Source organism: Rhamphochromis sp. 'chilingali' (assembly GCF_963969265.1).
Source record: "Rhamphochromis sp. 'chilingali' genome assembly, chromosome: 9".
Classification (NCBI taxonomy): domain Eukaryota; kingdom Metazoa; phylum Chordata; class Actinopteri; order Cichliformes; family Cichlidae; genus Rhamphochromis; species Rhamphochromis sp. 'chilingali'.
Window position 1 is genome coordinate 13419005 of NC_137936.1, and position 112698 is coordinate 13531702.

Below are 112698 nucleotides of genomic sequence, written 5' to 3' on the forward strand. Positions count from 1 at the left end.
ATGTACTGCATGAAGTCCTGCCCTATTTTATGTAACTTTTGGTAAAATAGTGGTAGGAAGTTAACATGACGTAATCAGTTTCATGTCTCGTGTATAAATCAGTCATGCATGAATATAAGGAGTTCAGATCATGGCCTCATTTGAAGCCCTAACCAAACACAAGAAATGAATGCAAACTTGTCCCATCACAATGATTTTTTAAAAAAAAACAACAACAATAAGAAACAAAAACAAACTTAAAGCATAAAACAACTAAACTGGCACCGGTGGCACTAAATGTATTATGGTACAACTCCTCCTAGTGGCCATGTTTGGGATATTCTCATTTCAAACTTAACTTTTCCCATTCTGACAAATGAAACAAGCTTCACACATTTTCTACCTGAAAATGTACATTTATTTAATCATTTCACTTTTTACAAATTATGTATATTTATATATATGTATATACTTTACAAACACCACCTTAAACCCCGAACACCAAAGTTTACAAATTACCATGAGATAGTATGCTGTCCAGTTAGGATAAAGACAAACTCAAATATCAGATATAATCAAGCTTTTAAGACGTTTGTGATAAGGAATTGGAAGTACAGATAATCAAATCTAAATGTTCAAAAAGAAATCTTCATTTTTATTGACTGCTGTCACCAAGAAAAAGGGACGTAATTTGCTCATTTCCAGATTAAGAGTAGTGCTGTGTGATTCACATTTTCTAATAATCCACAATTACCTTACAGTGGGACGTCCTCTATCTAAAAAAAGCCATTTTAAGCTCCCTACCCCTGTTAAAACAATCTACATTTGATTGTTGTCTCTTGCAAAGACAAGGTTTGAATAGCAGGTGGGTGCTGCCGGTGTGCTCACAGTGAGAGATGACCATCTTAAGGATATCACAGCTCTGTGGCATCATACAGAGCCAAGAGCTTGTGGTGATAACTTGTACATATGCTGACCTTGTTATCTGAGACCTTGTTATAAATCAGCATCTGTTAGCGTAACGGTAAATGACAGAAAATAAGGACAAACATAACAGCTCCACTTTGAAATAAGGAAACCAGAACATATTTGGGACACTTCTGCTGCTCTTTGACGATACCAGGGGGAAATTTCTACTTGACATGTCCTTTCTTAACGAGCCGTCACAGAACTGTAAAATAAAAAATAAATAAATAAATAAAAAACAGTGATAATGTCAGAAACCTTTGGTTGAATTCAGAGTCTTATACAGTACTACTATTGACGTGTCAGTTTGTGTGGGCGGAGAGGGAGATAGGGAGGGGGCTGCAGGAGTGACCATGTGCGTTTGACAGGAGTGTTTTTGTGGATGGCTCCTCTGTTTCTCCCCCGACATTGTCTGGAGTGGATTGTGGAGGCGGTAGCTCTGAGAACAGCTGCTTCTGACAAACCCTGTGTAAACACTATGTGTGTCACTCGGGGATTGAGTGTGCATGCGTGTGTATGCAAATGTGTGTGTGTGTGTGTTCACTCAATGGCTGTTAGGATACTTCTAAAACTGTAAAGAGAAGACTAATGTCCATCTGATCAATCTGAGCCACGTGTTATACACGGCTGCAAATTGCAAACTCTCTCGGATTTTAAAGATTTCTCTATTTTCAAAAGCCTATAAATGTAACCTCTGTCTCACACTAATGCAAAACACCTCCTGAAAGTGATTGCAACGAATGGTAATTCATCTTTACAAACACTGGAGGCAACTGAACCGTGTCTGCAGCAGCTCTCGGGCCAGGTATGAGCCGTATGTATGTTCAGCAACATGCACGTGTGCCTATGTATATATCAATAAAAGTGAGCAGATGGACGTGTATGAGCATGTTCGTGTGTTTGTGTGTGTGGTTACACGCAAGCAGGCAGACATCACTGTCCTCCGTTGTAAGCATAATCTGCCTTGTTGTGCATGACCAGTCTGTTCTCGACAAAGTAGAAGCTGTCTGACCGAGTCTCATAAGGACACTCCACCATCTGATGGACTGCAAAACAGATGATAAATGCATGTCAGTGAAAACGTTTTAAATATCCATGTAAGTAAAACTTAAAAATAAAAACAAAACAAAAAAAAACCTTCAGTAACTATTGCTCCTTGAGAAAAGACTCAGCAACATCACAAGGTATAGTGTATGCATACAGATACCCAAGTAAATATAACTGTTTATTAAAACAGTAATGCTGTGTGTATTATACACTGTCATGTATGCTAACGTACTGGAAAAGCAATAAAAATTACATCTTTCAAAGTTTTTTTTTTGCTTTTTTTTTTAAGTTCTTTGTGTTTTGCTTCATCTGATCCCTCTGTGATAGTCGAGTGTAGATTACCAGACAAAACTTTGGCAAGAAACCGACACAGACTGTCTGGATTTCGACTATGTTTAGCTAGCTCGTTACTGAAGCTTCATATTAGCTTTGGCTAAAGTTTGTTTTGTGTGTTGTTGCTTCAAGAAGGATTTCTTCCTGGCCAGAGTGAAGAGTAGCAACTATCACAGCAGCCAAAAACAGTTTCAAAGTACATATGGCATTTATGGTTAGTATTATAGTATTAAGGCAGGATTAAAAACCTAAACCATGGCCAAGTGTTGAAGAAAATGGCATAATGTCTCATACAGAGAATTTGTGTGATGTTCTGGATACAATTAGAGCCGCATTTCCAAAAACACAACACTCTGTAAAATTTATTTAAGAGTCTATCTAAAAAACATGCTGGGATGGGGGCAAACAAAAGCCTGGGAAAGGAAGTGGTACTAAAAAAAAATTTTTCTAACTGACCTGCTAAAGTGGCAGCAGGTCAGCAACAAGACTAGGCATAAAAAGAGAGGCAGAGGTTGGAAAGAAAAGCATCTGGACTTGTTTAACTTCCCTGAAGACCTTACACCTCTCATCCGAAAAGCTTCTTCAGTTCTAAGACCAAATGGTGGAGAGTCCCAGGTATTTAAGCCCTAATGGGAGCTGTCTTCAAGAAACCTAAAGACGTCCGGTCGCTTTTCCTTCCGAGCTCCTTAGATTACCATGGCCTGCATGACTACATGAGTGTCTCAAAAGTAAAGATTGTCAATTGTTCACCAATCTACAGAAAAACAGTGAACAATTGAACACTGAACAGTTTCAGAATAATTTTGCTCAATGTAAAGATGTGAAGACTTTAAATATATCATCATCTACAGTAGGTAATATCATCAAGATTCAGAGAATCTGGAGAAATCTCTGTGCGCAGTGGACAATGGCCTTCAAGCCTTCAGGCAGCACTGCATTAAAAACAGGCATGATTCTATCCTGGAAATCATGGACTCAGGAATACTTCTAGAAATCACTGTCTGTGAACACAGTTCACTGTGCTATCCACAAATTCAGGTTAAAGTGCTATCAAGTGAAGAAAAAGCTATAATGTGCACATGATTGAGAAATGCTGAAGAGGGAACATCTGAATTGTTATCAGTTCCAAACCCTGCATCTCTGACGGGATGGGGGTGCATTAATGCCTACTGAATTAGCAGCTTGCACATTTGGAAAAAGACACCTTCAAAGCTAAAAGGTATATACAGGTTTTAGTGCAACGTATCCCCCCGTCCAGACGACGTCTTTTTCAGTGAAACCCTTGGATATCTCAGCAAGACAATGCTAAACTGTGTACTGTGTCTATTACAACAGCATGGCTTCATTGTCGAAGACTTCTCACCAACTGAAATTTTTAATTCATCATAAAATTAAAATCACAAAACGTTTCTAATTATAATTTAGTTATTTGGTACTGCTCAATAACTATATTCTTATATTAGATACGAATAGGATAACATTTAGGTCCAGCAGCTGGTTCCCAGAGATCATTTATGGACTGTTGTTAAAACCAGCAGTCCATAAATGATCGTGTAACACATTTTAGAGATGTGCTGCTGCCATTAAATTTAAAAGGATCTCATTTTTTTTCTTAAAATTATATTTTTTTGATTGTAAATATTTGATATGCTTTCTATGTTCTCCTGTGAATAAAATATTGGTATAGGAGATTTGCAAATCATTCAAGCATTCTGTTTTTATTTACATTTGACAGTGTGACAACTCTTTTGGAATTGGGGTTGTACCTATGTAAGAGCAGAAATAGGTCAGGCTTAATAAAACTGCAAAAACCTTTTGGCTAGCTGCTGATATGTGTATCAGTGATGACGTCGCCAGCAAAAGTCCTGCTAAAATGTAACCAAATGTTTACTGTTGTGCTCAGATGCATGACAAATAGGGATTTAAAAATCCATTGAAGCAAATGTCAAGAATAGGAAATGCTGATGTATTCCTTTGGTATGTGCATGGTACAAAATACCAAAAGTTAGTCTTCTTCTAGACAATCAACATTTGATAAAACGCTATCACTTTTCCACAGTTTGCTGTTAAAATCTCCACGTGGGAAGGTTTCGGCATTTGTATGCTCTTGTTATGGTTATAAGTTTTAAAAAGGTGACTCACCCAGGCTCTCAGACAGCTGAGGGAACTCATAGATATGCTCACAGGTATTACGGCTGTTCGGGATGCAGAAGCCAAAGTCAAAATCAAAGCTCTTCAGCAGGTGATCACGGAAGTAGTGCCTTTCGATCATGCGAAAGTTGCTTAGAGGCCGGTTCCCAACCGTGAATTCCACCCTGAGTGAATGAAGTAAGAAAGAAAGAGGGAAGAAAGGAGATCAGGGTGTTAACAACTGCAGGTTTTGCGTTCTTATATAATTCGAAAATTAGAAGCTTATTACAGTCACATGGATAGTAGGCATGGGCGTGTAGCTGATAGAAGATAATGCTGTAATTGTTTTCACTGTTTGCGTACGGAGCAGGTGAGGTGTGCGTAGATTATGCGTGAGTCACTCACGTGGCTCCCACGGTCCGCAGCTGCAGGAATGCTGGGGTGAACTGGTAGCGTACAAACCGGCCTGTGCTAGCGTCTGACTCTCTGTTCTCCTCATCATCATCTGATACCAACAAGATTAGGCAGAGACGTTTTCTATGATCCATACTGAAGACTATTTTTAATCAAAATAACAGGTGACAGATGTTTCCAAACCCAGCTTATTTAAAACCATTTAGGAACCCTTGTCAGGAGGGTCAAGCCCTTTGGAGGCAGCTACTTATGACTGTCATCTGCACCTGCATTACAGAAGCTACTTTTGATTGCTTCCTTATTCACAAGGGGTGACCTCCACAGAACCTTTCCTGATTTGTGTTTCCCCTCAGTTCCAGGTGTCTCTTCCTGGGCTTGAACCAGGGATTTCCCTCTTTTTTTCTTTTTTTTTTTGTTGCTTCTTAGGCAAATAAACAATAACAGCAACAGTAACAAAAACACTACTATGGAGCTAATCTGCATCTACATTACCACATAAATAAAACACAAGCAGTGAGCTAATACACACTACCTGTATGTGGGGGTTTGGCAATCTCAAACAGGACCGTGTCTGTCTCCAGGTCTCTGATCTTGAAGCGGACAAATTCGATGTTGTAAATATTGTCCTCGGGTTTACAGAGGTACCCTGTAAATAATGAGAGAGACCAAAGGAGTTATTCCCCCCGGAATCATTCCCGAGCTATCGCTCTTAAAATATAAAAGCAGGCTGCTTTTGTATTTTTGCAAAATGTGTTACAGACAATGCTCAGACTCTGATTACACAGCTTTGCGTCCACATTTGCACATGCAACTTTGAATATATACACATACACTGTTTATTTTATGGCATACAACCATAAAATGAGTCGAACTGTGGAGCTTTTGCCTCAGTGCAGGTCTATCAGGGATCAAAATGCACAGCCACACTCTGTGTTCTTATATTAAAGGGTAGATCAATATAAGCATTGATCGTGCTTTTACAATTTAGTTGTCATAAACAAAGACATTATCACACAAAGCTTGTTATTTGGCTTCCACGATTTTAATTCTCTTTCTTAGATCATGTGCTCTCGACAGCTATACATGTAGGCCATAGCACATATCATAATCTACTCAGCTGTATTTTTTTAATTTAACGAAGACCTTACCTAAGACCACCCAGATCAGCCCCACTGTGTACACAGCAGTGCTTTGTTTTGTTTGTCGGACATTTGTTAGGAGTTTAAAGTCCTAATATGATCTTTGGCACTAGCCAACTGTGACAATAGAAAACGTCTGCTATTTATTACAATTCAAGTGCCCATTAAGATGCTTAAAAATAGAAAGACTGGCTACTGCCGTGACAGTTGTTTGTGTTGTCAGGTATGTATTTCTCCTCTCCATCTCGAACAGCATGTTATTAGGGTATCGCTTGCTCTAGATTTATGTCAAAATTTAATCTGCTGTTTCAAAGACAGAGGCTCAAACCTCGAGTAGCTACTCGCAGTCCCAGCACGTCCTCCGGGGTCATGTGTCCAGTCCGTGCCCGGAGGTCTTCCTCCGTGACGGCCCTGCCGTCCACCTGCTGGCTCCTTCGGGACTTGAGCCTCTTCAGAACTCCTCCGCCTGGCTTGCGGTCCCGCGGAGGAGCCGCAGTGCCGTGCCCGCCGCTGGTGACATTTTCAGCAACAGGCAGGTCGCCGCGGGATTTGGCTCCGCTCATCCTCCCCCTACTCCTCAGCTTCCCTCCTATTTAAACGAGTGCTTATCTAAAGGCTTGAAAAAGAAGAAGAAGATGGCGCCGGGGATGTCGAATGTCGAAAGAGCTGTGGGTGAACGGTCAAGCGCTTGTTTTTGTAAGCGCATGCTGTACAGTTGCCATGACAACCTGCTTGGCGAGCCTAGAGCCCGGTGAACTGTGGAACTTCCCCGAGACTTCCACAAGGGGGGGGTGGATGATGCATTAGCTCTTAAAATAAAATAAAATAAAATAAAATAAAATAAAATAGATAATAATTTCCATCATGTAGAATGAATTCTTTGCTTATCAGTACTCTTAAACTGCAGCTTTGTATTAAAAACTGTTATAACATTGAAACGCTGTACGTATCTGTAATGTAAAAATCTGTAAAGTATCACCTATAGACTCACCTATAGTTGGATAAAAGCAGCTGAGTATGAGTATAAACTAACACAGGCTAAAATAAAAAAAAAAAATCCTACTTTGAGATCTTTACACCACTGCTGATTAATAAGGAAGTACCTTTTATTGGTTGTGATTGGTTCTGTGATGATGAAATGTATTTTTACCGTTCTGTATTGATATGTTCCCGCATCCGAAAACGTCACTAACACACACATAAACACATCTAGCACTGAAATAATTATTAAAAAGCCTTCTTAGTTTTCAAAGAAGTCACTCTTCTCAGATTTGCACAAAGTTCACTTGTGAGTTGTTTCTTGTTCTCGGCGCATGCAACGCAAATTAATGTCGTAAAGACTCAGGTGTTATGCAAATTCAGGTTTACTGTGTGAGTGCTGATGCCTGCTGTTAAAAAACCCAAGGTACCCTCGCTGCCATGAAGCAGTATGAGCTGGACGGATCTTATTCCTTTTCTCTCTGGGCAAAGTGGCTTTTCATCTCAGTTAGAACCTGTTAATCCAGTCCACTGAAAAGGAAACTACCGTCAAGTTAGATAAACTCACAGAGAACCTCCGGACTAAATTTTCAAAACAACAAGGAGTTGGAAGGGGTTTTGCTGTCGTTCAATTAATGGTAAGTGAGTTAAGTCATTTATTTATTTATTAAATTTTTCCAGGTATGTTCAAGCACTAGATACTGGTCCACCTTTTCAAACTGAGAATTTACCTTGCGCTAATGCAATAAACTAGCTGTTTTATTCCCGTTCCTTAAATCTCAGAGTCCTAAAACTTATCTTACCTGTTACAATTCTTAAGCCACACAGGAAGCTAACACTAGGTCAGAGTATTAAAAGGAAAAAATAGAGTACGAAAAATTATTCCACAGAAGCTTTAAGCAAAGAAATTTCCCATTTAGCTCACGAGACGCTCCTTTTACAGGCTAGTAAAATGTCGCCTATTTAATTTAATACTAATACTAATTTAATTTAATTTAATTTAATAAGCTATTAGGCTGCAAAGCAGTGAAATATAAAATGATGTTAGCATATTATGTCACATAAAGATTTTTGTGGTTTTAATAATTTCAAAACTCGATAATATTTTTTCTTTGTGGATCCAAATGTGAAAGACTTTAACCAGCACTTCTTACTGTCAGCTCTGCTTTCATACTCAAACAAAAACATATATTTCAGCCAAACAACCTCTCCGGGCCCGACTCCTGTTAATGCACTTTTATTTTGAAGTGCACACACGCTTCTTCCGGTCTCCTGGTGTTTTCGCTGGAGGCAGCGTGGCTCGGACTGTGAGGCGGGTGGAGGGAGTGTCTGCTGGGTGTATGAGTTGGCTGACGTCTTGTTGGTGTGAATGAGCTGAAAACACACACACGTACACACACACACACACACACACACTTGGTCTGACAACAGCTCGGCAGGCGAGACGATCACGGGAAACGGAGGAACAGTTTTCTTTTATATCTTCTTCCCGCTTCCTTCCCCCCTTCCATCTTTATGACTTCGTGAAGACGAAAGGTAAACACACACTTGCACGCAAAAAGATTGAAAGAAAACTTTATAAAAAGCTAAGTGCTTATGTTGTTATCTTAATAATGGGAAGGGGTAAGTTTAGGGACAGGTGCACAACCTTTGTGACAGTGTAATGGGTGTTTTCCAAGCTTTGTGAAATAATTTGGCTGACCTACATCCTCATTATCAGTCCTCGCATCCTTACTTAAGAGCTGTGTCCAGAACACACAAGCTCGGATCACTCTTTCATTTCGCTTATATCGCCTTTCTTTGTCCACTTTGAGAGGACCCAGAGCCGGTGTTGTGCCAAAAAGTGATTGTCTGCCAAAAACTGATTTTTGGCAGACAATCACTTTTTGGCACAACACCGGACACCGGCTCGGAGTTCACTATTGACGCGTCTACTAGTAACTTATTAACAACTCGAAATGAAACACAGGGATATAACGCTGGTTTAGCTGGTGAAGTCGTTTCGATTGGCTCTTTGAGACCAAACTGACGTCGAAGTAAGCGCGCTCTCACAGCATCACTGGGGAGAATAAATTGACCTAAACATAAAAACTAAAGGCAGCCAGTGTGGCCTTGACACGACAACGGGGGCACTAAAGGCAAACAGAGATAAAGAAAGTTAAAAGCCTGCAAGCAAAGTGCTACAGGAGACCGAGCTCTGCAGAAACCATCGAAAATAACTGACAAAAGCAAGGGCTGAAAGCCTTCTCTCCTCCAGAGTGTTTGTTTCTTAGGAATTTAGCTGCTGGGAAAATAGAGGAGGGGTAGAAACAAACTAGACACTTAAAAACAAAATTAAAAAAAATCATTGGGTGGTGCACACAGCTGTAGTCCAACCTGATTTCATTACACAATATCTTGCACACCTAGAGGTGTTGTGTTTAAGAAGTATAGCAAAGAAGAAAAAAAGTAAATTGCATATCCCATGTAAAAATACCTAAGTGCACACATACTGAAAACTGCTGTTTGGAATCTAAACAGTTTATGCAAACCAGCTGCAGATTGATAACAATGCTCTATGAGCATTTTCTATTCTTTCTCAAGCTGTACTAGTTAGTGTTGAGAGTGTTAAAACTGCAGGGTGTGGAGTTACCGGTTTTAGTCTTACAGGACAAACCAGATGACATGCTGCACACAATGCCTGTGGTATTTAGTGTAGCAGATTTGGTCACATATTGTATTACTGTTATCTTTTTCACACGGTGTGTAAATTTGGCCCTTTTTTTGTGAGTGGGGAGGGAGGGAGGCCATGTCTGTTGGTCAAAGTGCTCATGTGACAGGTTGCTCAGGACAGTTGCAGTTTGTTTATCTTTTAGTGGTTTCAGATCAATGCCAGCTCCGGGTTTTGACTGTGCCAGAGTTGTAGATTGTATTATAGATGTATGGTACGGTTCACCAGGCCTGTTCCCTGCTTGCCTGTTTTGATCTTGATTACTTTTCCTTTCAGGTGTTCCCTCAATGCTTGGCACTTTCATCGTTGTGTAATACTTAACATTTGTAAATGTTATCACTTGGACCTGTTCAGAGCAGTTTATCTTGCTCATTCTCAATCAGTTAATTTTAGTTTCCCATTTTACGTATCACTAAACATCCTCAGTCAAGATGAGTCATCACACGCTGTCAGAGCTTCACTGTGTGTGAGAGTCTTACCATTTAACTATTTTAATTTTAGCTGGAGAAAAAGAGAAACAATCAAGGAAAGGTTCAGTGCATTTTATGTTATCAAAAGACCAAATCAAAGACTGAAACCTGAGGGAAAAAATATTAAAGCGAGTGGCAGGAAGACTTTTTTTTAAATAGTGGCTGATGTTTGTTCAGAATGATTGATTAGTTTCTCTTTGCTTCTGTAGTAGAGTAATGCACTTTAAAAAATCTAGACAAACCAGACCATTCCCGTCTTCTTTGTGACAACATAACCGACTGGCTTTTTCTGTTCTAAGTATGAAATGGGTTTTCATTAATGGAAATTTGGAGTTTGCTGTGGATAAACATGTTCTGTTCTTCACTCGTCCTGTTTCAGCAACTCGGCCATGGAGAGCTCCGTCGAGGCTTCCAAGACTAGGGTCATGTCGAAACCCAAGCCACCGCTGGCCCCCAAACCTGGCCTCGCTCCCAAGCCCTTCTCTTTGCAGAAGAATACCACCATCCGCTCCATTCATGCCCCAAAGACGCTCCCCGCTACGTCGAAAATTCAAAACTCAGAGCCTTTGACCCCTCGTGCTCAAAAAACATCTCAGCCGGCTGTCACCTCAAATGCCAAACCAGGCTCTCAAAATGAGCTTCCCAAAAGTGACCCAACAACAACCAAAGCTAGTGAAGCAGGTAAAGAGGAAACTCGTGACTCTAGTGTAGGAAAAACAGCCTCACAAACCAGTCGGCCCGAAGAGACAAAGAAAACTGAGCTCGTCCAGAAAGACATCATCCAAACAAACGACAAAGCTTCTGGAGATGTTGCAACTAATTCAGAGCAGAACAACGGAAAAGCGAAGGAAGATGAAGCTCGAGCTTCTGTTGTCAAAATGCGGAATCACTCAGGTAGCGATGGAGCCTCTTCAACCGATGAAACATTTAGTTGGGGTGGTGCTAGGAAGCGTCTGTCCATGGAGCTCACCTCGAAGTTTGAGTCAGGCGGTCTTTCTCTGCCCCCCCAGCCTACCATAGCTATCTCCACACACAACACCAAACGTGATTCAAATAAGCCAGCATCTCCTGCTCCAGAGCAGAAGCAGGCATCTCCAGAGCCGAAGCAGGCATCTCCGGAGCCGAAGCAGGCATCGCCAGAGCAGAAGCAGGCATCTCTGGAGCCGAAGCAGGCATCTCCGGAGCCGAAGCAGGCATCGCCGGAGCAGAAGCAGGCATCTCCGGAGCCGAAGCAGGCATCTCCGGAGCCGAAGCAGGCATCTCCGGAGCAGAAGCAGGCATCTCCGGAGCAGAAGCAGGCATCGCCGGAGCAGAAACAGGCATCTCCGGAGCCGAAGCAGGCATCGCCGGAGCAGAAACAGGCATCTCCGGAGCCGAAGCAGGCATCGGCGGAGCCGAAGCAGGCATCGGCGGAGCAGAAACAGGCATCTCCGGAGCCGAAGCAGGCATCGCCGGAGCAGAAACAGGCATCTCCGGAGCCGAAGCAGGCATCGCCGGAGCAGAAACAGGCATCTCCGGAGCCGAAGCAGGCATCGGCGGAGCCGAAGCAGGCATCGGCGGAGCAGAAGCAGGCATCTCCGGAGCCGAAGCAGGCATCGCCGGAGCCGAAGCAGGCATCTCCGGAGCAGAAGCAGGCATCGCCGGAGCAGAAACAGGCATCTCCGGAGCCGAAGCAGGCATCGCCGGAGCAGAAACAGGCATCTCCGGAGCAGAAGCAGGCATCGCCGGAGCCGAAGCAGGCATCGGCGGAGCAGAAGCAGGCATCTCCGGAGCCGAAGCAGGCATCTCCGGAGCCGAAGCAGGCATCTCCGGAGCCGAAGCAGGCATCGCCGGAGCAGAAACAGGCATCGCCGGAGCCGAAGCAGGCATCGCCGGAGCCGAAGCAGGCATCTCCAGAGCCTTCAAACAGAGAGAGCGATGACGGTGGAGTGAAAGAGGACTACACCGGGGGAAACAGCATTAAAAACAGAATCAGTCAACTGTTTGACTCTGCGTCGAGGCCGGAGGCCATGCCGAAGAGGGATGAACCGGAAATCTTAACCGGTATAGGAGGGGTGAAGGAGCGCATCAAAAATTGGGCTGCAGAAACAACTTCTGAGGGTCCAAAGATGGAGAAGAAGCCTCCGGCTACATCCCGAGCACGCTCCAGAAGGTGAGTAAGGCTCTGCAGTTTGTGTGCAGTGACAAGATTAGACACAAAGAAAAGGAAGTGAGCATTCATTTGCAAGCACAGGTTCAAATCCCAAAGCCTATCTTCGTTGGTCAGATGTAGATGATTTATGACTTTGTGTCTAGGAAGCCTTAACCTTAAATGTGATTCATTTGTTGATTTGGGTGAGCAAATGTTGGATAAAAAACTTTTTATGTGGGTGTGTGATTGTATGTGGTTTCTCTTGATTTAGATTTTCTTTATGTTAGTGGTTTGGATTTACGAGGACATACAGGCATTTCTTATTTAGACAGAAAGCACGGCCCCAGTTTCTGGTTTCTGTGAGCAGCTGTAGCAAGAGTGCAAGTCTAGAACTGTTGAGGAAGGAAAGTTTGAGTGTTGCTCTCTTGATGCTCCTCCGTGTTCAGTGTGTTTGGAAAGTAATCCGGGCGTGGTAAATGAAAAATGCTGCTGCAGTATCGATGTTGCAGCCAGATTTATGTCCTTAAATAACCAAGGTTAGATAAGAAAGCAAACTAAGCTACCGAAGTGTGTGAGGTTTGAGATTAGACATCCAGCTGTCTGCACATAGCTTCAGGTATTTAGCCATTCCCTATAGTGGATGTTAATGGGATTTTAGTTGTGTTTGCTTACAGTTTCCTAAATAACATTTAGGGAAATGAATCTTTCAGAAAATCTGCATCTTGACTATATTTTTGAGAGTTTTCACTGTCAGAAGTTTTCAGTGGAACTACTACTCCATGTACTGAATACGCATTATTATCTCTGAAGCACTGCTGACTGTGTGGAAATGCCATCAAGACTATTTAAGTGACCAGTCACTGAGTGGATAAGTAAAAACCTTGTTTTTTTACTCATGTTGAAATCAGACCTTTTAAGTAAATGCTCACAATTTCCAGGTAATTTATGCTCTCACTGACAGCTGGATTAGATATATACCTCTCTTTGCCCTTATGCTGGGTGTCATAAATATGTCACATGCTTCCTGGATTCCTATGAGGCTGCCAGCAAACCAATGAAGACTCGTGGAAGTCACTGGTCTGAATAAGCATTAGATCCACTGCTCTCTGTAAAACTTTGTTAACATTAAAGTTGACTTTTTGTGTTGGTTAAAAGCGACGCGCAAGGTGTTATTTCGCGAACTTCCAGGGTGCAAATAGGCCGTTTCCCCCAGCGCTACACTAAGCTAAACATTTGCTTTGTATTTAATGTACAGACAGACGTACACACAGGGTGGTGTCAATCTTCTGTTGTAGGTCTAGGTCTAGTTGTTGTCTGTTACTTTCATGTTAATCTCTAGAAACAACCTACCAGAAGTTTTCTTGTTTGTGTTTGTAGTCATGTGGTATAGACCAATCACATTAGAGCAGGGTTTGCTGTTTTTTATCTGCCTACAAAATGACTGCTATATGTAACAGGACACCTAGCTATCAGCTCAGTGACTCTTGAATGTTGAGAACAAAAAGCCCCCAAAACAAAACAAGAACAAAACGTCATTAAAACTCTGTTGTTCACAATGAAAAGCTATGATTGCTCTCTCCTCCACAGCTTTGAGCCCGCAACTTCTCCAACAGAAGTGAAAACACCAAAAACTTCAAATCTCAGACTTTCTGCCGAAGAAATGCCGCAGAGTCCGACTGTGGACCCCCCGTCAAAGGTCTCTCCTGTTGAACAACCAACAAAGTCCCCAACAGAAATGCTAAAAGGTGTTCGAACTGAAAAGAAATCATCGGAAAGTGCTGCAGAGAGCCCACAAGAGGCGAACAAATCAACAGAGGTTGACGTCCAGTTGCGCACCCCTAACTTGAGTGAAGATGTACCAAAGAGGGACAATGTCAAACGTCGCTCTGTTCGCTTTGGCACCGTGCAGAGTGATGATGGTGGGCCTCCACTGATCCTAGGCTCGGATTCTGATTCTGACACTGAAGACGAAGAAGAAGGAGAAGAAGAAGAAGGAGGAGAAGAAGAAGAAGAAGAAGAAGAGGAGGAGGAGGAGAGTCCTGGAGTTACAGCTGAAAAGAAAGTCCCTGATTTAGTGCCTGTCTATAAAAGAGTAGGAATTTTTCAGAAAAAACATGATGAGAGTCAACAGCAAGAAGAAGAAAGACTGAAACATCTGAAATTTGAAGAACAGCGGCGAGCAGAGGAGACGGAACAAGCAAGGCTTCAGCTAGAACAGGAGCAGAAAAGAGTGGAAGAAGAGAAGGAAAAAGAAAGGGAAAGACAGAGGGAAGAGCTCAGGCTTAAGGAAGAGGAGAGGGCAAGGCAGAAAGAGGAGCAAATTAAACAAGAGATGGAGGAGAAGGAAAGGGAGAGGCTAAAGGAAGAGGAGAGACTGAGGAAGGAAAGAGAAAGACAGAGACTAAAAGAAGCGCAAGAGAGAGATAAAGAGCTAAAGCTGAAACAGGAGGAGGATGAAGAGAGAAAAAGAAGGGAACAGGAGAGGAAAATCCAGCAGGAGAAAGAGGCAGAGATGGAGAGGAAGAGGCTGTTAGAAAAACAGAAAGAAGAGGAGAGAAAGGAAGAGGAAAGAAAGATGAAGATTGAGAAAGAAAAAATGGAGCTGGAAATGAAAATCCAGCAGGAGAAAGAGGCAGAGATGGAGAGGAAGAGGCTGTTAGAAAAACAGAAAGAAGAGGAGAGAAGGGAAGAGGAAAGAAAGAGGAAGATTGAGAAAGAAAAAAAACTGGAGCTGGAAATGAAAATCCAGCAGGAGAAAGAGGCAGAGATGGAGAGGAAGAGGCTGTTAGAAAAACAGAAAGAAGAGGAGAGAAAGGAAGAGGAAAGGAGGCAGATTGAGAAAGAAAAACTGGAGTTGGAGATGAAAATCCAGCAGGAAAAAGAGGCAGAGATGGAGAGGAAGAGGCTCATAGAAAAACAGAAAGAAGAGGAGAGAAGGGAAGAGGAAAGAAAGAGGAAGATTGAGAAAGAAAGACTAGAGAAGCAGGAGCAGGAGAGAAAAATGCAAGAGGAACTGGAAAGAAGGCAGGCAGACCAACTCAAAGAAAAGCAAAGACTAGAGGACGAGAGAGAAACAAAGCAATCTGGGTTGAACAACATGCAAGAGGAGAGTTTGGTGCGCAGATCAAAGCCTCATCTAAACTATTTTGAATCTGAAGATTGGCCTCAGGAGTCAAAATCACCACATTCCCCCTCACCAAACACCTCTGGGCCCACAGAGAATCTGATGGATGTGGTTTATGATGACTTCTCGGTCAAACAGAATCCGATCAACATAGAATTTGATGATTTTTCAGTCAAACCGATAAAAGTGATCTCACGGCGTAAAACAGAAAGCAGTCCAGTTTTCCGTAGTTGGGATGACTTTCTGGATATAGAGGAAGTGAAGGGACTGGTGCCTGTGGACGTCAAAACTGAGAGAGCCAAGGAAGACAAAATGGAAAAACCAGAGCAGTGTCCGAATACACCTCCTTTGCAGGAGAGAGAATGGGTGGAGGAGATAAAAGATGAGCCAGAAGAGGAGCAGCTCATCTCTCTAGACGTGAAGAAAGAGGAGCAGCTCATCTCTGTAGATGTAAAGAAAGAGGAGCAGCTCATCTCTCTAGACATGAAGAAAGAGGAGAAGCTCATCTCTGTAGATGTAAAGAAAGAGGAGCAGCTCATCTCTCTAGATGTGGAGGAGGAGGAAGAGGAGAAGGAGACAGAAACCGAGGATGAGGACGAGATGGAAGAAGACAACCAAGAGGTGAGCCCTATTTGGTTAGGTTCTAGCTATATTTGTATTTCTGTCACGCTTGATTAGATTTTTGTTTTGTGGACATCACTATGGTTATATGAAAGCTCCAACTGTTCACTTATGCAGAAAGGGTGAGGTTAGGAACAGAAGCAGGGGTGTGCACCACTAGTAAATGTGGTTATTTTGTCAATGAATCACATCAGCCAGGCAGCCATACACACCTCACCTGCACCAGCATTTTGCCATTCCTGTAAGACAAGGAGAGAAATATCTTGTCGTACTTGCTTCAGTGTGGTTAAGTCACAGCTTAAGAACTCATGACTGTGTTAGTGTGTGTGCGTGTACTTGTATTACTCATGTTAACACAGCTGGGGAGACTCCTTCATTTTAACTATCCTTATATAACTGCCTTATAAAGTAAGGCTGGGTCCAGGAAATGATACTGTTAATTCTCAGGGAAATTACTGTACTGTTTTCTGAAGGCAACATAAACATAAACATATCTCAATAGTACCCCCCCCCCCCCCCCCCCCGAAGTGATTACTTGTTTTATTACAGCGAGAAACATCAAAGAAGGCTAGGGCGAGGTAAACTGCTAATGTGCACGTTTCAATGTTTCTGCTCTTAAAATTACTGCCATTCATTGTGGTAAGCGCGAGATCAGAATAGAAGTGCGATGACAGTGCGAAGTTTTGACGGCAGAAAGATGGGTTACACTTCCTGTGTGTGTTTCCAGAAGCTGTCTATCTTCTGTGTCTTCTGCTTTCAGTTTGCAAGAAACATTTTTAAGTAGAAGCATCGCAAACATTTTAAAGACGCATGTTACGAGGAAGAAGGTTTGGTATGAATGTGTGGAGAGTGTAAGGCAGGTGTGTGTTACTTAAGAGTGTGCTGTGTGATGATGTGGGCCATAGGGCTATAACCCGTCAGATAATGGGTCATGTGTTTCTATTTCACACGTCTTGTCATATTACCACATTGCAAGCAAATTCGGTTGGTAGTGAAGATGTTAGTTTACACGATTATGTAATATGAAGTGCTGCCTAAAGGTGTAGTTCAGCGTTTTGCAAACAAAAGCATTTATATTCTCTTTTACTGAGAATTTTGTGAGGCAATTAACATTGAAGTTGTGTATGTAGCAAAAATAATGGCATCAGTTGCATAGTTTAACACAAAAGCTGGAAAGAAAGTTTTGTTTCTGCCTCCACTTTCCTGTCCACTCTGCACTACTGTGCTATCCATTAAAGAGAAGAGGCAAAGAAATGACAGTCATATCTTCTTCAGTCATAATGCTGAGTCATTATCAATAGATTTGGTATTGCACTTATCTAACCCTCAGTGTAAAAGTGATTAAAAGTGATTGAGTATTGAGTTGACATTCAGAGACAATGAACAGCTGCAGTGCAAGACTGACGTCTGCAAATAAACATGATCACTTTACAGTTTGCAGTTTGAAGTTTTAGTTCGCCAAGTTTAGTTGTTCCAAAAATGCTTCGATGTGTTTGATTTCACATGTCTATGTGTCCTGTTTCACAACACGTGTGAGTTTGTCTTGCTGAAATAAGGTATATGATGCACTAATGCGTCACAGGTGCACAGACTGTCTCCTGATAAAATATCACATTTCGATTGGTCAGACCACAAACTGTTCCACTGCTCGTTAGTTCATAATAAGCGAGCTTGTGAACGCAGCTGCAATCTATGTTCACTGACTGTTGGGTCATTCCATCTCAAATTTGCTCAGTCATCTCTGATTTACATAAAAGATTTATTGTCCAAAGTTTGAACATGTGTAATGAGTGCTGTGAAAGTTTAGTTTCATATATCAACTACTTTTCAGGATATATCTTTTGGAAAAAAAGGTTAGTCGACCCACTTTCAGGCACGTTTTTTGAAATCTGAGGCAGTGTTTGAACATGAATATTTGAAAAACTATTAAAGATGAAAGATTTTCTCAGTATCAAAATGAATCAGGATCTGTAATTTGGAATGGATACATTTGAAAAAAAGATAATTGGGTACTTAAAATATAAAGAGGCAATCTGTATGCTAACTGTGTGAATGAAGGCCGCAAGAATTGTAACTAATATGTATGAATATGCTACATTGTTGCGTTTTAATACCTGGAATAACCTGAATGATTAGCCTGCTTCAGAGCAGCAGGTCTTGAAATGGGTAGAGAAGGTCTCAGAGGTGAAAAATATGCACATATACCGGTACATTAAAATCATTTTTTTTGTATAATTTTGTTTTTGTTGTACAAATTATAATATTTGCTCAAGTCAGGATGAAAGTTGAGTGAAAGTAGCACTTTCTTTGTTTTTTTTCATGTTAAAAAGAGTTTTATATGTTTTATTTTACAGTATTATGATAAGTAACTATAAACCATTCAGACATTAGGACTACTTGTCTTTTGCAATGTGAGCTTTATTAGTGTGTGTGCTCAAATATAGGGCTTTACATATTTTCCATATTTTAACTACCTAATACTCACATTTTTGATGTATCTGGCCCAAATTACACATTGTAATTCATTTTCATGGTAAGATACATTTTCAGGCTTTTATCTTTTTAGATATTAGAATTTAAACATTGCTGCAAATTTCACTGGGCAAAAAAAATACATATTGAAAATATATTTCAATACGTATTTATAGCAATTATTACATATTCAAACGTTGTACCATGAAATTTTTATGCAAATCGGAGACTTTGGTTTGACATTGTTGTTTTCAGAGCTGCTCCTGAATCCATGTTGTGTTTTTCTCTAATGACTCATGAGAGAAACTTATTGTTATGCAATTTTATATTGTGAAATATTATTCTCACATAGCTGAACTGTTGCCTTAATAGTAGTGAACGGCTGCTATTCTTTGCACCTCACAGTTTTGTCTTAGATGGTCTTTTTTTAATCATTTATATTATTGCATACATTTTACCTGCATCAACCTTTTATGTTTTGTCTTTGTGTTGCTTTTTGTTTGAATCTAAGTTTTTCTTTTCCTACTAACTTCTTAGACAGTGTCCAAACTTCTTCTTTTATAATTGAGATTGGAGGTGACAGGTCAAGTAGATAGCAAAGTGAACAGATGTTCAATTTTGACACAGCATTTAAAAAAAATAAAGGCAGCAAACCCAACAAATTCCAGGTGAACAGAGCAGAGCTGCACTTAATGAGAGCAGGGCTGCCAGAGATATGACATTTAAGACAGATGGGCTCACCGCCTGTTTGAACATGCAACATTTTTGCAGACTTAATGAAAACAGTGAACCAACCCTGGACTGTGAGTGTGTGTTTGCTCTGTCAGTGCTGTAGCAAGCAAACCTTACCATACATAACCTATGACATACAGGGCAATGTATGCAACCACTTGAGTGCTGTAAAGGGGCTTTGCTTGTCTGTCTGTGTGAGTACATTCTTATTTGCACCACTGAGTGGCGCTGCTGCTCTTTGACTTTGCACTTCCTCACTGTGTGCTGCAGAAATGGTGAACTTTATCTCATATAAGGCACCTGAAAATCAGCTAAAAGTAAACGACTTCTGTAACACTAAACTATATGTTTTCATAAGTGTAATCGTTTGTTTTCTTCTTTTCTTTCCCTTTTGATGCAATAATGCCAACCTGAAAACTGACAAAAAGCTTTTCATTTTTAGACAAAGCATACTGGAGAAAATGTTTACTAGGCAAACACAAGGTGTGCAGCTGATCGTGCACCCTCAGTCAGGCTTCTGATTGAAAGAAAGATGAGCAGATGATGGCAGGATGTGATGGTAAGAAGAGCCTAGGTGCTGTGTGGTCAGCATGCCCTCTTTTGGGTCTCTCCAGCAGAGCAGGATGTGAGAATGACCATACATGGTGCCCCATGTCTGCTCTCATTTTCTGTCTCTGTCTCTCAATCTCTCCACCCTGTTTTGAGAGAGAGCCTGTCATCCCCCCTCCCTCACACACAAACACACTCTCTGGCACACAAAGAGGACGGTCTAATCCAGAGACAAGAAAGTTCACGTCTACTGTCTGTGTGTTTTCTGCTGCTTCATTTGCCTTTTCCTCTCACAAAAACCTGGCTCATTCATTGCCTGCATTTACCTACGGATGAGACCGGCAGAGGGAGGTACAGAAAGCACCTTGGCCCAGCCAGGCCGCACCTTTCCTACTTCCCTCGGGATTTTCCACATCCGAGCACAGACCTCCGCTTTGTGTTGACGTTCTGTGAAATCACTCAGGTCTGACGGTGATAAAGGGGTGATCTGTCTCTCTGTACTTGCCTTTGGATGTTTGGAGTGTCAGATGCTTCCCATGTGATTTTTTTTTTCTTCCTGTTTTTGTGAACTCGGAAGTACGTGGGTAGGTTTAGTCAAAGAGGTTTTAGTCAAAGAGATAAAAGGATGTAAATTGCCAACTTTAGACTGAAACCTTCGAAGCTCTTTTTGCTTCCCAAGTGACGACAGAGAGGAGTTTTTGAAGCAGGCTTCAGTCGATTTGTCTTTTAAATCGATGCTTAATCAATGATGGGAAGCTCTTTCTTTAGGATGCCGCTGTCTCACATCAATCATAGTTAATGTGACAGTGGAATAGTGTCGTCACACTGCAAACACATGGCTGGCTGGACTATTTACTTCTTCACTGACGGCAAATTGTAGACTATTCCAGGAAGTTCGGGTAAGCTGAGTCGTAAAAATATGCAGAGAGAGGAAGCATCCATTTCAAATGACAGATGGACTACGTTTTGTCTTCTGTGATGTCAGAAAAGTTCTTTCTACAAAATATAACTTTTCCTGTGCATACCTTCTGAAATATCAACAGACAGCTGGATCGCAGAGCCAGCTTTCTGACTCACCCGCAAAATCCTTTCATCTCTAATAAAGTTGAACCTCAGTTTCTCTGTTGAACCGGTTCCCATGGTGACCCTGCTGTCAGTGCAGCCAGCTGTGTGAGCTTTTCAAGCATGCAGTACTTTGAAGGAAAACTGTCGGCCGCCCAGCTGCAGGTGGCGGGCTGGGTGGGCAGCCTACGTCGGTCCTTGCAAGGGGCTCTGGAGCTCGTGTGGGGCCAGGAGAAGCAGGAGGAGGAAGAGGATGATAAAGAAGATGAAGAAGAGGAAAGTGGAGATGAAGGAGGAAGGTTTCAGAGGGCCATGTCACCGCTCCGTAGCTTTGCCAGTCGCAGCAGGAGATCCCTGCATCGCTTCTCCATCAGAAGTCGCAAGACTTTGCAGAGGAAAGCCACTAAAACCTGTTCTGTAAGAGCTGACATACACAAAGCAGTAAAAATATACAGTTACAGTAACTATATTTAAAGGCTTTGCTGTCTAATTTCCATTATCATTGTGTGCAATGATCAAAGCCGAAGCTTTTAGGGCGAGTTTTGTTAGAAAATGCTTCAAAACTCCCTGTAACTTATTAGCCTGTTCAAAATTTCCATGGACATGGGTTAAAAGATAACCATGCAAATGTAAATAGGGAGTGCAGCACACAGTGGCAGTGTGTTTCAGGAAGGACAGAGATATCTGATGAAGTTTCCTGCTTGTATTTTCTTTTTTTTATCAGTGCGCAGTCACGGCCTTTCCCTCTCTGTCTGTGGTGTATGTGGGAGATAACGCGCCGGACAATAACAAAGTGTGACACACTTAGACAAGGTTTATCTAACTGTTGTTATTTATGGGTGTCAGCTCCATATCTGCATCTGCCTTTTGTTTGAGCTGGCCGCCTTTGGCTCACAGCCTAACCGTTCTTAGTTAATGCCTTTTTTTCTTCCTATTTCTATCATTGTATGTCATTACATCTCATTACATTATATTATAATAGATTATATTTGATTTTGCAAGCGATCCTTGCACATTTTTTGGAACCAAAAAACATTTTGTTTACACTATATTTAAGTATATAACATGTACATTTGTCTGTAACTTTATCATACATGTGGGTGCACAGGAGAAACAAAGATTATCTCTCCGGCTTAATTCCCTTAATCTGGTGATCTGTCGTTTTGATTCTTGTGGTGACACTCCTTCACAGTCGTTGTGAATCAGATTGTTCCTCATTAAGTTGTACTTTTATTCTCTCCACTTAGCTGCAAACAAGGTTCCTTATACATTCCAGTGACCATGACAAAAATGTTATGCAGGTAAACTATAATCAAGCAGACTCTGTCCTAACTTGTGCAGCACATCCTGCGCCCTCAGCAGCACATTTTATACTGGCAAACACAGAGGTAGTGCTTTTATCCTTTATAGTAGGTGTGCGTGCTACTTAGAAGTTCTTGTCCTAAATCTTCAAATGTTGCTAGATGAATTAAGCTGCACCCTCATGTTTTTAATATATTAGCAGTGGATCCAGTGAAAGATTTAGCTCATAAAAAAAATCCTCTTAATGTTAGGAAAGGGAGGATCGATGTCACTGCATCGCTTTTGCATCTAACAATGCAAATTTATGTTAGGCCGGATATTTATTGTAGAAACACACCTTTACAAAGTTAGTAAATGCTGAGAAAAACACTAGCTTGCCTGACCAATCAACAACAGGACTTGGTGGAAATTAAATTTCATCCCTGGTTCTTACAGTGCAAAAGTGCCCTTGTGCCCTAGATTCTACAGGCCCAGGGTTCCTTATTCACCAGATTTCTATAGCATATAACAAGAATCCGAAAAATGAATTCTGGATTTATTTAACCCTCAGAGATGTAAATCACTATAAGTGCTAAATCTTAATCTAACCCTGCGTTTTGTAGAAGGATAAAAGAGATTTCTTGGGTTTAAAAAAAAAAAAAAAAGAATATTCCTTTAATTGATGATTGTCTAAGTTAGACTTAAGGTTAGGGTTGGAGTGATTGCTGTTGATAAAGTGCACCTCAGAGGGTTGATATGACATAGGTAAGGAATAAGACTGACCCAAGCATACCCAAGTTAAGTTACAGTGCCATGAAAAAATTTGCGACTTTTCTGACTCCTTCATTTTTTACACATTTGTGTAAAATGCTTAATTGTTTCATATTATCAAACAAATTAATTATTGGACAAAGATGAACTGAGTAAATGCAAAAGACCGTTTCCCAGGGGTGGGCAGCTTACCAAAATCACTCCAACACGCATCCAGGAGGTCACAAAAAAACCCCAGAACAACATCTACTTCACTTGCTGTAAATGATGGAGTCATGAACTCTGCTGTCTACCAGAAAATCCCAGAGGAGAATGTTCGGGTGTTAGTTTGTACCCTGGAGCTTAAACCGAGTTGAGTTATACACCAGGACGATGATCCGAATCACACCAGCACTTCTGAATGGCTTAAAAAACAAAAACAGAGTGAAGTATTTGGAGTTATGTAGTCAAAATTCAGACTTAAATGCGATTGAGATGCTTTGGCCTTAAAAACAACCTCAAAGAGGCTGTTCAAGCTTGAAAACCCTCCCTTGTGGCTGAATTAAAATAATTCTGCAGAGAAGAGTGGGGTAAAATTCCTCCACAGTGATGTGAAAGATTTATTGCCACTTATTATAAATGCTTGATTGCAGTTCTTTCTGCCAAGGGTGGCACAATCTGTTATTATGTTTGAGGGGAATGACTTTCTCATTGCACGGTATACAGAATATTGAACTGGGGAGCATAAAACAAAGAACAAAGAACCCTGAACGTAGGACATGGCAAATACTGGACTATAAATTTATGGCGTGGGGAACATCCCAGAAATTTCCCTTGGGAGTTGGTGGAGACCAAAGCAGAGATAAAAGGAGAGTACGGGAGTACTGGATACTTTTCCAGTTCACAAACGTATCTCTCATTTCTCTGCAATAGTTGCAATATCTTTGCTCAACTTCTAAACATGTTTCTAATATCTAATTTATTGAGCACTCCTTTAGCTATGGCCAAAGTAGGAAGACGAGGCCGTTCGTTTTGAATTTTTAAAACGGAGGAAACTGGCTCCATAGTGTGGCGGTTTACGCATTTGGTTGACAAGCTAAATTTTGCTGGTTCCGTTCCAGACAGAGATAAGAATCCCCTTTGGGGTTGCGGTCAAATCAAATGTGCAGAGCTACCCGCTGTGGTGCCCACTTGTGACGAGGGGTCATCCTAAAGTAACTTTTCTTTTTTGTCTCCAAATCACACGATACAATGCCTCACTGTTTCTTTTATCTCTTGCACAAATGTTTTTCTAACCTTTGCATACTTAAGATTCACCCAAACAGGAATAACTGCATATTTGAAAAATTCTTTTGTTTTCTTATTGAACTCAGCTGGGAAGCATTAGTCAACATTAGAACTTTGTGAGTGACAGCTGCAGCTCCGTGATAAAGGTGGCACAGACACGGGATAAATCGCATCGCAGAGGAAAGGCTTGTGTAAAAAAGCACTTTGTTTTTTCTCTGTATCTGAACATGGAGTGTAGTTATAGGAAAATCACTAGAAGCCTATTCATTTGTGCTGTGATGCTGCCAGATAACAGGCATTGTGCAAATGAAGCTGCCCTGAGCGTCCTGAGTAATAAATGGCCTCACAAAAGAGATGAGATGTTTACTCAACTGTTGTGTTGTATCCAGGTGACAGTGTCTGGCCATTCAGCACTGGGATGCGCCCCTCAACAAAATATGAAGCGAGCATACAGGAATGTTTTACGAGGAAGTGGTTGCTTTTGTTTGGAACATGTTTGCGTGCGTCCGTGTATGCTTGTGTGTGCGTGTGTAGTATAGCATGTGGGCGTGACATCATGAGTGTGCTTAGTTTGTCTCTGTTGAGGCATAAAGGTGTGTACGCCAGTGCGTGTGTGTCTGTGTGCGCATGTTCATGCCCCCGGTGTTCATTGAGGACAGCCCAGCCTCTGTGACCGGCTCATTAAAAGACGCATGCTTGGCTGGTCCTTTCTCTCTGTGTAGCTGGTGAGTTTTGGCTCAGCACACAGTTTAGTTTCTCCTTGTTTTAACTCTACAATTTAAAGTTCTTGTTCATAAATTTATATGACGTAGAGGATCATTTGGGTCGTTGAAAAAAAGGATTTTCAATCCATGAACAGAGCAATAGCTTAGAATTTAAGTTAAGGTATTCAGCCAAATATGTCATTTAGCAGGGAAGCATGATGGTGATCTGCCAGTTAGTACTGTTGACTCATAGAAGAAGGTCCTGGGTTCGAATCCACCATCTGGCCTTTCTGTGTGGAAGCTGCATGCGTTTCCCGTGTTTGTGCGGGTTTACTCCTTCCACAGTCCAAAGACATGCAGTTGGTGGGGTTAGGTTAATTGGTGATTCTAAATTACCCATGTTTCTCTGTCTTACTATAGGTTCTTTACTTTATATACTTGTTGTTTTGATTTTGGGTTATATGAATAAAATAGAATTGACGATTTCTCTGGTTTCTGCATGTGTTTTCCTTTTGAATTTGCCTGAAATTTTCTGTCCATCTCGCAGGATCAGACCAACAGTTTCTCCACAAAAAATGAAGACAAGGACACCGATGCTTTGATAGACTTTGGCCTTATTCATGACCAGCAGGATCCAGTCTGGGAACAAACACCTGAAAGAAACAGGTAGGAAATCATTTGCATTATTTAAAAAAATAAGTAGTTTGAGTTTTCGTTGTACTTGTATGACAGTGTTAATCCTCAAGCCTTTAAAACGTTTCTATTTTTTTATTTGTTTGGCCAAATGTCATAATTTAGACTTTGGGAAAGTGTTTAGGAACAGAAATCTTGTGACAGCTTAACCGAATGCAGATGCACATTAAAATGTGCTGTCAGGCATTTGAAAGTTGAGCTCCCTGTGCCCCCTTGTGGTCAACAAAGTTAGGCACATATGCTTAATGGAGTGGTGAAATTAAAAACAAAAAAACAAATTGAAATGAGCCAAAAGCATTTTGGCAATGCCCTATGAACATTCTTCTTCAGCGTTGTTTACACTTTTGTTCTCTTCAGTCCACAGCCAGTCCCTGACGAAGTACCTGAAGTCTCATCTGAAGACACCGCCGATGATCTGAAAGAGCCAGAGTTTGCCCCTTTTCCCGAGGTTAGTGAGTTTTTAAATCTTCCCCTGTGCCATCAACCAAAAAAGGTGACATGGAATTCAGTTGTTACTTTTCAAACTTACTTTAGAAAATATCTGTTTGTGCTTGTGCCTTTCTGTAGTGTGAAGCATGGATAGATGGCAAGATAGATAGAAGCACAAAACAAAGATATCAATGACGTTTGTAACAGATAAACACTAACTCGTCATTGTGGAAATAATTTTATCAACTCCTGAAGAGAGTTATCAAGACAAAAACAAAACCAACTAAACTTTATACACGCTGCCTACATTCACATAGTTATAGATATGTACACGTAACATTGATAATGGAAAACAGTGGCATCCAGAAGACAAGAGTCAGAACTCAGCAAAACAGAAAACTTATTTACGGAGCCAATTCATCCTCATATTCACGTGATTTTTTCAATACAGTTGTGTGAACTTGTGCAGTGAGTCATTGGCTCTGTGCAGTCTTCCCACAGTGTTTTCTCTTCTCTCTCTCTTCTCCCAGCTTATTAAACATATAATTTTCTCTCTGTGCGTGACGTTTTTGTCTGGCTTGAAACAAATTCTGGGCGAAACTCCTGTCGTCTTGCTTTGTACACAATTTCGACTCAACCAGGTCACTAAATTGTTTTTTTTGTTTTTTTTGAGTGACGAAGAGTGACAGCTGATTGAAGCCAGTGTTATTAATTATTCTTATTGCTCTTTTATGTAATATTTATATTGGCTGTATATTTCTTTTGGATGTGTTTCCCCATACTTCTACACATTATGTCATAAAGGGAAGTTTGCAAGCACAGAGTGTGGTTTATGAAATCTTTGACTTTATACAGTGTCATAACTGATTTAAAATCTTTTTTTCTAATGTGTTCAATATGTGACTTCCAGAATATTATATAATTTATTATTTATTGTTACCTTAAGGAATTTAATTTCAGTTACTTTTTATATTTCTAATTATTTTCTAGTAATAAATAATGCACACTTGTGGCCAGTGCGTTTGCTTTTTATTGTTAGATTTTGTATATGTGTCTCTGTACAGAGCTCCACTCCTCTCCTTGACACCAGTGCACAAAGATCCAAGGCGGATCTGGGAAAGAGGCGTATTCGAACACGTCCATCACGCAGGCTGACCGCAGGGTTAGCTCAGACGGAAACACAGGATTGGGGGACCCAGGACTCCACAGGTTATTAGAGTATCTGTAATGTTCTATGTGAAAGCGTCAGTGGTATAAAGACAGGTGACGATATCGAATTGTTTTGACTCGTGTCTGTGTTTTTCAGTTGAAAAAGAGACCGTTGCAAAAGAAAGGGAGTCAGATTCTGAGGAAGAACAGCCTAAACCCAAGGTAGTCTGTTCCCCGTCCCAGCGAGTGCCAGTGTTTCCTGGTATGAGTCCTGCAGGCTTGCTTGTAAGTTCTCAAAGCATTCAAGAACAACTTCAATTTATTTTAAATGTGTTTTTTTTATTAATAATATATGTAATATGATGCAAATGGGTCTTTCTTTTATTAAATTAAGTACTTATTTGTATTTATTTGCTTTTTTTAAGGCTCAACTTAAAAGGAAAACAGGTGGTGGAGGAACTGCAGTGAAAGAGGAAACCGTAGAAAGCAAAGCTAGCGAAGAGAAGGAACATCAAGATGAAGAAGTGGCACCATCTTCCGTGGAGCTCTCACATTCTCCTCGCACGCCTGCCCATCTGGCTGGAGCTACACGGGTGCTGCCACTCATAGGCAACAAAGAAGAAGGGTAAGCAGAAAGAAGCGCTGCTCACCAAAACAAATATATATGTTGTGTAAATGATCCAGATATCTTTGGGGAAGATGACTGAAATATCGAAATATCGTCTGTGACATTCAGTGGTGCCTCCTCGCCTGCTTGGCTGAAAGAGCTGAAATCTAAGAAGCGTATGAGTCAGCACGGCAGTGACGCTTAGCCAGACTGAGGTGAGTGATTTAATATAATTAAAAAAGCTTGCCATGATTTTTGTATTTTACTTATATGCTAAAATATGATTCTGAGTATTATTTAAAAATGTAAAAACGTATTACTGTAGCTTAGGTTACAGTACAGAAGTTCCTACATTGCTGTATGACTGTGGGGGAAATAATTATTTGATCACATGCAGAATTTGTAAGTTTGATCACTTGCAAAGACAAACACTTTTATGTTGGTTTAATTTTAGTGGAGAGAGACAGAGTATTAACCAATCAACCAATAATACAGAAAAAAAACCCTGCATTGCATAATAGTAACATGAAATGCTGAAATTTGGTAAAAGTAGTTGATCCCCCAAGCAAAACATGACTGAAGCCATTGCTAGCAAGCACACTGGTTAGATGTGTCTTGTAGTTGGTCACCAGGTTTGCACACATCTGAGGAGGGATTTCGGCCTACTCCCCTTTACAGAAACTTTAAAGAAAGACATGGCAAAGACATGCTCAGTTGGCTGTCTAGGCTGTTGCTTGGCAACTGGAAGCTTCAGCTTCCTCCACAGATTTACTGTCGCACTGGCGTCTGGAGATTGGCTAAACCACAAAATGACCTTAATGTGCTTCTTTTTTAGTCACTCCTTTGTTGCCTCGGCGGTATGTTTTGGGTCATTGTCATGCTTAAAGACCCATCCAAAACTCATCTTCAGTTTTCTGGCTGAAGAAAGGAAGTTTTCATCCAAGATTTTTCAGTACATGGCCCCGTCCATTGGGCCTTCAGTGCAGTGAAATTGTCCTGTACTCTTAGCAGAAAAACAACCCCAAAGCATAATGTTTCCATCTCCATGCTTGACTGTGGGGATGGTGTTCTTTGGGTCAGTATTTCTCATGACAGGTTGGCGCCAAATGGCTCAATTTTAATTTCACATGACCACAGCACTTTCTCCCAAGCCTCTCTGAATCATTTAGATGTTCACTGGCAAAGATTTAAGATGGCGGCGCGCACAGACGCAGCGGCCCGGAGCTCCTACACTTTTGCACCGGAACACACGCCTCAGCTGCACACATTACTGAAGCACTTGGAACACAGGAACACCTATGCACGGCTCCTCTTTGTAGACTACAGCTCGGCTTTTAATACCATCCGGCCATACAAACTCCGTCCCAAACTCCACCAACTGGGACTTAACTCCTCTCTGTGCAACTGGATTGTGGACTTCCTCACTAACCGTAGACAGAGTGTCAGAGTGGGTAAGAACACCTCTTCCACCCTTGTGGTCAACACCGGTGCCCCTCAGGGGTGTGTTCTGAGCCCTCTGCTATACACTCTCTTCACCCATGACTGTATTTCCTCCTGCGCGTCCAATCTCATTGTTAAGTTTGCAGATGACACTACAGTGCTTGGACTTATATCCAACAATGATGAGACAAACTATAGGACAGAGGTGCAACAACTAGAGTCATGGTGCCACGACAATAACTTGGTCTTAAACACCAAAAAGACCAAGGAGATCATTGTAGATTTCCGGAAGAGGGGCCATAACAACCATCTGCCTCTCTTCATTGGCAGTGAGGCGGTGGAGAGGGTGAGCAGTTTTAAATTCTTGGGGGTAACTGTGACCGAGGACCTGTCCTGGGGCAACCATATCACCTCAGTTGTACGGAAGGCCCAACAGCGCCTCTACTACCTGAGGAGACTGCGGAGCGCACACATTCCCAGATCTCTGATGTTGAACTTCTACAACTGTGCCATCAGCAGCGTTCTGACGTATGGATTTCTAGTGTGGTTCCCCAGCTGCACCAAGGCCGATCAGCAAGCACTCCAGCAGGTGGTGAAAGAAGCTGGCAGAATTATTGGAACAAGTCTGCCAGAGATCAGTAATATCTTCCCCACTCGCTGTCTGAGGAGGGTGCACAGTATCCTGCGGGACCAACATCACCCTGCGCGCCACCTTTTCCATCTGCTGCCCTCAGGGAGAAGGTACGGGTCTATACAGGCCAGAACATCCAGACTGGCCAACAGCCTGTATCCACAGGCTGTGAGGCTCCTGAACTCTCTGCCCCCCTCTCACGGACAATAACCATATCCAACTTCTTAATAGCAATGAACTGGTCTGCATTGGTGCATCATATCTTTATTCTCTTCCCCCTCCTGCCCCCCCCCCCCCCCCTTTCTTAAATAGATAACTATCATATCTGATATCATATCTCACAGTACAATAATATTGAATGGGTTGCATTGTTGTATTTTGTCATGTTTCTCAGGTCTTTGTCTGAATTTCTACGAACATTATTGCTAAGGATTGTCTTATTGCATTGGAGTCACACTGGGTTAAATATGTACACTTGGGTTTTAAGGGGTATTTATTATTTTCTTCTTTTTTTTGGGTTGTATGGAAGCCCCAAACGCAATTTCATTGTTCTTGACAATGACAATAAATAAATAAATACTAAATACTAAACCTACGACAGGCCTGAACATGTGCCTTCTTGACCAGGTGGACCCCCACAGCCGCTACAGGATTGCAGTCCATTACGAGTATCTTACCACTGTGCTTGCTAAAGGGTTTCTCTACTAAGTAGAAGGACTAAGTCCTGTTTTTCTTGGTGATCAAATACTTATTTCATTCAGTGACATACATATGGGACTGCATGTTTGCGTGGGTTCTCTCCGGTTACTCCATCTTCCTCCCGCAGCCCTAAGACATGCAGTTAGTGAAGTTAGGTCTTTTTCTGTGTTATCCCTGTGTCAGATTAGCAAACTGTCCATTGTGTACCTTGTCTCCTGCACTATTGTAGTTGGGGATCCAACTACACCCCTCCCGGTCCTTATAAGGATAAGCAGAAGAGAATGGATGGACAGACACAAAGAAGTGTATAACTTTTATGTAATATGCGTTTTTCTAGATTTTTGGTTGATATTCTGTCTCTCTCCATTAAAATGAAACTATCACAAAAAGTAGAGACTGTTGATTTCTTTGTGAGTAAAGTTAGTAATTAAGCAGGGGCTCAAATAATTATTTCCTTCAGTGTAGTTGTCAGTAGGGGGTAAAAGGGTTTTTTAATTACTTTTTCTTATCCAAAAAGTGATCTAATAGTCTTTTGTGCAAAAGGTTTCTTTGAATGACTTGTAGATTCATCAGCTGTTTTTCTGCTACTTCTAACCCTTTTATGACTGGTGCATTGCGTATAATTATAGGGCTTAACAGGATTGGCTGTAGATAAGCATGAACATTTTGACCTTTTTAACATTTGGCTTACTTTGCATTTTTTTCTAAGGCAGGCTATGACAAAACCGACAGCGAAGACAAAAAAAAACCCCAACAGGAAACAGGCCATTATCTTTGCTTTTTTTTTTTTTCTTCTATCACAATGAGAACCAGACACTGGGGGAAAACATTTTGTACCTAAATGTACTTTATTCTGCTTGATGTGCTTTTAACCTGCCTGTAAAATTAACCCTAACTCTCACAGGTTTTGACTAGCTTAGGGAGAATTATGGAAGTATAAAGGGCTTATGAACACACCAAACACACATTGTGTTACTGATGTTACCACATTATGAGTTTTATATATTCAATGCTTCCATTTGACCTTACTGCATCTTGTCCACCCTTTAGGAAACACCGTGCCATTGCCATTGAGCTCAGCTGCTGCTGCCGGCAGACATGACCGCTCCATCGTGTGCCCAGAGTGCCTTATTTTGTACCTTCACTGGGATGTTCACTTTTGCTGAACGCGCCTTTGAAATTGAATATAATGCCAAGTCTACGTGCCTGTGATGTTTTAATGCCAAGTACATGTTATATGAAATGTTGTTTAAGAAGCTCAGTGGAGAGCAAATACCCCAGTGTCATTTGGAGCAAAGTCATGGACTGTCTGCCTGGATTGTGTAAATTTGTAAGACTGTCATGTACTGACAGGGACTGATGACACTAGGCCTTTAGCAGGATATCTACATTCACACACACGCAGGCCTTTTTATAGTTGTGAGGACACTCGTTGATCACATTGCCTACCCGCTCTCCCAACCCAACTCTTGTCATGTTCTAAATCCAATTTTAACCGCATCATTATCATCAAGTGTGAACCCTCGAAGAGACCTTTGAGGCTCTGGATCCTCACAATGCAGAAGTTCCCTCACTGTGATTTAGAATTTTTTTTTTTTTATCCTCATAAACACAGAAATACACGGATGAGGAAACACATGTGTACAGAATTACGAAATATAAATAATGCACCTTGTGTGTATTTAGTTTTAATTGTACAAAAATGCCTTTTATATTGTTTAACCGATCACAAAGCATCTCAAGTAAGGCTTGAAGCACTTTAAGAAAAGTTCTAGCAAATTACCGTCCAAACAGCAGTAGAGTAAAAACTGTAGTGACAGAATCCCGGGATTTTTTTGTGCCTTCTTCATTTTGTTACATCATTAGTGTCTATCTACTTTTTAAAACAAGATCTCACAAGGCTTAATTAAGTACTGCCTGATTTGTTTAACCCACCCACTAGCTGGTTAGAGCGTCAACAGTGGGCTGAGAGGATATTTCTGGGGTGCAATAACAGAGTCAGAAAAAAAATGTTTAAAGGAGAAAAATGCAATAATGTGCTGGAGGTTTTATGTGCCTTTTTAATGTTTAAGAATGAATGTCATCAAAATGGAATTCATTATTGATCAACTTACTGTATGTTAGTGGGAAATTGGGGGAATTTTATTAAAATGTTTTCTATGAAATGAAGTTGAGTGTATTATTTATTTGTTGGTTGATTGATTTATTTTGGACATTGAACTTCCTATTGCATGTATTCAGTGGCAGTAAAGCATAGATACATTAACTGGGCAATATATTAGGTACACCTTACTCATACTGGGTTGGACACCCTTTCCACCTTCAGAGCTACCTTAATCCTTTGTGGCATAGATTCAACCCAGGAGCTGGAAACATTCCTCAGAGATTTTGTCCATATTGTCATGATGGCATCAAACAGTTGCTAGATATTCAGCTGCTGCGCATCCATGATGTGAATCTCCCTTTCCACCACATCCCAAAGGAGCTCTATTGGAATGAGATGTGGTGATTGTGGAGGCCATTTGAGCACAATGAAATCACTGTCAGGTTCAAGAAATCACTTTGAGATAATCTGAGCTTTCTGTCACCTGTGTTATCCTGCTGGAAGCAGCCATCAGAAGATGGGTGTACTGTGATCATTAAGGGATAGACAGGGTCAACAACAATACTCAGGTGGACTGCGGTGTTTAAATAATTCTCTGTTGGTAGCAAAGGGTGCAGGAAAATATCCCTCCACATCATCACACCAGCAGCAGCCCAAACTATTGATATAAGCCCGGATGGATTCATGGTCTTATTTTGTTTATGCCAAATTCTCACTCTATGCTCTGAATGTTACTGCAGAAATCAAGACTGGGAAATGTTTTTCCAATTTTCCATTGTGCAATTCCAGTGAGCTTGTTTGAACTGTAGCCCCAGTTTCTTGTTCTTCGGTGATAGGAGTGGCACCCAGTGTGGTCCCGTCTGCTTCAAGGTTCAATGTGTCATTTGTTCAGAGATGGTCTTTTGTATACCTTGGTTGTAAAAAAATGGCTATTTAAGTTACTTTTTTCATCCTATCAGCTCAAAGCAGTTTGGTCATTGTCCTCTAACTTTTGGCATCAACCAGGAATTTTCACCCAGAGAACTGCAGCTCACTGGATATTTTCTTTTTTTTTTTTAAACCATTCTCTGTAAACTCTAGAGATGGTTGTGTGTTAAATCCCAGTAGATCAGCACTTTCTGACATATTCAGACCAGCCCATCTGGTATTATGCCAGATTCAAAGTCAATTAAGTCATCCTTTATGCTCCATTCTGATTCTCAATTTGAACTTCAGGAGGCCGTCTTGACCACATGCCTAAATGCACTTTTTAATGCAGTTTCAGTGTCAATGTGATTGATTGCTTAGATAACAAGCAGTTGAATAGGTGTGCCTAAAAAGTGTTGAGTGACTTCTTCGATTGTGTTTTACAAATCCTTTTGCTCTTGTCGTTTTTTTGGAGTTATTCATAAAAATGTGCCTATTCTTTTGAAATTGCACATAAAGGGAAAATTTGGATGCAATTTCTGTTGGGAACTGGATGAAGAGAAAGGTAAAGAAAGGGGTAGAAGAGTGGAGAGTGGAGAGCAAGATAGCTGGGTGGGGCCAATAGTGCTGAGTGAGACTGATCTCTGTTCATTCTCTTGGCTGGCAGTCAGAACTTGTACCCACTATAGGATCATGGTCAGGATGGCAGCACAGGCAGAGAGCTGGGCAGCGCTTGCCAGTGTGCCAGGGACAGAGGGCAATCCTATTGAGAAGCAGTGTGATGGACACAATGGGTGCGACAGACTTGCTGCATCAACAGGCTTTTTGCTGCTGTGGCTAGAAATAAACCATAAATACCCCCACTGGCATCCACCAACCGCTCACCAGGCCTCCACACAGATCCTCACTCAGTCACAGACAGAAAGGGCAAAGAAAAGAAAGAGGGAAGACGGAAAACGTGGCTTGTACGGGGTGCATTGAAGCACAAGCCATCAAGGTAAAGAAAAAAAAAGAAAAAGGGAAAAAGAACCAAGATAATTATTTTCCCTTTTTTTTGTTTTCTTTCAAGAACTTCTTCTGTGTGGATCCAGAGGGACTATTAGTGTGCTATTCTAACAGATACAAGTAAGATTTGTGTAAGCTAAACAAAAGTTTGCAGGTTACTTCCTGATTGATTTCTGAACAACAAGATTATGCTAATCTAAACTGTATTATGCAATCCAATCTTGCAGGAAAACCTTTTTCAAGTGCATAAAGTCAATAGCTCATATCTCATCATTTTTATTTGAATGTTTATTTTGTATATCAGGTGTATGTATTTAATCTGACACTAAGCAATGTGATTGTTGTGCTTTGTAGACTAAAAATGACAGACCAGCAGGGAACCCCAGACCAGCTGCCTGCAGAAAAGGGCCAAGGAGGGGCTGGAGCAACATATAAGGTACCAGATTTAACAAGAGGGACTTTTCTGTTAAACAAGCTCAAAAAGACCACGGGCTTATGGACTGCATCATTCAACTGCTCCACCTGTCCCTGTTTTGCAGCTGGTGGTTTTTGAGTATGAGAACTTTCGTGGAAAAAAGGTGGAGCTGTCTGGTGAATGTAAAGATGTGCTGGAGAAGACACAAAGGGTTGGTTCAGTCATTGTGGAGTCGGGACCGTGAGTGACTCAGTTACCCTTCCTTCATTTTCACTGCATGTAGATCCTATTTTGTAGCTGTTACCTTTGCTTTCAACAAATGTGTGCATTTATATGTCTTGCTTATTTTCCATGTTGTCAGATGGGTAGGGTTTGAGCGTCCAAGTTTTGCTGGAGAGCTGTTTGTGCTGGAGAAAGGAGAGTATCCTCGTTGGAGCACCTGGACCAACTGCCAGAGTAGCTACAGCCTGAGCTCCTTTAGGCCTCTGAAAGTGGTATGTACTTGAAATGAAATGAACCTCAGACATTTTGTGATTTTGCAAGGGTTGATGTTAAACATGTGGAAATATACTGTTTTCTGCAGGACAGTGCAGATCACAAGTTACATCTGTTTGAGAATGCTGGCTTTGAAGGCAGAAAAATGGAGATTGTTGATGATGATGTCCCCAGTCTGTGGGCTCATGGTTTCCAAGACCGTGTGGCCAGTGCTAAGGCTGTCAATGGAACGTAAGTTTCACCATTCTCAGTCTCTCACTACAATGATTTCCACTTATCAGAACTGAAGCCATGAAATGTAAGATAGAAGTGCATTTGTGCAAAATGATACTAAATTTGTGTAAAAATCACTGTCCCAGAAATGTGATACTGTTTCTCTTTCTCGTGAAGGTGGGTAGGATACATGTATCCAGGTTACAGAGGGCGCCAGTATGTGTTTGAGCAAGGAGACTTCAAGCACTGGAATGATTGGGGAGCCACTGCACCTCAGATCCAGTCCGTCCGACGTGTGCGGGACATGCAGTGGCATAAGAGAGGGTGCTATATTGCCCCTGCCCCCGCCCCTGCCCCAGCTCCTGGTCCAGCCCCAGCTCCAGCCCCTGGCCCTACACCACCCAATCCTAACCCTATTCCCAACCCCAAATCCCAAACTCAGCCCGAAGCTTAAACTCCCACCTCTGACACCTTCCACAGAAACTGGTGAATGCTGAAGGCAGCTGGCCAGTCCTTAGTCTCTCATTATTAAAGCTCTTTATTGGTTTAGGCTTTTGGAAAACTGGAACTGAAAAAATTAACCATGCATCTCTGTTGGAAATAAAAGTTTTGGCCCTGATTCTGGTTATTTGTAAATTATTCCATGCCATTTATTTTGCATAAATTAATACATGGGATTGGAGTGAGAGTGTTAAAACGATCTGTGCATTAGACAAACAACTTATAAGTATATTAAAATTAAGTAAACAATAATTCAGACCAGAAAGAAATAATTATCAACTATTAGTAATTGGCATTAGAAGGGTGCGTGATGTGAAAAAAAAAAACTTTGTTTTTTTTGTGACACTAGAAATCCTTGCTACACTACCACTGATAACCTGATATTCTTTTTCAATTATTTAGTCACTGTCGACCTGATGTTTGGTTCTTCTGAGTCTTTGAATCTAGTCAGGCCCCGTTTCTTTTTAACTCTGGGGCATTGTAATTAATGCTCATAAAATTTTTGCTATTTTTATACATTTTTTTTTTTACTATTAGGCACTTGTTAGATTGTAAACTAACTGTGATATTCAGCCACTGTTTTGTTGATAAAAACACGATCAGCCCCCTCTTCAGAACCTTTCCCAGCGTTCCTTGGTGTGCTCAACTCTCATTGGTTAACAACTGCATTTATGCCCGCCCACATAAAATGGAACATCCAATCAGAACCAAGATTCATTCAGCAGGCTCGTGAGCTGGGCGGGCAACGCGCAAAATTTGAAAGTTGACCGGAAACAGGGTGGCTGTGTAGAAAATAGTGTGCTCTTAAGCACATAAATATGCCTATATAACTTAGAAAGAGTATAATAGCTACCTAAACGACTAGCTGGTGAGTAATTTCCTAACAGACCGCTTTAATTTTATTCATATGTCAAGAGTGTTTCGTCTTTAATGTTGTTTTATAAGCTAAGTTAGAAAGCGAACGTTACCCACCGTTAGCTTAGCGCGCTAAAGGGGGGCATGTTGTTGACACCAAGTGACAGCTTTTCCTTGGTCTGTAGGTATCAATATTTCGTTAATGCCCTGGATTTAAATCTCGACTTGCTACCTGCTTTTATGCTGTGAAGAGACCATGCTGAAGTTTAAATACGTGAGTCAGGGAAACCTGAAAACACCGTCTTCCTCTGCTGACCCTATCACTAGCCGCAGCTCACGACTCAACCAGCTGTTTCAGGTAAAGTAATGGATCAGTTTAGGTGTAGTTTCGATCTCTTAAAATTCAGTTTAAATACATCCCGAATAGCAGACTCCTGTGAATTCCACTTTTCTTGTTTGTGTATTGTTTTCAGGGACGACTGAGTCTGTGTGGGGAGCAGGGAGGATGCACTTTAGGTCGGGAAGAGTTTCTGGAGGCTTTGCTGCTTCTCTACCAAGAGTGCACTTCCCCAGAACTTATGAAAATACATCATGTGGCAAACTTCGTCAATAAATGTAAGCATACATTTTAAATATGAGCAAGATTTGTTTGTTTTATTTATCAGTCATATCCGTTTTAACAAAACCTGATTATATCAACTGATGAAATTGATTAAGAGCAGTTATATTTGTGATGCACAGTTTTAAAATGCTCTTAAGCATACTACAAGGCTTATGCCTTTTTTGTAATATCTGTAAGGTGGACTTTGATAATTGTACTAAGAGTATGTTGCTGTTGGTCTAGTTAGAATAAGGTGTTTAGCTCATAGTTCGCATTCATAAGAATGTCTTAAAGGTTTTACTTCAAATTTTGAAGCCATAAAGGGTGAAAAAGTTGTTTGTGCTGTGCTGAGCTGTTCGTGCTTTTTGAAACAGTTTCTGAAGTTGTCTCGGAGCTGCGGGCCCTACAGCCCAGGCTTCAAGACTTTGACCTGCATGCAGTGGTGGGTCGGGGTCGTTTTGCTGAAGTCCGAGTTGTCCGGGAGAAGGCTACTGGAGGTGTTTGTGCACTTAAAGTCATGAAGAAGACAGTTTTACGCACTCAAGAAAATGTAAGTTTCGTCCTCTAAGAACTACATCGTACCAGAGAGTTTTGATATCCATGTCTGGGACACAAAAAGGAAATTTTGGTAGTTTGCTATTTATTTGTTAATAGTTTTTTTTCCAGAAGGAAAACCAGAGGTGGGAGTAATAAAATAAATGTATGCTGGTTCCATTTAAAGTTGTGTGAAAAAGAAAGTTTTAAGGATTCCACTGTAGCAGTCTTGTGCACTTAACAGTTTTGTAGCTTTACAACGTTGCTTCTGTTTGCAGAGGTTTGTGAAAATTTGTTTATGCACAGCAAATAAATGTCTGGGTTCCTCTAGACACTTCAGTCTAGTTGAGGACTGGACCATTGCAACACCTTGATTCTTTTCTTTTTTAGTCATTCGGTTGTAGATTTGTTGCTTTGCTTGGTGTCATTGTTACGTTACATGACCTAGTTTGGGTGTAGCTTTAGCTTTTGGACAGATGTCCTTACTCTCAATCGTCAATACTTTGGCATACAGAGGAGTTCATAGCTACTTCCCACTGCACGCACCCCAGGTACTGTGGGTGAAATAAAAGCCCAAATCATCAGCCTCTAGAACTCCATTTGAGGCATTTTTGTTGATATGCTGTCTTTGATGTTCACCAGTTGTGGTGCTGTGCATTATAGCCAAGCATGTCCACTTTCGTCTTGTCTGTCTGAAGGATATTGCTCTTGAAATCTTGTGGTTTGTTCAGATTCAACTTTGCAAACCTAAACTGAGCTACCATCTTCTTTTTAGATGGGCATTTTCAAATAAGACATACTTCTTCACTCTTTTTTTTTTTTAGTTGTGTTGTTACAAACTTTAACATGTTAACTCGAGCCTGAGATGTAGCCCTTTTGTTTTGTTTTTTGAAATTTCTTTGAATATTGGGCCATCTGACCTTTGGATTACTTTGTTGAACTTGTTTTTGCAGAGGTGGTCACATTTGCTGGTGATCAGCAGCATCTGCCTGCTACTTACCCTCTTAATTCCTACACAGTAAGGGTGTACTTCACTGAAAAAAACGTTCTTTTTCTCAAGACTGTAGCTTTTGTTTCAGGATTTCTTTGAATACACTGTCATAGATTAGTGGAACAAATGCCCATTATTAATGTTTAATTAATGTTTATAATACCACTTGTGGTTTGCTCACTACCACAAGTGGAAACCCTATAAAACGGGTAGATTTAGAGTCCGTCTAATGGGAGTGGAAAGGTTCATATACTTGAGATGGATTTCTGTCAGAATGAAATTCACTGAGAACAATCATGTAATAATAGCATTTATTGAAAAGTATTTATTTAATTATTTTAACACAGAGACAACTATTCACTCTCATATTCAGACCGATGAGCAATTTAGAAACACCAGTTAACCTGGATGCATGGGATAATTATTTTATCTTTTTTTTTTTTGTTATAATAGTCCTCTAATAAAATGATTTCCTCAGGAGTATTGAAGTGTATAAAGAATAAGGGGCTTGAATTTTTCACTTTCACATTTACTACACAAGTACTGTTAACTGTGTCTCAGCTACTTGGTGTTTCAAATTTGTACTCCTAAAAAAGTCCACTGGAGAGTGCTGTAGGGCTAAGCACAACAAATGTCACTTGGATCCAATATTTCACAGCTGTGCTCTCTGGCATATGACTAATCGGACAGATCTCCGTCAGAATAGTACATGAGCTGTGACACAAAGGGAGCTGAAGAATGAACAGTTTTAATGAACAAGAAATGTCTTCTTCGTGCCACCTGTGACAGTTTAGTGTAATTTAGTCTCATCTGTCGCTTATAAAAAGAGGGAACAAGAACTGAAGCTAGACGAGAAAGGCAAGAATTCTAATCACCAGAAAAAGTAGATTTTTTTCACAGTTTTATCTGAAATAAAATGCAATTACATTTAACCCACATTCAGTTTCTTAATATGGAAGTTTCTGTGTTTCAGGCACATCTGTTTATATGGCCATTATACTAATCACAGTGTATATTTGTATTGCTTACATTTCAAACAGTATAACTGCTCATTGCTCACCTTCTAACTCTTCAAAGGTGATTTTTCATGAAGAGGAGCGGAGGATCTTGGCTCTGAACAGTAGTCCCTGGATCCCACAGCTGCTGTATGCCTTCCAGGATAAAGATGATGTTTACCTGGTGAGACTGCGGCACATGTTTCTTTTTTTTCTTTTTTATCTTAATGATGAATTGAAATGACTAGTTTGCTAATTTTTTCTGAATCAAAAGAATATTTTAAGGATCTTTTGTAACACACAGAGAAAATGGCACACACACAACATACTGTACTTACTAATACAATATTTGTGCTATATTTGATGTATAAAGCAAAGGCCTTGTATTTTGTAGTGTAGGCCTCGATGTAGTGTTAGTCCCAGTGTTACAAAATAGTACTGACCGTATAGTGACTGGTCATAGTAGATAGCTGCCCTTCCCTAAGCCTGGTTCTGCCTGAGGTGTCTTCCTGTTAAAAGTGAGTTTTTCCTTCCTACTGTTCCATAGTGTTTGCTCAGAGGGGGTTGTTTGACTGTTGGGGGGTTTCTGTATATATATAGTAGGGTCTTTACCTTGCAATATAAAGGCCCTTGAGGCAACTCCTGTTGTGATTTGGTGCTATGAAACAAAAAATTGAGTTGGTATGACATATTAGCTTTCACTCAAAGTATCATAAGCACACTGTGTATTCCCCCAAACTCTAAAATTATACTGTGGGGAAAATGGCTAGACTCAGAAGTAAAACAAACACCCACACTATACATGAACCCTAGAAATACAATCATCAAAATTTGCCTATTGTTACCTGCTTTCTATCTTTGATTTTCAAAATTTGACCAACAAAACTGGCAGTCACTCAAAGTGGCATGTGAAGGAGGAATTATAAAATGACCAATCTGTTTGTACAAGAAAAATATTTTGTAGCAGGGGAAAAAAGGTTTCATCCTTAAGTCGTTATTTTTGCCATCAGTACGTTCCACAGTGACCAGGATTTTTTCATGATAAATCACATCATTCATTACTGACTCCTCCTGTGGCTTTTTAGATGCTGTGCTTGGTTTTAGTTTTTCTTGAAATTAAAAGCTTACTGCAACTAACAAAACAGTATCACATTTTTTTAAGCTATCACTGTGAAAAATAAGGAGGGAAATCAGAAACTAAACTTACTGTTTACCATTTAAAACACTCAGTGAATGTATACTCTTTATGCTGCATTATTGTATGAGTAACTAATTAAAGGGGGAAACGTATCCCTTTTAATAATGCAATCTTAGCACTTTGTCAGTTACAGTTAGCTGTTAAACTTACAATGAATCTGTATTTTTCCTTATGATCAAGGCTGTCTTAGGTAGTAGGAAAGAGTGCAGTCAGTTTCTTGTGCAGCTGGGCCTTATATTTTATCCTGCCCTTTTTGTTTTCTTTCTCTCACCATCTATATATGTTCCTTTATGTCCCCTGCATATCTGTTTCAATTCTTCCTCTTTTTTTCTCTCCCCCTCTGTCTCTCTGCTCCTTAACTGAGCATGGAGGAAAATACAAAGCATCCATCTTTATCCGTGTGTCAGAGAGGCACCCAGTCTCCCTGTTGCTAGGTAACACTGGAGAATGCTCCTGTTCATTGAGACTCGCTGACCATTCATGTGCATGGGCTTTGCCTGTTTATGGCTGTATGGCTTTAAACATATAGCTCAAATCAACTTGGCACAGCACCTTTTATTTCAGTGTGCAGACAGCAGGAAAAAAAAAAAGAATTTTAGGCAACGTTAACCAAGGCTGATTTATTTTTCCAAACTTTCAAAACTACATGTCTTCAAATGGGCTATGTTATGGTTGCAGTATGTTGCTTTGAGTTAAATGTGTCTTCTTTCATCCTATGATCATTCATTCTAGGCTACACTGGGATTATGCATTTATTCTTGACATATTTTTAGCAATTGAACAGGAATACTTTGACTGCAGTATCATAGATAAATCAGCAATAGTACCCAGTGTTATATAACTGAATCTATAATGAGGAGAACCACCCTATAAGCTTATGCGGAGCAGAGCTTTGATGTAAGCTCAGACACATGGCCCTACACTTGTTGCTTTGTTTTTCCTTCTAAATATAGACACATTTAGAGGCGTTCTTAAAGCTTTTACAGCCTTCAACAACAACACACAATCCTTCAAATGCTATGTACTGGTTATAGTCTTATCCTGCCAGTTCCTCACTTTAAACACATATGCTTTCAGGCGATGGAGTACTTGCCAGGCGGTGACCTGATGTCTCTCCTAAACCGATATGAGGATCAGTTTGATGAGTCCATGGCTCGATTTTATTTGGCTGAGCTGGTAGAGGCCATTCATGCTGTCCACCAGTTGGGCTACGTCCACAGGTAAAATACCCGCTATGAAATCCAACCTGTTATTGATAGAGGATTAGCCAAGTAAGACTTAACAGTAAAACATGATCAATGAAGGAGTGGCAGTGTTCCCGTAGAATGGGTTTCTCGACTTCCAGGTCTATATTAAAAATGTTTTTCTTTCGTTTTCATTGAAAAGGCCACAATAACCGGATCCTGTACATGAGAATTGTTATCGCTTTAACTAATTTAATATACAGTGTGATGGCAAATGTTATAAAAATGCTGTGGAGTTTGCAAATGTCTCTGTTATGCTTGGAGCAGTAGAGCATTTTACAGTACTCAGACAACAAACAGCTCTGTAAAAGCCGTATCAAATTTCTACTAAACTATCCACTTACAGAGATGTCAAACCAGAGAATATTCTCATTGATCGGACTGGTCATATTAAGCTGGCTGACTTTGGATCAGCTGCCAGGCTGACTGCTAACAAAACGGTAAGTCGAATATAGGCTTTGCTATATGTATTAACTTCACTGGTCTTCACAATGACATTACAGAGTTTCTGTTATGTTTTCCCAGGTGGCCACTTCCACAGTGCCTGTCGGAACCCAGGACTTTCTTTCCCCTGAAGTCCTGACAGCCATGAATGGGGGTTCTAACAGCACCTATGGAGTTGAGTGTGATTGGTGGTCGCTTGGGGTCATTGCCTATGAGATGATTTATGCCCGGTCACCTTTTTCTGAAGCCACTTCGACCAAGACTATCTACAACATCCTTAACTTCCAGGTGCTGACATTGTCATTGTTTATGTATTCAATATCTATAACAGATCAGACACAAACGGTGTAATCAGTATTCCTGTTACGGTCAGTAATATATGCAGTCTAATTTAGGCAATATTTAATCAGTCTATGAAATATTTATTCAATTCTTGTTCAATTTATTTATTTTTGCCTACAGCGTTGCTTAAAGTTTCCAGAGGAGCCACGTACCAGTAAGCAGTTTGTAGACTTGGTACAGAGCTTACTTTGTGGTGCAAAGGAGCGACTGGGTTTCCAGGGACTCCACTGTCACTCTTTCTTCTCCAGCGTTGACTGGAACAACTTGCGACAAGGTGAGGAGATTCCTCTCCCTTGAGACTCCTCTGCAATCTTTTTAGTGGACGTGCTCAATTTCACTTGAAATGACATATTCTTGTTGTAATTGTGTTACAACACAGTTGATATATTACTAGTTGTCAAATTCTAATGCTTGGGTTTTTATTCTTTTATTTTTTTATATATATATATATATATATATATATATATATATATATATATATATATATATATATATATATATATATATATATATATATATATATATATATATATATATATATATATATATATATATATATATATATATATATATATATATATATATATATGTGTGTGTGTATATATGTATGTGTGTATATATATATATGTATGTATATATATATATATGTGTGTGTGTGTGTATATATGTATGTGTGTATATATATAAACAAAACCCCACCCAACAGCATCTAGTCTACGTCTGTGTGTGTTCAGGGGGTGAGCTCATAGACAACAATAGTGTTGGTGTTGTCTATAGTAAAATAATGAGATTCTGTGCGCTGTTGGCAGTAAGCCATGGTTTTTTTTTTTTTTTGGTTTTTTTTTCCTGAGGAAGGGAAGGCAGACCGTTAAGATCTGCGACTCATCTGTTTCTCAACAGATGCAGCACGCATCGTTTACACAGGCAACACCAGACATGCTCTTTGTAGCGTTTGTTAAATGTTATTGTTGCCAGTGAGTTTCACAGTTTCCCCTGACTGGCCATTGGAAAACACACCCATAACACTCAAATTAATAGATAATTTCAGTGAAGCATGGTCACATTGAAGAGGCACATGCCTACAGTGCTACTGTAATTCACAAGTGTATCTGCAGGGGTGATTGGTGTTTGTTTTGGCTCTACCAAATAGGTATTTTCTGCAGATGACACCCCCCCATTATAAAGTAATTATATAACATTACTATGCCCATGGTTTCCTCTTAGCACTGATTTGTCTATGATAAAGTGTTTAGATTGATAGTTTTTCTTTATTTATTTTTCTCTTTGTTAATTGATTTTGTTTGAGTAGTAGCAAAAAAACCCCTCAAAATACATATTTGTACAAATGTCTGCATTAAAAATATCATCCTTGTTTATTCACAACTGAGCACGGATAGAGCTTTATGCATCAGCTTTGGGTCCAGCTGATTAGCTTGCTCTGCTGCAGTGAGAGAGTGAGTGAGCATGTGTGTATGAGAGAGCGCGAAAGAGAGGAGGGAGGGACAGAGGCAGCATGTGCATCAACGCGCGACTTACTGCTCTCTAGGCTCCCACCGCTCTCCGCTCTCTATTCCTCCTCCCTTCCTTTCTCTCCCCTTTCTCCTTGTGTTTTTTTTTTTTTTTTTATTTTAATTTTATTTTTTTTTACATTTTTTGTTTTTAAGTACCTTGTTCATAGCGGCTTCCTTTTTCCCTTGCCCTTTCTCTTATTCCCACCTCTCATGCTCTTCCCCTGCAGTTCTCCCGCCTTTCGTTCCTGCGTTGCATGCTGAAGATGACACCTCTAATTTTGAGGAACCGGAGCAGGCAGCCCCCTGGCCAGCCTCAGCAGCCCAGCAAGGAGCTCTGCCGGCGGGCTTCCAGGGCCAGGATCTGCCTTTTCTAGGCTGGTTCTTCAGCAGAGCGTTGATACTGTTGGCCAAAACTGAGTAAGTGGTACCTGTTTACTAGTCATTGTTGGGATCATTCAAAGTAGACTAAAGCCTGTTTTTCCTTTAGATGATGCAGAGACCTTTTGCATGCACCTTTCTAATACCTTTTGTTGGTAAAGACCCCATGCTAGTATTGAATGCTGTTCTGCCATTAGTCTCCTCATTACCACGGCAACAATTTCCAGGTAGCCTTGTTTCAGGTGACCTAGCATGGTGCCCAGGGCAGTTGGTATTGTCCCTGTCATTAGTGTTGTGCCTGTTGGGGCCAAAAAGGGTTTGGCTATATGCTGTGTCAGACAAGGAATGAGAAAAGGGAGGGATCCTCCTGTTCTGTGGTGCTCTCTCCTACTGACTTCTTGTTTTTGTACCTTCAGATCACACGTAAGTGATCCAGTGCGCAGATAGATCAAATGAATGGCTCAGAGGATGTTAGCTGGTGTTATCTTGCCATCGACTGATTGGTATGCGACTGAGTGTGCCGATGAGGTTTGCTGAGAAGTGGAACCCCACACATAGACACACTCCCACCCTCACTGCTGTTATTGTGCCTTCTCTGTTACTGTGAAGCGTAATAGGCTCCTGACTTTTACGGCATGGGTTTTGGGACTGTAATTATACCTAATTGTGTTTGGCTTCTTAACCCCTGATAATAAAGCAAGAGGATGGGTTTTTGTTCTTGCAGCCCCATGCTAGTGCTCTCGCAGGTTAATGGTGCTGGAGACTGCAGATCATGACAGCAGCGGCAACAGAAATGGAGAAAAAGCATTAGCAGATTAGACTGGGAAAAAGGATGAGAGCTCAGATTGGGGGAGAGAATTATTTCTATGGTTACAACCGTGATGCTTTTTTTTGGGGGGGGTTTTGTGTGTGTGTGTGTGTGTGTGTGTGTGGGGGGGGGTTTTTGTTGTTTTTTTTCCCCCCTGTCCCCACCCCCCATCTTTACCCGTCTCATCTCCTCCTGTTATTTCTCCCTCTTCTAATGTCTAAGTCGCCTTGCTGTTACACCATCAGTCATCTGTTCAAGGTTTTTAACAGAAGCCAGTCATTTTCTATGCTGCATTTGATTAAGAGGAGCTCAGTGTTCATAAAATGTGTCAGAATTGTGTTGCGTGTGTGGGAGCATGCATATCCGTGTACACATTATTCATTACAATGCCAAATAGGAAAGAGAAATGAACCTAGAGCCAGGCATAATGAAATGCTAATCATCTGTTTTGGGGGTTCCTGCTATTGTTTGTTTTTTCTTCTCCTTTTTGAACTTGTCTGTCTCACTCCTCATTAGTAAAAACTTAACAGCAAAATCCTCTTAAAAATTTGCCTCAAATTTATAAGAAGCTGTCTGTGGTATAGTGTCGGAAAATCATACTAAACACCCATAAAAAATGACATTGTTAGGATTTTTGGCTGGATTAAGGAAATTCTGAGATGGTTAATACAACATGCGCAGTATTTACAGTTTATAAATATCTGTTTTTGCCTGTTTGGAGCTGGACATAAAACGGTGTTATTAGGTCAGTCTGTCTGGTCAGGCATCCAACGTCGTGCCAAATATCTACCGATACTGGGTAAAGGTATATGGGTGCCCATTGTTCCTTCGTTGGCGTCAAATGTAATCCTGTAATATAGGCTATGATTTTTGTCTTACAAGGTACCTTGGCAACACACACACACACACACACACACACACACACACACACACACACACACACACAGTATGTAGGAAATCCATTGAGGACATTCATGGGCTTTTGGAAAAGAAATTTGTGTTTGTACTGAATTCCCGCCATTTACAGTGGTGCCATCAGGGTCAAAGCTTTTCATGGGGGCCCCCTTTTTTTCTTTTTTTTTTTTGAACAAACTGCCCCAGGACATGTACCACATGAATGACCAAAAGAATGTTGGCAATGGTAGGAGAAGAAGAGTCTTCTAGCACTTATATTAAAAACAGAGAAAAAAATTATGTGTGTGTGTGTATATATATATACACACACACACACACACACACACACACACACACACACACACACACACACACACACACACACACACACACACACTAGTGTGTGTGTGTTATTTTATTTTAAGCACAAATTGAAAAAATAAATTGTTATTGGGAATTTTGCATGTCCTACAAAAGATTTCCCCAGAGGTTGCCTTGTTTTCATCACACTGCTTGTTAGTATTACGTGTGTTTGTTTCTTCCTTCAGTGTACATGACTGTTATCCATCCTTTTGCGTACCTGATGAGTGCTGCTAAGCCTTTTAACTTTCTTTGTGTCATTGTCTTTCTGAGTCTCTTCAATAATGCAGTTTGCACTGGTTACTCATTTCTTTTTCCTCCACAGTTCAAAAACATGACAGCTCTCCCATTCCTCAGTGGAAAGAGTGGTCTAACATTTTCTCTCTTTTAAATACTTAAATTCTTCATGGCCACATTATGTTTAGCGTTATTAAAGTATTACCTATGCTTCCTGAAACTCAAGCAAAAATCTCCAGCTAATTTCTTAAATGGCCACATTATCTGTACAAAAACCCACCCACCCCCCATCTCCCACTTGAATTTTGATGTCTAACATCAATTTTTAATTGGCATCTGGCTGAAATGCTTCTGTTTAATCTAGAGGCCTGTGAAAAAGAACTGCCTAGGGTGTTGCTGTTTTTGTTTCAGCAGTACAAGCCGTGTGTGTGTGTGTGTGTGTGTGTGTGTGTGTGTGTGTGTGTGTGTGTGTGTGTGTGTGTGTGTGTGTGTGTGTGTGTGTGTGTGTGTGTGTGTGTGTGTGTGTGTGTGTGTGTGTGTGTGTGTTTCAGGGGGATGCTTCTCGGTGCAGAGAGGCAAAGGGAGCAGTGCTTGCTTTTCTGATTATTTTTAACACTGTGACTCAGTCTGAGTCAACTTTATTAAAGATCCTTCTGCAGTGTTTGTGAACTCATTCATACAGATTCATTCATTTATTTAGAGGACCTCTATTCATAGTTGCCTTGTCTCTGGTCAGCAAAATGGGAAAAATTCACTTAGTGCTCTCGATTGCTGCAGAGAATGGAAACAAAATGGAACATTACCTTATACAAATAACAACAAAAAAAGAGTGTATTGTACTCACACTGAGTCTTCTGGAGACCAGCCCCACGCAACAGCATATCCCAAATTCTCCTGTCAAATTATTTTGTCAGGCTAACGGCAAACATTCCCGGGTCTGCAGGTCCATTTTGTTCATGCCGTCTGTTTTGTCCTAATCATACTGCAGCAGAAAGAAGAAGAGAAAAAAAAAAATATATATACACACACACACACACACACACACACACACACACACACACACACACACACACACACACACACACACACACACACACACACACACACAGTGGGGCAAAAAAGTATTTAGTCAGCCACCGATTGTGCAAGTTCCCCCACTTAAAATGATGACAGAGGTCAGTAATTTGCACCAGAGGTACACTCCAACTGTGAGAGACAGAATGTGAAAAAAAAATCCATGAATTCACATGGTAGGATTTGTAAAGAATTTATTCGTAAATCAGGGTGGAAAATAAGTATTTGGTCACCTCAAACAAGGAAAATCTCTGGCTCTCACAGACCTGTAACGTCTTCTGTAAGAAGCTTTTCTGTCCCCCACTCGTTACCTGTATGAATGGCACCTGTTTGAACTCATCATCTGTATAAAAGACAGCTGTCCACAGCCTCAAACAGTCAGACTCCAAACTCCGCCATGGCCAAGACCAAAGAGCTTTCGAAGGACACCAGGAAAAGTATTGTAGACCTGCACCAGACTGGGAAGAGTGAATCTACAATAGGCAAGCAGCTTGGTGTGAAAAAATCAACTGTGGGAGCAATCATCAGAAAATGGAAGACGTACAAGACCACTGATAATCTCCCTCGATCTGGGGCTCCACGCAAGATCTCATCCCGTGGGGTCAAAATGATCATGAGAACGGTGAGCAAAGATCCCAGAACCACACGGGGGGACCTGGTGAATGACCTGCAGAGAGCTGGGACCAAAGTAACAAAGGTCACCATCAGTAACACACTACAACGGCAGGGAATCAAATCCCGCAGTGCCAGACGTGTTCCGCTGCTGAAGCCAGTGCATGTCCAGGCCCGTCTGAAGTTTGCCAGAGAGCACATGGATGATACAGCAGAGGATTGGGAGAATGTCATGTGGTCAGATGAAACCAAAGTAGAACTTTTTGGTATAAACTCAACTCGTCGTGTTTGGAGGAAGAAGAATACTGAGTTGCATCCCAAGAACACCATACCTACTGTGAAGCATGGGGGTGGAAACATCATGCTATGGGGCTGTTTTTCTGCCAAGGGGACAGGACGACTGATCCGTGTTAAGGACAGAATGAATGGGGCCATGTATCGTGAGATTTTGAGCCAAAACCTCCTTCCATCAGTGAGAACTTTGAAGATGAAACGAGGCTGGGTCTTCCAACATGACAATGATCCAAAACACACCGCCCGGGCAACAAAGGAGTGGCTCCGTAAGAAGCATTTGAAAGTCCTGGAGTGGCCTAGCCAGTCTCCAGACCTCAACCCCATAGAAAATCTGTGGCGGGAGTTGAAAGTCCGTGTTGCTCGGCGACAGCCCCAAAACATCACTGCTCTCGAGAAGATCTGCATGGAGGAATGGGCCAAAATACCAGCTACTGTGTGTGCAAACCTGGTAAAGACCTATAGTAAACGTTTGACCTCTGTTATTGCCAACAAAGGTTATGTTACAAAGTATTGAGTTGTATTTTTTTTATTGACCAAATACTTATTTTCCACCCTGATTTACGAATAAATTCTTTACAAATCCTACCATGTGGATTCATGGATTTTTTTTTTTTTTTTCACATTCTGTCTCTCACAGTTGAAGTGTACCTCTGGTGCAAATTACTGACCTCTGTCATCATTTTAGGTGGGGGAACTTGCACAATCGGTGGCTGACTAAATACTTTTTTGCCCCACTGTATATGTATGTATATTATATATATATATATTATATATTATATATTGCTCTGCATAAAAATTGCTCAGCTGTTCTGTTGTCAAAAGAATAATTGTCATTACTAGATATTCTTCATTCGCCAACTCCAAAGGGCAGGTTGAGTCAGCTTTTATGCTCCTGGTTTCTGTTACTCGTTTATGAAGTGTGGGTGTTGTGTCTGCGTTTTGACCGACTTCATTACAGATACAATGACTGTAGGCCTTGCTGTTATGTGTTGTGTCCTTATGTGGCAATATAAGACTGCCAGCCGAGTCCCATTCTTGTTCATTAGTCTGACTGATTATTCGAATCATTGGTTGCATTTTTAATTAATTTTTTTTTTTTTTTTTTTTTTTTTGTCATAGTTTGTTGCACAAAAGGAAGATTTTCGAAGCATTTTGTGCTCTCTGGTCTGTTGATTATAAAGAGGTTGACAGGAACTCGCTCGCCAGAGAGAAAACATTGCCCCTAGTTAGAGTGGATATGTCTCTGTGTTTAAATAAAAATTATTGCAATGCACATTTCAAATTATGTGCGCCAGTTTGATTGTTGAAATATTAATGTTTCAAGAATTTCTGTAAATGTTGTTGCCCCAGGTCAGTGTCTGCAGGCCTCAACTCTCCTGCTAAGACCAACTCAATGGAAAAGAAACTGCACCTTAAAAGCAAAGAATTACAAGAAACTCAAGACAAATGTCACAAGGTGAGCATTTACAGCCTGTTTTGGCTCTCATTCTTTGTTTTGTTTTTTTACAAACCTTTGTTAACAAAGCTTTCAGCTTTAATGTAATTTAGTAAATCCACAGTATATTTTGTCTTCTGTCTCTGTTATTTTGGCAAACTCAAAATGCTCCTTTGATAAGCAAATAAATAACATTAACATATTCTGGAAAGAAGGCTTTTTATTTTTAGACAAACTGTGAAATTGGACTTCCATAGTTTGAAACTTTGTTTTGAGCAACATCACTTCATTATTCTGGATTTTATTAGCAGATTTCTTGTGTTTATTCTGGCTGACTGGCCTAACACAGATCAAGGAAGCGTCTGTTGGTGCTGTTATGAGCCAAGTTCATTTTGTAGTGTGAAAAACATAGCAGCTTACTCGTTTTAAAGCATTCTTGGTTGGCCATTTGTTAGAAAAATAATTTACAGCTAATGGACCCCTTATTTATAGTGAAGTAAATAGCCACTTTAAGTACCTTATACTTCTGACGCAGGCAGAAGACAGCTGGGACACAAACCAGCAATGTTAATCAACCTTCAGGTGAAGATTTTAAATAAGTGATGTTTTCACTGCTGTGTTCAGATGGAGCAGGAAATCTCCAGGTTCCAGCGTAAGATGACTGACCTGGAGTCAGTGCTCCACCAGAAGGATGTGGAGCTGAAGGCCTCTGAGACTCAGCGGAGTATCCTGGAGCAAGACCTTGCCACCTACATTACTGAGTGCAGCGTGAGTCATACTGTACTACCAGCATGTCCATTTGTGTTTTATTGAATTAACCTCTTCTACCCTGGAGGCTTTCCATCTGTTATAAAAATGCATCTACCATTTCATGAAGACTGCAAGTGTAGTACAATCACTGAGGCATACAATAATGACTTAAGCATGACAATGCTATATGGGTTTAAGTTCTGTTGTACTAAGTATGGTAGAGTTGCAGTTGGCAACTTTTAGAACAGGTTAAACAAACAAAGTGTTTCCTTTCAAACTTGGGTTTTGATTTAGCAGAAATGTTGATGGCACTATTGGCCATAGTTTTTTTTTTTTGAAACTCCCTCTAGCCTTGTAATAAAAAAAACTCTGTAAAAATTCCTGTTTAAGTGTCTGTTATACAACTTGAAGTTTTGCAGCTTTTACTGATGAAATTGTGGGTTGTTTTTTCAATTGGAAATGTCAGACAGTAGCCTAGAGCTTAAGTAGTTGAAAAAAAAAGAAGGGTAGAATACTGTAAACTAACTTATTTTATTTTATTTTCTAAATCTTAGTGCACTTTGTGTTAGTCTGAAACACGTATTTGTTTGCAGAGCCTAAAGCGAAGCTTGGAGGAGGCACGAGTGGAAGTCTCTAGAGAGGATGACAAGGCCATGCAGCTGCTGCACGACATACGCGAACAGAGCAACAAGCTGCAAGAAATTAAGGAGCAAGTATGTAAATTTTCTCATTTAAATGATTCTGAATCCTCCTCCTCATCATGATAATGATGTGGGGCAGATGAAGAATTATTTCATGGACACTTCATGGTATTTATAATAAAACAGTCTAGTGAAATGGGGAAAAATGCCTTTAAACTGCATATGCATACTGTTTTTTGTTTTTTGGGGAAATTATTTGACACGGTGTTGTTTGTACCGTTGTAACTGATAGTGCAGTCCTTGAAAAAGGGATGAGATTACTTTTCCTCTCAGTGTGTCCCTGTCACACAGGGAGGGCTTTCCCTCTAAGGACTCCCTTGTCCTTAGCGCTCAAAGGTCATTCCTGCAGATGGCATAACTGCAAGGTACAAAAGTGGCGACTTGATCATTAATCTACAGATTCATCGACCCTTTAATTAGGGAGATGATACACAGTGTTTACACTTTTTAATATAAATTCATGATTTTAATTGAAAATTATAAATTGAACTGAGGTGAAAATTAAATCTGTACAAAAGAATTTTCGTTCTACCCAACTGAGGAGCTGGATCTGGTCATTATTTAGCTTGCATAACATGTGGTTGCTTTTACAGTAAATTTTATGTTTAATTTAATTAATTGTGTTAACCACTCTGTGCTTATTAACGTCAGGAGTACCATGCCCAGCTGGAGGAGATGCAGGTGACCATCAGGCAGCTGGAGGAGGATCTCTCCGCTGCCCGACGTCGCAGCGACCTCTATGAAGCTGAACTTAGAGACTCGAGACAAACAAGTGAGGAGCTCAAAAGAAAAGCTGTGGAATACCAACAAAGGATCCAGAAGGTATGTAAATGTGTATATGTTTTCACCATATATGTTTATAGTTCATGTCATGTCTAAATCTAAATTGAACCAAATAACAGGAACACTTTGTGCTTTGTATTTTTGATCTGCTCTAAAAAGCAAAGCACAAACCTGTTAAGAGGGATTGGAATGAAACTACAAGTTGCACAACTCATGAATTATGAACATGACTGTGTCACTTTACAGAGAAGATGATTTCTGTTTTGGCTTTTGATCATAAAATACAGTTGGATTCAAGTGAACTGCATTTCCTAGTTTGGGGGCATTTTACTTGGATATCAAGAGTTTAATATTTGACAGTTTTGTTGATGATAAAAACTATTAGTCTCATTTGAATCGGTACAGTCGTGTGGTTTGGAAGGGCCCAGAATGCCTCCCTTTGGAAGTGATCTGGGCATGGCAGACTGTGAGGAGATCCCAGAGCAGACCCAGGGTGCACTGCTGTAGTGATTACATCTCCCTGCTGACCTAAAAACAGGGGAGGGATCCTTCAGAAGAAAAAATGTGTGAAAAGTGCTTTCTTTGCTGCTGTCCTTACCCTCTTGCAGAATAAATGAATGATAATATGCATACTATAAATCAGAGAAAGGGCCTCATACACTTTATTGTAGGATATTGCAGTAAATATCAAATAGGTTTTTATTCATTCTCTTTCCATCATTAGTAATTTCTGGATCCAAGCTGTTTTTACTCATGTGAATCAAATATTTCAGGATGAATTTATGCTCAATTCTTATCATATTGTTAATGTTTTTAGGCAAAAGAGCAGGGAAAAGCTGAAGTGGAGGAGCTTCTCTCCAAACTTGAAAAGGTTTTCTTCCTTTTTCAAAAATGTGTACAGAGCTTACAGAACTGTATTTACCCCAAAGTTTGATTTTTTTTTTTCACTTTCTAAATTGTTTTTTATTCCCTTAAGACAAACTCTGAGCAGCAGGTGAAGATTCAGGAGCTCCAAGACAAACTGTCCAAGGTAGGTTTTTTCACAACTGTCTTTCATTGTGTTTTGTGTTGCTTGTTTTTTTACCTACATTTAAATTACTAAAGACTTTGGATTTTGTAATCTTTCCTATTTATCTGAAAAAGGAAAAAACAACAACAAAAAAGACCACTATTATATGTGTATGTATCCAGGATGAAGCTGTGCAGCCATTTCTGCTGTTGTTCCTTATTTATTCAGCAGAATTGCTTTTGTTTTTTGTCTTTTTTTTGGTTTATGTTTTCTCTTTGTCCTAGTGGGCAGAAATTGCACAAGCATATCAATATGTTTGTCTGGGGATCTACTAACAACCTTTGACCTCCTGATTTTTCCCCAGGCAGTGAAAGCGAGCACAGAAGCCACAGAGCTGCTGCAGAATGTTCGGCAGGCCAAAGAGCGGCTGGAACGAGATCTGGAGCGCCTGAAAGGCAAAACCGACTCTAGTGACACTTTAAAACGTCGTCTTAGGGAGACGGAGGTACCAGACTGACCTGCTAATGCTAATGCTTTCTAGTCCTATGTTAAATAACCTTTTTGACAGTTGGACTACCCTACAATTTTCTGTGTAATTAGCCTTGCTACGTTTTTGTTGTGTAAGCAGGAGGGCAGGAAGACACTTGAGAATCAGGTAAAAAGGCTGGAGATGGTTGAGCGTCGGGAAAATAAGCTGAAGGATGACATTCAGACCAAATCCCAACAGATTCAGCAGATGGCTGAAAAGATCCTGGTGAGAGCTACAGATAAGACTTGCTAATACTCTCCATCACTCCACCCCTAACTTCACCCCACTGCCTACTCAACCAGCCCTCTGTCCATTTATCCTCAACAGATATCGGAGAACATACATGTACACACTACATACTCTTCACTTAGATAGCTGAGCCATCACAAATGGCTACTAGTCATCCAGTATTGGTACATAAATAGGCTTTAACATATTCATGATTTTACCAGTGTCAGCATGAGCAGGCATCACTGCAGTCGACTTGTGGATTTCCAGCTTTTCCATGCAAGTTTCTTTTGTAATGTTTTTGGTGCAGTAGAGCATTTTGCCTAGTTTTTAATTCATCTGCTTCATCTGTGTTTTAGCATTTTTTTTTCTTTGTATGTAATACAGAATTTGTGTGTATATGCCTATAAATTATTATTTTTGTTAAAATGTAGTTGTTTTTTTTTATCTGTGGCCATCATGTTAGATTTATCCATTTACAACTGTAATTTGTCCAGGAACTGGAGGAAAACTTGAGGGATGCCCAGTCAACTGCCCAGAGGATGGAAACGCAACTGGTTCAAAAGGAAAGGCTTTATGAAGACAAGATCAAAGTGAGTCAGCTTAATGTTTCTCAGACTGTTGTAGATATTTTAAAGAAATATTAGCATATATGTTTGCTCCAGTCAGTTTTAGTCAGTCCTGACATTTCAAATAAGTGTAGCTTTGGATTAAATCAGAGCTGTCACATGTCTTACGGTGAGATGTGACACCACACTAATTAATATTTCCACGTCAGGTTATAAATTTACAACCATATCATTGAATGACTGCTTCACATGGGAGGCTGGAATCTAAATAGCAATGTGTCAAATTAAAACGGGATTTATTCACTGGTTCTCGCTCATCAAGGTTCTTGAGGCCCAGATGAAAGCAGACCTGGCTGACAAGGAGAGCCTTGAGGCCAGAAGGGCGCAGCAGGAGGAGGAGTCAAGGGAGAACTGTAAACTCATCAGTGAACAGAAAGCAGTAAGGCAACAAAACCTCATATCATCTCAGGCATTTGCTGTAAATTTTATACTCAGGTTGACACAAAGCCATATTTAAAACGAGTAAAGGTAACTTTAACTTTTGTGATATTAAAAGAAAAACAATATATGCAATTTATCGGCTGCTTAAAGTATTTTATTCCCTTTTACATATACTAAGCATTCCCAATCTAATCTCATTGGGTATAGGCTGTCTCTTATGCATTTATTTTAAGGATTAGACAAATATAATTTTTTGTTTTACACCATAATTTGTTATAGTACTATAGTAGTGATTTTTTTGTTTTGTTTTGAAATGTACAGGTTAAAAAGACAGATTAAATTAGAGTATCCTTCATGTTGCACTATAAAGGCTGGGCTCAAGTTCTAATCTGGTTAATATGGTAGACTTGAGGCAGTTAAGAAGCTTTTAGAGGTAGTCATCTGACATTGACAGTAGACGACTCAGGCAACACCTTAATAGTCTCTAATAGGATTTTTCTGAAGTAAAAGGTTTTTCTACCTTTAAAAAAAATGTGAATGTCCCATATTCTAGCCCGAATCTGGTTATCAGTCAGTGGAGAATATATCCTTGTGTTGGGATGTGATCTACAGCATGTTTTTGCACTTTCTTCTTTCCCAAAGACCATTAATGCTATGGATTCAAAGATGAAGAACCTGGAGCAGCGCATCGCCGAGTTGTCAGAGGCTAACAAGCTGGCTGCTAACAGCAGCATCTACACCCAGAAGAATATGTGAGTTAACTAGACCTTCTGCCCACACTGTGCTTTGATGAGTGTGTCCACACACATTGACTGCACTTACATCTTTGTGCAACATGGCTGATCTGTCCCCGCTGTGTGTATACAGTGTCATCTTTAAGATTAAGTACAGGAAATGCATTTTTCATGTAGTCTTAATAGAATATACAAACCTATTACCAAAGAAGTTAGTCTGCTCTACAAAAACAGAATTCAACAGCTTACTAACCATTTGAATGCTATTTAATTCAAAATGGTACAAAGATGACTTTAAACGCTAAAATATTTTCTTAGTTTCAATTATATACCAGTTACATATTTCAAATAACATACTGATATTAAGTAGCAGTAGGTAATAACTAAGTACAATACAAGCAATGCCAGAGTCTTTAGAAGGTAAAAAGTGAACAGAAAGAGCAAATTAATCAGCAATTCTCAATATAATGTCATCTACAATACATAATATTTTTAGATAATCCTGAGGAATTTCTCTATGCAGGCATCAACACTGAAATAAACATTATAGTTGTGAAACTAAGCTAAGGAGGACTTCAAATAAGCTTTTTAATCCATGAATGCACATTACAACTTTACCATTTGTTTGGAAAAGTAAATGCATATAAACAAGAAGCACTGCTTTTGGGTGTAAAATGGCAAGAATAATAACCATGCACGCTTTATTCTACTTAAGAGGAAAGATAAAGTTTTGGAGCAACATACAATGCCAGATTACATCTTTTTAAGGGAAGGCCTTGCTAACTTCAGCAAGAACATGGCAAACTACATTTTGTGTGCATTACTGCAGCATAGCTCTGCCATAAAATTATAAAACTCTGGCCTGCCTGCGCTTTTGCCTGTAGCGCAAATGGAATATTTTCCTGCACTGTGTTGTTGCAGCACGGGGGGAAAATATGCTTATTATATTATTAAATATGCTTCTCAGGTTCAACATTTGATAACTCGGCTTTGTAGTGTTTTCAAGGAAATATCAGGTTTACATTATTCACATTAATTTCAAATTTGAAAAAAAAATGCAATTAATGTAAATAATGTGAAATTAATTTGCACATTTAATAGAATGAAAATGATTGCATTGTGCTTTTCTTTATATTTTACATCGTATCACGCTTGTTTAATACAATTAGAGATGCACAGACTCTAAATTTCTGTCTAATATTGATTTTTAAGATAATAATTAGTCTAATGGCAGGTACCGATGTTTTAAATTGCTGCACTGTTCATTTTGTATTAGTGCAATTAAATTGTTTACACATTAAGCTCCAACTTTTGTTTTACGAATATAAATTCAAAACAGGAGATATAATTGGCATTTGTTTGTATTTTTGTCAGGAAAGCCCAGGAAGAAATGATCTCAGAGCTTCGACAGCAAAAGTTTTATTTGGAGTCTCAGGCAGGCAAGCTTGAGGCCCAAAATGCCAAACTAGAGGAACATCTGGAGAAGATGAGTCAACAGGAGCAAACCAAGAGAACCCGGCTGCTGGAGCTGGAGAGCAGGCTGCGGGAGGTGAGGCAACAGGAGGCCGAGAGACAGTACAAAATCTGTTCAAGCTCAAGATTAACTAATTCACTTTAGCCGACACACAGTGTAGCCTTACTATCCACAAAAGGGATTAGGGCAGCTGATCAGCAAGCGAGCTCAGATGCTTTTCAGATAAACGGCTAATTAAAAACAGATCTGTAATGGCACTCTTTACAAAATTGCAGTTCTCTTCCTGTATTATCTCTGGAGCAGTGCTGTTTAAGATAAGATAAGATAAGATAACCTTTATTAGTCCCACACGTGGGAAATTTGTTTTGTCACAGCAGGAAGTGGACAGTGCAAAAGTTATGACGCAAAAATTAGAATACAATAAGAATAAATACAGTACACAGCTGTACAGAATAGAATAAAATAATATACTATATACAGTAGAATAAAATAGAATAAAAATATACAATAAGATAAAAATAGAATACGAATGCTATATACAACTGAGTAAAAATACAACGATGCCAGAAAAGATTATTGCACTTAGTGTTATTGCACATGTGTGGATGTGTGTGTTTGTTCAGTTAAAGTCATTTATTAGCTAACAACTGATAAAATCCTAAACCATAAGAAAATGTAGCAGGACCAGAAGTTCTGGCATGGACAGTCAACATTTTACCCTCAAACTGGATGACTGATAATTGCTTGCAAGCATTAAACTCAAGTTATACTCGTATGTATGTAATGTTTTCAGTCACTGAGAAGCGCACCCCTCAATTTCATGATGTCTTTATGAACCCATTGCAAATCTGCTCAATAAAAAGAAGTCCCGGCTTAATTTTGAGGAACACAATGCCCCCTTTCTTCTGAACGCTCTCACCCCCCAGTGTGCTTGTCTGTCGACGCTCCTGGTCGACAGCCTGCTGACTGGATGTCATATTCTACCTCCACACGGTCTTCGCTACTGAGACATGATACACAGATTGGCACTAATTGCTGGCCTCTCTGCACCCTCGCTTAAACACATACACACTGTCCTCACACACACAAATATGTACTTCAGTTGTGATCGGCCGTTCCATCTGTCAAACACTTATGAAACAGCTAAATGAACCCTTGTGTATTTTTCAGCAGACTGAATTTCTGTATTTGCCAGTAAGAAGTGCAGAACCTGAGATTAACTAAAAGTGCATATTCATTCCAGCAGTCTTTCATTAGTAGCACTCTGCTTTCCTAACAATGTGATTAAGGTTAAAGTTATGCTGAAAATGATATTCAAATACAAAGTGTTAAAGGTTCGATTTGTTCAATATCAACGCAGTATTCACACTAACCCTCTCTGTGTTGTAGATGGGCCTAGAACATGAAGAGGAGAAACTGGAGATTAAGAGGCAGGTGTCAGAGTTGACCCTGTCCCTCCAGGAGCGTGAGTCCCAAATCAGCAGCCTACAGGCTGCACGTCTTGCATTAGAGAGTCAGCTGCAGCAAGCTAAGACTGAGCTGGAAGAGACAACTGCTGAGGCTGAGGAGGAGATCACGGCCCTCAGGGTAAGACGAGCAAGAGGAAGCACACATGTATGCAATCACAGTCACCCAAAGTAATGGTGGTATTCACCATTTCCTATATATGGATATAAGCCTGTATTATTAATACAATAATAACTTTTTTTATAGTGCTGTTAGTATGAATGGCATTCTTTACGATTACACATTATGCATACTCAGATTTGCTTGTATTTTTTCTTTTCATTTGCTCTTCTTCCAGAACCACAGAGACGATATTCAGCGGAAGTTTGATGCCTTAAGAGACAGTTGTTCAGTAAGTGATTCCACAGCCTTTTGTCTGTGCTTTCAGCAGCAGGAGATAAAATTCTTCAAAGGTTTCACAAGACCCTTGAATATATAGTGATTCATGTGTAGCTGCAAAAGATTGTTCTAATGTAACAATGTAGTCTACTGAATCAATCTTTGGCAGCAAAATGCAGCTTGCTGTGCAGAGCACTCTGTTAGCATTTTACTGGTGAATTGTTTTTGTTTTATTTTTTATAAAAGGTGCCATTACAGTTGTCACAAAGACAAAAATCTTTTTGATGCGCAGCTAACACATTACTTCAGTTACCTCTGAGTAGTGCTGAGACCACTTTAATTCAACTGTTAGGTAGCTTCCAATTTGTGCAGTTCTTTTTAAAAATGTACTGTAAATGTAAGATGAACATGTCCATCTATCGTCTTCAACAAATTATCTTATTTGTCATTAGTGGTGCAACGGATCATGGTTGATCCGTAATCCGAACCGATCCCTATCCACAGAAGAAAAGAGAGAAAAAAAAAAAAAAAAAAGTATGTGTATGGTGCGCGTGGTGGGTCTGACAAGCATAGTTATGGCCAGCGCTAGTGGTCCAAGTGGAGGAGCAGAGGAGTTTGCGGTATTTAAGCAGCCCTTTGCTGCCCAATCCGACCGGGCTAAAGCTATTACAAAAGCTATTGGGGTGTTTAACTGCAGACGGGAGGCCGTATTCCGTTGTGCAAAACAAGGGGTTTAAACTGATAAACGTGCTTGAGCCATGCTATGATATCCCGTTGCGCGTCCACTTTAGTGGCAAGATCGTTCCAAGCATGTATGAGCAGCAAAAGTTTAAAGTTATGGCTGAACTGTCCCAGGCACCTTCTGTTGCCCTAACTACTACAAATGGGTGGACCTCCAGGGCAACGGAAAGCTACGTGACCGTGACAGCTCATTATATCACAGTGGAGTGCGATAAGTAAATGTGTTACTTATTAGGCATCACATGTTAAATTTTTGTCTTTTTTCTTTTTTGCTGATCCGAAAATTGATCCGATCCGTGACTTAAAATCTCCTAACCGTGAGATTTTTGATCCGTTGCACCACTATTTGTCATGGAGTTAAAATAGAAACAAATTCTTATTATGTTACATTTAAAGTGAAACAACAGTTTTGTGGTTCATATGTGCCAAAAACATGTTTCCTATTTCTCTGACTGGAAATGACTTGCTGTCACTGTACTCATTACACCTGTAAATTATACTCACTACAGCTGTGCTATTACAATCCCACTTCCAAAGAAGTTGTGATGATATAAATTAAAAACAGAATGCAAAGATCTGGAAATCTCATAAATTTTCTATTTTATTCCTAACAGAATATAGAAAACTTTAAATCTTTAAACTGTAACATTTTACTCTGTCATGAAATATTTGAGGGATGTTTTGAAACTAAATCAGTTAATTAAGTGGCAGCAGATTGGGTAGCAAGAGAAGCAGAGTTTTTCAGAAGATGGACAGAGATTCACCAATTTGCCAAAACTCGCACCTACAAATAATATAATATAAGAATCTTTAATTAGTATTGAACTATGAATATCTTGTCATCTATGGTGCATAATATCATCAAAATGTTCTGAGAATCTGGAGAAATTTCTGTGTGCAAGAGACAAGACTGAAGATAAAAATTCGATGCCTGTAATCTTTGTGCCATGAGGTAGCACTGCATTAGCAACAGATACAATTCCCTCCCAGAAATCTCTTCATGGACTCGGGAACATTTCTATAAATCACTGTCTATGATCACAGTTCACCGTGCCATCCACAAATGCAGGTTAAAGCTCTGTAACGCAAAGACGTCATATATGCACATGATCCAGAAACGCTGACGTCTTCTCTGGGCCAAAGTTCTTTTAAAATGCACTGAGGTTAAGTGGAAAGCTGTTCTGTGGTCAGATAAATCAAAATGTAAAATTCTTTTTGGGAAACATGGACTTCATGTCCTTTTGACTAAAGAGGAGAGGAACCATCTGGGTTGTTACCAGCGCTCAGTTCAAAAGGCTGCAGCTCTAATGGAATGAGAGTGCATCAGTGCTTGTAGAATTGGCACCATGCACATCTAGAAAGACACCTTCAGTACTGACAGGTGTATACAGGTTTTAGAAAATATATATGCTCCTATCCAGTCAATATCTTTTCCAGGGAAGGGCTTGCATATTTCAGCAAGACGATGCTAAACTGCATACTGCACATATTACAGAGTTGAGTTCTAAACTTCACCAATTGAAAACATTTTGAACATCATGAAATGAAAAAAATTGGAGTTAGAATTATTACAACACAGCCAGTTTTGTGCATAAAGCCTTAAAATGTGTTCTTGTTTGCACGTGTAAACCTTTACCTGTTTGTGCCTCCTCAGGTGATCACTGACCTAGAGGAACAGCTGACACAGCTTAGTCAGGAGAACGCCGAGTTGAATCGCCAGAACTTCTACCTGTCCAAACAGCTTGATGAGGCATCAGATGAGAGAGAGGATCGGCTGCAGCTCAGCCAGGAAGTGGACCGCCTGAGGAGGGAGGTGGCTGACCGTGAGATGCACCTCAACAACCAGAAACAGGTAACAAAAACCGTTTCCAGACAAATTGCTGGCTTCTCAGTGTGTTGAGTGTCATTCAGATGTAAATCATTTTCATGGTAATGTGCCTTGCTTCAGTGAGACATTGCCACAACACTTATTGAATGAGCCTGTTTTATGAACTTACAGGTGAGATTTGACAGTGACACATACCAAGTAACACTTAATATATTAGATCAGAGTTTTCTGCACAAGGCAATTCTATTTTTCTACTTGTTTTAATAACTAGAGGGGTTATATACTAGTATTTATGGGAACACCTCCATAAACATTACAACGCAGCACTGGTAAACAGATCAGACAATATTAAACTAGCTTATAAACTGTGCCTCTGTGTGGCTCAGCTGTTTGAACCGGTGCACACAGTGTAATTTGCTGTTCAATCTCGTCACCAGGTTTTATTAGAAGTAATTAATGAAGTTAGCACTTTTGCTACATGTCATGGATGGTTTTTGCTGCTGTCTAGTGCTGTATGGGGTGTTTAAGCTAAATGTCCTTCTGATAACTAAATGCATGCAGTCAGTGTCTTCTGTCAGCTTCGTGCCATTCACTTACGGTGCTGAGACCATCTCATACCAGCAGCTGAATAGGAAGGAGTGTATCTCTGAAACAGTCTAAACCTAAATTAAAAGATTAGATGCTTACCACAGGTTAGTAGATGGAGTAGAAAGATTCATTATTAATTGCTCAAATATTGCCAGCAGATTAAAAAAGCAACAATTTATAATCCTTTTTGAATTTAATTTACTTTTTTTAAAACACAATTTATTTGTATTTTTTGTCTGAAATATTCAAGGCCAGAGAACCTATTATGATGCATCAGAGATCATTGAATAGAGACAACAATCACGTGGTATTGCCAAACGCTGAGAAAGATGTTCTCTTCAGTCTGTTATTTCATTTATGCTCTCAGAACATTGAGACACTGAAGACCACATGCAGCATGTTGGAGGAGCAGGTGGTGGAGCTGGAGTCCCTAAACGATGAGTTGCTGGAGAAGGAGAGGCAGTGGGAGGCTTGGAGAGCAGCTCTGGAAGATGAAAAAAGCCAAGCTGAGAGACGCTCCAGGGACATGCAAAGACTGCTGGACAATGAGAAGCAGAATAGGTGACATTCTTAAATTTATACTTGCGCTTATTACATAGAAAGTGGTCATTGTATGTCATTTCTATTTATAAATTAGTTTATTACAGTCATAACACTTTATTGTTGTGTTCAAAGGCTGCGTGCAGACCAGCGCAGCACTGAGTCTCGCCAGGCAGTAGAGCTGGCAGTCAAAGAGCATAAGGCTGAGATCTTGGCCTTACAACAGGCTTTGAAGGAGCAAAGACTAAAGGCTGAAAGTCTGTCTGATACTGTGAGTCTGTTATCCATGAACTAACTTTAACCCCAGCTTCAATCTTTCAAAAATATGGTTTGACTTGTAGCTGGGATGAATTAGAGGTTAACAGGCACTCACATGTTCTCACAGCTCAATGATCTGGAGAAGAAACATGCCATGCTGGAGATGAATGCCCGTAGCTTACAGCAGAAGCTGGAGACTGAGAGAGAACTGAAACAAAGGCTGATGGAAGAGGTAGGAAGTGAAAGTCAATTAACCTGCATGATATTTCTACACATATATTTAAGAAACTTGGGTTTCTTGTTGTTACTTATTGTAACTATTGCTCTATTGCTGCTGTTAGCAAACTGTACCAAAAAGATTTGTGTGCTGGTGTTCATGCAGCAAGCAAAACTGCAGCAGCAGATGGACCTCCAGAAGAGCCACATTTTCCGTTTGACCCAGGGCCTGCAGGATGCTCTGGACCAAACCGACATGCTCAAGACAGAGAGGACCGATCTGGAGTACCAGCTGGAGAATATACAGGTGCTCAGTGCAAACCTCTGCAGTAAGATAAAATACTGTGGTCTCTGGGGAGGAGTCCCAGCTGGATATTAAAATAGTGCCACTGATACCGGTGCATAAGAAGGATAAAGTAATCTTAAGTCATGCAATCCCAGTGGAAATTCTTCTCATAGCTGTCTTCAGAAGTATTTCCTTCTCTGAGCTTTTGTTTTCCTGCCTACAGGCGGTATATTCCCATGAGAAGGTGAAGATGGAGGGGACAATCTCCCAGCAGACTAAACTCATTGACTTCCTCCAGGCCAAAATGGACCAACCCACTAAAAAAAAGAAGGTGTGGGAAAATATTTACAAAATCTATGTACAAACCATGTTACATTAATAATCAGCTTCAAGGTAAAGCCAACTGAGTACTGTTTCCTCTCTGAGCAGGGTATATTTGGGCGGCGGCGGGAAGATGTAGGCACCACAACTAATGGGGCATTAGCTCCACAGGCCCAGCCAGCAGTTCCATTGCAGTACAGTGACATGAAACTAGCTTTGGAGAAGGAGCGCTCAAGGTGTGCAGAGCTGGAGGAGGCTCTGCAGAAGATGAGGATAGAGCTGCGGTCCCTCAGAGAAGAGGGTAAGGACGGAAATCTTGAGTGTTTTTAGTCTTTATAGTTTTTGTTTGTGTGGTGATTACTGAAGTGCCATGTAGCAAGACTAAAAATCTGTCAGAATATTTTATGTAGACAACACTGGATTGTGATCATCCCAGAAAAGGACAAAAGTTCAAATAAATACATCTACCCTCTAGTAAGCCCTTCAGTCTTTGCAAACAGTGTTCTTATAATTCCTTTTCCTCCCAAACTCCCAAAGCGGCTCATTTCAAGGACCATGTAGCCCCTTCCACACCAGCCCAGGCTCGACATCAAATCCTCATGTCAGCCATTGTCAAATCCCCAGAACATCAGCCCAACCCCAGCAGCCTGCTTAACCCCTCCACCCGCTGCAAGGAGACATCTACACCTGAAGGTTAGTCATTCACACACAGACCATAAACAAATATACAGCTCATCTAAATGCAGCCAAATTTGAACCTCAGATTCCCAAATTGAGGCTGTACAGTTTTCTTACAGGAGCATTCCACCTTATGCTAATAAATGGACTCCCCAATCACTTGTCTTGTTTACGTTGTGTTTTGTTTTGTTTTTTAAATGTGTGACCAGTTTCACAAAGCAGGATTATGAAGTGAAATAAAGTTGGATAACTGTTCTCAGAACATGTTAAGACTAGAACTCGCTCCAAACAGGAACATGGGCTGACACAAAGCAACAAAAATCATTGTTTTAGGTTTCATTCACGACATTTATCCAGCTGACTTTGTAATCCTGCTCGTGTCTGTCTCACAAAGCAAAGCAACAGTGGATTGGGCAGGTATCATTGGTTTTAGTCCAGGGTTTCCACCATCACAAAGCAAAATTATATCTTTTTATGCTGTTGATCACCATGGAAACTGAACATTTGCTGAATACTCTGTCATAGCTGTGTAGCTTGCTCAATAGATCACATCCAAAGGTATAAAGAAACAGTCTCCTAATAAACTTCTTTAGGAAAAACCTGAAATAACTATATTTGTATTTTCCAAATTATTGATGAGTCCATTAATACAGTGATTTTTATGATACAGAAGGTGCTTAGGGAGTACTTAGGGAATGTTGCTATACCCTATTTTAGTCTGTATTTACAGACTGGCCTAAAACAATGATTTGCCCAAATCCATAAGAGTGGTTAAGTTGGACTTGCTTTGTGTTTCAAGCTCCTTACTGTCCATGTTCTTTTGGTTTCACTTAGCTATTGTTAGATTCCTCTCCTTTCTTTCTTTTTCCTGTTGCTCCTCACAGAAAAGAGGAGGGTCACGTTTGAAAGTAAGTTAGCAGCCACTACAGTGTCTCTTCACACATGTGCTCATCTGCTGCTCGTGGTAAATTGTGCACCCACATGCTCATTGCTGTATTATACATCTGTCTTCTTGTCCACTGGCTAACTGTAGCTTGACCAAAGGCTTTTTTAGGAGTCAAGTCCCCCCCCCCCCCCTCATTTCTGGAGTCATGATTTAGATAGCATATGGTAGGATAGGTACCTTTTCACCTGGAAACATTTTAATACATCCCATGCACACTGGCATGCACAATCTGATTCCAGTCAACTACTTTGGTACTTGAGCTTTCATTTATATGCAATATCTGCATTGAAAAAAATCATTATTTGGATTGCCTCATACTGCTTTAAAGAGCTGGATCTCATTTAACTGTTGCTGACTCTTAAGTAATTAAGACTGTAAGTGACTATGCCTATTTTCACTAACTCCTTACACTGCCTACCTGTACTGCTTTATAGAGTTTGGTCATCGTGTGAAAGAAAGAATGCATCACAACATCCCTCATCGTTTCACCGTGGGCCTCAACATGAGGGCTGCCAAGTGTGCCGTCTGCCTGGACACTGTGCATTTTGGACGGCAAGCTGCCACTTGTCTAGGTCTGTATCCTGTGCTGTAGCTGGGCAGACTGAATGTGAAAATATTTCAGAAGATACATTACTGGCCAGCTTTAACAAAAATACTGGAAATAGTTATTATAGCATCGCCATCACATGGTGGAATCAGTCTTGCCTTCCAAGTGTTGTGAGTCTTAGAAAATAAGTTGGATGTGTTCCCAAATCAGCATTTTAGAACAGTACCCTTCCATGTTTTATATGTACAGCTGTACAAATGAAATGTTGATAGATAGAATTTGGATATTTTTTTATGTGATGATCCCTACCATTCTGTATTCTTGCCTTCTTTATTGACAAGATTCAGCATGGTAAAGAACTTTTCACTAAATCCAATCAGATTTTTCATCCTTCTCTTTGTCTCATTGTAGAGTGCCACACTATTTGCCATCCCAAATGCTCGCCGTGTCTTCCGGCCACCTGTGGTCTGCCAGCTGAGTATGCCACTCACTTTTCAGAAGCCCTGTGCCGAGAAAAGGCAAACTCGCCTGCACTGCAGGTTAAAGAAGCCAGTGGGCATGTTCGCTTGGAAGGATGGATGAAGCAGCCTAGGTAACTATTTAAGTCCTTACTGCCATCCTGAATGTATGCAGTATGTTATGTACACTGCATTGAATATAGTTTGCCTATTTGTATATTTACTCCTTTAGAAATGGCAAGCGTGGGCAACAAGGCTGGGAGAGGAAATATGTGGTTCTTGATGGAACCAAAGTGTCCATCTATGATACTGAGCCCAGAGAAGGTCAGTACTTCATTAAATTCTTTTTATTTATTTTATTATTTTTCAAGATGACTGATTCTGTCTTTGTTTTTGCTCATAATTCAACTGTATAGTGAATGTTACCATGTAGGTCAAATTGGAGAATCCTCTGTTTTTCTCTTCCCTTCTTTGTAGACTCTGTAAAGGCTGAGGAAGAGTTTGAGCTCTGTCTGCCTGATGGAGAGGTGACTGTCCATGGAGCTGTTGGAGCCTCTGAGCTCATCAACACTGCCAAGTCTGGTACTGGATCAATACTAGTTAATCCCAGTGTACTCAATCTGTTGTAGGATATTAAGTGTATCATCCTCTCTCCAAATTTTGATTTGGATTTACCTCTCCTGTCTAAAATGTTTAAACACAAAATACAGCAAAAATGTTGACGCTTCTGCTCAGCTGTGAAATTAAGCTGCTAGCAGAGGAACAAACTGATGCATTTTTTTTATGTCTGTGCGTAGACATCCCGTATGTGTTGAAGCTGGAATCGCATCCGCACACCACATGTTGGCCTGGCCAGTCCCTCTACTTCATGGCTCCTAGCTTTCCTGACAAGCAGCGCTGGGTGGCAGTACTGGAGTCTGTTGTGGGTGGTAGTCGTGGATCTAGAGAGAAAGTGGATTCTGATGCTGTAAGTATCATGCCTGCATATTACATACCTATGAATGTCCTTGTGTCAGGCTTGATAGCGTTCATAATTTAGGCTTACTGTATTTGGGGTGTTGCAAAAAGCCATTGCCTCCTTTACACAGCACAAGCTTTGTTGTTAGGCCCATATGAATGAGCAAATTAATACAAAGCTGGTTGTGTCATTTTGTGTGAAAATTGGGTAAAATATTGAGTACCTCCATTAAACATCAGCCAGTGCCTTCACTTCTTCTTCTCCCCCTCCCTCTTCTTTCTCTCTCTGCATGTTCTCAACATCCACGTCTTGTGTTTATTTGTTGTCATTGTCTTTTTTCTTTATATAACTATACTGTGTGTGTGTGTGTGTGTATCTCCATTCAACTCGGTTGTGTGAATCATATTATAGGCAGGTGTTTCTAAAAGACAGAAGAACCTGTCCCCTCTGGTTCAGGTACAGTAAGTAGCTGCACGAATGCTTGAGCTTCAGTCGACCGATCGACTGAGCATGCAGTAGCTGTACATACATATGACACTGATGCACTATAAGTACAGTCCTTGAATCAGTTCCTGAATATGGTGTGTGTATTCACACAGAAACATATGTAGTGCATGGATGTGAATAGACTGCTGTGCACCATTTATTTGGTGTCCTATGCTATGTCATGCATGATTCTGCAAAGCCCATGCACTGCTTAAGCCCCCCTTCTCAGAAATATGACGTCACACAAACAGACCTTGAGCAATTTAACTTCAGTGTGCAGCTATAGGCTGTTGGCGCTTCTGTGTTTCTTGCAGTTTTAGAAGAAACTGAAGAAATATTTTCTTCCATGTTCTCTGCAAAATGACCCTTAAATTAAAAGTGAAGTAGGAAGTCAAATGGTTCCACAAGTGTATTTCAGTATTCTCAAAAAGTTGCATTGCTGTGTTTTTCAGTTGTACCACTTACTAAATATGGAAAGTTGAACATGCAGCTTGCGGCAGCTTGATTACATCGTATCCTTACTGTATGTACAGCATACAGTAAGGATAGTGCAGGGTGTAAAATGTAAATAAGACCAATGACAATGCTTTGCTTATCATTTAACCCCATATTTATTTAAATACTTCAAAGATAACATATGAAATGCATAATCTGTGAAATTTTCGTTGACTCTGTTATTGCTTTTGTGAACATATTTTTTTTTAAATTAATGCCAGCAGCTTTTCTCCCTTCTGTTCTTTAACCCATATGCAGCACCTTTTTTTCCTGTATCTAAAGGGATTTTTTCCTCACCTGTTTTGCTTATTATTATTATTATTATTATTATTATTATTATCATCATCATTATTATCATCATTATTATCATTAATTCTTATGTTATTGAGCTGTTTTGGATTATTTAAATATTGTTGAGTGTGTGGGGTTTTCCTTCTTGCTAACAATCAACAACTATTTCAGACTTTTTTGCTGGCATCAAATTCAAAATAACCCCCCCCACAGACAGCATTTCTGTTCCATACTTTGATATGTTATCTTTCTAATATTCTAAATTAGATGAAGGGTCTAAATGATTTCCAAATCATTCCATTCTCATTTATGTGTATTTTACACAGCCTCTCATCTGGTTTTAGAGACTGGCTGTAAGTTGTTGAACTGTATCAGCTTTTTCGAAAAGGCTATGTAACTGCAGATCCAACGCTAAGATAGTTGAGGAGTTTTCTTCCCACTAAACCATAAGAACATTACTGAGGTCAGGCACTAATGTTCAGTGATAAAGCCTCAAGGCCAACATTACTGGAAAAATGGCACTGTGATATTTGCTGAGCTTGTGCTTCATCATTGATTTTATTGGTATAAAGTGGAAACAAAGAGCCACTCTCCACAGAACCCATTACAGTCATGAAATGTATAAACTTGGAGGGTTTTATTCTGACCATTTGTCAACAAAAGGCAGTGTGTCCTCAAATTAAAAATATCATTTATTAATGGTCAGACATAGCTCATTTGTGCTTGTCTGTTTTAAACAACATAAAATGTATTTCTTGCTCTGTAGTTGTTCTGTTGTTAGCATTGCAAGTGAGCTTCAGTCTCAACAGGAAAGACTTTGCAAGGTTCTCTCTTTCTCTCCCTGTCTTTCTCACTATCTTTTACTGTTAGCTCATTTAGACACCAAATTATGACACATCTTTAATGTTATGTTGCTGTGGTTATTTTGTGGCAGCTTTCCGGCTGGCATCCCTGCTGTGTTAGCTTGTCTTGCTAAAGCTCCCGATTTGCAGGAAGTCTTAATCCGCCTCCTTCCCCTGCTCCATTCTCTCCCTTTCTCTCTCTCTCTCCATAGAAACTTCTGGGCAATTCTCTGCTGAAGCTGGAGGGTGACGACCGTTTGGACATCAACTGCACTCTGCCTCTCACTGACCAGGTATAAAAACAAACATGTAAACAGAGTTAAAAACCTAATTGGTCAGCTTTCTAGTTAGACATCACCATGCTGGATGTTTCTTTCTTTCTTTTTGTTTTTTTAAAGCTCTGGTGATCTCGTCCTTTCTTGCAGATTGTCTTGGTTGGTTCTGAGGAGGGTTTGTATGCTCTGAATGTGATAAAGAACTCTTTGACTCACATCCCGGGCCTGACCTCAGTCTTCCAGATCCAGATCCTGAAGGAGCTTGATAAGCTGCTGATGATCACTGGTCAGTTAATGGAGGCCATTATATTGAAGTTATTTTATGATATTATCAGATTTATGTTTTCCTCGTACACTGTTTCAGCTGTAACATAATGCTTCTGGATAGTGTGCATTTATTGTAACACATTACATCACATTATGGTTATCTTTTAGAAGCCATAATGTGTGCTTTGAAGTAACAGCGAACGAAAGTGAAGTAAAGAGAAGATGATGCGCATCATCTCACACTTGGCATGTTTGATGTGTCATTCAGGGGAGGAGAGGGCACTGTGCCTGGTAGAGATCAAGAAGGTGAAACAGTCTTTGTCACAGTCCCATCTCCCAGCTCAGCCTGACCTCAACCCCTTCATCTTTGAGACAGTCAAAGGATGCCATCTCTTCTCCTCTGGAAAGGTGAGTCATGTTGTAACTTGCAGGGAGCAGAGTCCTTGTGGACTGTTATTGGGTCTGAGTTAAGGAGCTGAACATCACAGTAATGGCATCGTGTTGTGTGCTGCCTGATTGCAGAATTGTTCTTTCTTTACAGATTGATAATGGGCTCTGTATTTGTGCTGCAATGCCCAATAAGATTACAATCCTGCGGCATAATCAAGGCCTCAACAAGTTCTGCATCAGAAAGGTGAATGAGCATTAAAAGTGAACCGCTTACAGTGACGAGACCTTTATTGTGAACAATGGACTTTTTTTTTTCTAGGAAATATAGATGCTCTGTTTTTCTTCTAGAAATAATGAGTTTTAAAAAAAATAAAATAAAATAAAAATAAAATTTTTTTGTGTGTGTGTTTGCAGGAGATTGAGACATCAGAGCCTTGCAGCTGTATTCACTTCACTGGCTACAGTATCATTATCGGCACCAACAAGTTCTATGAGATTGAGATGAAGCAGTATGTACTGGAAGGTCTGTCAAATGCAGCATTATTGTTTCTTTAGTATTATTTCTTTACAACCAGATGGTGCTCCAACAAAGTCCACTCAAGGGTGTTTCTGTCTCTGTTGGGTTCCAACATTCACACCTGAACAAGCTGAATGATACTAATGATTTCTCTCTGCAGAGTTCTTGGATAAAAACGATGTGACGCTAGCGTCAGCTGTCTTCGCGGCTTCCTCCCACAGCTTCCCCATCTCTATCATCCAGGTCACCACGGCTCCACAGAAGGATGAATACCTGCTCTGTTTCCATGGTTAGACAGTTACTTCTGCTGGCAAACCCTCTCAGTTGAATGTGTATACACACCCCCAAACTAGTGGATAAACAAAGTTGTGGAACAGTTTGTCTTAGAATCTGTATTTGACAAGCGATCTCTAAGCATTTCTAAAGTCATTGTTTTCTTTTTTGGTTACATATTCTATGCTAAATTTAAATAACTCATTTTGTTTATGTATTTATTTTTTGCAGAGTTTGGTGTGTTTGTGGATGCATATGGCCGCAGAAGTAGAAGTGAGGACATCAAATGGAGCCGTCTGCCTCTCTCATTTGGTAAGTGTAAATCTGCATGTTTACTAGAAGCGTAGTTTCTTTGGGCACCAGGTGGAGCAGGTGACCATATCCTGCAATGCAGTGGCCTGGGTTTGAGTCTGACTCTGGGCCTTTTGCTGCACGTCTTCACTCTCTCCCTGCTTTCCTGTCTGGTCTTCACTGTTCTCTCAAATAAAGGCCAAAAAGCCCAAAAATAGTTTTCGTGATTTAAGGATTTTTAGGTTTTTTAAAATAACAAGTTGTATTTCTGTATTTCAGCCTATAGAGAGCCTTACCTATTTGTGACCTACTTCAACTCTCTGGACGTCATTGAGATTCAGGGACATGCGGCTCTTGGGTAAGATTGTTCTCAGCTTTTTTAAATTGTTTATCAAGTTCTTTTTATTTTCCAACTTCGAATTCTGCCATGGCTGATTTTTCTTCTCTTTTTCCAGTCCTCACTCATACGCACATCTGGATATCCCTAACCCACGCTACCTTGGCCCCGCCATTTCCTCTGGAGCCATATACCTGGCTTCATCCTATCAGAACAAACTTCGGGTCATTTGCTGCAAGGGCAACCTTGTCCAAAGCCAAGACGGTGGAGATCTGCAGCGTAATGGCTCTGGACGCAGGTAATGACACACAAATAGCATTAAATACCATCTGCCAGTCACCTTTATACATAGCATCCCAAATATTTGGAAACTGGTTTGTAGGTCAGAGATGTACATAGAGGGAGATTTCTAAGCACGCTCCATCCTTCTGTTCTGTGTACACTGGTGTTAATGAGTCACTGGGCCTAGCTGGCACTGAGGGGCACAGGTTGGCATCTATAGGTCGTAAGTTTGGCTTAAATGTTTGAACTAGTTAAAAAAAAAACAAAAAAAAAAACAGGAGAGTAATGCCATCATTTTGTCTTTTGCAGGAAGAAGAGTTCATTTTTTATCTGTAGCAGATTTTAAAAAATGTTGCCGTCATCATTCTTTATTTTACCTAAATTACTTTTTAAAGTTCTGTGTCAAATGTAGAAAGGAAATTTTTGAATAAAGACTGACATCTTCCCTTTTATGACTGGTCTGTTACTCATCGTGACGCTTACTGACTGTGCTTTGCAAGTCAAAGCTTTGTTCTACAGTAATTGTTGTCAGTGACAGAATCCACTCTTATTTAGGAAACCAAATTGAATTTATATGATCAGTCTGTTCTGATTACAAATAGCAGTGCTGTGTATTTATATATTAGCTTATTAAATCAGCTTAATTGCAAGTCCATCAATCTCACCAAATCTGCTGAGTGACCAGAGTCCCACAGTGCCAAACTAAGTCCAAGAACTGAGACAAATAAAAACATTGCCCAACATTTGCCCAATGCTCCTTTTTTCCCTTTTTTTTTTCTTCTTTATTTTAACCTTGGTTCCTCCCGACAGTCCCAACAAGCGTGGTCCTCCTTCCTACAATGAGCACATCTCTAAAAGGCTGGCAGCCAATCCTCTGGTCCATGGAGACCCAGGCACACCACACCGTTACAGAGAGGCTCGCACAGAGTTTCGGCGGGACAAGTCCCCAAGCCGTCCACTGGAGAGAGAGAAGTCTCCTGGCAGAATGCTGGAAAGCCGGATAGTGGGCTCGCCTGGTCGAGCCATGGCAGACCCCCGGTTGGAGCGATCACCAGGCAGGGCCATGGCCGACCCTCGCATGGACCGCTCCCCTGGCAGGATGATGGATGTTCGTAGGGAGAGATCCCCTGGACGTTTTGAAGAGCGTCAAAGGCTTCATACTGGCTCCGGACGCACACCCATAAACTCTGTTAACAAGGTTTGTCAAGAAATTCTGCATTACATTAACTTAATGTGTAACTGTTAGCAATTAGCTGAATATTTTTGTGTTTTATTGACATACATTGGAAACTGTTGGAGTATGGTAAAAGGTTCAGTACAAAACTTCGGCGTTTCCATCCAGGCGGTTGATTCAGTGGTTCGTGATGCACTTATGCTGCTTTTATGACAGTAGTGGGTTGTGATATCTTGTTTTGAGTGAAATACTATGACTATAGGATGGACTGTTACAGACCTTTAAGGAGTATAAATTTCTCCCCAGACTTTATAGTCTTGCAGTGTTCATGTGGTCTTTTACATTTGTTTAGTTTTGGCTTATACTGTGGATTTTCATGACACTACAGGTGTACTTAACATGGAAAGACCAGCTTTCAAGGCTGTGGACCCTTAGTCTAACTCTTGTGTTAGTGTACATTTTGACTCAAAATCTGTGTATTAACCTGACTTCATGTTGTTGGTTTTACCCTACAGGTGTGGGATCAGTCATCTGTTTGAAGGACAAAAGACCCTCGTGTCCGCTGTGGAAGAAGAAGTTCATGTTTGAAAAGAGAGAAGATGTAGCGGAGAACCAGTGAGAATGTTACCAACTCATGATGAAACACTGCCACACATCTGTTTTGCCCGATATCCAAAGTGAAAAACCCATGGAGGAAAACAACTGTAGCTGTCAGAACGTAGCGAGCACCAGATAAATAAAGAGATGTCATTAGTATCAGGTTATAGTTTTAAATAAAGGTCAACAAAATGCCATATTAACCACCTGAGCAGGGTTTTTTGCGATGCATTGGAGCATGTGTTCTCTACTCCGAGTAGGGATTAGTAATTATATATAATTTCTTCTTCCACAAAGAAAATCTGAGATGAGTTCTCAAGTTAAGACTACTGGGTTTGGCTTGCTTCATTTAACTCTAGCAGCATTAACTACAATGGATAAGCACAGCCATAGCAAGTGATGCCTATATATTTAGTCATTTTATTCAAAATGCCATTAACACATGTGGCTCATTTCCACATGTGCTGTCTACAGCAGCTACAGATCAGGGCAAATGTGTAGCAGATCACCTGTTGTGACACTGAGTATCACTTCTGGCTCCAGCCCTGTGCTCACATGTTAACACACAATCGTTATTGGCTAATTACAATCATTTTCAGCTCGGTCCTTGGTCAGTAATGCTGACCGGACTCGGCTGAAGCATGAATAAACTGAATCAAAATTAATTAATATATAATCCCTCCCAAAAAATACACTCTGTAGAACCACACACTAAAACTGCACTACCCACAATCCCCAGCAGCAATGGAGCAGGACCTTTCTAAATCTTCAGAACGCTATCTGACTGTAAATAGACGAGACATAATTTTATATATATTAAGAAGGAATTTCAAGGCTGGATAAGCCGTGTCTATTTTTGTTAAAGGAAAAAAAAAAAGTGACAGTGTGTCCTCTTGAATGTCCGATGAGTATTCTTTTAATGTCCAAACGTTCTTTATCAAGTGAGTGATTGTATCTCAAACAAACTTGTGTATGCACTTCCATCTGTCAAAGGCAAAACCTCAGTGCTGACCTAAACGACGGGAGGGAAAAAAGATCATGTTTGAAGCTTAAAACATAGTACTTGAGCATTTCTTTTTGTACAATGTCCCCTGCTGTTGTATATAACCCAAAATTGTTTAAAGTGAAGATGAAGAAAAAATCTTTTTGTTTTGTTTTTCTTTTCCCTGATCCGTTAATGGCATGGATATATATATATATCTCGAAAATGAAACGGGGTGTTGTCTTCTGCTTCTGCCTCATTTGGGTTATATTTTTAATCTACATTTTTAAAAACAAAGCACGTGAATAACACTTTCTATCTTTAAACTCTCATGTATTTGCACAGTAAATTCACACAACTATATTATATAACTTTTTTTTTTTCTTTCTTTAAGGAATTCTTGGCAAGTTAAAACATCCAGTCCAATCACAACAAATGCTAAAGTCCATCCACGCTCATTCGGTTCACGTGGCTAAGATGGATGCATTTCTGTACATCATGATCTGATGTATAGAAATAGAATATTTTGTGGATTTTAGCAGTATTTTTTGAATGTAAACAAACGAGATGCCAAACTTTAACTTGCCCAGTTTGCCTGTCAACAGTTAGGCGCTCACTAGGAGGATTTCTTCGCCTTTAAGTCCCCTATGATTATTTTTAAGATGGTTAAAATCTTCCTGAATGTATTTTAAAGCCAATACAGCCGATTCGTTGGTCTCAATGTTCAACAACAACAAAAACAAAGCACCAAATGCTTTAAATTGCACATGTCTTCTTCTCTCTATAGGACTCTGTACAAAAGGGTTATCCATCGTATTTGATTTTATTTTTAGATTCTTTTAAATTTGTATTCTCATTCACATGATCTTTAATCATAATGCTGTAACGCTGGATATGATATTGATGTCTGCTAACAAATGTTTAATTAGCGTTCCCTGTAGAGATTTTGTCACAGAGTATTAAATATTATAATCATTGCATTTCACTTCGATTGTGCCTCCTTCTGTTGTGCTTGTGTGTCTCTTTACAAAGACATTTAAACTTATCTCTGAGTGGATAAGCATCATAAAACAGTCCCCTCTGAAGCATTTACCCTCTCTGTTTCAAGACGGCCAGTGACACGGCCATTTGTCCACATCCATTGTGTTGGAGAAGGTTTCGTCTATTTATAGGTGTCTGATCCCAGCGCTCAGCCTGCCATTCCAGTCACAGTAGCTGCAGCGGCTGCTTGATCTGAGAGGAACTGAAGAAGAAGCCTTTTTTTTTTTTTTTTAACAATAGCATCTGCGTCCTGGGTTAACAATAACTCGTCTAATTGTGTCCTCTGCATGCACGCTGTACACGCTGCGAGACAACACAGACGGCATCTGCTGCTGGTTCGTCCATCGCAATTTATTTAGCAGTAAGACGATCGAGTGCGAGGAGGCTTTAAGTTTATTTAGACCACTCACCTCCCAACCTCGGCTCATTCAGCTCATTTTCACGCGCTGTCACTTTTCTTGACCTGGGAGCCCCGAGTGATGGGGGATGATTTGTTAATGGTGCTGAGAGACACATTGTAAGGACGTGTTCAGTGTCTCACGCAGTATGTCTCACCTAGAGCTGTTGACATCCATGAGCTTAGTACCGCAATCCCTGTGATGAATCTCAACAGTGTGAAGAAGACTGAAGATGCCACTTGATGCTCTGGCTTCTTTCAATTCCTATCTATCTATTAAATTAAGTTAACCATTTGTAGGGACCCAGAACCCACTAAACAACCTGAAAATCTGACATTTTGCCATAAATATCATCAATTTGAATTACCTTGATAGAATAAATTAAGTGATTTAATGTAAGAGCAATGCTGTAATGCACTGCTTTGTCTGGCCAAGGTAAGCAGAGCCAAAGATATTATGTGAAGAAGCATGTTAGAAAGGTTGGCGCTAACACAGACCTGACAGGTCAGTAAATAACACATAATGAGCTGGTGCTTTTTCAGGCACTCTCATGCGTTTAATCAGATGGGGAACAAGAAATGATTGGCACACAGATCAGAGTTAGAAAGAGACAGTGAATTCAATCTGCAAATGCTTTGCTCTAATACACTGACGTAATCTTTCACAGATCAGGTTTTAGTTCTACATCTTTTGGGTATTTCAAATTCTCAAATTGATTTGTTTTATATTCATTCCCACTGGGTAAATACAGTTTATATTGTATATCTTAAGAAGTATGTTCTTATTTCTCTGCAGTACTTAAATACTTTTTGAATGTAAAGGCTCACAAGCCTGTCAGTGCTACTGCAAAAGAGGCGGGCAGAAGTTTATCGGTCACACAAACCTCTAATCATATCACTTATGCATTTTTGATTAACCTGTGGCTATCATAAAGATCGGTGTGTCACAGAGGTCGAGTTAGGTAGGCTAGTCCAATGTTCTCCTTTCATTTTGCTTTTATAAATAATGCTGTCTATGGAAAGACTATGGACCAACAGATTGACAGATCACACTCTTGCTTTTGTTTTTACTATACAGCACTCTCATTCACTTACAACAATTGCAGTCAGTAGTTCGTACAGACAAGACAATGCCCTGTGGATAGAGTCTTGTTTAAAGTGATTAAGTGCTTTCACCTTCAGTCTGCTCTTGATATTCTAGACCAGTTATTCCACTCTCTTTGTCGAATGCCAATCAGGACTCCACAGGGTGAGCGGCTATGTATGAGAGTGTGTGAGCATGCGATACTGTATATGCTGTATGAAGCATCATTTACCTGTCACTTCCTAAAGAGGGCATAGTTTATAAATATCATCCACTGGAGCGGAGGGCGGAGGGCTACAAAAGGCCACCCACAGCCTCCCTATTGTTCACTGGCATCATTGTTGGTCTGACCTCCCAGCTGCTCAGCCATGGTAAGTCTGTGTACTGTGTGTACTGTGTGTGTGTGTGTGTGTGTGTGTGTGTGTGTGTGTGTGTGTGTGTGTGTGTGTGTGTGTGTGTGCAGTGTTTGTTGGGAGGTGTGTCTTATGGCTTTGAGGATGCTGCAATTGTTTTGATGAGATAAGTAACAGTTTTTCACCTGCATATCATTTAAAAGCACAAATATTTAGCATTTTTGCGGGGGGGATGAAAAGATGACATAACTTTTATTTAATTGTTTGTCAGCAGCTGTTTTGCTGTTTAAACTGCTTTTTCTTACAAAGATGCTTAATCCTATTTATTCATCTCTTCTGACATGCAGTTTTATCTGAACAAACGTGTAGTTTCTGCTTCACCTCTCCTGTCTTTGTGCTAAAAAAGGCCCCCAAGAAAGCCAAGAAGAGGGCAGCAGAGGGAGCCAACTCCAATGTGTTCTCCATGTTTGAGCAGGCCCAGATCCAGGAATTCAAAGAGGTGAATGCTGCTGAAACCATTTTCTATTTCACGGATTTCCGTTTGGCAGAGAACTGCCGAGAAATATCGCAACGGGTGAATTAATATGCGAGTCGGCTCACCAAGGTTCAGGCATTTCTGCATTAAAAAATAAACTGCACAACGCATTACACAGAAAGGTCTCCACTTTCTTTCTTTGTCTTTCTACTTGCATTGTTCATTGTGGCAGTATGCGCACCTGTCTGTTTGCCCACTTGCTGGCTTGACAGCAGTAAGGCTTGCGGTATGCTGGTATGAGGGACAGTGGTGCCCAGACATCCAGACTTTGTCATCAGTGATTAGGCTGCAGATGAACTGCAGGGCATGCCCAGGATGCCAGACTAAATCCAAGGGGAGGGGGGAGGGTAACGCGTTATAAATACTAAACAGTGTTCATATATAAAGATGGCCTACCAAAAATTTAAGAGAACCCAAAAAAATAAAACTGTTTGATGTGACTCTGGATGCTTTTTTTTTTCCTGTGCTCTGATCTCAGGCCTTCACCATCATGGACCAGAACAGAGACGGCTTCATCGACAAGAACGATCTGAGGGACACTTTTGCTGCTTTAGGTATGTGGACACCATTCAAAGAAACACTCAAAGTGTTCATCTTCGCTCATGCCGTGCGTTTACATTGACTCTTTGGTGCTGCAGGACGTCTGAATGTGAAACAAGAAGAGATCGACGACATGCTCAAAGAAGCTCCTGGCCCAATCAACTTCACCGTCTTCCTCACCATGTTCGGTGAGAAGCTGAAAGGTAAAAACTGGCCGGCCAGTAAAAACTACATCTAAGTCATGAACACAGCATTGATGCGAATGTATCTCAGTGCTGTTTTGATGTTCCCAGGTGCCGATCCGGAAGAGACCATCCTCAATGCTTTTAAAGTCTTTGACCCTGAGGGTAAAGGGGTCCTGAGGAAGGACTAGTAAGTGGCTTCTCACATTTGTCACGCGGCATCAGCTTGCATATGCAAATTTATTGCAAGTGAGCAAGCTGCCGCTCACAGTTTGACTCAGTCTGACTGCAGTCATTCATCCTCACACAGCTCAGCTCCACAATGATTAAAAACCATTGTGACCTGTACAGTTTATTCACTTGTGAAAAGAAGTCTCGTCATCTCTACAGCGTTTTTTTTCCCCCTACCTTTTTTTCTCCTCTCCAGCGTGACACAGATGCTAACGACACAAGCCGACAGATTCTCAGCTGAAGAGGTACATTGCAGTCCCCCAGCCCATGCTAATTATCATCATTATAACAGTTTTGTGAGTGTGGGTGAGTTGAATTGGAAAAAAAAAAATACAAGGATGAACGTCATCATGACGACCACCTGCGTCCACGTCAGACACATTTTCATGCAAAAAAACAAAAACCCCTGAGTGAATCATCTTAAAACCCTTTTTATGCACACTGGGTTATGGGCTGTGTGGGGATAACATCTGATAAAAGTGGTGTTAATGTCTCCCTTTCTGTTGCTTAGATGGAGCAGATGTTTGCTGCCTTCCCCCCGGATGTGGCTGGAAACCTGGACTACAAAAACCTGGTTCACATCATTACTCATGGAGAGGAGAAGGACCAGGAGTGAACCTTCATTTAAATGCATTCGAGAAGTAGAAAGTCAGTTTGTGTACCCAGCTATGACTTGAAACTGACTCACTGCACATAAAGGAAATGTGGACTATTTACTCAGCTTTTATGACACCATTGCTTCTGTATTGTCCTCACTCGAGAGCAGGGGGAGGATACTGACAAATAGTCTTTTTCCAGCCTGTAAAAATGGGAAGTTTACAGCATCAAACATCATCAAGTGTCGTGCTCTTTTTCTGCTTTATCCACAGCATATCCCCCACATTCACCTGAGACTGATTAAATTATTTTTCCTTATCATTTTCTATACTAATAACCACATGCCTGTTTTTACCATAGCCACTTGTTAGGTCTTTGCTTGACAGTCTAATAAAGATTTTTAAAGCTACGAGAGCTATGATTCTGCTGTTTTTGCTCAGATTATTGAATGCCAGTGTGGGGAAGATGGTACAGACTCGATAAAGCCTGATTTCCAGTGAATTGTCATTACCTATTCAAGGATCATACAATTACTGCCTGAACAGATGACTATACCAGATACTCCTTAAAATCCATGTTAGGTAGTGCATCTGAGTACTTAAGAATAGCGAGCATGTGCAGCTGGTGAGCCTGTAGAATCCAAAACATGCCTGCATCAGTGTCTGTGTGTGCGCAAAAAGTTGGGTGTGTGTTGGATGTGCATGGAAATGTTTGGCTACTGAGACAAAGGGCTTTACTAAGACAAAGCCCTGTTGTTATTTTAGTGTTGTGGTGATGTAAAGAGGGTAATGCTATACTGAGGAGTTGGGGGGGAGGTTGCTCACAAAAGGATGCCATCGAGTGATCCGCACCACCGTCGCCTTACCCGACTTGAGACCTTGGCAGGGTTAAGCAGGGGGTGTAAATCCTTGATTGTTCCAGTTGAAGTGTTAAGGGCAGGGAGGAGCCAGTTCTGACAGCATCAGGCAGGAGTACCGTGGATACTTCATACTGTGGATGAGACGAGACACGTGGGGAGTGGGGAGGGATGAGTGTTTGGATCGGCTTGGCTATTTCAGCTCCAGTTTTAACTGTCTGCAAGTGCAGCATGTGGTCAGTGAAGGGAAAACGTGCATTTCTCTTTCAATTTTTAGTTTTGTCTGGTAGAAATTACTACTGACAAAATCCCTGTCACCTAAATTTGCAGATCCTACCTAGCTCTAAGACTGAGTGTTTGCTGCTCAGGTCCAGGGACAAATGAGAAACAAAGGTTACCAGGCTGCTGCTGAACATACTGAAGAGGCTGGAGTTTGAACAGCCAAGTGTATCCCTCATGACAGCATGGAGAGCAAGACAGAGCCAGAGAGACTGACAGTAGTTTTAGGACTGCCCAGAAAAATCACCCCATGTTACTGTGTTTAACATGTAAACTGGTGGGCAAAAGTCTTGAGCCACGCCTCATTTCTGTACATTTTCATAGAAAATAGGTGTAATGTTTTCTTACAATGTGTGCAAACAAATGGAAATACTCTATGAAAGTACTTTTTAAAAAAAGAGTTTGTACAATTTTACTGAGTTTGAAAGTGAATATTTAATGTGTTCAACTTTATTCTTCAACACGGCCTGAGTTCTCTTAGACAGGCTTTCTCGTCATTTCTTTAAGTAGTCTTCGGGAATAGTTCTCCGGGCTTCTAGAACGACATCCAAAGCTCTTCTTTGGAAGTTGGATGCCTTTTGTTCTCTTCACTGACAAGATGATGCCACACTGCTTCAAAAATGATGAGGTCTGGGCTCTGGGGGCCATGACTGATACTGTTTCATTGTGTGTGTTTTTTGTTTTTTTTCTTGGCCAGATATGCTTTTGCTGCATAGGCGGTGTGTTTGTGATCATTGTCATTGGAGTCAGAATACTTTTTTTAATCCACTGAGACAATGTTGTTAGAGATGCTCACTGAAAATATAAAGATGAAAGATAGAAAGCATAAAAAATATTTGGTCTTTGATCAATGGGTTTTGATCAGTAGCTGCTGATCAGTGGTCATGACAATTTGCATATTAATGATCAAGGAACTGACCTCAGTTCATTCAGTGGGCTGGTTTCAGGTATAAGGTTGGGGAAACCTGCAGTCAGCTGAGACTGAAGAAGTCACTTGAATGAGTGACGAAATATTCCTCCCATTGAAAATGTTACATCCAGATGAGCAGAATCAACCTTTTAGGGTTTACTTACCTGGATGATTGAGCATGCATCAAGACATAAAAAAGAAGTAAAACTACAGCACTTGGAGTGAAATCTGAAATTTAAAGGAAATATTCCAAAATGAAAACACTAGTATGTACCCTACAGACAAGATATAAATTTGAAAATAGTCCAGGTGTCATAACAAGGAGTTGTAAACTTTCATGGCCAAAGGTAGCGATGATTTCCCGTATCTCTTTTACTGAATGCGCTGCTGTAGCGATCCATCACAGGATGGAGAGGGTGTGAAGAGTTGTCCAATACTGACTTTAACGTGGGCAGCATCCTCTTTTCTGAAACCTTTGTCAGTTAATCGGGTTCCGCGCACACAGTGTCATTGGCCTTGCAGATCAGTTTGTTCAGTCTATTGATTGCTGCCTCCACACACTGCAGCATAGTGGATGGCACTGACTGGCCACCACAGACCCATAAAATATCCTGAGCATCGTCTGGCAGATGCAAAAGGACCTCAAGGCTTCAGTACTTTTTGTAGAGAGCTTTTAATGAACTTTTTGTCAGTGTGAACATTGAGGTGTTTTTAATACATATGGATGGAAGCAGGGGCCACTGTGTTCCTGTCCTCCTCATGCCCACAACCAGTTTCTTAGTCTTTGCCATGTTAGGCTGCAGATGGTTTTGCTCATAGCCTGCAACAAAGCTGTCCACTACACCTTCTTATTATTATTATTAGTAGTAGTTGTAGTATATTTTTAAAGACACACTGCACACTATGCTGAGATATGCAAAGTTTTCAGCTAATAGCTCTTTAAGAATCAAATTTTTGGCCAAAAATACTATTTCATGCCTGTTAAACTGTTTTTTTGGCATTTTTGGCCAAATTTGTAACAAATGATAACAAATCATTCAATGGCATTTGTTTCATTGCTAATTGTCTGTTATGTGTAGATACAACACTGGTTCATTCTTTGAGTTAGCTGTAGCTTTAAGCTTGAATGATTCACAGGTCACTTTTAAGTCGCTAACAAAATAACAATAATGTATACTAACAGTTCCTCTGAAAATGGTCAGGTACAAGGACTGGACTGGAAATAAGTGAAAAAGCAGCTAAAGTACAGAGAAAAACTTTGAAAGACCTTGGAAAGCCCAGAGTACTATTGATCAAGATCAACGGACTCAATAAACTGATCTGTAAGGCCAGTTACGTTGTGGGGATGGAGCTGTGCTCGCCCTAAGGTGGTATGAGAGAGGTGGATGTTCATCAAGATAAGGTCAATGCTGGACCAAACCTCCCACCCACTCCATAACATGCTGGCCAGTCACAGGACCACATTCAGTGAGAGACTGAGATTATCCACATGCATCACTGAACGACACATAAAATCATTCCTGCCTGTGGTTATTCACTGTAAAACTCCCTCTCAAAGCACAAGTACACACTGCAACAGTTGCACACCCCTAGTTCATGCAATGGGCGTCCCGATTGCTTTCACCACTATGAAAACATTGTCATTCTGAATGACACACAGTATGATGCTAAAATATACATAATCAGGTTTTACAGGCCCGTTAACTCTGAACTCTCAGGTAACAAAAGCAAATCTTTGTCTTACATGAAGTAAGATTAAAAGAAGAAAAATAACAGCACGTTCACGTGACATAAAATCCATGAAAACCAGCCATCATCTCACTGCTGAACACACACAGTGTAATTCTGTAACTCCCTGCAGGAATATTAAAGGAAAGTTACACCAATCATTTATCAGGGGAAGCGTTTTAGTGTGTGCTGAGGGTGCAATTAACACTCTCTCACAGAGGTTTATATTGAGATTTAACACTGTGCCTAAATGGCATTTAGTCTATTTCCACCTCTGAGAAATAATGGATGGATTTTCTGTGAGAACTGTCGATTTGTGCTGAGTGCGTCTGCTCAAAGAAAGCTGACTTAAGCTGTGCAGATAATGACTGTGGTCTGAGTTATCTCCTCGTTTTCCAGTGTAAGGGTAAAATCTTTGTTAACGCACAAGAAAAAGTCTTCTCTCACGTGTTTTTCTTTTAAGATGGACTTTTCTTCAAAGTAACAGAACACAAACGTCACATGTGACAAGTTATCAGTTCGTTATTTATAAGAAATGTTTTCTTAAGCCCTCTAGCACTTTATCCTGAAATCAGGAACTCGTGTTTTCTGAAACTGGCTTTAAAAATAACCGTCAAGAGCTCAGTAGCAGTGCATGTAAATAGCAACATAGTATCCCTAATAACTACTAAAAACCTTCTGTCAGTCGTCTCCTTCTACATGCAAGCTTCTCTTTAGTCACCAGCCATAAATTACCATTTAAAATACTCCATATTTTCCCATCTTTTCTCACAATTAGTCTCTTTCTCTGCTGAGAAGCTGCTTTGAGTCATTTTTTGTATGCATCAATGAGGCATGGGGGTGTATGGTGGGGCTTAGGCCAGAGACCAGTTAATGAAGGTCTGATAATGTGAAGCTACTGCCACCATGTGGCCATTTAAAAATGATGTTGCCTTTTAGCACATTACTCTTTACACGACATTACAGCTACATTTCTTCTTTTATAATTTTACTGTTTTTTAGTTATAAAAATAAATAAATAGAGTCAAAACTTATTTCACTGTCCGTATGTAATCCCAGAAGACACAGGCATTTTGACTAACTACTTACAGTAGTGCATATAACATGCAAGCAGACATAATAAAATCATCAATAATAAAATCTACAGTCCTCGTCATTCCAAACTCTTAAAGGAGGAACACTGGCTTGTGGTTGTCGTTTTCCTTCCTCACCTTCACATCTCCTACTTCCTTTGGAGATGAACAACTCTGACAAAACCTCTCCACAAGAAAGAGTACCTGCTGCACACCCAGAGTCCTCAAAACCTGAGCCCACCTTATTATGTTCTACAGGTGGTCTTAAAAAACACGTTTATTGCCTCACCTCATTTAAGTCATTCAGCCATTTAATTATTTTATTTATTTTGACATGTCTGACTCTCTCCCTGTTTTATTTTCCCCAGAGACCTCGGTCAGCTTCCTCTTTCTCTCTCCTTGCATTGTGAGGCTGAGGAGGATCTCTAGCTTGCCCGGTTAGTAATTTTAATTTTATAATTTTTCCCTGTTTTATTGTGAGCTTGCTCTGCTAACTGTAAACACTGCTATCAGCAAGAATGTACGACATTAAAGATTGAATTAACTAACTAAATTTAGCTGACATAAAAAAATACATTAATAACAAAAGAAATGTAAAAAGCTACATTTAAATCTTCTATGAATGTATAAAATCTAATACCTTTATACTACATAAAGTATTGAAACTCTGGAACAATATGACTTATTAGGGTCCCATATAGTTTTACTGTAGCGTCCCTTCAACACCACTCTCCGCCGCTAGATGTCGCTGGTCCCTGCGTGTTGTGGCTTGTAGGCTGGGGGGGGTGGGCTGGCTGGATGTGGACTGCTGGGGGCAGCTGGGTATGTGTGTGTCTGTGAGTGTGTTTAAGACGCGTCGACTGGAGCAGGAGCAGCAGCAGCAGCAGCAGCAGCAGGAGGGGGACTTGAAAACTTCCCTGCGTCCAGTAAGAGCGGGGATTTGGCGATTTAGAGGCTTCCAGTCCAGCTGCGATCGTCGGAGAGGAGGACCGATCCGGTTCTCGGCACTGGAACCATTTCCGGCCAACATGGATGATTTAGGTAAGTTCGTTCGCCGCGGAGGCAACATTAAAGCAGAGTGTGTGCTTTTAGCGTAAACACACAATGCTAGCGCTGGAGGGCTGACCAGCCCGACGACGAAGAGGAGGGGGGCTTTTTCCGCAGGTGGTCAGTAGATGTAGTTGGCTTGTTTAAGTCGCAAGTGTTCCCCGTTGCCAGGTGGGCTGAGTTATCCAGGTTCTGCTGCGAGCAAGTGCGGGGTTAAATGCACAAAAGGGCCTCGCGTGCTGCTGGCACGGGGAGGCATCTCGTTACTACGATAATGAATGTAACAGTCGTCTTATTAGCTGGTAACGTGAAGATAGTCCGCTGGACGGTACGTTTGCACTGTCCTCCTCAACAATGGGTGACGGAGTCGTGCAGGACTGCCGGAACTTTTTCATGCGCACACCTGGGATGAATGCGTGAATCAAACCGCGGCCCCTTTGGCTTTTTTTTTTTTTTTTTTTACACTGGTACACTGACCTATGCAGCCCCTCCTGCTGGGTGTCAGGATTATATAAGTGCCGCAGCAGGTGGGAGAGAAACAGTCCCATTAGTGCAGACTCTGGTGACACGCGATCATTGACAGAGTAACACAGTTTGTTTGATCAGTTGGATTCAGCTGATTGTTGCCAAGCACGCGCAGACGAATCCAAGAGACCCGTGTTGCTTCTGCCGGTGGGGGTGGGGGTCTAGGTTCTCTTGCTTTAGTAGTTTAACATTCTCACTATGAGCCAGTCAATCCTCAACTTACTTTAGATTGACAAGCTTACAACCGTGCATTTACAAAACTGGAAGAAGCAGCAAGAGGCTGGGAAAGTAAGAGGTACATAAAGGAACAGTTTAGGAACATTTTAAGTGGCAGCAGGTCAGATGATTGCTTATAGAAAAACATTTTAGAGAGGTAGAGTTTCTCTGATGGGCCGGGGTTTACAAATCTGGAGGGAATCTGTAGAAATCTCTGTGTGCAAGGGGACAAGGCCAAAAATTGGGAATTCTTCCAGAAATCATTGTCTGTGAACACGGTTTGTCATGCTATCTGCAAATGCAGGTTAAAGATCTATCGTGCAAAGAAGGAGCCAAACGTGAACATGATCCAGAAACGCTGCAGTTTAAAATGGGCTGAGGCAAAGTAGAAAGCTGTTCTGTGGTCACACGATTTGAAGTTTTAAATTGTTTTAGGAAAATATAAGGGAGACCATCCAGCTTCTTACCAACGCTCAGTTCAAAAGCCTGCATCTGTGCGCGTGGAATTGACACTTTGCACATCTGGAAAAGCACCATCCATGCTGAAAGGGATATACAGATTTTAAAGCAACACATGCTCCCATCAAGGTGACGTCTTTTTTAGGGAAGGCTTTATGTATTTTAGCAAGACAATGGTGAACAGCATACTGGATCAATTACAACCACATGGCCTGCCTGCAGTCCCGACCTTTCACCAGCTGAAAACATTTGGATACAGGACTGTTGAGCAGCTTATATCAGACAAGAATGGGACAACAATCCTCTCACAAACGTTCAGCAGCTGCTCTCCTCTGTTCCCAGATGTTTACAGATCGTTGTTAAAAAAAGATGGGATGCTAAACGGTGGTAAACATGATCCTGTCCCAGATTTTTTTTTTAAATGTGTTGCTGCCATCAATTTCAGAATGACCTTTATTTATTCATTTTTTTTTATGTAAGATTTTCTCAATTTAAACTATATGTTTTCTATGTTCTACAGTGATTAAATTAGAGGCTTATGAGATTTTCAAGTCATTGCATTCTGTTTTTATTTACATTTTACACAGCATCCCAACTTTTTTGGGAACTGCGATTTATCTCCAGGGAGATAAAAGCATCCAGTGTAATTAAATACTAAATAGAAGTAACGAGGCTTGCACATGGCTATCGGGATCAGCAGTTTCTTGTTAGTTTTTCCCCGGTGACTGCATGGTTAAGTTTAGCAGGACATCCACGAAATGCATAGGAGTCAGGTTCATTGGTTGCTATAAAAAACACAACCAGTGTGTTTTTGTGAAGTCAAAGATGATGAATGCCTTGCAAAAGCCATCCAAAGGGGATTAGCACCCTCCGAGAGCTGCAGGTGGACTTGCTGGGAAGAATGTTACAGGCACGGCTTCATCTTTCAGGTTCTGCATGTATAAAATATCAAAAAAGGAATGAAACAATGGTGTTCCTTTTTTTTCTGTTTTCACCTGGATGTAACCCTTTCGGGCCAAAACCCAGATCTCTGCTTTATGCGTTGGTAGTGGGAGTGTACCAAGAAGTCACTCTATATCCAGTCAGCGTTTATGGATACATTCTCAGCTTACACGGGCGAAGGGCTTTCCTTAAAGTAGCTATGTAAAAAAATCCAGCCAAGGGTAATTACCATGTCACAGGGCTGTAAATTCTGTCATCATTTTAGCACAGATATGTAAAAACTGTTGCACACATACGTAGCGAAACGTTGACACCAGATCCTCCCCGTGCGATTGATAGATCTCTGTTATCACGCTGGAGCTATGGAGCTACAGCAGGAAACTTTACCTCCACCTGCTTATGAAAATTGGATGCGCTGAAGGTTTAAAATGGCTTTAGAAGCAGTAGGGGATATAAAGAAGCACCACCGGTGGAGTTTGAGTGAGCCAGTCTGTCTAGTACACAACTCAAAGAGGACAACGAAGTCTAGGTGTATTTTTAGCCCGAGGAGAGTCCGTCTTCAAGAGCTGAGCCAGCAGGAGCACCAGGAAACCTTTCACCATCCTGCTCTCATCTCTCTCTGCCCTGTTTTTCTCACTTTCATTCATTTTTTTTCCTGTCAATTAACTGGCTTGTCTTTACTCCTAAGTCATTTTTTCCTGTGATCCACACATGTTCACACCCAGGGCTTTTGTTATATCACTGTGTTCCTTCCGCAGCGTCCGCGAGAGCAGAGCACTGCTGATCTCAGGCTGGATGTCAGGGTGAATCAGGCCCACATGCAGGGTTTGGGCCTCAGCCAAAATTTATCCTCTTTAAAAACGCTGCACTGCCCCACCCTCTCTCTTCCTACTCCCCACCATTCCTGTGGTGAGCCACATGGGAAACTGCAGGCTCCAATCTATTGACAGTTTTAAGCTGGCTGAGTTTGCAAGAGAGGAGGTTATTTGGCTCAAAGCAGATCGCAAAGCTTGATCGCTTGCAATTATCAGCTTTTTTTTGTTCCTCCCCCTCCTTTGTTTTTCTTATGCAAGACGTGTAATTGTGTTATTTGCATCTCCTTTTGTTTGTGCAGTCCTTGTGGTCTAGGTGCTGTGGCATGTTCTGAGGCAAACTTTCATTGACCTCCCCTCCTCAGCTATCAGTGCTGTAGAGCGTTGCTCCGTGCTTCACTGCCCTGGGCCTGCAACAACACGACATGAATGTCAAACAGCCTAAAAAGTTAACTTCCCTTTTACTGACTAATGCGCAGCACCTTTCAGTATTTCCTTTTTATGTCTGCAAATACAGTAACCGCTGCGTTTGTCTCTCACTCAGATTAATACGTTTCGCTGTCACTTTCTCGGCATCACTTCAAGTGGAACGATTCCTCAGAGCACTGGCGGCGCAGCAGCTGCAGTGTTGGAAATGTCACTCACCTAGTGGGCGTGGGCAAAGCAGTTCTTTTACAAAGTCCAAATGAGATGTGATGTAGCCTAGATACCCAGCAGAGTCTAAATTTAGGTTGGCTTATTGTTTGTAGACCAAAGGAAACATCAGACGCCGCTCACGTGAACATCTGTCATTTTTTTCCCCGCATGTTCTGTGTTACACTGCGACACAGATGTCATGTGTGCCTGAGCGATACTTTTTTATTCTGTCAGCGACGCAAAACGAGCTAGAAACTTTCCCCTTCTCTTTTTTGCACTCACTCGTTTCCAGCAATTGTTCTATTTCTAATTCCAGATTTAGCTAGAAGGCCGTTAATGTTGTCTGCCATCAACAAAGCAGTTGAAGGAAATATCACGAAACCTGCCCGGTAGTTTTTTGCATAATCTTGTGCAGTCTGACCTAAGAAATTATTTTGCAATTATACGTCAATAGATGGTGTAAGGGGAAGCAAACGAGATGAATTTGCAAATAGATGGAAGTACATACCTGAATTTCATGCTAACGTAATGACCTGACTTTCCTTTGATGTGTTATTAAGATTCTTTGAACGAATAGTGTGACAGTTACAGCTACATATGTCAACGGGGGATCTTTCTGAGGTGTCGGGAGGCAAATTTTGTGATCTTTGGACTAGCCATGATTTTGGAAAGGACAGCCACCAAGAGAGGAGATGTTTCACTGTGTGACAGACTTCAGGCCAGGGTGAGCCTGATGCTGTCGAAAGCAAGGCAGGAAGTCTACGTTGTGACCGCCAAATTACACTTCCCAAGTGTACCATATTCAGATACAGAATATGTAGATTTACAATTACTTGTAAAAAACAAAACAAAAAACAAAACATGGAAACATATTCAATTATTTTATGTAACTAAGTATTCAGTTATTAGGCTTAAAGCAGCGATGTCACACTGATTTTTTTTTTGTTGTAGCCGATGTACAGCGCACTTGGAGAGAAGTTTAATCACACATTAATTCCCTGAGATATTTTTTATATTAATATATAAAAAAAAGTTTAGTTATACATCTCACTGTTTCTACATGATGAAGAAATAATACATTTTTATAGTGGATAGTGGCAAAACGGGACCTTTTTTTCATTTAATGGTTTATTGATTACTTGATGGCTTTGGTGTAGTGAATGGTCATGGAGGAGGTCTTTATCAGTAGGAAAAGCTGTAAAACTTGTGGAAATACAGCTAAAAGCCTCAGATTTATTTCACATTTTCTTTGCGCGTTCTCTTTGTCGGGCTGATTCTGCCCCCTTAGCCTTATGCTTGACATCCCTTAAAGAAAAAGAAGACAGATTATCTTTACTGTTGAAGAAAACCTTCATTATCTTTACAAGGACACAATATATTTATTTCCTATTGGGCAAAGGTGTTGTTGCTCTTCCTTTTTTTTTTTGCTCATCGATGTTGCATTGCAGCTTAAAAAATAATTTGAAAGTTATTTACCAGGAATTGAGATTTCTGCAGAAGATGACACTAAGTTGCGTTATTTGAAATAGTGAGTTCAGTACTTTTTGAGTTTAAGAGGAAAGTTGCAGTGTAGCTTTGTCTGCTTCTGTTACTGTTTTTGATTATGGTTGCTCATTGCTGTGCTGAGGTGCAGCTCTAAATCAGTACTGAGTACTGTGAAGTGTAAAAATGTGACTAAGCTTGAAAGTTCACATTATTCAAAATCCTCTGGGTTTTTTTTTTTTTCCCAGTAGACCACAGAAAAACCCCTGCAACCACTTGTCTGTAGGGACTCTTGCCCACGCTCGATGATAAGTCTCTAGTGACACATGCATGCAAGTCAGACATTCAGTGTGGCAGCTAAAGGCTAGAGAGAATAGCTCACCTCCTCCTCGGTTTGTCCATCTCTTTGACTTTTAAAAATAACGATTCTGCAGGGCTTTGAAACATATGGTGCACTTACACACACACACTCACTTATATGCACTGAAAACAGAACTTATTCACGCTACTGATCACAGAGCGTTGGTGTGGACACACATCTCTGAATAGGAAGCTGACTAAGCAGCAGCAGCCGTCGCGTTATCTCTTATGGTCTCAGCACACGGTAACAGCAGCCTGCCAGACCGATACTCAAGCAGCTACTATAGAAAAAGCCCTCAAGTTAAAAACAAAAAAACATATTTAGAGTCACAAGATACAAGCGAAACCTCTCCATCTTTAGTATTTCTGGAGCTATAGTCTAACCACAAGCCAGACTGTTGTTACCACAATGTGCACTATTTTATTTTATTTTTTTTGGTCAGCTGATTTTTCTGTACTTTTTTTATTGGGCAGCTTCACATTCAGCTTGTAGCCATGATTCTATACTGTTGACTGACATCCTGGTGGGTTGTAGTTTTGGTCATTCTAAATGATGAAGCTGCCACATCTTGTTCCATATTGACTCTCCGAATGACTTCCTTGCTCGAGTTCTTGTCTTTGTTGCTTTTTTTCTGATGTTTCCATTATTTGTGTATACACTAGAAGCCATTGTCAGCCTTCCTCATCCCTGCTAAGCTCTGATGAGTTATGCTCCCTGCTGACTTTGCTGCAAGACTCTCATCCCTGCCAGTCCATCAGTGACTGACAGCTCAGTTGATGCGATGCTGCGGCTCCTTTGATGCGAGCCGGGGAACAGCTGGTGTAACAGTTTTGCATAGACGATGGTAATTGTGAAATTTTGTTTGGTCGCGGTAAGAGGAAGCACCATGTTTTTGTAACTATACTGGCGTTAAAAAAGTGGCCCAGTGCTTCCATTTAAAGCCTCTCCAGCTCCCGTGAATATCACATGGCCTTTCAGATGCTTTTAAGCCTCTCCCCTAATTGCTTCCTAAATGTCATTTTTCATAGAGGTGGCACGTTGATGTGGCTGCAGGCTGAGATAAGACATCACTGCGTTATTAGGAAATGTGTTTGTGCCTAGCAGGTTTCCTCTGCCCTTGGCACAGGTTTAAATAGTCATTAACGCGCTGCCGGTGCTGCCCTACTTTGGGGTATAGAGCTACCACAATGAAAGCTTTTGATGAAATTGGGAAGTTGGGAGAGTGGAGGAAAAATGAGTGTGTGCAAAAGTGTTTGTGTGCGCGAGCGTCTCAGCTGGACTGAGCATTAGCTCTGTTTACAATCAACATCTGGCTTGGTTAAAAGGGTCAGTGCGGACACTCCGATCAGCTCCCATTAATGTTAATGGCAACACTCATGTGAGGATTAGTGCTCCTCAGGTTTATACGGGTGTAGTATTAACATGAGAATACACAATTATAAGTGGCTTCTGGCACTTGGATGGAGTTGATTGTTTTCCAGTGAAATGATCTGGCCCACTTTGCAGACCTCGCTAACCCTCCTCTTCATCCCCTTTCCTTCTGTCCTTGTCTTGCCGGAGGGGACAAAGAGCTGCTTTTTTTTCTGGTGCTATGACCTACTTCAGCCCAGGAAAAGACAAACCCGAACGAGTTGATTAATAAAAGGAGAAAATTGCCCATCTTTTTTTATTTTATTTTGCATAGCAAGCTTTGCAAAGTAACATAAAAACTGAGAATCATTTTCAGCTTGAGATTGTAGTTTATTAAGAAATCTCCTCTTATCTACTTACACGCTTTCTCTGGAGATTTCTCAATTTCTATGATATGATATTATGCATGATGCATGAAGATTAAAGTACGTCAGTTCTTAAGCCAGATTTGTATTAATTCTACCCTGTAACGATTATCTGCAGTTTTATTCGCTTCATTTGAACTATAACAAAGAAAATAGCTGGTATTTGTGTTTTATAGTTACTGTTGTATCAGAAACTGAAGCCATATAACTCACTGGTCTATACTGTAGTTTGTATTTTTACATTTATCTAAAGAAGGAACAGTTAAATCTTAACAGTAAAGTGCAGTTTTGCACGCACACATGCATATATTGTATATATAGAATTGGGTCAGGGATAATGCACAAAATCTACAGACAGTGTGGCACTTCTGCTTCTCTCTAGATCGGTAACCTGTAGTTTGCCCTCAATTACTCCCTAAATCAGTAGATTCAGCGGCTGACAGCAAACACTAGCATTCTCTGTTTGGTGGTAGGGCTGAAAAAGGTTTGGGTTAATGGGGAAACGTCATCACAGCAGAGACTTCTTTGTAGTCCAGTGCAGACTTCCTGTTATAAATATAAAACCTCAGCATGGCTTTATGCAGATATTCAGGAAGCGCTTCTTTTGCTCGTGGCTCTGCAGTGTATTTTTGCTCTTACTTTCAGTGGAGAGTCATCCATTCAGTATAACAGTGAAAATGATCGTCTCTTTTAGTAGACGACCCCACCCTGCTCTCCCGCATGGTACTGCTGAAGTAATTTCAAGCGGCTTTCACTTCATTCACATGCACACAGTCTCTCAAAACAACCAGACTGGGCATCGGTTAAACCCCAAACTGCCTCAGCCTTTCTTTAAAAACCTTTGAGTTAACGGGGGTTTTGAGTGAGAATAGGATGGAAGTGAGAAAAAGCAAGAGGGGTTTTTAATTATGATTTTAGTTTTAGTTTATGCTATTTGTATATGTACAGCACTTTGTGAACCCTGGTTTAAATAAAGGTCGTATAGTATGGTAAGAGGACATGTTGTATCTTTTCCCTGGTTTTGTTTCAATTGCAGATACTCTCCTCGTTAGTCCCATGTATATTATTTGAACATTAAAATTGCTGCTTTCATTACCTTCCTCTTCCCTTTAAATGTAATAATTCCATTTAGTTGATAACAGGAGAGCAAGAGAGCAACAAAAACAGCAGAAGCCAAGTAAACCAAGCAGCAGCCGACAGAGAGAAGAAGAAGCGGAACTATTAATAACAACAAATGTCTCAGTGTGATATTAATAATAACGATCGTACTGAAATGTGAATTGTGACTTTTTTTAAAAAGCATCTCAGCGATCTCTGTCACGTTCCCGCCGTGCAGAGTGAAAAGAAAATATAAAAAATAATAACTAATAGTTAAGATCCAAAGTCTGATGTCCACTTTTTTGCTGCTTTCACTGTGACTGTTGTGAGGCAAGAGGACAAATGTGTAATCGTGTAAAAGCAAAGCTGAAATAATATCACTAATGGACTTGCTTTCTTGGATGAAAAGCTCCCAGAGATCTTACCAAGGAGCCACCTGGATATAAATGCTATAAATATGTTATAAAAGTTAAGATATGGCACAGTTTTTGTGTCGGTTGGGTTTTATTGGATGAACTTGCAGTGGCGGAGGCGTCGGGACGCTGGTTTGACACTTTGAAGTGGTACTTCCTCCGTGGAACTTGACAGAGATGAGGTGTCGTAGTAGTTCAGCAGTTAGCATGATGTGGTTCAACCTTTCTCAGAACAAACGTGTGATCAGTGTTAGAAGTGTTTTTTTTGTTTTTTTGTTTTTTTAAATCAAATAGCTGACCTAACTTTTCCTCTCGCCTCAAGTCACAGTAGACTAATCGCCTCTTTCTCAGACAAAGGAGTATGCATGTAACACAGAAAGAGAATCATTATGAGCTTTGAAGTTTATTTGGTGAATAGTTATCAATTTGATACCCAGCAGGATCAAAGTTTGCATTTATTTTTATTAGTAACTGGTGGAGTGAGTTTAATATTGGCTCTTCTATTAGCTTTTTTTTTTTTTTTTTTTCTTTTTTGGTCATTAAATCCTGGGAAATATTACCTCCTCCTGTGTTAAATGCTTTAATTTGCTCAGCAAACATTCAGTGTCTTTGAAGCTCTGCTGTTAGTTGCTGGGGAGGTTTGTGTATAGTGGGTTTGTCATAGTGTTTTGCAGAAAATTAGCTGCCCGCTGGGGCAGAAAATGGTGAAATGAGAGCAGAGAGATTGAACCAAAACAGTGAAGTTATGCCCTGGGGTTCTGCTTTTTATGAAATTTCCACCATGCAAATTGCAAGTTGCAACATGAGATCATCCTGTCTGGTGGTAATTTTGGCACTTATGACTGTTAAAAAGAGGCCAAAACCTCCCACAAGGCTTTATAGAGCTGAAGGAACCGGAAGAGTCTTAGTCATTTTGTCCATTGTTAAAATAAACAAAGTGATAGCCTTGCAGGATTAGACTTAAAGGCACTAAAAAGGTTGATTCTTTTTAAAAAGAAATCTAAAGATAAACTGTAAAAGATGTCTGTTTACTTGTTTTTGCATTTGTCATTTAGATGTAGAAAGAAAATACTGGGCACAAGGCAGAAACACAACTAGAACTACATCTAATGATAAATTCCTTAGTCATTAGATTATTTAATGTTATTGCTATGTTAATATTAAAATACTTGATGTTGATCTTCTCCTGCTTTGTGTTATGTTTTGTGTGTGCTCGCTTTGCATGCATCGATGTACTCTCTCACACTGGAGTGCATGTTGCTGTGTAAGCAGCTGCATTCTGTCTGCATAAAATAGCATCTGTAGCACTTAATTGATCTTAGAGTTACTGTGTAGTAAAATATGAAACTGCATTGATTCTAATGGTCTGCAGGAGGTGACAGGTGAGTTTGCCAAAAGAAAATGACTTGCATGTGAGAATGAGAAAATTACAGTACTGTTAATTGTTATATGACCTCATTAAAACACTTTCTTAATAAGTTTGTGGTCTCAGTCGCTTGTTTGAAGTCTAATTTGCCGCTACAATATATTCCGCTGATACCACCAGTAAAAGTAAAGTAGATAATAAAAGGTATTCTTCAGGGCTGTGGTGGCCTTTGCTTTCACAGTCAAATTCAGCTCTCACTCAGCACACCTGATGATGATGATGATCTGTCAAGATTGGTGACCTATCCAGGGTGTACCCTTCCTGCAGCAGCTAGGACATTGTAAGGTTTGGTTTTGGTGGTCATACACTCTGTGGTCATTAACAAGAAAGTTTTATTTTGAGCGTTACTCTGAGAACATTCAGATCAAAGAAATGACATCATATTTCTTTTTCTATAGAGTACAAGTGCATACATGTTAGAGCAGATGTACAAGTGCAGAACTTGCTGGGTGGTCTGTAACGCATGACTATTGCTTTGACCATCGTGGTCATCCATCATCTGCTTCGTGTCTCCTCTCCCACAGGTCAGGGTCAGCAGGAAAGTATTTATAGCGTGCCTAGATGCCTCAGTGTGTCTCTCCGGTATGTGTAGTCAGCCATGCTGAAAGGCACCTGCGTTCAGTGTCGCCGTCCACTGTTGCACCCGTGTGTGCGTTAGTCTCCTGCGTGATTCAATTTTGTGCTCACGTAGCCGTCGAAGCGCTCCAAATGAACGCAGGCACAGGCCTTCTGCTATCTAACACGAGCCCGGAGGGCTGTACGGCGCATGTTTTTTCTTCCTCTTCTGGTACAAGCAAAGAGAAGGATTCATCATTTCATGTGATGGTGTGTCAGGTTGTGTCACATTGAAAGGCTAGTCCTGTCTGAACGGCACATGAAAGGCTTCGTGTCACCACATGAGTCTCAGAACAGCAGAATACTAAGATTGTTCCACACATTTTATTGCATTTTGAAGCTTTGCTGTTTTTTTCCTCCCTCAAAGCGGATCTTAATCCAAAAGTCTGACTTTTTACCTTTTCTTTCTTGCCTTCAGTCCCTACTTTTCTGTCCTATCGCACTGTCTCGTTAAGCTGGCATGCACCTCGCATTTTTCTCCGCCTCTCCCTCTTTTTCTCTCACATGGAAGACGAGCTGTGGCACGCAAGAAATTTGTATCAGCCGGCGTGCACCTTGCACAATGACAGATGCACAGTAAAGAAATGAAAAGAATGAGGATAGAAAGATGTAGAAAGGGCAGAGAACATGGGTAAACTCGCTGCACAGCCAGGATCTTGCTGCTTAAATTTTCCTTGTAGTTTCACTTTGGTGTCAGCTCATATCTCAGTAAATGTCTTGGCATTTATGAACCTAGCAGATAAAGACTTTTCTGTATACCAGCCCTGAGAAGGGAAGGGGGGGGAAAAAGCTTGAGCTTGGCACTTGCACGTAGCTCAACATCATCCCCTGCAGGCTGATAAATGTACTGCGCTGTTGCGTTGAAATGAACTGCTACCAGCTGGGTTAAATAAACAGGAGTAGATGTGTTGAATAGTGAACAGCATTGATTCATTCCAAGCAGCGGTCAGCACTTATAGAAGCTCATGCAGTGAGTGCAGGGTCAAACAGACAGGACATCCTGTCAGGGATAATGGAGACTTGCCTTTGTTGACATTCAGGAGCACGAGTCTTCCTGTTTGTCTAATTGGATTCTGTTCATATTTTATGTGTTTTATGTTGAGTTTGACTGTGAAAAGTAGTGACTTACGTGCTGTCGACATAGTTGAGTCTTGAAATTGTTTCCTTCTCAAACCCTCCCTAACCTCTCCCTTCATTCCTCATTTTCCTGTCTTTTTCATCTCTTCTTCTTTCCACTCAAGTTTTCCTAGTCCCCCTTTTATCTTTCTCTTTCTCTTTCCTATAATGAGCCCCATGTGAAACTGTCTTCGTGTAATTAAAATGCACACCATTCATCTGGGAGGAAGGGAGTCTCCTTAATCTGCGTCAACCCACATTTTAGCCTCTGAGGATTGCCTGCTGCATGCCACACTCACACACACTTCCCAGTTTCACTCCTCTCTCTCTCGACACTCCTACCACCATTCCTCATTGTTTGAGCCCAGCTGTGCTCTGCCGTGTCACATTCAGTGTCGTGCACGCAGAAACCGACTGAATGCTGGTGTTTTTCTGTGTTCATTAGCTGCAAATTAAGAGGGATGACTGAGTTTAATTGATGTATTCAGGCTGTTAGCTCTACGTGCAGCCTGTTTTTTCTCCAGGTGCTGAAAAGCAGATTTGTCCCCCTTATAAAACCTCCTTCTTCCCAAGAACTCCGGGGAATTAACCTGCGCTCACTAACAAAATACAAAAACAAGCTCACCTTCACCTTTCAGTAGAAGACATGAAACCATGTTTCAGTAGATATTTAGCACAGGTTTTTATGTGTTCTTTATTTTATTCCTCTTTTCATTTTTGGCCTTTGGAGACCTTGTGTGTGTTTTGCACTGGAGTCTGTGTCGCGGTATGTTCTCTTGGCAGAGGAAGCTGACACACCTCAGTGTGCTTGTGTAGTTTGTGGATGGGTCAGAGCACGTCTAACATGCTGCATTTACTAAACAAACACAGCCCTAAAACTTAGCTAAATTATATTCTGTTCATTAGGACTGCGCGCTAATGACATTGCCGTGGGAAATGAGCTGTTGATTTCAATTAGCGTGCCTTATTTTGGTAAAGCCTCTCTCTTGTATTTGAAGTCAGTATTCTGGTGTAAGGCAGTGCCAAACAGAGTATGCGTATCTGTAGCCTGGAGGTTCATGTTTTAGCAGTAACTGTATTTTAGAGAAGCAGATTCTTTATTACCAGGGTTAAATCTAGTTCAGCTTGAGAGCTAAGTTGATTAACATCTCTTGTGTAAACCATCTGGACTAACATGTGTCCACTGAAGTCTCCACCAGCTGTAGTAAAACTTTGTTCTGACATCAGTAACAGATATGAGCCCTGCAGATATTTGTACCATTTATTTATGCAGTATTTCAAAAAAGTATCTGATGAAACCTAAATTATGTTCTGCTGTGATTTGCGTTAGTTCTGATTTATTCTCATCAGATTTTTTTAGGTTGTTCTTCTGAATGCTTTACATAGTTATGTGGTGTGGTGTAGTGTGGCTCAAATTAGGGTAAAAAATGTTGGACTAAAGTAAAGTGCTGTTCATAAATGATGTTTTGTAAGCTAAATGTACATGGAAAAATTCATTATTCATCACAATACAAAAACAAAAGTTGATCTGTGTATAAAAGATGGGACCCAACTTCAGCAGGGGCGAGCCCTGTGGTTGCCAAAAACTCAGATAAAAAATAGTTGTATGGCGCTCCGCAATGGGAATCTTAAAGTAAAAATCCCATTCATATTCTCCATAGGGATTTTGATTATGAGCCATAATGCTGTAGGCATTGAGAGTAGACTTTCAACGAGCTGTGACGCTAAAATGATGGTATGATATCAACCTTGTTTTAATAAAATCCTGTGTTATTCACGATGTCATGGAAAAGAAATTATTCTTCCCACAATCCTCAAAGACTGATGGATGGAGACCGTTGTTACTATGGAAGCGTTTAAACCACAAAATGTCAGGTCACTTGAAAACCCATGAGTAGTTACTTCACTGTTAAAAGTGAACAATCTTATACCTTTGGCTTTTCCATGTTCTGTTTTTTTGTGATGCAGATCAAATCTTTGTGTGTAGCTGCTTGGCTTGGTTCGGTTCAAGGCTTTAAACTCTTTATATAAGGATCTGATGAAATGGCAGTGGAGAAAGTGGATGGGAGGTTCACTTCCGAAACCGGACCTCTAAAAAAAAAAAATAGGTCTTTTGGGAAATTATCCTACTGCTGTTTTTTATTTTAAAAACTTCCACGTGAATTTATGCTTAAAATCGCCGGTTTCAGATTTGATTGAATACAGCGTGGCGTTCGGTTCGGAAATTATGGCTCTCTGAGGATGAAGCCAGCTATGAGCCTACCTGGTGATTGAAAAGTCACGACCCCACATAAAAGTGCAGTGTCCCTCGCTTTTTAAGTCCCTCACGTGTGAGGGTTTTAAAACACCAAGATGGTGACAGCCACTAAACACTGGGTGACGTAATTGTGGTGGTATTTTGTAGACTGTGGAGTGGAGAAAGATGTGCTTTTGTGATCTTGTATACAGATACGAAGCACAAAACTCCATGTAGATCGCCACAGATCAAAGCTCCCAGTATAAAATCTGACCCTCTGATCTGATTGGATTTCCTTGATCTTGAGATACATTGTAACGGTCCAATCAGAAGAGAGATAGTGATGGTCGCTTTACCAGTTATGTTTCTGGCCTAATTGCTGCTGCAGGTCCCAAAAGGAGAAGTAGATTTACAAAACGCACTGTTGCATAGGGCCTTCAGCAACCAGAGGATTTTGAAAACGCACTACACTTTTCAGGAAATGGAACCAGCTGCTCTCTGATTGGACACTTTAAGCCCATACAGAAAACAATTTTGTGTAGATTTGTTTTACAAATTTTCAGATGTTTAATTACAACTACAAACTTTAGACCTATCTATGAGCATCACATTACATGATCAAACTCACTGCTTGCTAAATGCAAAGGATCTAGTGGACTGTTTCCTAACAGTGCATCTCTGCCGCAGTTTCCTTGCGTGTTGTGCGTTATGTCACACTGTTAAAATCAGCTCTGGTGTAAGAAAAGTTGTAAGGAAGAAGTGTCAACTTCATTTAAGCAAGCAAGCTCACAGTCCTCCTGACTTTGCCTTCTTGTGGACCAGAAGTCGAGCCGCACTGTTGAGTGTTAGGTACACCTGTGTGTGTGTGTGCTGGCCCTGCCGCTGCTTCTAGCCATCTTTCAATGGAAGGTTTTATCACACACCATACTTGGTATTTACTTTAAAGTGACAGATGTGTTGTTTCTGCCTCTTTGCTTTTATGGGTGTGCTTGTTTGCTGCTACCAAGTAAGAGATGAAGGTGCACTCAGAGCTGGCTGCAGTAGTGTAAACAGTGTGCTGCTGTGTCCATAATGAAACTCTGTGGAATGTATCTGGGCTTCTGTGTCCAGAGAGGAGACTCTGCTGTGAAACCCTGTCAACTGGCATTTTAACCACGTTAATCGTGTTTATCACGGTAGCGCTAAGGTGCTCCAAGTGGATCTGGTATTGCTCTGGCTCAGTTTCTGCTGTGTCTCCTCTCTGTCTGGGAAACCTTGCAGACCGAATTACCACTGTACTCGTGGTACTTCGGTATACCCAGCATGAGTTAGTCTCCACCTAAACTGTGGCAAGAAAACACACTTGTATATTTACGATTATAATTAAAGGACTAAATATAATGCAACATGCAGCATTAAAAAGTAGTCATGAGTCATGAGTAACCTGAGCAGAGCTTACGCTACCAGTGTGAAGGAGGGGCTGATTACAGCCCCTTATATACCTTTGTGATACCACTCCCATAGTTGGGCATGTCTGTGTTGATAAGAGCTCCGATTGCTTTCAACTTTCCTCAGTTCACCACATTGTGCACTCGTTCAGTTGCTCAGACCCTGGACACTTTTTCAGAGGATTGTCGTGATCTGTGTGAGTAGTGTTTCTACTTACTTAAGCTTTCTTACTTAAGCTTTCAGGCAGCTAGTTGGAGCTGGCATAGCAATGAAGGGGTGAACCTTACCCCCCGGCATTATTTTTAACCCCTTCTTCCCCTCTCTCCGTGATCCTCTCCCCCTCCTCGTCTCTCGTTCTGCTGCACTGATGGTAGAGTTAAGAAAGGCAGTTCCTGCCTGGCAAACGTTGTGTTTAGGTTGCCCTCTTCCTCCTCTGATTCTTTTCGTCTCTGCATTTGTGCCTCTTCACTTCCTTGCGTGTACTGTCTTTGCCTTTCTCAGAGGTATGTCTCATGTGCTGGTTACTTTAGCTATGGGTTTGACTGCTGACCCAGTGTTTAATTTTAGGAAGTGGTTAAGCTTGCTAACCTATGTTGAATACTCCCTAGCTATATGTCAGACTTTGTCATAGAAGGTTAGAGAGTGCTGTGCGCTCTTTAAATATTTTTAGTCAGTGTTTTAGCGATACAGAATGAGACTTAATGCTGATCATTACAGTTTTGGTTATATACTTTAACTTTGTTAGTTTTACTGCTTTAGATTGGCAGCAGTTGTGCCTTTACCTGTAACACACTGGTATCCTGACAGTGTGTTTAAACTGTAATTATTTCGAGTTGCTTTATTCATAAAACACATCTTATTGGATCAAGTTTGTTCTTCAATTTAGGGTCTTATTTTTTAGGACTTGTGAAATTCTGCAAGAGAAACTAAACCCTGCTCTGGTGGGTGAGTATGCTAAAATAAGCCTGAGTATTCAGTAATACAGCCTGTGCTCTTCATTAAATCCCCTTTAATGTTATATGTCCTTCTACCTACTTGCTGGGACTGCTTAATTAGTAGTTGTTTTCTTGGCCTGCATTCCTCTGGGGGACCTGTCTGCGTTTAGATGGTAAATATGTCCGTGTGTATACCTGTGTGCAGATTTGACAGCAACCCTTTAAACCATTTCACAATTGCAGGCAGGAGAGGGTCAATAAGTAACGACAGGAGTGGTCATGACTGCCTGCATGATTCAACTTTTACAACTCCACTCCCTCTGATGTCAGCGCTCTTGGGGGTTTTGACAGGTTGCGAAAGAAGCAGTAATTACTTGGTGTTCGTGTATGCAAGCAGCATATCATGAGTCGAATATTATTCACTAGAAGTTCATTGAAAGTACTAACTTTTCAGAAGTGCACCAACATGTCCGCTCAACATCGGTATAGGCCTTGTTTTATGCTTTTGGACTTTTAGCAGATTGGAGTGTTGGATAGATGGCGGTCGCTGACTTCCCCCCCCCCCCCGTTCCATCACATTGGTTTTGTGCTGAATGCTCAAAGATCTTGTGATAGCACGCTCTGATTTCTTTCTTTCCCATAGACAGTCATGAGAGCTATGGTGTTAGAGGTTAGTAATACATTTTTTAAAAATGGCAGCTATTAAAGCTCTCAAGGATACCTAATACATCAAAGTACAAGACCATAAATAATTGAACGACAAAAGTTAAAATTCAAGATAGGATATGGCATAACCAGATGCTAATCAATCTGTGCTTTTTTTGTTTTGTTTTGTTTATGTAGATGCTTTGTTGGCGGACCTCGAGTCCACAACATCCCACATCTCGAAACACCCCCTTTTCCTGTCTGAAGAGGCCGCCTACTCTTTTCCTGTGCGGGGTCAGACCCAGCAAGACATCTGCTCTCCATCCCAAGTCCCACCTACTCCCTCAGACCAAGCTCTGAATGGAGTAGAAGAAATAGAGGTAAATGCATGCATGCTGTAAATGTTGGGGAATTAACCAAAGACTGTTTCGTTTCAAATGCTGCCTGATGAACTCATGGATGAGAAGTGAATTAGTTGCTGCATTGATCCTCTAAATTCACTATTGTTATTTTACTTCCTTATTTCAGTCTGTCGGCACAGCGCAGAGAAGTCCTTGGTCTAGAGATAGCAGCAGTCTAGGCCAACCCACTGGTGGAGAGGACCACGTGTACAGGTTAGAGGTCATGTTAAGTCTCAACGAAGCTCTTGAGACATCTTTCCAACAACAAAAACTCAGTACAGCTAAATTTTTTTAGAATATGTTTCTGAGTAGAAACTAATAAGTAAAAACATTTGATCAGAAATAACCATTTCCACTTGGTGCTAAGCTTGAAACAAGATGTTGTTGATGATAAATGTTGTTTCATGTCTCTGCCCTGTTCAGTCTCCCTAATAAACATAAGAGCAGTGACTCATCAGCTGGTGCAATGAACTCACTGGGCAGCAACCTGTCTGAGCTGGACCGCCTGCTGTTGGAGCTCAACGCTGTGCAGCAAAGCACCCCTGCCTTCGCCACAGAAGGTACAATTATGAGGGAGCATTTCAGTTTATGAAATGCTCCCTCATGTTTCTCTGAAGGAATGTCGATGTCACCGTCTAACTATGGTACTTCTGTTTCTGTGGTATTACACAATGGTGTCATTCTTTCCACTGTATTCTGTTACTGTTTCAGTGTTTGCACTTCACACTATGTATGCATTTTAGCAGGATATGCATTCATCTTTTTTCTTTTTTTCTTTATGCCGTAGAGGAAGCTGCTCCACCGCTGCCTGGCAGCAGCATTGTCCACCACGTACAGGAGAATGGAGTCTCCACTGCAGGTAAAGCCACTGTGGTGGAGAAGCCCAAACGTAGTGGACCCACTCGAGGAATCGAGGACGTTCGACCAAGTGTGGAGAGCCTTCTGAATGAATTGGAAAGCTCTGTCCCAGCACCACAGTAAGACCAAAAATTGTTACAGAAAAACTGGATTTGTACTACTGAGAAGTTTGTGCCCATGTATTTTATGCTGGCATGAACCACTTTTATACTGTACGTGGTTTATATTTGTATTTATTTTTTAAAAATCCAGTCATTTTGGTTGACGGTGGTGTTTTCCTCACTAGTCCCGCACCGTTGGTGGTGTCAGATGAGCAAACAGATGGACAAGAAACGCTGTCACAACAACAAGCCAGAATGTCTGCCTCCTCTGCCACACGAGAGCTGGATGAGCTAATGGCCTCCCTGTCTGACTTCAAAGTGCAAAGCAATGTGAGTGTGGTTCAGAAGTGGGTTGACTTTGGTTTGATTGAGGACAGTTATTTTTGGTATGTGTGGCTGTTTAGAATTTAGCTGTACTGGATGTTTTTGCATCTCTTAATTATAGAAAGTTGTTGTTTTGTTTTGTTTTTTTGGCATTTGCCTGTTTTTAGGTCTTATTTTTATGAGCTGCATTTCTTCAACATTGCAGTGACCAAGGTTTTTTTTTTTTTTTTTAATTTGTTGTCAGTATTTGTGATGACATCATTCATTCGTGTTGAAACAACAATTTTTTTTTGTATTACAGTAACTTTCCAGGTTTTGCTTTGTGATGCTCTTTACTGTCCTTTCTCTTTCACTCTCATCTCATTCTTTATTTTCCTGGTCTCTTTCTCTTTTCTCTACCACTGTGTATGTCTTGTCTTTGTATGTACATTGCACCCTTCACATAATTGCACCTGATTTAGTCTGGCTCTCAGGTGTCTGTCAATCAAGATGCAGTTGACCCATTATTAGTTGCTGGTTCACCGGTTATCCACCCAATAACTAACCCACCTATAACGCCTCAGATTGGTTCCCCTGATACTCCTCTACCCAATAGTTACACTGCTCCGTCCTGTACACCACTCCCGCTGGAACTCCACATAGATGAAGATGGTGGTTCAGCTCTTGCATCTTCACCTCTTTCTGCTGTAGTAATAGCATCATCTAAGAGCCTTCAGTACTCTCAGATCCAACAGAAGGCTGATGATGGCACTGTCACTTCTGAGATCTCACATGTTGAGAGCTTTAGTTTTTCCAGTACTGTAAAAACCTCCAGTGAAACTGAAGTTGACACCCCCACTCATATAATAACTAAAGAGTATGCTAGTCCAGGTGCTGCTGCCACGAGCTCCAAACCCGTGGTTGTTTCTAAAAGTCCTGTTACAGTCTCTAAAAGCCCGAGTCCCACTGTTAAAGGCAAGAGTCCCAGTCCTCCTGATGTTGAATGTAAAAGCCCGGTCCTTAAAAGTCTCAGTCCTGCTCCTGTAAGTCACAGTCCACAAACAGCAATACAGAGGGATAGCCCAGTTACCGTGCCAACCACCATGGAAACAGTGCCCAAGTCAGCTAGTCCATTAACACTTCCGAGACTTTCAAGTCCAAAGATTTCAAGTCCTGTAACAATTCCTAATATCTCTAGTTCTCCAGCTGTATCTAAAAGCTCCAGTCCTGAAACAGTCCCAAAAGATACTTGTCCTAAGAGTCCTGCTCCAGTTAGGGGGAAAACATACACATTTCCAAGCAGCAGCAGTCCCACAGGGTCTCCAGTTTCGGTCGCCACTGTGCCGTCAAGTGGCTTTTATGCACCACTTATAGAAAGTCAGGGAGGCGAAGTGCTGGGTTTAACGTGGCCATGCCGGAAGCCTTTTTTGGATGATACTTTAGAGAAACTTTTATCAACCGACTCCACTCGACTGGGTGAGAACCAGCCACCGACTGCTTTTGTGCCCGGGGAAGAAGACAGATCTTGGGAGGAGGAAGATGGATTTTATCCAGATCTCAGCCTAGAGGGAACCCTGACACCCATGACTGAGTCCAGCTGGATGGATGAGTGCTTTACCCCCTCCACCTGCCCTGGGACTCCAGATGCAACGCTGGACTTGCCCATACAGCAGCCCTCTGCTGTTGACCGTCTATCTGCTTCTGGTCAAGTAGGAGGCTCAGCTTGACTCTTCCAAAATAAGCTGCTGGCATGAAGCTATAGAGGATTTAATACTTTGTGGCTCCCTTTTAATTGGCATGTGGCTAAGATATAAATTATATCTGGAAGTAATGGCAGCAGGGTTGTATTAATTGGTTGTTCAAGCAAAATGCTGAAAAGCTTATTTTGGGCAAGCAGCTCTACAAGTACTCGAGGAGCTGTGCAATAGTACAAACATGTCAAGATGAGGAGAAATTCCTCAGTCTCTGTGGTGTGATGCATGTGGTGTCATATAGCAATTTCAGAATGGCTTGAGGGAGAAGTCGCTGTGTGGAGATCAGTTGTGGCTGATGTTGAAAGCTTTGCTGAAAAGATGTCTCTGCACGCCCCCACTTGCTTCATTGACATTGCTGTGTTAGTCATAGCACCTGACATGTCATGTTCAAGCTTTTAATCACTGACACGACCAATACGAAAAGACCCAGACTCCACAGTAAAAGGGATATCTTTTCCCTTCCCTTTTTTGCATTTGCAGATGAATTTAAAATGCACACTAGAGCTCTGTTGGTTTAATCTTTGGCCCTGCTTTAGCATGTGCAGAGTTTTATTTTATTTTGTTATAGACGGGTGTTTTCCATCGAGCATGCCTTGCCATGGATTTCCGGCAGGTTTTATGTTGATATTAAAGAATGAGCCTGTGCAGGAGGCTGATGCTCGGCTTCTGCAAACAAAATCAATTAAATATGCCTGACAGAAAAACTGCATAGCATTTTGACCCCAGCCGCTGCGTGTGGGTTTTTGCATTTGAGTGAGAAATCCACTTCTGAGCCCATCCTGCTTGTGATTGATTTTTTTTTTCCCCTTCGGCGTATGGCACAATTCCAGCTTCCCACACCAACTTGTTGTCTGCTCTCCAGCTCAAGTCAGTTATCCGCCGCACCAAAGAGACGTCCAACGTGCACCCAATGTACAGGGAGGGAATGTTGAGACGTAAAATGGGACCAATCATTATAAATAAAAGCAACTCGCAAGATCGACTTATTGAAGAGCTGCAGGGAAAACTGGGGATCGGGCGGTTGGAGCGCAGGCGTAAACAACAGCCCGATGACTGGTTGACGGAGGGAGTCATTGTTACATCCAACCCACAGCGGACACGAGAGGAAGGGATTCAGCCATCTGTGGATAAGGTAGCAGGATGAAGGTGGAGACGAAAAGCCTCACTGATGGTGTAGTTTATGCCTTTTTGGCTTTTGATCACAGAATTAACTGGCAGATATTAGATATTTATCATTTTTCAAACTTAACCATAAAATTTTACTTGTTATTGGCAAACAGTTTAAACAGTTTCACTTTTCGGGCCAATATAGTTTTCCTTTTTTGTGTCTGATGTTTCTTCTCCTTTCCTCGCTGCTTTGTTTCCTTCTTCCTCCCAGATCATCATCCCTCCTGAATCACCCGCCCCACAGAGAAAAGTCCTTCCCCCTCCACTGTCTCCCCCAGTTCTCAAAAAGCCACCCCCCATCAAGCAGACTCCTCCGCCACTACCTCCTCCCCCTCCAACCCCACCTCCTCCTCGAGAACCTACCCCTCCACCTCCCAAGGAACCTAGTCCTCCTCCTCTTCCTCCTCCTCCTCCCCCACCTCCTCCTCCTCCCAGGGAGCCCACACCTCCCCCTGTCCAACCTCCTCCATCACCTAGCCCTCCACCCAAGCCGGTCACGCCACCCCCGCCTGCCAAGCTCTTTGTATCAGTGGGTTGTCAGACAGAGTACGACCCCATCTTTCCACCGATTCAGGCACGGATCACCTTTCTTCCATCTTCCTCCTCTAACTTCATTCTTTCCACTTTCTGTCACACTTTGAATTGTTTTACTTGAGCTTGTTTGTTGGCTACTTGGATATGTATGGGCGTTAAGGAATTTGTCCAGACACTCGTTCTGTTTTTGGCCCTTGGTGTCAAACAGGTAACCTCATGAAGGCTTTGTCTGCAGTCCAGTCACAGGGGTGCTGACATTCAGGCTAGAAGGACTGAGCCCACATTCTAATTCTGACATCCAGTGGCGCCAAGAACAGTGTGTTAGAGAGGAGAATTTAAGAGCTTAGAGGAAAGCAGAGTGTAACTCCCTGATATTCCCGTTACACTAAGAGTCCTGCCATGCATAGGAATGGAAGGATTGCAGTGCCACTGAAACCTAATCTGCCGCATGACAGCACAGTTACCGTCACAATTATAGCATGTCTCACAAGACTTAAGTCAACATGTCCCATTATGTCAGACACCAACCAGTTGAAGCTGAATTTCTTATACAATCATGCTTTTAGGGAAAAAAAACTTTGTTAGAACCTGCTTTAGCAGAATAGCACAACCATGGTGAAATACCCAGGAAAAGGCTGTGTTTAATTTTATCAAATGTATGGAGGCCGTGGGTGTGGGTGGTGGGGGCATGCAGCATAGGTGCTATTTTCTCCTTCAGTGGAATGTAGGAGTCATGAAGCTCCAATGACAACACCACCTGAGAAGGTCTGTGTTTGCTTGCATTAGTCACCAGACACATTTACACATACATGTTAATATTTGAGGCCTGTTAACATAGATTAGGGCTGATCTAGGTGGAACTGTTGGAGCTCAGACTTCATAGGCCATCAACTACAAAGACAGTAGAGACGTTGAGGTGACATATAGCACACAGGTAGCCATTGTAGCGTCCACTGTCTGCATCCACTTGTGGTCAAAGCAACTACACCTCTAATAATCCTTTAAAAAACTATGAACTTATAGTTCCTGCATTTTAGCATTGAGTTTTCATTCCTGGAGGTTTCTAGGTTTCTTTGTAGTTTACATGTAAGTCTCACACCTCAAGGATCCCTGGTTCAAAGCCAGGAGGAGACACAAATCCCTTTGGGGCTGCATCAGGAAGGGCATCCAGTGTGAAAATTTGCCAAATCAAATATGCTGAGCCATCTGCTGTGGTGAGCCCTTGTGAATAAGAGGGCAGCCAAAGGAAGCTTTTTTTAAATTAATAAACTCTCAGAAATTTTTATGTTTATACTATATCGACTTCCGGAAAGCACCACTGCGACTTTAAAATTGTTCCTCTGAGTGCAATTTAAATCCCAGTTACAAAGACAGCTACATGAAGTCAAGTAAGTGTGCAAGAAAAATGAAAACACAAAATGTAGCAGTGGTGCGATTCACTCACACTAACTGATATTATACTGAGGTTGTTTATTGAAGCATCTGAATGGTGTAATTAAACACTTTGCTTTTCCATCTCTGTCAGATCCATTCACCGGGAATGACTTCTCCCTCTCCTGCCCCCAAACCAGCCAACAAGCTGGACAACATGCTGGGAAGCTTGCAGTCTGACCTCAACAAACTTGGCGTCCAGACAGTGGCTAAAGGGGTCTGCGGTGCTTGTAAGAAACCGATTGCTGGGCAGGTAACAGCACAGAAACATGTAAACATACATGTATGTTGAATGTGGCTCACATACTAAACTTTTAACTCGCCTATTTTTAGACACGTGTGCTCGCAGGCTGTTATTTTTATGCACGAATACCCAGTGGGATTTTGCACACATTAATGCAGTTTTCTGTTAATGGTATGGTGAAGAGAAGATTACACTTTAGATTTATTTGCACAATGAGTGCAGCGTTGGCTTATGTTTCACTTCAAAGCTGCTTAGTCTATCAATAGCTCACCTTTCATTTAGTTTACAGCCAATAAGTGGGGTAATAAATACAATGTGTGTTTCATTTTACCAAAGTGTAGCTTTAAGCTCAATATAAGTACATGATATCCAGATAAGTTAGTTTCACTAACTTATCTGGATTTCAGCAGCAGCTCCTCCTCCAGAAAAATGATATTTTGCGATACTTTGAATTTACAGAGGCTTAATGTTTTCACAGGATTATAAAGATGTTTTTACTTATGTGGAACAAGATGATTGTAAATATGGTTATTATTCCTTTTAAACTTTGAGTTGCAAACATCTGCTGCTGTTTGCAGGATTCCCTTTGCTGCTCTCATGCTCTGCTGCAGAGATTTTCTCTGCTGAGCCAGGTCTTTTCTCCTTGCAGCTCATTAATTTTTCATGCACCGTGTCTCCCCACACCAGGTGGTGACTGCCATGGGCAGAACGTGGCACCCCGAGCACTTCGTGTGCACCCACTGTCAGGACGAGATTGGCTCTAGGAACTTCTTTGAGCGCGATGGGCACCCTTACTGCGAGAAAGATTACCACAACCTGTTCTCACCGCGATGCCACTACTGCAATGGACCCATACTGGATGTCAGTAATGCAAACTTCAACACAAACACATACACACGTATACGCATACATGGTTGTATACAGAGACTGGGCAGATAATATTTATTTATTCATAACTTAATGGATGAGGGTCTTACTGGAAACAATGTGCTGGAAAGTGCTTTTCTTTCTCAATCACTTACGCTGATAGTCAGGCATATAAATATAGCATGCATGCACAAGGCCCTAGAAGAAGTTGGAGCAAAGTGACTTCTAGTTTCCTTGTGCATGTAGGAAGTAATGCATTATTCTGTAACATATGAACACATTACAAGTTAAGGTTACAGATGCTATTCATCCTCCTTCTTATCCATTCATAAAGCTGCTGTTGACTGAGTTCGATATAGGCTTGGTTAGTGGTTTAGTGTTTTGTGTTCACTGGTTGGGATCTAACTGAGTGCACAGTAGGTAGTGGCTTTTGCCAAAACAGTAGAAAGAGAATTTAAAGTGAAATTAGATTTTTGTTGTGCTGTTGGCTGGCTGTAGTGCACTGAGGCGATAGGAAATGCAGGTCTGTAAAGCTTTCCAAATTGTTGGGCTGCCTCCTTGTTAAACTGCAATGTGTTGTGTTATGTGGGGGTGTGTGTGTATGTATGTATGTGTGTGTGTGTGTGTGTGTGTGTGTGTGTGTGTATATATATATATATATATATATATATATATATATATATATATATATATATATATATATATATATATATATATATATATATATATATATATATATATAAATTAGGGGTGCAACGATACACAAAATTCACGGTTCGGTTCGATACTTTGGTGTCACGGTTCGATATTTTTTCGATACAAAAAAAAAAATGTTCATGCCTTTTTAATTTCCATCCATCCATTCGCTTCCGCTTATCCTTTTCAGGGTCGCGGGGGGCGCTGGAGCCTATCCCAGCTGTCATAGGGCGAGAGGCGGGGTACACCCTGGACAGGTCGCCAGTCTGTCGCAGGGCTAACACACAGGGACAGACAACCATTCGCACTCACATTCATTCGCACATTCACACCTAGTGACAATTTGGATTATCCAATTAACCTATCCCCACAAGCTGCATGTCTTTGGACATTTATTAAAATTATAAATATATATTTTAACACAAAAGTACAGTTTTTAAATTTAACCCTAACCCTTGTGCGTGTTGTT

At 40.8% G+C, this 112698-nt stretch overlaps 7 protein-coding genes across 14 annotated transcripts in view; 6 read left to right on the top strand and 1 right to left on the bottom strand.

Annotated features, from left to right (window-relative positions):
• Positions 1-388: 388 nt before the first annotated feature.
• Positions 389-6746, bottom strand: LOC308403179 (protein unc-119 homolog B-like). Of its 2 annotated transcripts, XM_080892446.1 has the most exons (6): positions 6337-6746; positions 5402-5515; positions 4861-4960; positions 4468-4640; positions 1862-1991; positions 389-1150 (listed from the first exon to the last, which is right to left on the bottom strand). In XM_080892446.1, exons 1-5 carry the CDS (start codon positions 6569-6571, stop codon positions 1879-1881), a joined length of 735 nt encoding a protein of 244 aa, XP_080748572.1. In that variant the 5' UTR covers positions 6572-6746; the 3' UTR covers positions 389-1150; positions 1862-1878. The 2 variants fall into 2 exon arrangements, with proteins under 2 accessions (XP_080748572.1, XP_080748571.1); XM_080892445.1 differs by having other exon boundaries at positions 389-1991; positions 6337-6745.
• Positions 6747-8310: 1564 nt separating this feature from the next.
• LOC308402301 (uncharacterized protein) lies at positions 8311-32193 on the top strand. 4 transcript variants are annotated; one of them, XM_080891029.1, is made up of 12 exons: positions 8313-8522; positions 10546-11275; positions 11759-11779; positions 11822-12318; positions 13885-16042; positions 25427-25545; positions 25930-26020; positions 27066-27210; positions 27308-27435; positions 27576-27775; positions 27887-27972; positions 31578-32193. In XM_080891029.1, the coding sequence occupies exons 2-11, from the start codon at positions 10556-10558 to the stop codon at positions 27960-27962; spliced, it is 4155 nt and encodes a 1384-aa protein (XP_080747155.1). In that variant the 5' UTR covers positions 8313-8522; positions 10546-10555; the 3' UTR covers positions 27963-27972; positions 31578-32193. The 4 variants fall into 4 exon arrangements, with proteins under 4 accessions (XP_080747153.1, XP_080747152.1, XP_080747155.1 ...); XM_080891027.1 differs by having other exon boundaries at positions 8311-8522; positions 10546-12318; positions 13885-15841; positions 15875-16042; XM_080891028.1 differs by having other exon boundaries at positions 11759-12318.
• A 2710-nt stretch (positions 32194-34903) lies between these two features.
• Positions 34904-36239, top strand: LOC308403080 (beta-crystallin B3-like; the record flags this gene model as incomplete). Its single annotated transcript, XM_080892333.1, has 5 exons — positions 34904-34978; positions 35082-35197; positions 35319-35451; positions 35541-35683; positions 35843-36239. The coding sequence occupies 5 exons, from the start codon at positions 34904-34906 to the stop codon at positions 36117-36119; spliced, it is 744 nt and encodes a 247-aa protein (XP_080748459.1). The 3' UTR covers positions 36120-36239.
• Positions 36240-36897: 658 nt separating this feature from the next.
• cita (citron rho-interacting serine/threonine kinase a) lies at positions 36898-76873 on the top strand. 4 transcript variants are annotated; one of them, XM_080892395.1, is made up of 48 exons: positions 36898-37034; positions 37207-37379; positions 37495-37636; positions 37997-38172; positions 40225-40326; positions 42418-42560; positions 42931-43024; positions 43110-43316; positions 43491-43644; positions 45109-45298; positions 50889-50994; positions 51598-51741; positions 52317-52436; positions 53076-53246; positions 54025-54078; positions 54184-54237; positions 54581-54721; positions 54842-54970; positions 55471-55566; positions 55865-55981; positions 56626-56735; positions 58092-58266; positions 59581-59778; positions 59996-60049; positions 62432-62629; positions 63561-63754; positions 63869-64004; positions 64119-64223; positions 64374-64514; positions 64717-64824; positions 64923-65115; positions 65352-65507; positions 66873-67010; positions 67397-67577; positions 67676-67767; positions 67921-68025; positions 68241-68410; positions 70728-70808; positions 70941-71076; positions 71326-71465; positions 71599-71691; positions 71862-71970; positions 72125-72253; positions 72469-72549; positions 72808-72886; positions 72984-73163; positions 73958-74345; positions 74837-76873. In XM_080892395.1, the coding sequence occupies exons 2-48, from the start codon at positions 37278-37280 to the stop codon at positions 74858-74860; spliced, it is 6336 nt and encodes a 2111-aa protein (XP_080748521.1). In that variant the 5' UTR covers positions 36898-37034; positions 37207-37277; the 3' UTR covers positions 74861-76873. The 4 variants fall into 4 exon arrangements, with proteins under 4 accessions (XP_080748521.1, XP_080748523.1, XP_080748524.1 ...); XM_080892397.1 differs by having other exon boundaries at positions 54845-54970; XM_080892396.1 differs by having other exon boundaries at positions 36929-37034; positions 37273-37379.
• A 1863-nt stretch (positions 76874-78736) lies between these two features.
• myl2a (myosin, light chain 2a, regulatory, cardiac, slow) lies at positions 78737-81264 on the top strand. Its single transcript, XM_080891885.1, has 7 exons — positions 78737-78793; positions 79182-79274; positions 79789-79864; positions 79949-80053; positions 80144-80222; positions 80460-80508; positions 80775-81264. Exons 1-7 carry the CDS (start codon positions 78791-78793, stop codon positions 80877-80879), a joined length of 510 nt encoding a protein of 169 aa, XP_080748011.1. The 5' UTR covers positions 78737-78790; the 3' UTR covers positions 80880-81264.
• Positions 81265-86532: 5268 nt separating this feature from the next.
• Positions 86533-112698, top strand: part of LOC308403272 (paxillin-like) — a 36630-nt gene continuing 10464 nt past the window's right edge. The window contains exons 1-8 of the mRNA XM_080892562.1: positions 86533-86747; positions 104072-104253; positions 104402-104487; positions 104698-104834; positions 105062-105251; positions 105419-105563; positions 110517-110675; positions 111354-111527. Of these exons, the coding sequence (XP_080748688.1) occupies positions 86735-86747; positions 104072-104253; positions 104402-104487; positions 104698-104834; positions 105062-105251; positions 105419-105563; positions 110517-110675; positions 111354-111527 (1086 nt within the window). The 5' untranslated portion in view covers positions 86533-86734. The remainder of the gene's footprint in view (positions 86748-104071; positions 104254-104401; positions 104488-104697; positions 104835-105061; positions 105252-105418; positions 105564-110516; positions 110676-111353; positions 111528-112698) is intronic.
• LOC308403273 (uncharacterized protein) lies at positions 105573-110510 on the top strand. Its single transcript, XM_080892563.1, has 3 exons — positions 105573-107245; positions 108153-108422; positions 108669-110510. The coding sequence occupies exons 1-3, from the start codon at positions 106640-106642 to the stop codon at positions 109110-109112; spliced, it is 1320 nt and encodes a 439-aa protein (XP_080748689.1). The 5' UTR covers positions 105573-106639; the 3' UTR covers positions 109113-110510.

Bases quoted from the DNA above. Each gene is read 5' to 3' on its own strand.
- LOC308403179 (XM_080892446.1), bottom strand. From the start codon at position 6,571: ATGAGCGGAGCCAAATCCCGCGGCGACCTGCCTGTTGCTGAAAATGTC. The intron at 4,961-5,401 runs GTAGTGTGTATT...TGTTGGTATCAG, and splicing joins TGCCAAACCCCCACATACAG to ATGATGATGAGGAGAACAGA. The intron at 4,641-4,860 runs GTGAGTGACTCA...TCATTCACTCAG, and splicing joins CTGCGGACCGTGGGAGCCAC to GGTGGAATTCACGGTTGGGA.
- LOC308402301 (XM_080891026.1), top strand. From the start codon at position 10,556: ATGGAGAGCTCCGTCGAGGCTTCCAAGACTAGGGTCATGTCGAAACCC. The intron at 27,211-27,307 runs GTTATTAGAGTA...TGTGTTTTTCAG, and splicing joins GGGGACCCAGGACTCCACAG to TTGAAAAAGAGACCGTTGCA. The intron at 27,776-27,886 runs GTAAGCAGAAAG...TGTGACATTCAG, and splicing joins ATAGGCAACAAAGAAGAAGG to TGGTGCCTCCTCGCCTGCTT.
- cita (XM_080892395.1), top strand. From the start codon at position 37,278: ATGCTGAAGTTTAAATACGTGAGTCAGGGAAACCTGAAAACACCGTCT. The intron at 71,692-71,861 runs GTGAATGAGCAT...GTGTGTTTGCAG, and splicing joins ACAAGTTCTGCATCAGAAAG to GAGATTGAGACATCAGAGCC. The intron at 72,254-72,468 runs GTTAGACAGTTA...TATTTTTTGCAG, and splicing joins ATACCTGCTCTGTTTCCATG to AGTTTGGTGTGTTTGTGGAT.
- myl2a (XM_080891885.1), top strand. The intron at 79,865-79,948 runs GTATGTGGACAC...TTGGTGCTGCAG, and splicing joins GGACACTTTTGCTGCTTTAG to GACGTCTGAATGTGAAACAA. The intron at 80,054-80,143 runs GTAAAAACTGGC...TGATGTTCCCAG, and splicing joins GTTCGGTGAGAAGCTGAAAG to GTGCCGATCCGGAAGAGACC.
- LOC308403273 (XM_080892563.1), top strand. From the start codon at position 106,640: ATGGAAACAGTGCCCAAGTCAGCTAGTCCATTAACACTTCCGAGACTT. The intron at 107,246-108,152 runs GTAGGAGGCTCA...TCTGCTCTCCAG, and splicing joins GTCTATCTGCTTCTGGTCAA to CTCAAGTCAGTTATCCGCCG. The intron at 108,423-108,668 runs GTAGCAGGATGA...TCTTCCTCCCAG, and splicing joins TTCAGCCATCTGTGGATAAG to ATCATCATCCCTCCTGAATC.